The sequence below is a fragment of the Poecilia mexicana genome, unplaced genomic scaffold, assembly GCF_051168715.1.
Source record: "Poecilia mexicana isolate PSO_F unplaced genomic scaffold, ASM5116871v1 scaffold_18, whole genome shotgun sequence".
NCBI lineage: Eukaryota > Metazoa > Chordata > Actinopteri > Cyprinodontiformes > Poeciliidae > Poecilia > Poecilia mexicana.
The window spans coordinates 21,049,009-21,162,091 of NW_028263387.1; the positions used below are offsets into that span (position 1 = coordinate 21,049,009).

The 113,083-nt window shown below is 37.7% G+C and overlaps 9 protein-coding genes, 1 non-coding gene and 5 pseudogenes across 19 annotated transcripts; 12 read left to right on the forward strand and 3 right to left on the reverse strand.

Moving 5' to 3' along the window:
- Positions 1-276: 276 nt before the first annotated feature.
- On the forward strand, positions 277-16,119 carry chrnb1l (cholinergic receptor, nicotinic, beta 1 (muscle) like). Its single transcript, XM_015008927.2, has 11 exons — positions 277-711; positions 3,785-3,918; positions 5,039-5,083; positions 6,206-6,315; positions 6,454-6,562; positions 6,752-6,899; positions 6,991-7,176; positions 7,732-7,955; positions 8,694-8,875; positions 13,952-14,090; positions 14,513-16,119. Exons 1-11 carry the CDS (start codon positions 624-626, stop codon positions 14,651-14,653), a joined length of 1,506 nt encoding a protein of 501 aa, XP_014864413.1. The 5' UTR covers positions 277-623; the 3' UTR covers positions 14,654-16,119.
- A 3,413-nt stretch (positions 16,120-19,532) lies between these two features.
- cldn7a (claudin 7a) lies at positions 19,533-27,775 on the forward strand. The gene is made up of 4 exons (XM_088015496.1): positions 19,533-20,467; positions 23,955-24,119; positions 25,729-25,813; positions 26,886-27,775. Exons 1-4 carry the CDS (start codon positions 20,245-20,247, stop codon positions 27,052-27,054), a joined length of 642 nt encoding a protein of 213 aa, XP_087871622.1. The 5' UTR covers positions 19,533-20,244; the 3' UTR covers positions 27,055-27,775.
- A 935-nt stretch (positions 27,776-28,710) lies between these two features.
- LOC106931021 (uncharacterized) lies at positions 28,711-33,661 on the reverse strand. The gene is made up of 3 exons (XM_015008930.2): positions 33,387-33,661; positions 32,743-33,039; positions 28,711-29,830 (listed from the first exon to the last, which is right to left on the reverse strand). The coding sequence occupies exons 2-3, from the start codon at positions 32,921-32,923 to the stop codon at positions 29,751-29,753; spliced, it is 261 nt and encodes an 86-aa protein (XP_014864416.1). The 5' UTR covers positions 32,924-33,039; positions 33,387-33,661; the 3' UTR covers positions 28,711-29,750.
- A 2,016-nt stretch (positions 33,662-35,677) lies between these two features.
- Positions 35,678-44,547, forward strand: LOC148154170 (uncharacterized). The gene is made up of 11 exons (XM_088016105.1): positions 35,678-35,837; positions 35,948-36,013; positions 36,109-36,201; positions 36,403-36,516; positions 36,599-40,711; positions 40,862-40,927; positions 41,092-41,202; positions 42,169-43,590; positions 43,713-43,778; positions 43,906-44,010; positions 44,116-44,547. Exons 1-5 carry the CDS (start codon positions 35,771-35,773, stop codon positions 36,655-36,657), a joined length of 399 nt encoding a protein of 132 aa, XP_087872231.1. The 5' UTR covers positions 35,678-35,770; the 3' UTR covers positions 36,658-40,711; positions 40,862-40,927; positions 41,092-41,202; positions 42,169-43,590; positions 43,713-43,778; positions 43,906-44,010; positions 44,116-44,547.
- A 1,587-nt stretch (positions 44,548-46,134) lies between these two features.
- LOC106931014 (placenta-specific gene 8 protein-like) lies at positions 46,135-52,839 on the forward strand. 2 transcript variants are annotated; one of them, XM_088016104.1, is made up of 4 exons: positions 46,135-46,340; positions 47,869-47,948; positions 48,076-48,230; positions 52,411-52,839. In XM_088016104.1, exons 2-4 carry the CDS (start codon positions 47,876-47,878, stop codon positions 52,582-52,584), a joined length of 402 nt encoding a protein of 133 aa, XP_087872230.1. In that variant the 5' UTR covers positions 46,135-46,340; positions 47,869-47,875; the 3' UTR covers positions 52,585-52,839. The 2 variants fall into 2 exon arrangements, with proteins under 2 accessions (XP_087872230.1, XP_014864407.2); XM_015008921.2 differs by having other exon boundaries at positions 46,186-46,340; positions 47,869-47,975.
- A 1,141-nt stretch (positions 52,840-53,980) lies between these two features.
- Positions 53,981-54,053, reverse strand: trnav-aac (transfer RNA valine (anticodon AAC)). The gene has a single exon. It is a non-coding gene; the product is annotated as a tRNA-Val (tRNA).
- Positions 54,054-56,541: 2,488 nt separating this feature from the next.
- LOC106931017 (cornifelin homolog A-like) lies at positions 56,542-59,560 on the forward strand. Of its 4 annotated transcripts, none has more exons than XM_015008925.2 (5): positions 56,561-56,678; positions 57,186-57,221; positions 57,350-57,466; positions 58,161-58,315; positions 59,039-59,560. In XM_015008925.2, the coding sequence occupies exons 3-5, from the start codon at positions 57,361-57,363 to the stop codon at positions 59,156-59,158; spliced, it is 381 nt and encodes a 126-aa protein (XP_014864411.1). In that variant the 5' UTR covers positions 56,561-56,678; positions 57,186-57,221; positions 57,350-57,360; the 3' UTR covers positions 59,159-59,560. The 4 variants fall into 4 exon arrangements, with proteins under 4 accessions (XP_014864409.1, XP_014864410.1, XP_014864411.1 ...); XM_015008926.2 differs by having other exon boundaries at positions 56,566-56,673; XM_015008923.2 differs by lacking the exon at positions 57,186-57,221 and having other exon boundaries at positions 56,542-56,678.
- Positions 59,561-64,341: 4,781 nt separating this feature from the next.
- Positions 64,342-68,986, forward strand: LOC106931022 (UDP-glucuronosyltransferase 2B31 pseudogene; annotated as a pseudogene). Its single transcript, XR_015766227.1, has 2 exons — positions 64,342-64,395; positions 65,824-68,986. The product of XR_015766227.1 is annotated as a UDP-glucuronosyltransferase 2B31 pseudogene (transcript).
- Positions 68,987-69,073: 87 nt separating this feature from the next.
- Positions 69,074-70,956, forward strand: LOC106931015 (UDP-glucuronosyltransferase 2B15 pseudogene; annotated as a pseudogene).
- A 1,184-nt stretch (positions 70,957-72,140) lies between these two features.
- On the forward strand, positions 72,141-75,334 carry LOC106931023 (UDP-glucuronosyltransferase 2B31 pseudogene; annotated as a pseudogene). The gene is made up of 2 exons (XR_015766163.1): positions 72,141-72,201; positions 73,398-75,334. The product of XR_015766163.1 is annotated as a UDP-glucuronosyltransferase 2B31 pseudogene (transcript).
- A 1,474-nt stretch (positions 75,335-76,808) lies between these two features.
- LOC148154172 (UDP-glucuronosyltransferase 2B31 pseudogene) lies at positions 76,809-78,731 on the forward strand (annotated as a pseudogene).
- A 583-nt stretch (positions 78,732-79,314) lies between these two features.
- Positions 79,315-82,003, forward strand: LOC106931026 (UDP-glucuronosyltransferase 2B31-like). The gene is made up of 2 exons (XM_088015893.1): positions 79,315-79,406; positions 80,126-82,003. Exons 1-2 carry the CDS (start codon positions 79,359-79,361, stop codon positions 81,713-81,715), a joined length of 1,638 nt encoding a protein of 545 aa, XP_087872019.1. The 5' UTR covers positions 79,315-79,358; the 3' UTR covers positions 81,716-82,003.
- Positions 82,004-84,177: 2,174 nt separating this feature from the next.
- LOC106931024 (UDP-glucuronosyltransferase 2B15 pseudogene) lies at positions 84,178-88,251 on the forward strand (annotated as a pseudogene). The gene is made up of 2 exons (XR_015766160.1): positions 84,178-84,345; positions 85,140-88,251. The product of XR_015766160.1 is annotated as a UDP-glucuronosyltransferase 2B15 pseudogene (transcript).
- A 2,162-nt stretch (positions 88,252-90,413) lies between these two features.
- Positions 90,414-96,462, forward strand: LOC106931016 (G protein-coupled receptor 4). Its single transcript, XM_015008922.2, has 3 exons — positions 90,414-90,585; positions 91,502-92,260; positions 95,840-96,462. Exons 2-3 carry the CDS (start codon positions 91,680-91,682, stop codon positions 96,258-96,260), a joined length of 1,002 nt encoding a protein of 333 aa, XP_014864408.1. The 5' UTR covers positions 90,414-90,585; positions 91,502-91,679; the 3' UTR covers positions 96,261-96,462.
- Positions 96,463-97,704: 1,242 nt separating this feature from the next.
- On the reverse strand, positions 97,705-109,484 carry LOC106931027 (prostaglandin D2 receptor 2-like). Of its 3 annotated transcripts, none has more exons than XM_015008936.2 (3): positions 109,178-109,484; positions 102,227-102,304; positions 97,705-100,011 (listed from the first exon to the last, which is right to left on the reverse strand). In XM_015008936.2, the coding sequence occupies exon 3, from the start codon at positions 99,972-99,974 to the stop codon at positions 98,841-98,843; it is 1,134 nt and encodes a 377-aa protein (XP_014864422.2). In that variant the 5' UTR covers positions 99,975-100,011; positions 102,227-102,304; positions 109,178-109,484; the 3' UTR covers positions 97,705-98,840. The 3 variants fall into 3 exon arrangements, with proteins under 3 accessions (XP_014864422.2, XP_087872000.1, XP_014864423.2); XM_088015874.1 differs by lacking the exon at positions 109,178-109,484 and adding an exon at positions 103,600-104,084; XM_015008937.2 differs by lacking the exon at positions 102,227-102,304.
- Positions 109,485-113,083: the final 3,599 nt, after the last annotated feature.

Sequence of the window (113,083 nt, forward strand, 5' to 3'; positions counted from 1 at the left end):
CATATCCTAACCTTTTCTTTAAGGAAATATAAAATTTGGCAAAAAAAAAGTACCAATCTACATCAAATGCCTACATAAGAGGGCCAAATTTGTACTATTATTAGCTTGAGGATGAAGGGCATACGCAATTGTTCTAAAGGGCCACAAATGGCCCCGAGCTTTATTTTGGACACTCTTGAGTTACAGGATGGGAAGGACGTCCAATTAGCAACAGATGCCTGCAGTAATCTGCTTCATCTTCAGTAGATTATCAATCCTCCACCTATTCCTAGAAAAAAACCCTTCACAACTCATTCTGCCCTGATAATATCTCCACTGTCATAATCCCATCCCCTGCTCTTCCTCCTCCTCCTCTTCTTCCACCCACCCGTCCCCTAACCCCAGATTGGTGAGCACCAACAGGTGTCCACGCCGCAGGCCTCCCAGTACAAACACATTCCACCCTTTCGTGACTCCCAGCATGGGGCGCCCAATCAGGCCGTGGTTTGACCAGTGGAGCCACAAAGATCCGAAGGGGCGGGAGAGACGCACGCTGGACGGACAGAGTGTCCCGCTGGAGAAGTCTAGATTCAGGGGGACGGTACCGAGGAGTCAAAACGACTGCAGCCTTTAACAAGGATGTAATGGTGGCCATCATGGTTCGGATAAGGTTGAGTTTCAACATGGACTCATTTCTCATAATATGCTGCATTCTTTGTTTCACCTGCACAGGTAGGGAATCTATAGTATTTTATTATGTACATGTTAAAAGTTTACATTTTTTAAATCTTTCAGATATTATTTATTTATTTCTGTCATTTCCTGCTTCAATTTCTATTGCTGCCTATTTTTATTGTTTGCTTTCTAATTTTTCTGTTTTCTCATGGCCCATGTATGTTTCTGAATAATAAGGTCTGATTGAAGGATTTAACCTTTCCAAGTAAAAAAAACTGAAAAAAGCAAAAGAATGGTTAATAAACAAGACAAAACTATTACAGAAATAGATGAACAATGTTTAAATTCTTGTCAATGGCAAGAACACAAAGTGTGAACTGAAAAAGGTGTAAATTTATTATATCTTTATTTTTTATACATACATTATGAAGATCAAAATAGCAAAATGTTTCCTGTATATTTTCTCTGCGGAGTGTGTAAACAAACTAATAAAAAAAATAAACAATCGTAACCAAACCTTATTGTTTTTGCTTAGTATACATAACACCATTACATATAATAATGTTTTTATGTTATAGTGAATAAATCAGCTTCTTTTTTATTCTTGTCATTTTTAAAACAAATTTAGATATAAAATAATTTTGTTTAAATAAAATTTAATTCCTGTTTGACCTCGAATAACACTCAGGAAAACAACCTGTTGCATTTTTCTAGTTGGTGGCCTGTGGTGCAGGACGACATCGATATTCTTTCTTGACGACATCAAATACAAAATAAAGACACAAATAAACCTCTACAGCTGAAATACATTCGGGGGTGGGGGAACAGGATATTTACTTTTATTTACTTTTTATCAATGTTTTTTGTTTGTACTTTTTCATGAAAAAAAGAAAATCTGTCATCTATTTCTTGCACAGGACCATCTAATGAACGAAATCAACACATCATTGTTTGTTAATCAGAAAATATTTCCGTCCCCGTTGGAGACGGTATCCCAGAAATCCCTCTGATCCGTCTTCCTCGTAGCGTATCCGTCACATTAGCTCGGTGTCGATTGCTGATCACTGTGTGACACTCGTTGACCCTTTTGTGTGTCCTGTTTGTCCCTCACTGTCTCTCCTGAAAATTATGTTTTATTTATTATATTTATCAGTCAGTTCTCATAATCCTATTTCCTGCTGTCACCAGGAGAACAAGATTGGTGGCTCATAAAAGCTGTTTTGTTGTTAAGGTTTCTGATAACTGAGTAAAATTGTGCATCATTTTAATTAATTATATTAATTTTAATTAAATATTTTTCACAGATTCGTTGTACACTAAAGGATATTTCTGCTGTTATGTCTGACAGCTTGTGAAAAACCTAAATTCCATTTCTCGAATAATTAAAACATTTTAAAATTATATTTAGATAAATATTTAAGTAAAGTTAATTTTGCTGTAAATTAAATCAAATTGAAATTTGGTTCCAGCTACCTTTGTAGATTGATTTTTCTACTTATGCAATCAAAACATGAATTAATTCAGCTGCCTGATTTATATTTTTTACGATATCTTTTTTTGTTAAGTTTTTACAGTCATATCAAATAAGTCAAAATGTGTTCAGATCAGGCTTGATTGTCAGATTAAAATCACATTTTTAAAATAAAAATGTAAACAGCTTTTGAACACATTTCTCATTTTATTTATTTAAGTTATTTGAAAACATTGATTTATTTTTTTCTTTTCCTACGGAAGTTTAGATGAAAACTGAAAAATAGATGGATCTGAAGGAAATTTTGAAGATTTTCAGCTGCAGATTATGTTGAATTTTGGACTTGAGTCTTTTAATGGACTAACTATTTTATTGAAATACAGTAATTGAACCCTTGTGCTTGTTAAGACAGTCTTTGTTTTAGATCACTCTTTTGTCAATGACAGAAGGCTTTGAATGTTGAGTTAAACATAATTTTCCACCAAGGTTGTTCAGCAAAGTCCATCCCATCATATCTTTAGGGTATGGCTGGATGATGTGCCCGAAAAACCTATCACGAAATAACCATTTCATATCAGTCGATATCCATAATTGTCTATTGATAATTAATTATTATTTATTTATTTTAAATATCTGAAATGCTGTCAAACAGGTACCATGGTCTTACCTGTTTTATTCACAGTTTTTACACCCTGTTTCTTATTTATAAGCACTTATGAGTCACAATGGTGGAACTTTAAGCTGCTGCTGCCGCAGTTACTCAGCAGGTCGTTGCTAGGTAACCAAAGAGTGAGTGAGTTGCTAGGTAACCAAAGAGTGAGTGAGTTAGTTGATTCCACCAACCTTGCCTAGCTGGATATGAGAGGTTGAGCAGTTAAAGCCTTTCATCTGGATCAGAGTTCAGTGAATATTCTACATATTGGATATTATTAATATATCAGCTGTGTTATCTATCACGTGTCTATCGCGATATATATTCACTGCAAACACATTTTACCAAGTATTTTTGTCAAGTTTCTAGTGCAAATATCTTAGTACTCTTGAAATAAGTTTTTAGGAACTTGTTTTACATAAATAATAAATAATTTCTTAATATTGATTTTTAAAAAGTACTTGTTCCATTAAGTAAAAATAATCTGCCAATGGAATTAGTACTTTTTCATCAATATTCAAGAATTTGGACTTAAAACAAGCTTCTATTTCTTGCTGAAAAGTTACTTGTAAGTTGATTTTGTCTTATTTCAAGTGTAGAAACTAGACAAAATACTTTAGGGTCATTTTTTACTGGGAGTCTTCCAGGAAGCAGCAGTCATCATCACCACTTTTTTATTTTTATTTTTTGCGCGTTTCCTCACCGCCTGCTATGAGACTCTCTCTCTTTGCCATGAGGTCGGCGACCTCTACATTAAATAACAGATCAGCCGTGCATCCTGTAGATAGCGTCAGATGATATTTTTAGCCTGTAATCTTAGTGGGAATTGAACACAACACCAAACCGCAGCAGGTGTGACTTATCGATCCAGAGAACAAACACACTGCCTTTCAGAGGCTTACACTGGGAGTTCAAGCACACTTTGTCCAACCGTCCTGTCACTCGCTCTAAGCCGATTCACATTTCTTTCCTGCACCATTCGTCACAGTAAATATTTGGTCTTCCAGGCGCCTCGGAGACGGAGCGAAGACTCCACCAGAAGTTGTTCCAGGACTACAACGTGAAGGTCAGGCCGGCGCGCCACTGGAAGGAGAGGGTGACGGTGCGCGTGGGGATGACGCTGTCGCAGCTCATCGGCTTGGTGAATATCCAGCAAAACCAATAGAAACCCTCACTTATTACTGATGCAGGAGAGGTGGGACTCCATTAGAAACACTTATTGAGTTCATTTCAGAGTTTTTAATTACGCTACAAAAAAAAAAATCTTACCGTTTGGTGTAGGTTTTAGTGCAAATAGAAGCTTTTTTGAGTAAATAATTTAATATTGATGAAAAAAGTACTAGTTTTCCTGACAGATTATTTTACTTTGATTTTTTTTCCATGTTGTAAATGAAATAATCTGCCAGTGAAACTAGTACTTTTCATCAATATTAAGGAATTATTGACGTTAAACAAGCTTCTATGTATGTGTGCAAAGATATTTGTACTACAAACTAGACCAAAATTTGTGGTAAAATTTTGTGTTTTTTCAGTGTAATTAATTGGATTTTAACCAAAAACCATATATCAACAAAACAAGCAACATTTAAAAAAAATTGCTTTTGCTGCTAAATTATTACGTTATTAAATAGACAATAACAAATAGCATAAAGAATATTCTTCTTACAAAGTCATTTTTTAGTGTTTTAGTTCCAAACTACACTAAAAAAGTAGAATGTTGAACTTGAGAGAATACAAAAACATTTTCATTATTCTAAAACCTAAAAACAAAGTGGAAATTGTTGTTCTTTAATTTAAAAATCTAAACAAATGTCTTGTAGTATATATTGTAAAAATAATTTTTTGCTTGTAGCTTTTGTGGCGCTAAACAAATTTGATTTAGCTAGATGGAAAAAATGTCTCTCAGGCCTGTAAAGGTTGCTGACGGTCTTCTCAAAAGAAAAGGGATGATAAATAATCTCTCTCTGAAGGCTACAAGCTTTGGAAAGATTACCAAAGAACACAAAGTTTTGTCCTACAGGCACAGAGGAGTCGTACAGCCTGTTGGATGCAGGGGAACCAATAATGTAGATGCATATGGTGTCATGTAAAAAATGTTTTTAAAGAGGTGCAGTTTTTTTTCTGCTAAATAAATGTGTAAAATTATGACTAGACCGAGTATTTTTCTCATTATCCTAAACAATATAACATGACAAAGTAGGCTTAGATGTCAACAGCACACATTAACGAACGTCAATGTTTTCCTTTCTGTCCTGCTACAGAATGAAAAGAACGGCGAGATGACAACAAACGTGTTTATGAACCTGGTATGGACATAAAAACACTTTTGTGTAACGCCAAGCCGCTGTCTGACTCCCAAACCTAAAGGGATCCACCACTAGAAGAACATGCTGGCCTCAATATATTGTAATTTATGCCTTAACCTAAAAGTTATCATACATAAAAACTCAACAATTACTTCAAAATCTGTATTATATTTCTCACTTACAGAGGTTGCCTTTTATATATACACAAAATATTTGTTGAACCAAACAAATGTGATTGACTATTGATGTACTGTTTACCACATTACCTGTAGCTAACAGTGTTAGCAGAAGCTAACAGCATTAGCAGGAGCTAACATGGAATCTAAACAAATCAGTGGGTAATGAATGGATGTTTAAAGTGTTAATGAAGCATCTTTAAATTGTTGTAACACAGAACAAAGCACAACAATTACTGTTCAGAGTGGATGGAGCTAGCATTAGCATGTAGCATACATCATCCATCCAACATGGTGATGTGTGTGCAGAAATATTTTCTTGAAATTTAATAGAAAACTTAGCAACCTACGATATTTTTCACTGTATTGTTTCCACATCTGAAGTGAATATTAATCAAAGTTAATTGTTTCAACTAGTTGTGGATCCCTTTAATCATGTAGGACAGGTCATTGTAGATGGAAGAAAAAACTGAGTGAATTTCCCACCAAAAATTCAGAAATTTTTAGATTAATCTCAGAAAATTTGTAGAAAAAAACAAGGACATTTCTGAGATAATGAAAGTCGAAAATGTTCTAGAAATTTTAATATTAAGTTTAGAAACTTTCTTAAAGAAAAAAAAACTCCATCGGTGATTTCTAAAGTCAAAAATGTTCAACTTTTGAAAAGTTTTGACTTTTCACACTCAGGAATTTCCAATTTTTTTTCTAGTAAATTTCTTATATTTTTTTTGTGGAAATTTGTTCCTATTTTTTTTTTTCTTCAATGGGCATAATACACATTGTACTCTAAAACTACCTTAACACTTTAATATATTTAACTTCTGGGTTTAATCTCTGATCAGGGAAGCCGACATTGGCATCAGTTACTCAGAACATATCTGTTCCTCTTTTGTTTTTTTTTTTACCATTTCAATCCTGTCTGCTGTTTTTCCTGCATCCATCCCAGAACTGGACAGACTACAGGTTGTCATGGAAACCGGAGGAATATGACAACATTGCTGTTGTGAGGATTCCTCCCAACAAGGTGTGGCGTCCTGACATCTACCTCATAAACAAGTGAGTGCCGTGTCTCCACCAATACAATAACCCGTCATGACTGAGGCAACAGGTTTGCTACAATAAATAAATAAATGAGTGATTTTATGCGTAAAGTGTGAATGAAGGTCTCACGTTTGTCTTTGTTCCTCCTCACAGTCACGACGGGCAGTTTGACGTGGCTCTGTACGTTAACGTCTTGGTTTACAGTAACGGTATGGTCTCTTGGTTGCCACCTGCCATCTACCGTAGCTCCTGCTCCATTGAGGTATAAAACTAGCCCTATAGATGTGTGGTTTGTGATGGTCAAATCCCAATTTTCTTGCTTTTTGCGACATTAACTTGGTATCAGAAATGAGAAAGCTTGTAAAGTAGAAGTAGCTTGAGACAAAAATATAGCATCATGTTGATGGGAAATAAAAGTGTATTGTGTTTGGTTCTGTTATATAATCTGTAGGTGGCATATTTCCCATTTGATTGGCAAAACTGCAGCATGGTTTTCCGTTCGTACACCTACGACGCTTCAGAGGTCGACCTGCAGGTCTACCTTGATGAGAACGGGACAGAAATCCATGAGATCGTCATCGATAAAAATGCTTTCACAGGTTTGCTCCAGACAGACACTTATCTAAACCCATCTATTCTGGTATTTATTCATTTCTTTGAGACGTTGGAGTGTTTTTTCGTTCGCCACAGAGAATGGAGAATGGGCCATTCGTCACAAACCAAGCAGGAAGAACGTTGGAGACGATCTGTACGAGGACATCACCTTCTACCTCATCATAGAGAGGAAGCCGCTCTTCTACATCATCAACATCATCGTTCCCTGCATCCTCACCAGCGTGTTGGCTATATTCGTCTTCTACCTGCCTCCTGGGGCAGGTCAGCATGAAATTAATGCAGAAAATGTGGGATCATCATAAGCTGTATTGACCTTTTACAAAACATCGCCGAATCACGTTGAGGAATGGGAGAATTGAACGGAGCGGCAGAGATCGTTTTCCAAAGTCGTTTTTGCCTAAATAGTTTCTACTTGTTCAAGCTGAGCTAATTTGTCTGTGGCTGTAGTGCACTTATTTGGAACAATGGCTATTGTAGTTATTAAAAAGAGAAGTAAATTTCCATCCAAAAATTATTAAATTTTTTATTAAAAAAAAATTATAGAAAAAACAAGGAAATTTCAGGGTTTCAAAAGTTGAAAATATGCTAGAAAAAAAAACATACATTTTGAGATTGTCAGAATTTTTTTATTTATTTTTTTATTTTAGCCAAAGATGATGACTACATTATTAGGTTTGGAAAAGTAAAAAAAGGCACTTTAAAATCAAAAATGATCTCTTTTAAAGCAAATATTAACACTGTTTGGAGTTTTCTGGTTCTAATCAGGATTTCCAGCTTGTGTATAAATCCTTACTTGTTTTTTTATTCTGTTTCCAGGGGAGAAGATGACTCTCTCCATTTCCGTCCTGATCACTCTCACTGTCTTTATGTTGCTGCTGGCCGACAAAGTCCCTGAAACTTCACTCGGCATCCCCATCATCGTCAACTACGTCATGTTCACCATGATCCTGGTCACCTTCTCCGTCATCCTGAGCGTGGTCGTCCTCAACCTGCACCACCGAACGCCCAGCACCCACATTATGCCACACTGGGTCAGAAAGGTAAGAATCGCCTTTCTGTTGACACTTTGCAACTTAATCACATCGAGGTGCCATGATGGACATCGTAAATTAGGAACAGGACTATTGAACACGATTGTTTTTCCAAGTTGGTTTTTCCAATAGTTATTGTTTCTACTTGTTCAAGGTCAGCTAATTTGATTCCTCACATGTTTGGTCATTTGGTCAAACTGGCGACTTTTTCTGAATTCTCGCCACACGATTTAAACCACTATGTCATAAACACTGTTTCACTGTTTGACGCAAGAGTTTAGATGCTAGCCAGTTTTGTTCATACTTGCTACGATACATGGTGGTGCTGCATCGTCTCCATGGTTACTAAAGATTAGACACATTCAGTCTCTGCAATATCTGATTGCATATACTTACTTATAAAGTATATAAAGGTTAATCTTTTTACTTTGTAAAAACTGTTAGCTCAAATCCACAAGTACACTGAGGTCTGCTAGGCCTTCCTGCTAGCCATGGCCGCCATCTTCCTTCCTCATTAAAAGTTGTACAATAAAATAAGTTTGGTTTTTCATACTCGTCTGTTTGCAGCCGATCATGTAGCAACTATGATCATTTTACAACTGAATAAAAGTGATGCTTGACTACAATGCTAATGCATCGTGACAAATGGTCCACTTTCTGAAAAGTTTAATGTTACGTGTAAAGGGTCAGTACCAATTAAAAATCCCATTTCACAGCTTCACTTAACTGTTATACCTAAATTTGCAGGTGTTCATTCACATCCTGCCCAGATACATTGGCATGATGAGACCAAACCCAGAAGAACCTTTACTGGAGGAGGACTCTGAGAAGGACGACATATCGTTCCGTGGTTTCAGTGGACGCCAACCTGGAGGAGAGTACTTCTTCCGCAAGATCAACCCTGACCTTGTCTTACCATGGAGAGGGAGGTAAGGTTATGCTTAGGAAGGTCTAACGTCAAAGAAAAAGCAAATTTTTAGTTTAAATGTAAAATTCACATTTTGGATGTTTTTCATGCTTGCATTTATGTCTCTACGGCTCATAAGAATAAACTAGTTGTTTTTTATGTCAGGAAAATTAGGTGTTTCAAAAATTTCCCAAATGTTGAGTCACTATTAGGCCTTTCACAATAATACATTTTGTCAGAAGGTAATTTTTGCGATAAATGATACTATTGTTGTTTTGAGACAATTTTCAATCAATATATTGATAATGGGACAATAATGCAAGCTTGCCCCTTCAAAAACAAACCTTAATTTTGTACAGAACATTTCACACTCTAACGAGAAGATTTGTTAATTAGCTGAAATAAAACACAACAAAAAAAAAAAACTAATAAAACGGAAATAAAAACCACGTGCAAAGAGGACCGTAAATAAAATAGATTACGATGTCTCTGTAAACAACATTGCCCTTGGAAAAATATCAGAACGGAAATGATCAAGTACATTTTAATTAATAATGCGATGGATTTATTGGTTATTGTGACAGACTTGGTCACAATAAACAGGCATTCCGCCGTTACCTAGCAACCCAGCCGAGCCCAGCACTGTTACCTAGCAACCCAAGTGAACTGATTTTTAAATTTAATTCGATTCAAAAATATTAATTAAATAGTGTTAATTAATTAATTCAAAGAGTTATTGTAGATAGTAATGGCTGTTGGCAGGAAAGATTTCTCGTAGCGGTCTGTATTTCAGCGAATCTGAAGACGCCTCTGACTGAAGACGATGTACAATAACTGCTGGAAAAGACAAGTGTTTTGTTGTTGACTTACCATTGAAAAACTACCTGCTGGATTCTTCTTGGTTGTGCAGGAGGCTCTACTTTTGCTTTTCAAATTTGTACGATTGTATTGTGTATCTGTTTGCAGCCATTTTCACGTTGGGTTGGGAGGTGTTGCCAGCAGCAGATTATTAGGATTTAAAGCGACAAGACATCCTAAAACAGCAAATAGTCTAAAATAACCAGACTGAAATCTCATTAAGTGTAAAATATGTTAGAAACATGTTTTATATAACCGACAGACTCATCCTAACCTATAAAATGTCAGAATCTGTAACTCAGCCTACTTTTTGGGATTTGTTTGAAATGTAATCAGAAAAACTTATTTCACTTGTACATGTTTATTTTAAAGATAAAAAGTCACAGCTGACTTCACTGGGGCTAATGTTGAAAAAACGAAATATCCTGAGACTTGCCACTTGACTCTGGCATCAGAAGCATTTTGGCGCTCTCATGAAGCCGGCCCGGTTCCTCGGCATCTCCGCCCCGTTCCAGAGGCATCAGATTCAGCCTCAGCTAAGCCCTGCACTCCCATTGACAGTCGCCAGCCACTAAGCCTCTATTTAGGTTGGGCATTAGGGGGTAATCCCACTGAAAGGAGGTGGAGGGTGGCGAAAGAACAGAAAGGGAGAGATGGCCGCCATTGTTGACTGATCGGGCCACAAGAGGCCTGATGTTCAATGGAGTAGAAACAAAGAGCTTTCATCGACATATTTGCATTTTGCTTCTGCTGTTTAGCTTGCAAGGCAATCAGAATGAAGGTATTTTGGTTGATTTTACCCATTTATATGGGTAAAATCGGTGGAAAAAAGTGTCCAGAAAGTTGACAGTAAATTGTCCCAGAAGTTATTGCGATTAACGATAATATTGTTGTTTTGAGACCATTTTCAAGTAATATAATGGTAATGGCATAAAAATGCAAGAATACAACTTTAAATTCTAATGAACATTTAACATTGGAATATCCAAATGGATAAACCACAAGTAATATGAATTATGAAGTTTCTGTAGACTTAATTATCCTTCACAATAGAGCAAGTTGAGACCAAAACGCCAGGCTGAATTCTGGTGTCAAGTTTTTGGTAGAAAGAGAAAAATTATAAATCATGCAAATGGAAATTTATAATCCAATTAATTGATTTCTTGCTTATTGTGATAGATCTACTTGAAATAAATAAATAAAAAATTGTTTTTGTTTTTGTTTTTTTGTTTTTTGGGACATTTAAAATGTCTTCCACTGTCAGTGTGGAGTGTTCTGTTCAAAATTAAAATCTACTGGTCTTTGAGAGGGCGAACTTGAAATATTGCCAATATATTACTAGAAAATGATCTCAAATTACAGTCTTGGATACACAATTAGCTTTCCTGGTTCTTCATCATTCGATTCCTGAAACACTTTTATTTCTTTGAATGCATTCCGGTTGTATGAGTGTGCGCACACCTGTCACAGTGAGGCCATTTATTATACAGTCTGTGTATGTAGTGTACAGTTACAGGCGTGTGCGGTGGTAAAGTGTGGCACCAGCAGGAGGAAGGAGTCAGACGAGCCAGACACACGGAGACGGTGCGACAACACATGAATGAAGCAGCTGATTGAAGGCTGGTGCGTGTGCTTGTAGATTAGTGAAAAGGAACAGTTAATAGTGCTATGCATGCTGCATACCGGCCACATTCAATGCCGCAGATTGCTGGAGAGCTGAACATTGTGATTACCTGGGCTTGAGACGAAGCTAAAAACATAAAACAATCACCCTAATGTTTAGAGCCTTCAGAAGTTGCAGGCGAGCCTTTAGCTAAAATCACGCTTTTAAAAAACGAGTTTCATTTTAACTGTAAAGTTTGTCAAAACTGGTTTGCTTATTCTTTAAATTCATTTTGTAGAGTCAGAAAAAGTTATTTTCTCCAGACTTTCGTTACTCCGCCCTTGGCAGTTGGGGGTTGCCGTAGCAACCAGTAACTGTCAGCCCCTCCCCCATTTTTCTGTTGCCCTCTGTAACTGTAGTTTGTTTTACGATGATCAGCGTACTCTGTGTTTATTTTAATTTAAGATAAATTTAATTATAAACAGGGTTCCATGTATGATTTTGCCATGTTTTTTTTTTCACTGTTATAATTAATGTTGTGTGTTTTAGCTGCTAATTTAACAACTTCATTGGGAGCCATTGCTCTGTAGTTTGTTTAAGGTTATTTATTGTAGTTTTGTTTAATGTTGACCAGTTTGATTTTCTCTCTTATTAGAATAAATGCAATAAGTCTGAACGTGTTTGTTGTGAAAAGACAATATGCAATAAATCAATTAATCGCATGATTAATTAAAACAAACTCTAAATTTTCCATTTGCATGATTCATCATTCTTTTCTTTCTACCATAAACTTGTTGACAAAAGGTTTCAATCTGGTGTTTTGGTCTCAACTAGCTCTTTTTTTTAAGGATAATTATGTTTAAAGAGACTTTATAATAACTTTTATTTGTTGATTGTTTTGTTATATTTATTTGGATATTCCAATGTTTGAGTTCTTGCATTTTTATGCCATTACCATTATATTACTTAAAAATGGACTCAAAATATCGTTTATCCCAATAACTTCTGGGACAATTTACTGTCAACTTTCTGGACACTTTTTTCCACCAATTTTACCAAATTAAAACATACAAACGGGTAAAATCAACCAAAATACCTTTAGTTTGATTGCTTTGCAAGCTAAACAGCAGAAGTAAAATGCAGATATGTTGATGAAAGCTCTTTGTTTCTACTCCATTGAACATTAGGCCTCTTGTGACCCGATGGCGGCCATCTTTCCCTTTCTGTTCTTTCCCCACCTTCAAAATGTGCATATTAAATGTTGATGGAAACACGGCTAATGTTTATTGGATGTGCACTGAATGCACAGGACCATTATATAAATTAAAATCTAGGTTGGGGACAGATAAAATACATTTAAAAAAGACAAATTCCATGATTAATGCAGGAAATTTACATGAAAGAAATCTTGTATATTTCCTGATATACAGGAAAGATCCTGCTGCTTGACTTGAATAATTCTTTATGTATAAAATTCAAACGCTTCCTCCTGCACTTTTTTCGGTCTACACTTTGTTTTTGAAGGAACAGCTGTGACTGGAAGAATCCTTCAGAGGTCAATGCATCACATAAATGTTGCCTCAAAGGCACCAACTGCATGGGGGCAACACCGAGTCCGTCATGGTTGCCTCATGCAGGACAGATAAAGTCACTGATGGTATGCAACAGTGCTATGCTACCGAGTCATGACATAAATCACAGCTTATGGCGCCTGTGAACGGTGTCGTGTCACAGTTTTAACCACACATTGTGTAGACTGACAGTTATTACACAAGTCAAAACATGTTGGCGATTGTCAGAGATTTGACATCAAAATACCTTTGCATGTGTATCAATCACTGAATGGTCACTGCAATGTAATGTTTATTTGTTTTGTTAAAGTACCTACTGACTGGACTGTGCTATACAAACAAGTTTGACTTAATTATAACATTTCTGACAAGTCTTAGCTTAGTATGCTAACATTTGATAGTGAAAATAATCAATATTGTCACAGTTAACATGTTATCAACTTACTAATGATCTATTCATAACAACATGCTACGCATAACAACAGGCTATGTTCAAATGAGTATCCTCTAATAGAATTTTAAGCTAATATGCTAAACTTTTATGCTAGGTTTGCTCTGAATTTATCAGTTTTGATTTATTTGAGGTCTGAATTCTAACTTAAATGTTTATTTAACTGAAACAACACAAAAACTCATCACATTAAACCTGCTAACTGTGACAGAATTTTAATGGAATATGTTTAGCTCGCATGCTAACCTGGTATGCTAATCTTACATGGTAAGTACTGTTTGGATGTATCAGTTTGTATGTACAGTCAGATGTTTTATCAAAATCTTAATAATGTTCATTCAATTGATACCATACAAAAAACTAACCAGAGTTACTGATAGAATTTTAACACAGTATTCTAGCTAGTGGGCTAACTGCTAGTATGTTACCGCTAACTGCCAAGTTTTGTCTTAGTTTTTATACAGTCACTCGTGTTTTGAGGCCAAAATTTCCACCATTTTTCATTTAGGTACCAAAAATTAATTACACTAAGCTAAGTAAGTAAGCTAAGCTAGCCACATTTTGGGTTAGCTAGAAATCCATTCCTCACTCTTTCAGCTTGTGCGTTTAATTCAGGTGTGAGAGCACAGTGCAGCTCCAGCAGCTCCCGGACTCGGACCGGTTCTGCCTGATCCTCCCTCCCAACCTGAAGTCAGCCATCGACGCCGTGACCTACATAGCCGAGCAGCTGAAGAAGCAGGACACGGACGATTCAGTGAGTGTTTGGGCCGTACAAGTGGCGGATTGTAAAGAACTACATTTATTTTAGTACTGTAGTTGAGTACATTTTTTGAATATCTTTATTTGATTATTTTTTTGGGGAACTTTTAACTTTCAACTGCACTACATTTCTAGGAAGCTCGTTCCTTTGACTCAGAATGGCTTTGTAGTTCGCTGTTAGCTCAGTGTCTGATGTTGGTAAGCTTCTATGTTAATTATGGCACCTTTTCATTACCAGTGTTGCTGTTTGTGGGAAGAATCTTATTTTTTTTTCTTTGTATAGGGTTTGGTATGTAATATTTTTACTGAAGTACTAGAGCCGAGTACTTTATCCACCATCAGGCCCAAACCAGCTCTGATTTGTGGCGCTGAATGGAGCCGAGTCGGCGCTAACAGGAAGTGGCTTTTGTGTTCCAGATGACAGGAGACTGGCAGTTCATCGCCCTGGTGGTGGACCGCCTCTTCCTGTGGCTGTTTGTCATCATCACCACCCTGGGAACCCTGGCCGTGTTCCTGGATGCCAGTTTTAATTACACACCGGACAACCCGTTCCCATAAAGGACAGCATCGCTAAAACACGCTGTGCAGGTCAAACGCTCCCCAAGTCGGACTTTCCTTGACCAAACGGTTCTGTTTGGTTCTGGTCAGCTTGTTTTGTGAAGTCGCCTTTCTCTGAAAAGTAAACAGATGCCAAATGTTGAATCAAATGTGTTATTTTTCTACAATTTATGTATTCAGTCCAGTTTTATGAAGCCAAAAACTTGAATTTTGTGCATTTTGCACTTAAAACTCACTGGGTGTAGTTTATATTTTTATCCAGTAGAGGGCAGTGTATATATTTTAATCAAGTCTGCGGCTGTTTCATGTGTTATTGCTGCACTTCTGTTGTTGTGTTTAAGAAAGCCACATTCTGAAGCAGGGATTTTACTATAATTATTATAATTACATGTCTCTTTAGTGTTTTTATTGGATTTTGAGTCGGATCCAAATGAAAACTGCAGTTTTATTTGATAAAATCCTTAAAGGGATTTACTTTCCTGTCCCTTTGGTTTTGTTTGAGATACATTTCTTATTACTGGCTCTCAAAGGTGTACATGTTTTAAAATAAAAACCATTTTACTGTTAGTACAAAACATCCACTTGCATTCACAGATCATGTTAAATCAGACCAATGTTGCTACCATAATTAGCTTTAGTTGCTACTTTTTTACTCTGTGTCTGAGCAAAATGAAAGCGATAGCCGTAGGCAGGATTTACAGTATAAGCTGAATTTGAACTTCCCTTCCATCCACATCATGAGTAGCTTAAAGTGACTTTTTAGTACAATTTTACACAGGTTGAGTCATGTAACGGATAAAATAACGTTTTGACAAATACATTAATGCAGTGCAGTTAAAAGAAAAAACGTTTAAGTGGAAAACAGTGAGACTCACATAATCAACCAGTTCCTAATTTAAAGTTGGTTATTCAGGGTAAACATGCATTTGAACAAACCTGAGTAACAATGCTGATCAGAAGGGGAACATAAATGTATCGGTTTGGTCAGAGTGTTTGTGCATTAGATTAGCCTGCAGTTTTTGTCATAAGTGGTATTTTCCTACCATCGTGAATTACAGACACATTGGTTAGAACTGCAAACTGATGCTTTCAGTCAGTGTTTCTCCTCTTCCTTGTTGGATAAATCTGCATTTAAATTTTTACTTTATTAACTGAAACTGGATTATTAAGACTAAAGTGTCTGTAGTGGCACATCTAAGTTTGGTTTTGTAAATAAAACTTCTTCGCTCATTTCTTTTTCCTTTTTATTTGCTAAACTTTGTCATGGAAATGAAAATAATCAATATGAGATACAACCATGAATTCAGTTAAAATCATAACTCCCAAAATAACAGTGTCAGAAACTGGCCACCCTCTAAAAATACATAACATTATGTCCCTCTACTTATTTACAAATATATTTATTATTATTTAAAATGAGTTTCTTGTAAAAATAAAAAGATTAAATTGTGTATTACTGTACATTATTTAATGGTACATCTATTTATTTCACCTATCATTAAAATTTCACATTTTGCATGTTTCTATTTTCCATTTGGGTTTCTGCTCCTTTTAAAAATACCCACCCAGCTGTTTTTGTTGAGAAGTTAATGTTTTTTGGTGTCTGGAAAATGAGTCGTTTTAAAAACCTCCAGATTAAGTCTTATTCCACAAGCCAAGCCCGTTACCTAGCAACCCCAGCTGATCTCGAGCACGTTTGGATTGGCTGCTGGAAAAGACAAGTGTTTTGTTGTTGACTTAACACCCAGACACCACTTGTTGCTTTCTTGCTGGTTATGCAGGAGGCTCCAATTCTGCTTTTCAAAGATGTACGGATCTGTAATTGCATATCTGTTTGCAGCCATTTTCATGTGTGAGAGTAAACGTTGAGCTGAGGGGTGTGACCAGCAGCAGTTTATTTGGATGTAAAGTAACAGGAGGTTGTTAAAGAAGCTCATTTTGAAAGAAGCCCAAAAGAGGCAGAACTGAAATGAATGATTTTGTGTAAAAAATGCATTTAAAATGTTTTGAATAGACCATAGATATAGTTTTAACCTCTTCAGGGAAGCATAATAGATCACCTTTACAGTGTGAGAACTGTGAAACCATAAGCCCCGCCCCTTTGACAAAATCTGCAAAATGCCGAAGTGGGCGGAGCTAAGATCCACTGAGGGGCGTGGCTAAGAGTGGGGTTGAGCGGAGGGACATGGTCATGAAGATAGAGGCACTGTTAATTTATCCACTTCGTTGCTATATTTATTGACTTCTTAGACCACTCTAATGTTTTTTTTTTATAATTAACCCTTTCATGCATAGTGGTCACTATAGTGGACAGCTGTCTAAAAGCCATTTTCTTGTGCCTCTTGTGCTTTTTTTATGCTATAAATGCACACCAACCACTGAAGTGGACACTAATGCATCATAAAATACACCATCAACTACTGGCCATCAGCTGCAAATGCAAGAAATTATTTTTGTTACTCCAATATGGCCGACGGACAAAAAAAGCATGCCGACTGACCCGGTCCCTCCTTCTCCTGTAGACGACTCTTACAGGTAAAAAAATATATTGTGATATCAGATAACCGCTAAAGAACAATACTACTGATGGAGTTTTCAAATAACAACTTTGTATTTAGAGAAAATTACAATAGATCACATAAAAAAAAAAAAAAAAAAATTTCCCCACCTTTTTATATGCCTTAAGAAAAGAAAAAAATTGGAAAAAAATCCTCCAAGGATCAAAAGGGTAAAAAAAAAATGTCTTGGTTGTTATGGCAACAACACTGCAGCTCAGCAAAATTCACACAGAAATGCAGAAATAGAACCCTGAATATATATTTATTTAGGGGTTAGTTACGTTTTATTTCTGCTAGCGTTTTTTTTTTTTATCTTGTTTTTCTTACGATCCATCCTGACGCCCAGTGAAGCAACGACAGACCAGAAGAATGAAGCCACAAGACCAAGAACACCATTTCTCAGTATTGTGCAGCAGACGGGGAGCATGAAGAGGACAGGCGCCGCCGCCCTCATTCACACCCCCACAGAGCCTTTTCAGGACAAAAGTGTTTTATCGCTGATGCCTCAGTGACTTCCACTTAAAGGATTCAGCCGTTGACTTTGTACTGTACTGCTCAGCTCAGACCCACAGGAGGCCTCAGAAAGAGGAGGCAGAGCCCCTGGAGGAATGCTGTTAAGGCTGATTTAGACGTTTTTTTCCTCTTTGGCTCCTTCTGAGCATTGTGCGACGGCGAAACCACCAAGATGAATGTGTGTTTACGCTTTGAAGAAGTGGGAAAAGGGTAGAGATGACTGGAAATGGGTGGTGGGGGGAGATTTTCTTTGGATTCGGACCTCATATAAATCAGGTTTCCAGTAGTAACAGCACTGGAAGGATTGGGATTCTCCTGCTCCTCTTCCTCACCCATTATGTTCCTGACCTCTAGATTTTTTATCTACAAAATCTCCTTATTTTCTCTAATCCAAATATTTAAAAAATGTAGAAACCTTCGTCTTTATCGTTTGTTTCAATGAGAAGCAGATTAATTCCTCGCTGCAACAATGGGGTATTTGTTGCTTCAGCTGCTGAAAGGAGGAGAGCCATAGTGACAGGAGAGGCTGGAAACACAAGAACACGAGAAACTGACAGAGAGGAGCTAGATATGCAGGAACCAAACTCTGAGAACAGGTAGTCAAAATAATATCATTAATCAGAGTATGACCTTAAATGAGTAATTGTGGCACTTACGGAAGAGGATTAGGGCCAAAAAAGTAAAATTAAAAAAAAGAATTCTGACTTTTATTTCAGAAATAGAGTTGAATTAGAACTCTGGTTCTGGGGAATTAGGGTTCCCCAGAACCAAACGAGGAGAAGCAGCATTCAGTTTCTATGCACCACAGATTTGGAACAAACTTCCAGAAAACTGTAAAACAGCTGAAACACTGGGTGCCTTTAAATCTCAACTTAAAACCCACCTGTTTAGAGCTGCTTATGGCTAAATTAGGGTTAGAGTGCGGGTTTTGATGTCTTCGATGCTTTTAATGTTTTTATCTTTAGTTTTTATCTATTTATTAATTTCCTTTTATTTCTCTTTCTCACTGTTTACATTTTAATGATGTAAAGCCCCCCAGAAAATGTCCCAGTTAAATGACGTTTAACTAAAGTCCTACAGGGTTTAGAGTCCCAGTTGACGGCGTTTCAACTAAAAACCTAGAGGTTGGAGTCCTTGTCAAACTGTTTTTGACTAAAGTCCAAGAGGGTTAGAGCCCCAGTTAAACGACATTTAACTGAGGTCCTCAGACGTGTGCGGGTTTTAATGTTTTTATCTTTTTAAATCTTTTTCAAAATGTCTTTCTCACTGTTTCGGTGATTTTAATGTTTTTATCCTTTTAAAATAAACTAATGTCCGAAAGGTTAGAGTCCTTGTCAAACGACGTTTTGACTAAAGTCCAAAGGGTTGGAGTCCCAGTTGAGGCGTCTCAACTAAAGTTCTACAGCTTTTATTTGTCTCTCTCACTGTTTACGTTTTAATTATGTTTTTTAAATCTCTTTCTCACATGCTGTTTTTATTTTAATTATGTAAAGCACTTTGAAATGCCTTGCTGCTGAAATGTGCTATACAAATAAAATTTGATTGATTGATTGATTGATTGATTGAAAGAAGATATTTTCATACACCTAATAAAAAGACATATACACCTTTTTTGTTCGTTGTCTGAAACTCAAGATTTTTCTAGAAAATTTCATAGATTAATCTCAACATTTTTGGAGCTTACAAATTTTTAAGATAAATATCAGAAATTTTCCAGAATAAACGTAGAAATTTCTGGGTCTGAGAAGATAAGAAAAAACTCAAAAATGTTTAGATTAATCTCAAAAATCTTCTCGGGGTGGGAGAGCCTGTGTTTAGTTACATTCTATGAGCCCGGCTGTGTGTCATTTCAAAAACAAATTTGAGATTAATCTCAAATGTTAATTTTAATTTTTGTATTTTCTTAAGCAATTTTTCAACTTTTCAAACTGAAATGTCCATGTTTTTTTTCTTCTTAAAAATCATTTAGATTAATTAATTTTTTTCATTTTTAAGCAATTTCTCAACTTTTCAACCAGAAATTTTCAAGTTTTTTTCTAGAAAACGTTTAGCTCAATCTCAAACTGTTTTATTTTTTATTCATTTATATGGGGAAAAAAATTACATCAGTGTCCATATTTCTGATTTAAAAAGTTTTTTTTTATTTTATTTTATCTTCCACATTTTTTTATTCTTGAAAATGTCTAATAATTTTTGGTAGAAATTTCCTTCTCCTTTTTTCTGCCTCTATATGTTGTAACTCCTGAATATTGAGCCTGTTTGCTTTTATCTACTTCTACAAGTTGAACCAAATTGTAAACTTTTTATATTATTTTCCTAAATAATTCCTGCGGTTTGACAACCAGGACAGAGTGGGAAGCATCACTCCCACCATCGCCATCACCCCTCCGTGGTCCCCACCCTCCTCTCCTCACCTCCATCTGCGCTGCATGCAGGTTTTTATCCTGTTATTGAATCTCACAGAGCTGCGGAAGTTTGATATTTTCAACCTTTTCGGACAGAACCTCGTTTGACTGAGTCATGGCTAACTCCGGGATCCAGCTGCTGGGCTTCTTCCTGTCTCTGGTGGGCATCGTGGGGCTGATCGTGGGGACCGTCCTGCCTCAGTGGAAGATGTCCGCCTACATCGGGGACAACATCATCACGGCCGTGGCCATGTACCAGGGACTGTGGATGTCCTGCGCCTTCCAGAGCACCGGACAGCTGCAGTGCAAAATATACGACTCCATCCTGCAGCTCGACAGTAAGACGAGCCGAAAACATGCGCGAAAGTTAAGAGTATAGCGACACTTAAACGCGGTTTTATTCAAGTATAAGTGGAGAAATTACTCCGTACTGAAATATAAGACCAAAATTAAAATAATTCTTATGAATAATCAGAGTTGGTATTACATTTAGTTGAGTAACTTTTAAAAAAATTTAGTTTCAGGAACATTTTTACTACGCTGTATTAATTTTTTTTTTTTACTTTTACTTTAATAATTTTATTATGAAGTGTATCTTCTCTTATTTGAGTAAAATTTCTGGATTTTCTACCCACTGAATGGAAAACAAACATGTTTTAAACAAAAATCCACCAGACAGACACACACCTGCAGTTTTTGTTAAAGTTTCATAAGATTTTTATTGAAAGAAACTGATTTGAAAACATGTTCTTTTGCCTGATTTTTTTTATTTTTATTTTTTGTTACTTAAATGAAATACTGTCATTTTAGTCCTTAAAATACCAACATTTCCACTTAGCTTTATATTTTGGTCCATCTGCTGATATTAAATGATTGAAAATTTGATCAGTTACTCAGTACTTGAGTAGACTTTTAAGTATTTTAACCAAATACATTTTTACTCTTAGTGGAGTTTTTGACTCCTTAATGTTGATTAAGGATTCAACATTGGCAGATTATTTTACTTATAACATAGAAAAATGTTTTGTTATAAGCCAATCTGCCAATGGAACAATTACTTTTTAAAATCAATATTAAGGGATTATTTACTTAAAACAAGCTTTTATTTCTTACTGAAAAATTGCTTATAAGTTAGTTTTGTCTTATTTCACGTGTACTAAGATGTTTGCACACACTTGGTAGGATTTTGTGTTTTTGCAGCGAACAATGTGTCGTTTTCTCTTCCTCCGTCTCGTACCTCTGACCCCTCTGCATACGGTCCGTGTGATTCTCAGGACGGGCGGTGACAGGAAGTCTGGTTGTGTTACATTCAACACAAACCTCTGAGTTTCACCCTTTTGTCAACAAGCTGTTGTCACAAGCCAAGTGTGGCTCTATAATCCGTCTTCAGCGCTGAAAGAACACTGATATTTCTCAGCTGCAGCACTTAACTTAGATTTTACAAATTTTTTTGAAACTGTCAGCGTTTTGTGACTGTATAATATAAGGCAGACAATGTGTGAAAAAAAAGTAGCTTATCCTCTTCTCCTAATGCTAACTAGAAATAACCAATCAGAGCCAGGAGGCGGGTCTTAGAGCTACCAATCACAATCTGGTGTCTGGTACGCTGAAGCTAGCTTAGCCTGTTGTGAATGCTGAGTCTAGTTAGCATGATGGATAAACGGTTTTCCTGTAACTTTAAGTTGTTGATCTTTTCACAGATTATTTGTCTTATAATAAACTGTCAGAACATGGTGACAAATCCCAATATTACAATGTTTTATATCAGTCAATATAGATAAATATTAATTAATCTGAAATACTGCCATATTTCGGATTATGGCAGTATTTCCTGCAGCGTGACCTTTCCTGTTTTATCCACAGTTTTCACTCCACGCCGTTGTTGTTGTTTTTTAAACAGTTATGAAACTTTAAACTGCTGCGTGGCAGTTACTCAGCAGGTCGTTGCTAGGTAACCAAGGAGTGAGTGAGTTGCTAGGTAACCAAGGATTGAGTGAGCTGGTTGATTCTACTGGCCTAGTTTAACTATGTGGTTCTGCATCAGAGTTCAGTGAAATTGTTGAGAAATCTATTAACTATTGATATTGATTAAATGTATTTTGTGACATATATTATTAATTTATAGTCCAACTTTAACTCAAAGTAGCAGTTACCTGATTGCGGTGTAGAATAGCATTATTTGCTTGGAAAATACAAAATGGTGCGCCTTTAAATCTTAAATTAGATGATAAATTGTTAAAATATTTTAATTTATTTGCACTAAAATCACTAAAAATTAATCTACTTGTATTGTCACAGTCTCAATAACTCAACACAAATATAAACAGGTTGGATCGGTGGTTTGTGTTGAAATTTATGGGAGAAGTTTCCAGTTTCTAGGCTGGAAACTTGGTGATTTCTGGATTATTCTTTGATATTCCAGTCAGGAGAAAAGCTCAGACCTTTGCAAAGTGGTGAAACATTCAAGTTTTAACTGATAATAGGAATCTACAGTTGTTCAACCCTTTCCTAACTTTTGTAGTCCTGACGAGTGAAAGCTTCTCGGTGGATTTCTCCTTGACTTTGAAGGTCAATTTAGAAACAAGAATGTGATTATATCAGAAGTAAGATGCATAATCCTGCCTATTGTTTCCATTTCCCCCTGATTTACATGTTATATCGAGTCTCCCTCGCTCCCTGCTGGGCGGTTTTGGTCTGTTTGGGGAGGGCAGGGATGGCTTCGGCTGGCACAGACTGGTTCTAGGTGGACAGAGACAGGATTTGGACAAAGAGGGGCCTCACCCTGTGAAAGGTTTACAGGCTGACGAAAGGTTTTACCATTTGGATTCAGTTCAAGTGAAAAAAAATGTGCTGTTTCTCACTGTTAGCGTGTTCATGAGTCTCCCATGGCTTCCCTGCCAGTAACAGGAAGTTAATTTACAACCTATAGACACTCAGATAAAGCCTCGTCCCTGTTTTTTTTATGTTTCTTCTTCCACTTTTGTGTTTTTCTGATATTTTCCAACCTTGCTGAACAGGAGTTGCATATTTATAAAGGTGTATTCTGGCTGCTATAGAATGAATAAAATAAAAAACTGAGAAAATTCTGTCAAAAAATTCAGATATTGAGTCTATTGGTGGAGTTTGTCCAAGATTTTCTAGAATTTTTTTTTTTTTTAGAAATTTCTGAATTTCAAATGTCAAACATTTTCAGATTTTGGACATTTCTGATTTGTGGAAAATAATTTAAAAAAAAAATTAGAAAATGTTTGACTTCAATTTCAGAAATTTTCTAGAAAAAAAATTTAATTCCTAAGTTGAATTTTTTTTTACTTTTTAACTCAACATAATATTAAATAGTGTGAGTTTTTTCTAGCAAATTTTTGACTTTTCCATTTAAAAAACGTTCTAGAAAAAATTTGGAAAATTTGAGAGGAAAAAAGGAAAAAGTTTCGAAAGGTAAAATGTTCAAATTTTGAAACAGAAATTCCCAAGTTTTTTTTTCTCAAAAACTTTTGAGATGAATCTCAAAATTGTAGTTTTTGTAGAAAATTTTGTAGCAAAAATCTTGGAAATTTCTAAACTTGAACATCTAAAATTTGCCAGAAAAAAACGACGTTTTTAGATAAGTCTGAGAAAAGTAAAAAAAAAAGTTCACTTCTGAAACTCAGAAATTTCTAATTTTCTTCTCAATAATTTCTGAGATTAATCAAAAATATCTCCTGAGTTTCTTTTTTCATAAATTCACTCCTCCTTTTTCTTGTTTTATCTGTAAAGGCTGTAAAACGTCACATTCCTTTATTGTGGGAATATCCAGCTACCTCACCATCTTGTGTCCTTCCCCAGGTTCGCTCCAGGCGACCCGCGCCTTGATGATAGTCGGCATCATCGTGTCCGTGGCGGGTCTGGGCGTGGCCTGCATGGGAATGAAGTGCACCACCTGTGGAGGAAGTGACAAACTACGCAAGTCTCGCATTGCCATGATAGGAGGAATTATTCTGCTTATAGGAGGTGAGGATGAAAACGCTCCAAACTGTTGATGTTAGCTTGAGCTAATAGGGCTACTTTTTAGGGCTAATTTTTTTGACGTAATGCGACCTGTATCCGATCTTTTCATGGCAGTGTGAACAGCACAGGTCGGATTTTTTTTCGAATGTGACCCATATCCGATACGTATCTGATTCAAATGCGACCTAATGTCCAGGTCGCCTTAATCCGAACTGAACGTCACTGATTCTCAACAAATCTCACTGTTCTGCGTCCTGATAAGCGCAAGTGGGAAGAAAAACAACAACCATGACGGATTATATGAGGATTAAGTTGTTAATATGCTGCTCCAGTGGGACAACAACTTCAAATGTGTAAGCTAAGCTCCACCGTTAGCCTCCATGTTTACTTCCGCAAACACTGAGCACTTCTTCTTTTTATGGCAGTTGGCAGAACACTGAGAACGCTGATGCTATTGCGTCCTCTACTGCGCATGCGGGACACTTTCAGGTCGTTTGCCCGTTCAGACTGCAGAACACATACAGGTCGCATTTACTGGCAGTATGAACGGCCCCGGCAAAAAAAATCGGAATTGCCAAAAAAATCAGAATTGGGTCACTTCAGGCTGCAGTGTGAACGCACCCCAAGATGTAAATGTGCATTCCCAACTTTTTGCAGATTTACATGCATTTCTTTGCAAAAGAATCAGGTGTTATCAGTTGTTTTTTCTCAACTGGACTTGGTTCAATTGGAGAATCAAAATGACAACACTTGATACATGTTTAGCTGGAGTAGTTCTCTTTCACTCTCCATTGTGTCAAATGAAACAAACGCTTCGAAAAATCTGTTCCCCTCCTTACCTGTGGTGGCGCTGCACTGAAGCAAATAACATGAAAACCTCTGAAGAAGACACTGAGAGGAACGTCCTTCTTTATGAAATGTAAACAAAAATGGAGTTACATCAAATTGCAGCGGTTGCAGGATTTGTCTTTTATTTTTGGTTGAAGATCAAAAGTCATTTCTCATGCTAGCGCTAAATTAGCTTGTTTGTTTTGGCATGCAGGGTCTCTTTATTTACCCAGCATACCCTGCACTGTTGTTCACTTCCTGCTACTGGAGCGTTTTCCAGTCCGCTTGGCATTTACACATACATTCAAACCGTACCAAAAGGTGAACTTTTGTTTCAGACCTGGTTTCAGCCAATGTTTCCAATGTTTCAGGTCTGAAATCAGAGGTTAGTTGTTTGGTCCACATCAGAGTTTGATTGCATGTTCACACCTCCCCAAACATTTCAGACTTTCTAGGCAAACAAACTGGACTAAATCGGACTGGTGAGAATCAAAGATGTACTCATTCCTGCTGTTGCCCATAAGTGAACCTTGGGGAAGGTTTAATCCAAAGTCCAAAACTCTTTCTTCCCACTCATTTGCCCTCTGGCGGTCATTGGACTGAATGAGTTCAGCGCTGCTGGCTCTGATTCTAACATCTGATGTCCAAAGGGCTTTGAAGACTTCACTGACAGCCAATTGTGCTGGAGTCAGAGGGGGCTGCTGTTAAAAGGGATAAAAATAGTTTCTATCCTGTTGAATTTTGATGAAATGGCTGATCTTTCCTGTTGACTCCCTCTTTGCAGGCCTCTGTGCCATTGTGGCGTGTTCTTGGTTTGCTCACAACGTCATCAGAGCTTTCTACAACCCCTACACTCCGGTCAACACCAAGTAAGACAAGCTAAATATTTCACTGTATTTTGTATGATTGTAAAACCAATCCTTTGTGTTTGTTGCTTTAATTAGTTATTGCAACATTTTACATATCACACAGTAGTTTTTTTTTTTTTTTGCCAAAGTCCTAGAATAGGGTATTGTAGAATAACTTATTTTGAGAAATGCTAAGAATGAAGACAAATACTGACTCAGTTTGAGTTATGTTCTGTTGTCTCAAAAAACTAAACCTTGTTTCCATTGTCAGCATTTTCTCTACTAAACTACATGCATGTCACGAAACTCTGTGCACCAGAGCTATACTTTCTGTTTAAGCTAAAAAGTATCATGACCAGTTAACGTAGGTGATTATAAAACAGTATTTCAAACCTTTCGATATTGAAAAAAATGCTCATGGGGGTATTTGTGTTAGCTTTAGAGTGAATATTAGACATCCAAGTAACTATTAGTTTGTTATTTTTACGTTGATGATGTTAGCTTAATTTGGAGTTGTTAGCTTGATTTGATCAGTTCTGTTTTAGGGCATCTTGTCACTTTAAATCCACATGAGCTGCTGCTGGCCACGCCCCTCATCTCATCATTTACACCAGCGTATGAAAATGGCTGCAAACAGATGCGTAATTACACAACCGTACCTTTTTCAAAAACATTAGCAGAGCAAATGTGCTGGAACTCAGCTTGGGTTGCTAGGTAACGGGCTGGGTTTGATTTTTAGGTTGCTAGGTAACGGGCTGGGTTTGATTTTTAGGTTGCTAGGTAACGGGCTGGGTTTGATTTCTAGGTTGCTAGGTAACGGGCTGGGTTTGGCTTTGGTTGCTAGGTAACGTCGCTATGTGACTTTACAATTGGAATTTTTTTGAAATGGCTAATTTTCCAGACACCATAAAACATTAACTAGTTTCCAGAAAATGGCTGGGTGTTTTTCTTTAAGCAGTTGCGACCCAAATGTAAATATAAAAACAGAAAATGTGAATTTTTGCAACATTGGTTCCCTTTAAAAGAAATAAAAATACAACAGAGAAACTAAAAACCGATTATTTTAGCTTTAATATAATGTTTGTCTTCCCAGGTTTGAATTTGGAGCGGCCATCTTCATCGCTTGGGGTGGTGCCCTCCTCGATGTTCTGGGCGGCGCCATGCTGGCCGCCTCCTGTCCCAGGAAGAAGCAGGTATCCAGGTACCCAAACATGCCCGGCTCTCGCTCCAGCCCTCCAAGCAGCAACAAGGAATATGTCTGAGAGCGCCCCCTGCTGGCTGGGACTGCTGGGTTGAAAAGAAAAAAACAAAAAAACAATTGTTGCAGCGTCAACGGAGCAGAACCGAAGATGTGAAACAGTGACACTCCTTGTTGGGCTTTAATGAGCGTTTAATTGTCACACACTGCTCTGAATTGTTTCATCAAAGATGTTTCATACTCCGTCCTCACATTCCACAGTTGTTTGGTTTTCTCAGACACATTATAATTGGATCCCCCTATTAAACCCACAAGACTTTGGGTTGCAGCCTAATATTATGGACTAAAGCCAACATTTGCAGCCGTATGTCAGCGCTAGCAGTAATTAGCACATGTCTTGTAATTGAAAGTAATCAGTTCCTCCATGGTGTGCAGGCTGCAGCTCAGTCCATGTGATGTTTTATTATATCAGTGTTCTAAAATAGACGTTAAAGTGAGCATGGTGTGACTTCTCACACTGGCCTCATTGTACACCAAACGACACCCATTACTCTTCAAATCAGCCGGCTAGAAACTCTGCTCAGATAGACACAAATATTTTTTTTACCCTGATTATACTCCTATTTATTTTGTAGATGTAAGGGATCTGTAGCGTCATGGTATGTAGATTTTACATTGTTATACTCTGAGCTGTAACTACAGAATAATGGGAACATAGGAAATGTATGAAAAAAGTATTTTTAACATGTCAATACTTAGATAAATAAAATCACTGCAGATATTAAGTGTGTTATGTTTGCAAATTGTTACCTACAGTGTTGTTAAATGCTTTGGGTTTTTTCTCAGACCTACATTAAATCAAAGAAATGTTGACATGAGACAATAAGTAAATTTTTGGAGATTTGGAAAACCTTTGAGAAAAACAGCAAGAAATACTGCAAACGTTTTTGCTAAAGACACCTAGCAAACATTTTCAATACTTAAATTAACAGCATTTTACAGTCGGTGTAGATAGAAAAAGAAGAAAATTTCTGCAAAAAACTGGTTTGAGATTAATCTAAAAAACTTAAATAAAAAATCTGAAAATTTCTGAACTTACAAAGTCAAATTTTCAAGAAATTTTCAAAATTAAAAATTTTTTAGAAAAAAAAAAACTTGGAAATTTCTGAGCTTGAAAAGTCAAAAGTTTACTAGAAAAAAGTTCAACATCTTGAGACTTGTCAGAAAATTTCTGATTGAAAAGCCAAATATTTATTAGGAAAAAAAAACTTTTAGGTTAATCAGAAATTTTCTAGAAAAAAAAGACCTGGAAACATCTGAGCTTGAAAAGTAAAACATTTGCATGAAAAATGTTGGAAATTTCTGAGTTTCAAAATTGCCTTTTTTTTTATACTTTTGTAACTCGCATGTTATGTTGCAAAAGTAAAAAATGTTTCCCTCAAATTTCTAATAATCTCAAATTATTAGAAATTTGCTGATCCTGAAGCAAATTTTTTACTTCAAGATCAGAAATTTTCTAAGTCTGAAATTTGCTTGAAGCTTTTCTAGTAAAAACAAGGAAATTTCAGTTTGAAAAGTTGATCGAGAAAACCCAGAAACTAGTTGGAAGATTACCAAAAATAATTAAAATAATCCAAATCTTGTGGATTACATTTGTAATAAGATAATCTGAGGTCATTTTAAAGCCACTTATACAAACTTTAATTAAAAACAAAAACAGTTTATTAGAATTTATTTATTTATTTCCAGAGATGCATCATGAAAAGTTGATCGCTTTCATGCAAAAGGCAAACAACCCCAGCCTCAGAGTCAAAGACTGAGCTGAGAAATGTGAAAAACATCCTCTACCAGTGAACTATGACCTCAACCGTGAGCCTTTAAAAGGCCCATTACGTCTAATTCCACTGCAATCTTCACAAAATCCCCAAAACATCAGTTAGATTGTCTCAGCAGCGACAGCCAATCAGAGCTGCCCGTTGTTATGATCTCATACTGCAATCACGTCTGACTCGGAAAGACGGCGTGACGAAAACGAATCAAACATCAAGGCATGCGCATCAGAACATATTTAGATATAAATCTGGTTTATAATCATAAAAGAAAAAAAAGTGCATCAAAATGTTGCTGTTTGTTTGCAAAAAAGAACAAAAGAAGTGTTTTGGTTTATGAAAACTACAATGTAGCCCTTTAATCACAGACCTCATGCATAGGTTTCTGCGACGTGTCACAGCACATGACAGGCATTCCCACAAAGTGCACGTCTTAAATCTCACTTTTAGATGACAAAGTAAAAAACAACAAGTAGAAGCCACAACAACTAAAAATATAAATTCCTTCGAACAATAAATAATTTGCAGTAGTCGTTTTCTTCTGGTTCAAATAGCGAGCGCTCATAGCGACCCCGTTCGGACCTGTGCGAGTCGTTGCACAACCAAAAGCTTAATTTTTCACCCCAACAGCCTCGTGTTCCTTCACACAACAAACCGGCAGAGAATCGGTAACCTTCGACGGACGCGTCCGGCCGATCAGCAGTAGCCCTTTTCAGAAAAGAAGCTTTGAAAGAAATCCTTCGACGGCCTACAGAGGTACAGAGATTCATTTATTCACAGTCTGAGCGAAGTTAAATAGACACTATGTACAAGCAGGGCTCCGTTCAGGCGGCGCTAAATGAGCCGGGTCGGAGCCGTCAGCAGCTCCAGAGGACACTTTGGACCAGGAGCGCTGACTGGAACGGGTTTCTGGCACTTCTTAGAGATGAAGTTAGGAGATGGGTGACAGGGAGACGGGGCACTGGCCGTTGTTGTTCATGAGGTCGTCCAGGTCCTCATCGTCCAGATCCACTGTGGAAGAAGTGAAAGACATTTTAACTGAGCGAAGCTACTTATGTTAGCATCAGAGACTAGCTAACTAGCTGTTAGCTAGAAGACACAATCTGGATTTGACTCTTTGTGTTGATGGTGTTAGCAAATATCTACTTCAAATTAAGCTAAGAAAACAGCTCAACTGAATGACTCTGACAAGCTGTTAGCTTCACTTTTAGCAGCTGTTAGCTTCACTTTTAGCAGCTGTTAGCTTCACTTTTAGCAGCTGTTAGCTTCACTTTTAGCAGCTGTTAGCTTCACTCTGAACTACCGTTAACTTTAAGCAACTGTTAGCTAATCTTTGAACAGACGTTCTCTAGTTAGTTTGATTTTGAGTAGTGGTTAGCTGGTTTCAAACAGAAAACGATGGAATATTTCCTCAAGTCAGATTCTCTGCCAACACAGACAGCATGTAGCTAATTTCAACAACTAAACTTAATGAAAATCTCCTTTGTGGGAATTCTGTTTACTAGTTTACAAAACAATTTAAAACAAAAAATGAAGAAATTAAATATACAACATAGCAATAGACAAGTTCTCTGAACTGAAAGGAGGTGCAGAATATTTCTAAATCCTCAAAGATTAAATTATACTTTTAAACTCAATATAAAATTAGTTAAACATACTTTAAAAGTGACCTTTTATGCTTCCTTTAACAGGTTAGGATAAGTCTATGGGCTACACATGATGTGTTTATTATAATTTTTGCACAAAGGTAATGAGATTTTAGTTTCTGCAGTTCTGCCCTACTTTGAGCCTCATCACTTTAAATGTAATCTAATTACATTTATTTGATTAGGACAGTGCAGGTTAATCAACAGTACCACAATTTATGCCAGTGCAAATATGGAGGAATTAGCACAACTGCAGCTACATTTAATCTTTCCCCTAAAACAACTAAGCACAAAAACAAATACAGTTAAATAACTAGCCAACAGACGGAAACTCTATAAAAACAGGACACGACACCCTACACTATAAGCAGTGGAGACATTATAAATGGGTCTTTTTAAAAATTGCATAGTTTTCACCATTTCTGATATATTTTGGTGATCCGCTCAGTGAATGTTCGTCTCCAAGCGACGCCACCTTCTGGCTAAACTGTGCTGTACGCCTCAGTATGTTGCAGTCTCCTCCGGTTTGTGCTCTGTTTTTTTATTTTTATTATCCATACAGCTTTAAAATCAGCTGATCAAACATCCTGGAGTTCTGCCTGGGTTGCTAGGCAACAGGCTGGGCTTGGCTGGGGGTTGCTAGGCAACAGGCTGGGCTTGGCTGGGGGTTGCTAGGCAACAGGCTGGGCTTGGCTGGGGGTTGCTAGGCAACAGGCTGGGCTTGGCTGGGGGTTGCTAGGCAACAGGCTGGGCTTGGCTGGGGGTTGCTAGGCAACAGGCTGGGCTTGGCTGGGGGTTGCTAGGCAACGGTGCAGTGCCAGTTAATTTTAACTTAACAGTTAAAACAGCTTATTTTCCAGACACCAAAAAAAAAACATTAACTTGTTACCAAACACGGTTTTGTTAAGAACTTGGCCTGGTTTTTATAAGCAGCTGAGACAAAAATGGAAGTACAAAAACATACAAAACATGATTTTTTTTAAATAATTTCTTGTTCTTGAACTTGACTAGTTTGGTCAGTATGACGTTTAGAAACCAAAAATTGGCTAATTCCCAGCTTGGATTTATGTTTTTTTCCTGGGAGGTTTCAATGGAAAACTGTCTTCGTCATTCAGTTCACCACATTTGCATGAGGTGAGTTCAGAAATAGAAACATCTCTGTTGCAGAGTCAGATGAAACGCAGTGATAAAAAACTGCTGGCTCCACAGCAACTCAGGACTTTTACTCTGATTCCTATGACGCATTTTCTGCTGAATGTTGGGTTTTTTATGCAGATGCCTTCATTTTTTTCCCAGGACCAAAACACTCCAGGTGGCATAAAAAAGGAATAAATCTGTGGGAAAGCCCTTTTATGGCAACTGTAAAGTATGACGGAGGATTGGTGATGCTGTGGGCCTGTTTCTTTATCAAAACACAGATGATCATCTACCACACTTTTATGTTATTTTTAGCTACTAACTCAGTCTTTTTATTGGATTGTATAGCTCAGGGTCAAAGAGTCACGCTCCATTTTGAGCATTGTGCATCTATATCTATTGTAACTAGAGAACCAAAAAGAAAAACAAACAAAAAACAAATCAGGCTTATGAAAAATTATTAGCCTATAATAACTGAAATGGCATAAAAGATTTGGCTGAAAAACAGAAAGCAGGATAACGCCTGTATGCACCACGCTGTATAACTGAAATTATTTTACTGTTGTAGACAGAAAAAAAAGTAGCAAAGCAGCATTTTACAGTTATTCACTACTGAAGCAAAATCAATGAGCTTGCCTTAACCGAAAATTCACATCTGCAGTTTCTGTTAAAGTTTCATTAGTTTTATATTGAATTAAATGCATTTGTAAAAAAATATATATTTTGCCTGATTTGTTATTTTACAGTTATTTTCATTTTTGATCTATAAAATATAAACATTTCCACATAACTATGTAGAAAAACTGAGTAAATTTCTGTCAAAAAATTCTAATATTTTGACAGAAATAGTCTCAATATCTCTATTGAGTTTATTGGCTGAGTTTTTTCCCCAAGATTTTTTAGAACCCCACCCTGAAATTTCTGAGTTTCATGTAATTTTTAAATATTAAAAGATGTTTTGATCAGTTATTCAGTACTTGAGTTGCCTTTTTACCAAACACATTTTAATTTTAATTTCTTAAACATCTACTTTTTACTTTAACTTGAGTAAAAAAGTATGTTGGTAGTGAGTTCAATAAAATAACCAGCATGAATGCCGGAAAACAAACAAATAAAGCAACAGATTGAAGTTTCTCTCACCTTTTTTGGACCGGCCGATCTGACCCAGTTTCGGGGCCCTCTGTCCGAGCCTCTGGGGGTTCGCCCCGCCGTCGTGTCCGTCTGCCTGCGGGTGTCCCGGGTTGAACTGACCCGCCGGGCCGGGCTGCCGGGGCGGCCCGCTGTGTGGGATCAGCTCGGGGATTCCTGAAGCGCCGTACATGCTGCGGTTCTCCGGTTCGGCCGCCAGGTGTCAGCACAGACCCGAGCGTATCGCTGTCGCGTCGAGGAGACTCTCACCACTTCCGCAATGGTTCTCAACACCGAAACGTGTAGAGGCTAAAAAATGAAAATAAAACACACCAAAATGTTGGTAATAACAGTTGAAAAAGTCCTAAAACCCTGTTGATGGAAGCAGAATCGACCGTTAGATTTAAATCCGGGGCGGTTGAGCGGCGTATGTGTCATAAAACTGACAGTTACTCGATGTTTAAAACAGAAATAACCGTAATTATTACTACTAACAGGTGTAAAATTATTTCCTCTGCGTCACACTGACAGCTAACATAAAAACAACATATTTCCACATCGATCTGTGGGTCGAAATACTTAATTTCCATTCGATTTTTATAAACAACTCTTCCCAGATCCGTCATAAATGAAGACAAACAGCAGCTTTAGCTCACCCTGGGTTTCCAAACGCCGCGGTAAACAGCTGAATCGGTGAAAATGTGCCAGCTGAGAGCCGTGGCTGTGTTGTTGTTGTTCGGAGCTCTCTCTCGGTCTTTTCTCTGCCTCTCTACCGTACTTGGCACCCCACCAAGGAGGAAGAAAATGCGTCGATTTAAAGGGGCCTCCCGTCTCTTTCTCTTTCTGCCGTGGGGATTTCCTCCCGTGGAGTCGTGAATAACGTCACAGCGCGGACAGTTGTGATTACAGACTGGCTCACCCGGTGGGAGGGAGAGGCTGCGTCGCTACGCCTCCTTATAATGACAGTGTGAGTCAGAGGCCAGCCAATGACAGACTCTACTGTCAACCACACAACAAGTTGGTGAACTTTACGCAACACCACAAGCTCATTTACAGAGATGCAAATGAGCTGACTAGTCATGGAAAACTTCCTGAGTAATTTCTTTGTTGTCACTTGATCAATGGTCTGTTGGTCTGGGGATCTTTTAAAAGAGTTTCCTCATTTTCAGACGTAAACACTTGATTACAGAGGTTAGACATGAACCCAGAAGCAGAATTGTCTTGTGATGTGTCATTAAAGCTGCTGTATGTAATTTTAATGTAAAAAAAATATAAAATAATATATATATATATATATATATATATATATAGATATATATATATATATATATCTTCTTTTTACATGTTTTTTTAAATCTGTCACCATGTTGTGACAGTTTATTATGAAACAAATAATCCATGAAAATGCCAAACCCTAACCCTTTTTCAAAGCCGTTTCTGTTGAATATTTAGAACAGTTAAAAATAAATCATTAAAAGACAAACATTTATCTGACGTTTGTCCGATAATGGATGGATGTAAACGTGTTTGTCAGCAGAAGCAGAAGTTGGTTGGTTTTGCTGGTTTCTGCCTCTAACCGAGTTCACAGATCCCAAACTTAAAGTCGGTCCACTGAGTGGGATGATGCTGTCAATAAGCTGCAGACCGAGCTGAGAAAGGTCATCTGAGGTCGCTGAGCCTGAGAAAAGAAACAGGATGGATGCAATGCCAGTGAGCAAACAGTAACAGAGTGGTGGAGAGGTTTAACGTGAACAGTGGTGGTAATTTACCATGAAAGTTAGATGTTACTGGAGTCGTTATGTAGATGAATACTTTGTGTTGTACCTAAAATTTACATTGCAAGATCATTTTAATTTGTCTGTTATCTTGTAGCGCCACTCAACAGCAACGTAGCAACGCAGCTTCTCAGAAAACTGAAATAAAACAGTTTGTAAAAAACAGCAGCAGCACCTGCAGAAAAACACGAGGTCATCAAAATCCGTTCAAAATAATACAGTTTAGTTGTTAATACTCATGTTTTGATTTGGACCAAATGTTCTTAAAGGGCCAGTTGTGCCAGAATGTATTGATAAAACTCGTTCACAACCTGTTAAAATATCAAAGAATTATTATTGAACATCTTTTCAGTGTCTGCAGGATTTCACAATTGGTTTGTGATGTTTTGCAATAAAATTCTAAGTGTTTGTGGTACAAATTTGGAAATATTAGAGCTTGTTTATGACGGTAGATGCGACTTTTTGTTACTCGCTGTATAGATTGTGGAAGATAGTCTGACATTAATTATGGCTGATGCAGCTGTTTAGTACAAGTAAGAAAGTTTTTGACAAAAATCTGCAATAAACTCCCAATTATGTATTAGTGAAAACAGTGCAGGGATTTGTTGATTTTGTGTGAATTTCCATGGTAATTCCCAAGAAACTGGTAGGATTTATTGATGTAATTTGGAAGTAAATTGATAAAAACCGCATTAAATTGATTGATAACATAATATTTAAGCTCACTTAGTGTTTAGTCTAGAATCTTCGGGCCACATAAATAGCTATGGTGGGCCGGATTTGGCCCATGCGCCTTGAGTTTGACACACGTGGTGTAGAGGAATGGATGTATTTAGATAAAAACTGAAAATAGAAACCTGATCATGTGTTTGTGTTTTAAAAGCAAACTATTTTAGGGTTTGATCACCGTGTTGGTGCAGCTTCTCACCTGTTATTTCAGCGTCCTGTGAGGTGAAACTCCTGTTTTTGCTCAGTAAAGTGAAGGTTTGTTCCGGCGATAATGTCATGTTATTAGCAGACACGTTTGCTAATCCTGTTTACTGATGGAAGTTCATCAGAACTAAGTCATGTTTGTGCAGGAGTTTGTACTATCTGCAGGTTCATCGCATTCAACAAACAAACTGAACAGATAAACCCGGTTCCCAAAATAAAGGTTCATCAGACGTGTCATGACCTATCCAGGACTCTGCAGCCAAACGGACCAGGAAGCTCTGCTGCTATAAAAGTGAGGATTTCCAGAGTTATTCAAACCGTCTGGAGCGACGATGGCTAAGATTATAGCATCGACTCTGCTGCTCGTTGCTCTGATCGATTGCTTTTCAGACAAAACGGGTACGTCCGACAGAGAAAAATAACTTCTAAAGCTAATTTTCTACTAAAAACAACTGAAAACATTATTTAAAACATTTTACTTTGACTACTTATTGATTTTTTTTTTACAGCTTATTGTGACGAATTTCACTCTGCTGGATTTACAACCAGTGAAATCCGTAGATGCAGATGCTCAAGTGAGTAACCACTGTTTGTTTTTCATAAGAAATGTTTATTTTTAGATGTTTGTAGATTTCAGAGCAGGTGTTGATATAAATGTTTTCCATTTCAGCGATTTCCCCTGGCAAAATAAAGTGTCCCTACCCACTGATACCCACAGATTATAAAGAAAAGCAGGTTAAACTTCGTGAAAGAAATCACAATGGTGAGTAAAATTCATCAAAATTAATAATTAATTACTTCGATAGCATCGTTAATACATCTAAAAGCGTTAATCCTGACACAAGAAATACTTGAAAGCTGTTTTTTTAATTTAATGGTCAGAGGTCACAGGAACATTCTTTTAAAAATGATACATTTTGAGAAGGAGTTCAACAAAATCACTGTTCCTTTTTATTTCTTTCAGGTTTCCTCAAAATTAAAAAATGTCGCCAACCACAAACATTCAAATATGTCCAGGAGGAGAAGCAGACGCTGAAGCATTGCCTCTGCTGCAGGATACAGGGAAACCCGAGACACAGTGAGTCCAGCTGTTTTTTACCCGTATTTATTTAAAAATGTACAGAGAAAAGTGATTTGCTGATTGTTTTGTTCCTCTGCAGGATCCGACGCCATGAAAGCGTACTGCAGCTTCTCGTGTTTTCCTTCAACGCCGTTATAAACGAAGGAGAACGGCGTGAGAATCATGGCCTAGTCAAAGTTTTAATGTTTCTGATTCCTGTCTCTGATTTTAGATGTTACCTTTGTTCTGTTTTTATATTTTCCATTTCGTTGTAACTATTCTTTTTGTATTTCAGTACAATGTTTGCGCCTCAGCAGTAATATGAATGAGGGCAGCAGCCTGAGTGAAACCATAAAGATGTGAATAGATCAGAAAATTTAAAGTCAGCTGAAGTTACAAGATAAATGGTGAGAAATTTGTTACTATTACAAGCTACAAATTATAGTCAGATGCTATTTTTTTGTTTTAAAAATCAACTTTATGAAAAAAACTATAAAACTTTTTAGCTAACAACCAAACAGTTCTTCAGTTCAGTTTTTCTTGGCCACACAGAGACGAGTTCGCTTTACAAAGTTTGGTGGAAAAGATGGTAAAACTGTAACTTTTCCTCCTGCCTGCCACTGATTAACGAGACGCTAAACATTTCTCAAACACGTTCAAGCCGAGTCGGTTATCAGCAACAAGACGGTTCATAGTTCAAAACCGACACATAAAAACTAAACTTTGCTTTAAAGTGGCAGAATAAAGAGAAGTCATTAAAAGGTGAAAGCCAGACCAGAATTAATCCATGTTCCAGTTGTTTTAATCAGAAGGAGCTCTGAACAGAGGGCTTTAGCTTTGATTTAAAGGAACTCAGTGTTCCGGCAGGATTGCAGTTTTCTGCATCACTGATGCAGAACAACTGAATGCTGCTTCTCCAAGTTTGGTTCTGGTTCTGGATGATGCAGAGCGGACTACAAACCTGAGACGTCTGGGAGGTTGAAGCAACAGCAGCAGATCTTTAGTGTATTTATTTAGTGATTTATCAACTAACATAAATGTTTTAAAGTGTTTAAATCCTGGAAATGTTCTCCAGGTGATAAAAGACTGACTTTGCAACCATCTTTATGTGTCTCTGAATGTTCAGTCCATCACTAAGTTCAGATTTCAGGCCTGATCTCTGGTTTCTAGCTGAAATAACTGGAGCTATGTGCCGACTCTGGATCGTTCCTCTATAAAATAAAATTACTTCAGGTTTGTTTCTGTTCAACTGGTGAAAGTTGTGGCAGATTTAAGACGTTATTTAGGATCCCAGAGATTCAAAAGATGCAAAGTTTATGGGAAATTATTGGAAGTGTTAGCTTAGCTGTTGCAAAGAAGTCCAGCTTAGATGATTCAAAACATTTACTTTACATTCCCTGAAGGTAAAAGTACAAAATCAGTGGAAAATATGTGTGTATGTAAAAGTAATAAACAGTTTACCAACTATCCAAGGTTGAAGTTTATTTCTAAAGCACTTTTAAAATGATTGTTGACTAAAATGCTGCACAAGCTGTAAATTATCAGAAGAATAATCAGTAAATTTAAGTAAAAGTAGAATAAAAGCAGATGAAAACTCTTAAAATAGATGTAATAAGTATGAGAGTTAGTGCAATAAAAACTAAAATAATTACTAAACTAGAACTAAATTACACTTGCAGCTGGTTTAAAGTGTTTGTTTAGTAAAAGTTTTTTTTATCTTATTAGACGTCATTTGTTACTGCTTTTATGTTTTCTCTCTTTTTGATCAACTTTGTACTTCTCTTATTTACTGATGTGTAACTTTCAATAAAGTTTCAGAGATGTATAAAAACTGGGGATTTTTTGCATAATCTTATCCAAAACATAAATAAATAAAATATCTTCCTTAATCCATTCAGTACGGGAGGAAAAATTACACATTTACTGAATTTTAATGTAATTTATGTTTTTGTTAAATTATTCTGCATTTCTAGAATCTTCTCAATTCATTTCACTCAGAACAATTTCTTTTAATCACTCTTCAAAATGGGAAACACAGGAAAGATGTGATTGCCTTAAGATAAACTTTTGTTTATCTTAAAGCCAAGAAATAAAATTATAAAAATACAGTAAAAATAGTCGTAGAAATATTTCTACTTTATTCTTCTACGACTTTTTTCTCGTAATGTTATGACTTTATTCTCATATTACAATTGTATTGTTATAATACTGACTTTATTCTTGTAATATGACATTATTTTCAGATTATTTCAACTTTATTCTTGAAATTCTGTTTTTGACATTTTTTTCGGGGTATGGCTCTAACACTCTGTCGTGGCTTTATGATGTAGTTAAAGTAGATAAATATTGAGCTTTTCAGCAGAAAACAAAACAAAAATTGCAGAAGGGCTTTGCACAAAACTAAGTTTGACTTTCTGAAAAATCCATTCAAGTTTATTTGTGTAGCAGATTTCAGCAACAAGGCAGTTCAAGATGCTTTAAATAATAACATGAAAACAAAACGTCACAAAAACATAATCTTAAAAACATTTGAGAACAAACATTACATTTTATTGAGTGCCATCATCAAAAACACCTTTAAACATAAGTTATGTTGGTGAATGTTCTATTAATTATGGTTCAAAGGCAATTCTAGACATCAGACCAACCATGAAGTACGGTGGAGGATCTGCTTCCTTTTAGATCTTGATTGAATTTTATAAATAATTCAAAGCAGAGATTAGAGATTAACACCCCGACCTCCTCCTGCCTCTCCCAACATGCCAGGACTGACCTGAGAGACAAACAGAAACTATCGGACACGTTATATAACATAAAAAAACAAATAAGGTGTCAGAAAATTTAAAATAATACTTTCTTTAGGATATTTTGTAAGCTAGCTGTTTCCTTTCAGTCATAGTGGCTAACAATGCTAATGCTAATGGTCCAATAACAGCTTTACTCTAAAATTACAAAGTGAAAATATCGTTTCTCCACAATTTTTCTTGCTAAATCAGTGGATAAGAAAAGAACCATTATGGTATTAGCTTCACTTAGCTTAGCATGTAAACTTAGCGTAGCCTAACAGACCTGGTTCAAGCTAATAAAATTCACTCAACATCTGATGCAATACTAACCAAATATAACATACAGTAAAAATATGGTTTAAGAAAATTTTAAATAATATATTTTTTGGATGTTTTGTTAGATGGCTGTTTCCCTCCAGTCATAGTGGCTAACAATGCTAACAGTAATATCTTTAGCTATTGATTTATTGACATTAATATGATAACTTATTTCCTCCAACAACAACATATTTTACATTACATGCCATCTCATAAACCTATTTTTATGAAGTGAAAATATAATTTCTCCACTCATTTTTGACTAAATTAAATTATTAGAAAAAATTATGGTATAAGCTTTGCCTAGCTTAACATACAAATTTAACCTAGCCTAAGAGTACTAGCTGGTTCAAACTAACAAAAATCAGTCAAATTTGTTGCAGTACTAACCAAATAAAACACAGAATAACAAATATGTCATATTTTTATGATATTGTGTAAGTTAGCTGGTTCCCTTCAGCTAGTGGCTAACAGTGCTAACCTCTAGCTATTGATTCATGCAACCTTTTTGACAGTGGAGTCATTTTTAAGTACACTGCTCAAAAAAATAAAGGGAACACTCAAATAACACATCCTAGATCTGAATGAATGAAATATTCTCATTGAATACTTTGTTCTGTACAAAGTTGAATGTGCTGACAACATCACACAAAAATCATCAATGGAAATCAAATTTATTAACCAATGGAGGCCTGGATTTGGAGCCACACACAAAATTAAAGTGAAATGTTCCCTTTATTTTTTGAGCAGTATATTTAGTTAACATTATGCCAAAGCATTCAGTCATGAAACTCATCACTCTTTTTCCCACCACATTTTCATCAGTCTGCTCCTGTGTCTAAGGGTAAATAACCTATAAATGATTAAATATAGAGATTAACACTCGACCCCCTCCTGCCTCTCCCAACATGCCAGGACTTGATCTGAGAGACCAAACGGACCCGGACGTGTTCAGGTATAAAACAGCCTGAGTTGGTGCGGTTCTGCAGAAACTTTCAGACACTTTGGAGCGAAAACAGAAAACACAGAAAACATAGAAAACATGGCCAAGCTGGTAGGAGCCGCTCTGCTGCTGGTCGTCCTGATCGACTGCTTCTCCGACAGGACGGGTAAAAAATGCTGATTTATTTTACATTTTGTTCTGTGTGTTTAGAAAAGCACATGTCATAACTCTTGTTTGTTTTACTGAAGGTGCATTGAATTATTTCATGTTTAAGTCTGTAGCCATTTTTTATGATTTTTTAAAATTTTCTTTACAGCTTATTGCCGTTCATTTCGTTCTGTGGGATTTACTAACCGTGAAATAATTAAATGCATAAACTCAGGTGAGTTATGATCAGTTCTCATTTATTCTTAAAAAGTTTTTTTGTGGCTATTTGTTTTTTCTGTTTAATTTTGTGTATTGTTTCAGCTTTTATTAGAGCTGTATTTCTAGACAAGACATTTAAATGTTTATTGGGGGAGCCTTTACGTAGTGCATGTGTTGTAGTTGCAGAAATTCCGCCTTGCAAAGCAAAGCGGTGCCGCAAACCCAGAAAGGACATGGCTATGATAAAGCAGGGTATGACGAGATGCCTCTGCTGCGAAGGAAACAAAACCCGTAAGTGGAGCACAAACATGTGGGTTTCAAGTAAATACAGCCAAGACACTCTCAATATTTCACCCGCAGTTGTTCAAAAAGGAAAAAAAGGCGTTATAACGCCTCATGCCTTTTTCTAACAACAGAGTTGCTCATAGCATACATACATTTGTATGCTTCAGTTTCTAACAACGGTGACAGTGTCACCGTTGTTAGAAACTGAACACAGATTCAACAAACAGACCCAACTGGATCTGGAACGATTTTTGATGCGTGTCTAGAGTAAAACGTCAAGCGTCTGACTTAAACTTGAAACTCTCCTGCTCTCCCAACAGCAGGAGAGTTTGAACAGAAAACCCACAGGAAGCCCTGATGTCCAGTTTAGGTTTTCTACAGTCACAGACACACAAAACTAATAATTTGTAATTTTGGTTAAATATGTTCTGATTCCGTTGGCGGGAAATGCGGATGTTCAGGCTTCTTTTTTTTCTACCGTTGCCATGGTGACTCGCGTTCAGGCTTAACTCAGAGTAAGTTAGCTCAGAGTAAGTTAGCTCAGAATAAGTTAGCTCAGAGTTGAGTTAGCTCAGAGTAAGTTAGCTCAGAGTTGAGTTAGCTCAGAGTAAGTTAGCTCAGAGTAAGTTAGCTCAGAATAAGTTAGCTCAGACTTGAGTTAGCTCAGAGTAAGTTAGCTCAGAGTTGAGTTAGCTCAGAGTAAGTTAGCTCAGAGTAAGTTAGCTCAGAGTAAGTTAGCTCAGACTTGAGTTAGCTCAGAGTAAGTTAGCTCAGAGTTGAGTTAGCTCAGAGTAAGTTAGCTCAGAGTAAGTTAGCTCAGAGTTGAGTTAGCTTGTTGACATCTCCAGTTCTGAAACCAAAAGGAGAAGTATTTCTACTCAGGGCTTGTTAACTCTGCTTTCTGAAATAGGGCCTTTCTCTCTTCATTATCATAATCATCTTATATACATTTTCTTTCTCTAACCTTTACAGGAACCACTGAGATGGAAAACTTCTGTAACTTCTCTTGTTACGGTTCAGGGCCTTTATAAACGACGGGGATTGTAGTGAAAACAAGACACCAACTGATGACCGGGATGGAATAAGGAAACAGCGTTGTATTATTGTATTATTGCATTATTGCATGAATCTTTTTGTATTAAAAGCTATAAGTAGTTGGAGCAACTCTGTTGTGAAAGTTAGCCATTTTCTGTTAAGGACGGCAACAGTTTTTCTCAAACATAGAGATAATAAAAAGAAACATCTTTGTAAGACCTTTTTTTAAAAATGTTTTTCACTTGTTTTTGTAAATACTTTTTTTTAAACTTTTGTTCCATCCAATAATACATTTGTAAATTCACCATTTCAATATAAATGTCTTTTTTATACTGACTGCTAAATGTTTTATCTATCTTATTGTTATATTTTTGCTATAAATTTTTTTTACATAGAAATAAAATGAGTGCTTTTTGTTTTTAGACTGTAGTTTTAATGTAAACATTCATGTAAGCTAAATAAAGAAATAAAAGAAATTAAATAAAGCATTATTTTAAAATAAGTTTCTAAAAAAAAAAAAAAGACTCAATGGTCCAATGAATACTATATTTTACAAAGTGAAAATATTGTTTCTCCACCATTTCTTTTAAGGGATCAGAAAAGAACCATCATGGTATTAACTTAGCCTAGCTTAGCATACAAACTTAGCCTAGCCTAACAGGCCTGGTTCAAGCTAACAAAATTCACTCAACATCTGATACAAAACTAACCAAATACAACACACAATATTAAATATGGTGTTAGAAAAATGAAAATGATGGTTTTTATAATGTTTTGTAAGCTAGCTTTTTTCCTCCAGAAATACTGGCTAACGATGCTAATGGTAATATCTTTAGCTGTTGATTTATTGACACTATGATAACTTATTTACTCCAACAATAACATATATCACATATACCTTACATACATCGCCTATGTTTCATTAAGTAAAAATATAATTTCTCCACTCATTTTTTGACAAAATCAAACGATTAGAAAAGATTAAGCTTTGCCTAGTTTAGCATACAAACTTTAGCTAGCCTAACAGTATAAGCCTGATGAAACTCTCATCACTTTTTCCCACCACATTTTCATCAGTCTGCTCCTGTGTCTAAGGGTAAATAACCTATAAATTATTAATTATAGAGATTAGAGATTAACACTCGACCCCCTCCTGCCTCTCCCAACATGCCAGGACTTGATCTGAGAGACCAAACGGACCCGGACGTGTTCTGGTATAAAACAGCCTGAGTTGGTGCGGTTCTGCAGAAACTTTCAGACACTTTGGAGCGAAAACAGAAAACACAGAAAACATGGCCAAGCTGGTAGGAGCCGCTCTGCTGCTGGTCGTCCTGATCGACTGCTTCTCCGACAGGACGGGTAAAAAATGCTGATTTATTTTACATTTTGTTCTGTGTGTTTAGAAAAGCACATGTCATAACTCTTGTTTGTTTTACTGAAGGTGCATTGAATTATTTCATATCTTTTTTTTTTTTTTGCAGCTCATTGTGATGAATTTCGTTCCGTTGGATTTACTTTACGTGACATAAAGAAATGCAGATGCACAAGTGAGTTAGGACCAGTTTTTCAAGTTTTTATTGTGTTGCATCTGTTTTTTTAATTTTGTGTATTGGTTCCATTTTTTATTAATGCTGTAAAACATTTAAATGTTTATTGTGTGTGTTCCGAATATAGTTCAAACTCACAACCTAAAGAAATGCCCAAAGCCACTCATTCCCACTGATCACATGAAAAAACAGGCTCTGAAATTCTGCCTCTGCTGCAAAATACACAAAAACAGTGAGTGGAGCACAAACATGTTTTGTCTTTCTCTCTCTATTATTGTCTTATCTTAATCTTATTTGTAATCTTATTTAATAATCTTATTTATTATTAACTTCACAGGAACCCCAAAGATGGAAAGTTTCTGTAACTTCTCTTGTTACATTTCACCACCGGTTTTGTAAATGAGGAGGATCGAAGTGAGAGCGACGAAAACAAAACATTAAAACTATTTGAATCTATTTGTATTAAAAGCTATAAGTTGTAGGAGCAAATTAAGCATTTTCTCTTAAAATAGACAATTGATTTTTCAAAACTGCAATTATTGCAAAAGAAAACAAAGCATCTTTTTAAGACTTTTTTTCAATGCTTTTACTGTTTTCAGTTTGTTTTTACTCATTTTTGTGAATACTTTTATGGTTTAACTTGTATTTTATTAAATAATACATTTGTAAATTTACCTTTTCAATACAAATCTATTTTTAATTCTGACTACAAAATGTTTTATCTGTCTTATTTTTATTGTTAATAAAAAGATACCTTACAGACACAAAATGAATGCCTTTTATTTCTTTAGTCTGTAGTTTGAATATAAACATTTATGTAAGCTAAATAAAGACATATTTAAAAATGAACAAATTGTCCAATTTGTATTTGTACAAAGTGAAAATATTGTGTCTTCACCAAGGTTTTAGCTAAATTAAATACATATGATCAGAAAATACCCATCATGGTATTAGCTTTGCCTAGCTTAGCATACAAACTTAGCCTAGCCTAACAGTCCTGGCTCAAACTAACAAAATTCACTCTAGCCAAATACAACACACAATATCCAATTTGATGTCAGAAAAATAAAAATAAAGTTTTTTTGTGACCTTTTGTAAGCTAACTGTTTCCCTCCAGTTATAGTGGCTAATAATGCTAACAGTAATATCTCTAGCAACTGATATTTTTCCCACCACATTTACATCACTCTTCTTCTATATCTAACGTTACATATGAATCAGAAAAACAAAATGATTTTTAATAATCCCCAAGTAAACTGATATAAGTTTTTCCCCTTTTGTTGAAGATCATTTGGTAAAATAGCAAATGTTAGCTTAGCTTAAAAACTTTTGCTAGCTGATAAATGTGGTATCATTTTACCACATGTATTTGTAAAAATGATAAATGTTAGCTTAGCTTTGTATAAAGACTTTCACTAGCCACAAGTGTATCATTTTACAACACAGACATGAGTAAAGATAAGTGTTAGCCTAGCTTAAGATAACGACTTTAAGTAGCCTAACAGAGAACCTAGCCTTAGCGAACAAAATCCATTCAACAGTTCATTTAAAGCTAACTGGTTATGTCTATAAGGAGTAAAAAGTATGCCAACAATCTAAAATAATGGAATTGTATGAAGATAAGCTAGATGTTATCATTCTCCAGATAACAATTTATGCTTCACTAGTGAGAGTGGGGTCATTTTAGAAAATGCTAAGCTATTTAGCAATGTTCTGTTTATAAAATTATAAAATAGATAGGTCATCAGACATATTTGTTTCAAAACGGTTTGCCTGTTTTTCACTGGGCATGTAAAATCAGTCCATTCCACATTATTTTCTGCTACGTTTCTGCCTTTGACAGTTCGGTTTAAGTAATCAGTGCCTCTATTGGAGAGCATACGTGAACCATGCTTATCTCTGCAGTGTCATGGATGTCGCCTCTGCAAATCTATTGCGAAATCCTGTGTGTCAGTTCCAGCCCTTATATTTTGGGTCAGCTGAATACGGGTGAGATTCCCCTGACTGCGTCTTTTTTCTGATAGCTGCTACGCTTGCTTTTAAAAGAACAACGACAGATCAGATACGTCCAGGCTGTGATGTGTTGTTTATGTGAAAATACAACTGTGAAAATGTTGAAATTCAGAGTCCAGTTGATGTTGTTGTGACAGATCTTACTACTTTGGTGGTTTTCCAACTATAAAGAAACCAAAAAAATCTGTTTTTAACATGATTTAAACTAATTTTTTTGATATTTAACTCATAACGAGTGTTAAAATATTCAAGTCTTAATAATAAGTACTGTAAACTTGGTAATTTGTTGTGTTTTTGCAGTGGGACTAAAAATACTAAGACAAATCAGTAAATTATTTAAAATACTCCATATTGTGAGCAGTTCCTAGAATATTTAACGTGATTAGTTAACAGTTATGGGAAGATGGCCGCCTTGTTTACCGTCTGACTGTTTCATATTTATACCAAAACACAGTGAAAGACGGAGGACAGAAACAAGAGACAGTCGTTCCTAAACAAGAACAAAACTGTTCCCTGTTGGATTTCAGGACATTTCGGCTCCTAAAACGGGTAAGTCCAGGTTTAAGATGTTAAAATGTTGGTTTTATAGTTTCAGTTTCTGTTTGGAGAACTGGGAGGTGAATCATTTCTGAGAGAACACCAGTTTGACATGGAGCCACATGTTTGGACTCTTTCTGTCCTTTCATTTTGATGAACCCAGTAAATTAATGTTTACTGGGTAGTTGGGTAAAAACCAGTTTGTAAAAACAGGAAGCAAACTGAATATATTCGGTTTACTTCTCATTTTCTTTTTAGCTCTAATACCAAATATTCAATTTTTCCTTTTATTGAACCATTTCACACCATGTAGTTGTCATTGGTGGGTGGTGTGAGAATGAACGCTGAGACCCGGGTTTGTGATGAAGATTAATTTAATGATGAAAGCTCAACAGTCCAGAACAGGCAGCACGGCAGAGAGTTAGCAAACAGCTAATACCGGTAGCAACTGATAACTGAAACAAGAGCTAAGCAAAGCAGGCCTTCACAGTTCAACTAGAGCGCTTCAACGTACCGACAACTGACATTAGACGATAGACAAGGATCTGACAAGAGACAACAGGTGGACTTAAATACACACGGGGTAATCAAGGGAACGAGACACACCTGGGAACAATCAAGGGCTGACAGGACAACACAGAGACTCAGGGAAACAGGACTAAACACAGATAACCCCAAAATAACTATACAGAAAACACAGATCGTAACATGTGTGATACAAGTTCCAGATTTGTTTCTTTAAAAACACCACAAAAGGTTTAGAAAGTTAAAATACACAAAAATTCACTCTAAAAAATGTTTAACTTTGGTCTAATTTATTTAAAGGGGCAGTATTATGAGTTTTCCAGCCACATAGTGCTATTTTACCACAAAATGTGTGTTACCTTCAGTTGCTATAAAATGCTACTTACATCAAATGTGACTTAAAGAAAATTTACTTCATAATTTAAAGCCTTGAAATTGGGCTTCTGTCTCTTTAAGAAGATCCTGCTCTTTCTTAAGCTTCGCCTTCAAGAAGTCATCCCAACATGGCTCCTCTATTAACCCTTTAATGTTTTTACCAGCATTTCACTGAGCAGTAGCTCCTATAATGAGGTCAGCTGATGAACAGTCCACCAGGTGTTTGCTAATTGATGCTGGCTAGGCTGAAGGAGCTCTGTAACGCAGAAGCTCTGAGGAGGAGCTGCGTCTAGAAGGCGGGGCTAAGTCCAACCAGGCGTTTTGTACAGCTGAATGGTCGCCAGGGAGATTAAATTAATTCTAAAACATGCATGAAAGAACCAGAGCAAAACTTCAGGTTTGTTTTTAAGAAGGATTAACTTTAAAAAATGACATAAAGCTAAAAAAGCCAATTTTACACAATTCTGCCCCTTTAATGCATGTTGTGCTCGATGTTTAGATCACTGATTGATCTGGGAAAACAATGAGTAGGTACTATAAATAGTATTTGGTATAATGCGGCATGATTTCAGTCTATGATTATATGTGTTTTTTACACTTTTAAATGAATGTTACCTTGTATATGTCTGTGGAAGAGCAGCTGCAACATGTCCAGACATGTGGTGAGCGTGCAGCCAAAGAACCGGGTCAGAGAGGCCAGAGCCTGGAGCACCGGACTGTGTGAGTGCTACAAAGACATCGGAGACTGTGAGTGAACAACATGAAACCAGTGGGAATGCTGGGATGTGTGAGGGGACTCAGCGGTGTGTGTGTGTGTGTGTGTGCGTGTGTGTGTGTGTGTGTGCAGGCTGCCTGGCCTGCTGCTGCCTCCCGCTGTTTACCTGTAAGGTAACGAGAGCGGCCGGCGCCTGTCCCTGCCTGCCTCTGCTGGACTGCATCAGCTGTGTTCCTCCGGCCTCTCTGGCCATGAGGGCTTCGGTCAGGGAACGCTACGGCATAAAGGTACCGCAGCTCACAGAAAAACACATCTTACAATAGTTTAAACTTTTATAAACTAACATCTATGACAGTGAATTAGGACCATTGCAGAAGGAATAGATTTCTGCCAAAAAACAGAAACAAAAAACTTGAAAATTTCAAAGTTTGAACAGTTGAAAATGGCCTAGAAAAAAATCTCTGAAATTTTGAGATTGATCTCAGAAATCTTCTAGAAAGCACTTGGAAATTTTGAAGTTTATGATTTTCTCCAAAAGAATCTCAGATTTTGAGATTATTTCTGGAATTTTCATAGAAAAAAGAACAAGAAACTTTCTGAGATTGAAAAGTCCAAAATTTGCTAGAAGAACTTGGAAATTTGGAAATATTCTCTAAAGAGAATATTTCTGATTTTGAAAAGTCAAATATGTCCTAGAAAAACTTAGAAATTTTGAAATCAATCTCAGAAATTTTCTACAAAAACCTTGAAAATGTCAAAGGCTGAAAAGTTGAAAATTTGCTAGAAGAAAAAACAACTGAAAAAAAACTGAGAAATGTTGAGAATAATCTCAGAATTTTCTAGGAAATACAAGAACATTTCAGTCAAAAATTTATAAGAAAAAACTAAAATTTTCAGAATGATCTAAAAAGTTTTTATATTGTCAAAAATTTTCTAGAAAAAAACTTGAACATTTCAAAGCTTAAAAAGTTGAAAAATTGGTAGAAAAAAATCTGGAATATTGAATATTGAATTTTATATCAGAGTTTCTAGAGAAAACAAGAACATTTCAGAGTTTCAAAAACTTAAAGTTTGATCTAATTTTGAGATTAATCTCTGAAATTTTCTACAAAAATAACTTTTCAAAGATGAAATTTTCCAAGAAAAAACTTAGATATTTCGAGGAAAAAAGTATGGAAAGCACAAATATTGTAAAAATTCCTTACAAATATTTCTAAATTAGCACCACAAAATCTGTGATTTTGATTGCAAAAAGCAAAAAAAGACAATCATTAAATCCAGAAGGGATTGATCTGTGTGAAAAGATTTTTAACATTATTTAAGTTTAATAAAGACTAATTGAATGCTGAAACAAACAGCTGTTTACTGATATTTTGACAGTTTAAATGGTTTTATCAACACATTCTGGCACAACCGGCCCTTTAAGAACATTCATGTTTTTGATGATCCAAAATGAAAATGAGTTTGACTCCCCTGGGGAAGAGAATCCAGAAAGTTTATCAAGGAAGAGTAGCAATTATCGTCAGACGAAACCGACTTTATGTTAAAACAGCTTGCCGTATAGTCCATTCAGCTTTCTACCACTAAAATCCAATTAGAGATATCTTAATTTACTAACATGTGTAGTCATAAATGATCAAGAAACATGATCTGGAAACATCTGGAAACATGTACGTGCGGTAACACTGATTTTATGCCAAAACGGCCTGCCATAATGCGTGACCAGAGATGATAGCCATCAGATCTCCATGCAGATGCTTGACATGCAAATAGCAAAAAGCTCGTCAACGGCGCCGGATCCGTGCTGCAGAAGCACAGCGAGACATTTTTTCGTTTTTATTTTCTGGGAAAGTGAGGAGGACAGATAAGGCTGAAAGTGTTCGCAGGCTGGAGCGCTGCCATGAGAGAAGGAGGCTGGAAATGTTGGCTCCTCCGAGGGCGGAGTGGGCCGACGCTGCCGAGGTGCCAGGACTTCTTCTGAAAACGGGTCCAAACCTGTAGGTTGTTTGTTTCGTAAAGCAGCAGTTTTCCCACCAGAGAGAAGGATGAAGCCATCACGGCGCGGATCCTGTGAACAAAGCAACGTGAAGCAACAGATTTATATCGCTGCTTGTTTTTGAGCAACATTATCAGTAACAGTACAGGTTCATTTAGCTCTGGTATTCAGAATATGCAGAGCTGGATGTTTCATTTGCTCAGTTACATTTGCTTTTGTGTACTTTTAGGAGTATTTTTTATGTTTGAGTAATTTTATTATGAAGTATTTCTACCTTTATTTGAGTAAAATTTCTGGATTTTCTTCCCACTGAATGAAAAATAAACGTTTTAACCAAAAACTCACCAGACTCAGACACATACCTGCAGTTTCTGCTAAATTTTCATAAGTTTATTATTGAAAAAAAAAACTGATTTGGAAACATTTTATTTTGAATGATTTTGTTATTTTTGTTACTTATATGAATTATTACATTTTGATCCTTAAAATACCAGAATTTTAATTTAAATTTATAGTTTGTTTCATCTGATGTTGTAATTTTTAAATATTAAACGACTGATGATTTGATCAATTGCTCAGTACTTTTTACCAAATACTTTTTACTCTTACTTTAGTAATTTAATTCTGAAGTATTTAAACTCTTACTTGTGTAAATGTGTGGATTTTCTACCCACTGAATAAAAAACAAATATATTTTAACCAAAAATTCACCAGACACAGTTGAATTATTGTCATTTTGGTCCTTAAATGACTCAAACTTCCACTTAACTTTAGAATTTGGTCATTTAAATATTAAATTATTGGTAGTTTAGCTGTGTAGCTATCTTGATGTCAGCAAACTGGATTTACTAAAGTTTTAAATGAACAGAAATGGAGGCTGATATAAAGATGAGGTCCTTCGATGGTCGCTCATAACGTTGATCCAACATGGCCGCCTTATTTTCTTCACTTTTTTTTAGACGAAGTGAATTAGTTGCCTTTAAATCATTGGACCTGTTGGTGTGTTAGTGGGTGGTGAAATTATTCTGGGTGTTCATGTCACCTCCCACATGAAATCACAGCGAGGGTCGAGCTTTTACATAACGCTGGGAGTTTGTCACATTCTGTGGAAGTCCTTCATGTGGACCAGCGTGTCCACAAGGGAAGGGTAGACACGGGGAGGAGAAGAAGTGACTAAAAGAGGCTCAGCAGGTGGAGAGAGATGATCATGAAGGAGAGAAAGAGAAAAAATTCAGCTTCATCCAATCAGCCACCAGAATTTAGATCAATTTAAGACACTTTTCCATCCGTCTGTCCATCCATCCATCCATCCGTCCGTCCATCCATCCATCCGTCCGTCCGTCCATCCATCCGTCCATCAGACTGGTGGTGTTTGGTCACACAGTGACCCCAACGTTTTCATTTCACCTCACCAGTTGCCCCAGGACAGAGTAACAGTGTGCAGATAATAACCAAATACTGGAGTATTTGGCAGTACTCTGGAGTACAGGCGGTATCCGTACTGCCTGTCCGGATGCTGCTGCTACACGCTATCTTGGCTTCACGCTGGCAGCTTCCCTCACAAAGCACCTGAGGACGAGTTGGAGGCACGTCAACGTTGAGCACTGCTTAGTAGTCACTATGTAACTGACTGCAGCCACATCGTTTTATTTAGCTTAATCTTTAAAGTCGACCTATTGTACTTCCTTGAACAGGTGAGGATAGATCTGTGGTCTATATAAAACATGTTCATTACATTTTCTGCATAAATCTATTCTTAGATAATGAGATTTTAGGGCCTCCGTCACTTTAAATTCAAATAAACTGCTGCTGGCCACGCCCCCAAACCAATGTTTACATTCGCACATTAAAATGGCAGCAAACAGATGGGCAACTACCACACATGTTTGAAAAGCATCAGTAGAGCCTCCTGAACAACCAAGAAGAATTCAGCAAGTGGTTTCTGGATGGTAAAGTAAATAATAAAACACTTGGCCTTCCAGCGGCCATTGTACAGCCATTGTTAAACTAGCTGACCAAACGTTCTGGAACTCTGCTTGGGTTGCTAGGTAACGGGCTAGGCTGGGCTGGGGTTGCTAGGTAACGGAATGTGACTCAACAATCAGGAGGTTTTTGAAATGGCTCAAAGAAAAAGTGATCAGTTATTACCATTAAAACAGCTGGATGTTTTTTGCAAGCAGTTGAGACTCAAACTGAAGTATAAAAACGGGCAAAAAGTGAATTTTACAGAATAGATCCCCTTTAATAGTAAAATATTGTTGTTGAGGGGCAACAAAAGCTCGTTTTCCGGTAACCAGCAGAAGTGAACGGAGGTTCTGCTGCTTTATAAAACAATAAAAATGTGTCTTCTGCACCTGAATGTAAATGTTCACCTTTCTGCCTGGGCCTCCCACTGATGTTCAGCTCTCTCTCTCTCTCGCTCTCTCTCTCTCTCTCTCTCTCTCTCTCCCTCTCTCTCTCTCTCTGAGCAGGGAAGCGTGTGGACCGACTGCCTGTACGGATGCTGCTGCTACACGCTATCTTGGCTTCAGATCTCCAGGGAGCTGAAAAGAAGAGCAGCATCCCACGCCGCCTCCTCTCCGCCGGCCTCCTCCGCAGCCAGATACACTGCTCTGACCTCCCTGCAGGGGGCGCACTTGGTCTAGACGCCTAGAGGAAGCCTTCTTTCCCTGGTGGCAGAAAGTCCAGGAGAGGATTTAATCACACTTCATTTGGCCTGCAGGGACATAACAGACAAAAGTCCAGTTTGTTCAAATTATTTAAACTCTTTATGTTTTTTCTATACTGTTTGAATTCTTGATAGCAAAAAAATAAATAAAAATCTTTGGTCAAAGTGTCTCTAATAAATGTTACTTGTGAATATGTTGCATAAGTAATCTGCAAATAAATATGTAGCATTATTTTTGGTCCTGGTAGCAAGTTTTTAAAAATGTTCACTTCATTGCTTGCTAGACTGAATCATCAGCTATTTGTGTGGTTCAGTTTCTTCTTTAGCGAATTGTTCTGCTCAGGAAACTTACAGTAGAAACTACTGTTTTTATTTCAGCTAATTTTTGTTTGCTTAATTATTATTTTTTGCCTCAGTTTCAGTTTGCACTCCATGAAGCATTTCTTTAAAGGGTTAATGATTGTTTCCAATCTTTTTATTGCTTCAGGGAAAAAAGTCAAGATAAATGAAAATGCAGGAATAACTAAATGTGTATATTTTTTACAGGCTAATAACACCGCAGAATAGCTACTGCAGAAAAGAAGCAAATTAGAACTACTTTTAAATATTTCTTAAAAATTGATAGAATTGGTTTTGATACACGTATTGCATAAGGGTACAAATAACTTTTTTAGATAATAAATTACAGAAGGAACGACAAACTTTAAAGTAAAGCTGTAAGTAAATCTTCACTTGTTAGAGCAGGGGTGTCAAACTCAATTTCCCCGAGGGCCACTTCAGCATATTGGCCCCCCTCAACGGGCCACATTGACGGTACAAATCAGGAGAGCATCCCTGCTAAAACACCCCAGACAAAAGGTTGACTTCCCTCATTCAGTTCTGTAGAGGCTTATAATGAGTCAATGGTCCAGGTGTGTTAGAGAAGGAACGCATCTAAAGCTGCAGATGGTAGCTCTGGAAAACTAGACTTGGGCAGCCCTAGCATAAATGTATAAAAATACAATGTTAAAAATAAATTAAACACCTCATATTGTTAAATAACTGATTTTATGTATTGAAACATAAAATCAGTTCATAAACATCTGTTTATGAACAGATGTTTATGAACATCTGTTCATAAACAGATAAACATCTGTTTATGAACCAGAGACCTTTTGTGTGTAAAGCAAACATGATAACCACTACACTACAGGAACTGAACTTCTCTCCTTTGTTTCAGTTTGAGGTTCCAAAGTTGATGATGTGAGATGCAACACATGAAAATTTCAACTGAGGTTTGCACTCAGATGCCTGGATTTAGAGTACAGACCATGACACCACAGAACCTTGTTGACCTTTAGTAAACACCTGTGAGGAATAGAACATGCAAAATCTGTTTCTGTCTGGTTTCGAACCAGAGACCTTTTGCGTGTTAAGCAAACATGATCACCACTACACTACAGAAACTCATGCTTTTTGCAGTGTTCCTGGTAGATGATCAAAAATTTGCTAGAGACTAATGTCAACGATGAGCATGGAACAATGTCAAATACTTACAGATCCTCTCAGAGAGCACAGTAACTTGGTGAACAAACTGTCAGACTTACTTGTGCCTAATTTCACATTACAGTCCATAAACAGCCTGGGATCAAAAAATTGTATTGAAGATGTCATTAGCAGAGACAATTGGTTCTACAGAGACTTGGCTAAATGGCTAAAAAATAAAATCAATACTTACAAATAAAAAATGGTTCAAAAATACAATCAACACATAAAAAAAAAATCTCTGAAATACAATCAACACTTGAAAATTAAAAATGGTTCAAAAATACAATCAACACATTTAAATAAAAAAAAATCTCTGGAAAATAAAATATTATGTATGTTGTTTTGGAAAACATTGGAATATAAGCACTTTTATCAAATCTTCATTGTGGTAAGATCATGTAAGTTCTTCTTAAATCCATGGAAACTCAACAGTTTGTAAGGTAGGTGAGTTAGCTCAGCAGGTTAGAGCACCGTGCTGGTAATCCTGAGGTCATCAGCTCAAACCCCATATGGGGCAATTCATGTGTAAGGTCTTTCAGACAATCAATACTTCAAAATAAATAAGGGTTCAAAAATAAAATCAACACTTCAAAATAAATAAGGGTTCAAAAATAAAATCAACACTTCAAAATAAATAAGGGTTCAAAAATAAAATCAACACTTTACAATAAATAAGGTTTGAAAAATAAAATCAACACTTCAAAATAAAAAATGGTTCAAAAATAAAATCAACACTTCAAAATAAAAAATGGTTCAAAAACAAAATCAACACTTCAAAAAAAAAAAAAAAATCAATGGTGTCTGTTCAGTCCATAAACTAAGCCTGGGATCAAAAGATGTATTGAAGCCATTTCACTTTTGGTTGAAATGGCACGTTAAATTCAAGTCTCCATTACAGACCAGAGAAAACTAAAGAGAATGCAACGTTGTGTTAATCCATTTGAGGAGCCGGTAGTTTATCTGGAGCCTTCTGGGTTCACGTTACCCAGGAGAGCGGCGATCTGTAGGACGTAACATCGGAGAAGCCAAACCACGCAAAAAAAAAAAAAAAAAAATCCTGGTAAAAGCGCACACCGGACCGCGCAGGGTAAAACACTCAGAGTTCAGCTGGTCTGTTTGGATCAGACAGATCCAACTGACTGATGAATTAACGCAGATTTTTCTGCAGATGGGAACCAGGAGGAAGTGCGTTTAGACTCCAGCGGGTGAAGTGATGCAAATTTAAGTGAAGTCACTTAATTTAATTTATTAAAGTTATAGGGGCCTCAGTCAGTGGTTTTTGTCACTATGGAGAAAAATGTAGATGCATTTATCTGTTTAATCTGTGATGGGATCTGGATTCACGGTTAATATTAACTAAACTGCATAAAATGCGACTAAATAGCCGATGTTAATATGATTATAATTTCACGGATAAAAATAGTACATGACCGATTTTTTTTTTTTTTATGTTGTCGGTCAAGATAAGGATAACAAAAAAAAGTCTAGCGCGACCTGCCGCCCTGACACCAACTCACACACATCTTCATTCACAGTCTTACTTGTAAATTGATGTTTCTTTTCTTGGACATTTTGATGTTAGCTTGTTGATGTCTCAGTTTTATTCGCTGGGAAAATCAATAAGCAGCTTGAGGTGACTCTGCTGCTCTCTAGTGGCGAGAAGCCGTAATGTTGGCTAGTAACAATCGGAATGCATTGTGGGAGATGTAGTTTGTAGTCAATTCGTGCTCAAAACCTATTGTAAGTCAATGTCGGCCTATAAAATGCTGGGGAGAGGAGGGGGGGAAACAATAAAATGACATGGCGGGCCACATGTGGCCCGCAGGCCTTGAGTTTGACACATGTGTGTTAGAGCGTAGAGCTAGCAGCAGCGTTAGCTGCAACAGACCCAACACGTAGTTTGAAAAGTAGCTTTCTGTTTTATAACAAATATATATTTTTCAGAAAGACTGACATGTTAAACTGGCTGTTTCATAAAAGATGTTTGCAAATAAGCATTAAACTGACTTATTGCACTATTTTTGTCATTTTTAGCAAGCATTTTAAAAAGTCAGAAATATTCAAAATTGCTGGAAAAGACCAGTTTAAGTGTTGACTAATAGCTGTAATACATTTCTATCCAATAGCTTGCAGTATCAAGCTACTTTAGGTGGGATTATTTTTGATGCACTGTTCAGCACAAATATGCAAACTGCTTCTTTTCGAACAACTACAAACAAAACATCAGCACTGATGTGAGAACACAATGACGTAACGGATAACCTGCTTTTATCACTGTTGTAGATGCCATGGTGGTGGAGGACATTGCTTTCCACTATCAGACATGTTTAACAATGAAAACAGTAAAATAGGTTAAAGGTGTGGCTATTTAAAAAGAACAAGATCTCTGAGATTACAGTTAAAAATACTTTGACTGCCTCATTGTCTGACATTGGGCTGTCATTTTGATGATCGCTCTCCAGCTGGACAAACCAGTCGTCAAGAGGCTTCCTCTGCCATGTTTTCTAGCTTCTCAGGTGTAAGACTTTCTGGACCACAGGTGAGGTAAGACTCAGAGACTAACCTTAAATTTCTGAATCAGGTTTAGGCTTTAGATTATTTCTGTGTGTTTTGGATTAATACTTGGCACATCTGCATCTTGTTTGGTAATAAAAACCCTTCAGAGAGCAGAAGTAGATCACACCACAACAACATGTTTTCTCTAGATAAAGAGTATTTTACTTTGTAGAAACATTTCAGTAGTTACAACCCAACACATTTAAAACTATAAACTAAAACAAACCGCATTTTTTAAACTCTTTTATGCAAAAACGCAGCCATGCTGGGTATTGAGTATCCAAAAGCGACCCAAACCAACCCCCGTGAAAATGTTTCCCACAAACTGTTGGGTTTGTGGGAAACAGTTGTTGAACTGTTTGTGCCAACTACCCTCAAAGGGTAATTATGTTTTCAAATAAAGCCAGGTTGGTTTGGGTTGCTTCTTTTAAAAACATTAAACTGCTGAAAACTGATGTTTTTCTTTTTACCTCATCTGATGTTAACATTTGTTAGGTTATCTGAAACATTAAAGAGATAACAGAACAAAAAGTAAGCTCCATTATGTTCTCTAGAAATATAAAGTATGTCTGCCATTTATTGAGTTAGTCTGCGTCATGTTGAGTAAAATGTATTTAGAAACTTAGGGCTGTTATTTCCTTTTTATTTCCTTTTGTCAGGAGCTGCAGACATGTCTGCTGACGTTCAGGCGGCCCAACCCCGGGCGTTCACCATGACCTCTGCGTCCAAGCAGTGGTCCTCTGGCATCTGTGACTGCTGCCAGGACCGCTCGCTCTGTGAGTACCAGTCAATAAGAACAACCTCTAGCTCAGCATGTTGAACAAGCTGAAGATTTTAGAGCCTTAAAACCCATAAACCAGAATATAAACAGAATGGTAACACATGATGCCAATCAGGTTTTGTCCTCTAGAGTCAACTTGAGCAGAAAGCAGAAGTTATTTTACCGCATCGGTTTCTTTTCTCTGACAAAACTTGGTTTCTGATAAAATTGTTAATAAAGATACAGAATGAAAGATCAAACCACGAGAAGACAGAGGGCAAATAATGAGCTTTTTAATTTCTAACCACATCAATACAAACGTTGAATTTGGGACGTCAAACTGAAAGTATCAAAAGTCTGAGGAGAAAACGGAGAAAAAGGAGACCTCCAAAACTAAATAGCAAAGAGTGAAAGGACAAATGAAATGCTTCAGGATGGATGGATGGATGGATGAATGGTTTAATGAACGGATGAACCGATGGATGAACAAACTGATGGCTGAGTTGTTAGACAGACTATCTGCTGACTCAGCATCCTCCAGGCTGATCTGGAATCAGGGCGTCCATCTTTAGATGATAATCAACCCGTCCTCATGTGAGGACAGAAGCGTCTCGTCTCTGATCTCTGAAGTCACCTGTGACCTCCTGGGTTCACCCAGCAGCCTGACCTTTCACCCTGACATCATCAACCCGCCTGTCCTTCCTCTGCAGGTTGTTACACCTGCTGGTGTTTTCCCTGCTTCGCCTGCCAGACGGCCAAGGAGGCTGGAGAGTGTCTCTGTCTCCCCCTGCTGGACGCTTTCGGACTCATCCCGCCCATGGCCACTGCACTCCGGGCGTCAGTCCGCCACAGATACGGCATCGAGGTTTGTCATTATAATGATATCTGTGACTTTTTGTTTGTCTAATCCAGTTAGTTTTAATTAGTTTTTAGAGTGTGTCTGCTAGTTTTTATTAAATATTGTTTGGATTCAGTTGAGTTTTTATTAGTTTTTTCATATTTTGTTTTTCTTTCATAAAGGTCAAAGTATTGTGATTAGGCATCAGCTGGGTAATGAATATTCAACACAAGACACCATTAAAACATTTTATTTAATTATTGTTGAAAAACAAACTGTTTTTTTTCTCCCAACTTTTACTGCCGCCATTTTGCGGACTATGCCACCAGGTGGATTATGGGATGCCGTAAAATGCCCACAACAGACACAAAAATTTATTTCACATCAGTTCGAAATGCTAATAAACAGATTAATAAACACAAAACAACAAATATTAAATTCATAATTTCAGTATGAATTAATTAGTTTCATAAACTCATGAATTATTTGCCGTTTTTATTGATTCCAGGTGATGGAAATATTCTCCCAGTTTCAGTTTTTGTTATGTTCTTAGTTTTAGTTAACTATAGTGACCTTGAACTCATCCAACCTCTTTATTAGTTTGTTTATTTGCAGAAAAGAGTCAAAATGTTCCCCAGACGGCGGCAGTGTTTATCTGACCTCAGATCAGTCTGAAACCTGTTCCAGCTCACATCTTGAACTTCTTTAAACTCTTTCTGCTGTGCGGATTTTACATTTTGTTCTCCCCAGGGAAGCGTTTGCAGCGACTGTGTGTATGCGAGCTTCTGCGGGCCCTGCACCTGGTGTCAGATATCCAGAGAGATTAAGACGAGACAAAACCCGGTGGTGTTTGTCAGCACGGCCATCTGATCAGAACTAATGGTCCGCTCCCTCATCAACAACCCGAGAAGCTGACGTCACAGCCGTGATCACAGAGACGGCACCCAAAGAGTTGCCACGCTTGATTGGATTGAGAGAGAGGGTTAGGGTTTCCAGGAACATCTGATTGAACATTGAGTGAAAAGGAACAAAGGATGGAAAATAGGGAAATATTTAACTATCAGCCATCCATCCACACACTTTTTTCTCTTCATTGTAGAAAATACTGATTTCTTCCACACATTTTCTTTTGTTTACCATTTTTATGTAATGGTTGAACAAATATGCATGTATATCTGGAAATATAAGGCCTATTCTATGTCTTTTAAGTTAAAAATATTCAATATGCAACTGAAACAGTTTATATTTCCTAATAAAGACTGGAAAAAAATAGTTATGTTTCCATCAAGGTTTATTATGCACACACTAATACTATGTCCAACCCTACTGACTTCCCCGAGTCAGACCAACATTACATTGGCATTTCAATATCTTCCATCCAGGCTTCTAAGGACCCGAAGGTGACAAACCCTCAACCCTACCTCCAACCCTATAGACAAACCTCCAACCCTACCTAAAACCCTATAGACAACTCCCCAACCCTACCTCCAACCCTATAGACAAACCTCCAACCCTATCTCCAACCCTATAGACAACTCCCCAACCCTACCTCCAACCCTAACCCTAACCTCCAACCCTATCTCCAACCCTATAGACAAACCCCCAACCCTACCTCCAACCCTATAGACAACTCCCCAACCCTACCTCCAACCCTATAGACAAACCTCCAACCCTATCTCCAACCCTATAGACAAGCCCCAACCCTATAGACAAACCCCCAACCCTACCTCCAACCCTATAGACAAACCTCCAACCCTATAGACAAACCCCCAACCCTACCTCCAACCCTTTAGACTCCCCTGAGTCATACCGACATGACATCAATCTCAGTAGCTTTGGACTGTCTTACTTCCAGATTTCTGAGGTCCCCCAAATGCTGCCAACTGCTGAGGCTGATGTTAGGCTGTACTTAGTTTTTTGAGTGATGGTGCCAGAGACTTGTGGGAGTTTGGTGTGTTTCACTTAACAGTAAACACCTGTAACCAAGTCACAGTTCATGCATGGCGTCTGAATCAGCTGTGTGAAGAGCGACATGTGAGCTGAACTGATCCGATTCATGATGCCGAACAATTAGAGGAAGGAAAAGCCTCTGAGCTGGCGAGTGTCTCCAGGGAGCTTTGCTCACATATCTGGGCTCGGTGTCAAACTTTGTGCAAGGTGTGGTGAAAATGGAAAGAGCCTCGTGAGGAAAACAGTAATGATTGTTTTTATTTGCAGGCCTTCCTTTGATTGAGTAGTCGCCATGGCAACAAATGTGTCCAAGTGCTTCAGTCTCCAGTACTTTGTTGAGACTTTAATGTGTGAAAATGTCTCATTGGACGACAAAAACTTCCTACAGAAGAAATTGGTGATTAGAAGGAAGTTTAACAATGTTTACCTAGTAAATTGTACATTTCATAAAATTAGAGATGCATCATAATAAAACAGTTCAATGAAACTAAAAGGTAGTTTTTGCAGTGCAGAGTTTTATCAGTTTGTTCTTGGTTTAATCTTAAAGTTGATGTGAAGGAATTTTATCAACTTTCTATTTTGGGAGTTGCGCCGCCTCTCCAGCAGAGGGCGGCGTCACAAATCAGCAGATTAGTTTCAACTTGTTGGGCCTTATCTGTGGATAAGATGAGATTTTAAACATATCCTCACGAAAAACAACAAAAAACACATCCTTTACAGTTGTTTTATAGATGCAGTGATATAAAAAATCTGTTTTATTTTTGCTTCTCTGACCCACATATTTCAGATAATCAAACCATTTTAAAATCAGATAAATATAACCAGGGTAAACACAACATGAAGTTTCAAAAGTAAGAATTTCAAATACTAAGTAAGAAAAAAAGCAATCTGGACACTTTTATTTTCACAATTGATTTTATTCAAGTCAAGTCAGAACAAAAACAGAAGAGTCAGATTAGGGGTGTCCAAAGTGTGGGTCGTGGGCCATTTGTGGCACTTGGAATGATTTTATATGGCCTTCGACCTCAGTTCAGAAATGGTACAAATTTAGTTAAGTGATGCACTTTAAAGAAATTAGAGTGAAACTTTCATGAATCAAAAAATGATGCAGACAAATTAATCTTTAATTAACCAGAATTTTTGGGTTTCATTTTTATAAATCCAGAAATATTTAGAGGCACTTATGTAAATTAAATGTTTTCTTTTTTAGAGTTCTAATTGTGGGGAATATATCTATATTTATTTCTCTCCACTTAGAAATCAGACTGTAACATTTAATGAAAATATTTTGTATTTAGAGTATCTTTTTTACATACTTTTCTGCAGCCCAGTGTTGGATGGATGTAGTGATCCAAACATGAAACTGATTTTTAATGATGAAATTCATCCTTTAAGCCTGACTCATTGTTGAGAGGAGGAAGAGCTGCAGCCTTCAGAAGCAGCTCCCACTTCTTCTCTGAGCTGCGGCTATTTTTACTTCTTATGCAAAATGTCAGCTTTCTTCCTGCTCTGACTGTTTGTGGATTATTTTATGCCATCTAGATTTGATCTGAAACTTTGGATTCTACATGCACAAACTATCTATGCTGTTTCTGAAAACTATTTGTTCCTACAGAGAATAAATAATGACGCCACTTAAAGTGAAAACCGAGTAGTTTATATATTTAGTGGAAGACTTGTAATAACTGGTTCCATTTATTTCAGTAACTATTTTTGAAAAAAAAAAAGCTTTACTACATTATGCTTTTTATTTTTACTTGATTAATAATTTTTTTTTATAAAGTATTGCTATTCTTATTTGAGTAAAATTTCTGGATACACTAGAAAAACACAAAAACTTGCTAAAAGATTATTGTTATCAAGGCAGACTATTTAACTTATGACATTTTTCCCATAAGTGAAATAACATGCTATTGGAACTAGAACTTTTTTCATCAATATTAAGGAATCATTGACTTAAAACAAGCTGCTATATTTTGCTGAAAATTTTCTTATGTTAGTTTTGTCTTATTTCAAATGTTTTGCACTGGAAAATAGACTATTTTTAGTCTTAAAAACATGTAGAAACTTTTGCTTGAGTACAAAACTGCTATTTTTCTCTAATTTTTGGTGGTGGGGGGGGTTGGATGTTTATTCCCATTTCCATCCACTAGAGGGCGCTCAGTACCAGTTCCTGCTGTAAGGGGGAAAAACCCTCCACTGAAACATCTGCTTAAAAAACTGAACTGCATGACTAAAACCGATTACATTACACCACATTTTGACATTTCTAGTTACATTTTAAACTTTTAAACAGTAAATAACACCTACATGCTGACTATTTTCTTCATGGATGTTCTTTTTAAACTGATTTAAATCAGTAGTTATATTTACTCAGATTCACTTGGGAAAAAATGTACTTTTAGGAGTATATTTACTAAGCTGTACTTGTTACTTTTACTAGAGTGATTTTATTATGTATTGCTGCTCTTAATTTAGTAAATGTTCTGACTTCTCTATCCACTGTAACTTCAATGAATGAAGAACAAACATGTTTTAACCAAAAATTCACCAGACACACACCTGCAGATTTTATTAAAGTTCCATATTGATCTAGAAAAATGTGTCTTTTGCCCAATTTTGTTATCTATATGAATTATTTTCATTTTGGTTCCACATAAATTTATATTTGTATTGGTATGATTATATAATTCTTAAATATTAAATAATTGTATCAATTACTCAGGACTTGAGTTATCTTCAAATACTTTTTTACTGTTGAGTAATTTCTTGGCTACTTTTTTCTTTTATGTTGTACTAGTTCTCTTACTGACTACAATTTTCTATGCTTCCTTCACAGTAACTTGAAATATCTGCATAAGTTTCATTTCTTAAAAAAATCAGCATAGCTTTAATAATTCCTAAAATTACAGTAACTATGCATCCTAAACCTGTATGATGAAATATGTTATTGCTAGCTTCTCCTCAGGGTTAATAGTTAACCGTAATGTTGTAAAACCTTTACAGCAGCCACTGTTTTATGATCTGATCACCTTTGTCCCACTCTTGTTGTGGTTTGTGTAAATCCTCAGAGGGCAAGTGAGCGAGGGGAGGGAAAGGCTGCGGCTCGCTGATATGACTGAGCTGGGACTTGATCTAACGCCGTAATCACGAACACCCGTGTTATTTTCCCTCCTCTGTATGACCTTGCTGCTTCCTCCTTCACTCTTTCCCTGCCACTCCCGTCTCTCTCACTCTCTGGCCGTTTTCCAGCCTGGACTTTTCCTCCTGTCGACCTGAAATTCGGAAGGTTTTTGTTGTGTTCCAGAAGCATTGTTTGTGTGCAACCAAAAAGGATGTAAGAGTTGATTTGGATTCAGTGACCGGTTTGGAAAAATACAGAAATATAACCGTGCAGCAGGGCAGGCCAAATATTAGATAGGGTCTGGGGGCAGAACTTGATTTGAGGCCCCTCTTCCTTTTCAGAACATCTCTACCACTAAAATTGTCCCAGAATCTGGGAAAGGAGGTTAAGTTACATTTTCTGAGTTCCCTTTGATTAATGTTGACTGAAAAACAATAAATTTTAGTCTACAGTCCAATTTTTCTTTATTTACCTTTATTATCCCACTGCAATGTATTGTTTTCATCCTGTAAAGCACTTTGAACTGTCTTGTTGCTAAAATGTGCTAAACAAATAAACTTGCCTCCTGTTCTTTTTGTGCTAAGTTCATGTACATCATGTTGCTAACCAATGCAGTTTTCATGATAAGTGTTTGTGTCTTACCTTTAACACAAAGACTGGACTTTGTTTCATTCAAGGTGTGTAAAAACTGAGTTGTGTGCAAATGGCTTCAAACTGAACAGGCTGAGTGGGGAAAGAACATGAAACAATGTTACATTTACAATGTAAATTAAATTTATTCACCAATTTTAAAGGGAAATTGGTGAATAAATTCATTGTACTGCTATGTTCACATGAGTAATATTTGATGTTAAACATGTCATGAACTCTGATGACTTCACCTTTAATCTACAAACTGGACTTTGCATTACAAACTGAGGTCATCTTTTTTCAAAAGCTCTGCTGTCTGCAAATAAGTATCAAATATTATCCTGGCTCACCAAGGACTGGCAGCACAAATTATACTCTGGGAATCGGGTTCAACAACAGTCAGGTGAGTTAATTAACAAACCCTTTATATGTATAAACAAACAGCACTAAAACTAAACTGAGTACTGATCAGTTATGCTTTAAAATGTACTATTTTCCATATTCACTGGTGTGCATATGTATATGTGTGCTGTGTTTCTTTATTGTCAATTTAAAAAATGTAACAATTACACAAATGTAAGAAGGAACCAGAATATTTTAAAAAATACACACACATACTGGTTTTTGACACTGTTTATGACCCATGAAAAGGAGGTGCATTATAGACACAAATGTGTTTATATAGTCTTAGTTAATAAATTAGGATAATTTTGAAAAGTTAATTTTTGTATTAACTAAATTCACTAGAAATACATTATATAGATCAAGGTTGTTCAAAGTGAGGTTTGCGGACCTTGCTTTTTTTGCGGTCCACCAGACAACAATTTAGGAATTAATTAAGTTAGGACAAAGCTACAACTTTAAAATGTAAATCACAAAGTGATAACTTTTTTCAAGCCTTTGGGTTTCTTTCTGTTGTCATGGTAACTAGGACCACAGGTACTCATTGACATGCTCTATAATTATACCATGGTGCATCTTAATATGCTTTTAATTGCTCTATTCAAACTTGGCTGAATACACCAAGTGTCTTCAAACAAAAACTGACCTAAATTTAGATTTTACTGCTGAGAATTGACAAAATAGGTTTTCACTTCCTTCATACTAATCCATTTGAGTTACAGAGTAACAACAGTGCACCTATATGACTAAAGGCAGGTAACCTAGATTTGTTCCAAGTGAAAGTAAATGAGATAACAGATAAGTTACTCAGTTTACAGCTGTTTTACCAGTTTTGGCTGTGTGCAACTTCCCTCCTTTATGGGGATCTCGATAAAATATTTGTAATTTGATAGTTCTGATCTCACGTACAAGATAGATAAACAAACGCTTGTCAAAACAATTCATATAAGTGAATTTTTAAGTTTGTTTAATTAACACCCTTGGTTTGTTCATGTAAGCATTTTTCTACCTCATTTGTTAATTTGTTGTTTACTTGTCACTTACTCAAAGTGTCTGAAAAAAGACATGAGAGGAAACAGAACTGCCCTGTAAAAAGATTTCATAATAAGAGCATGAATATAAACATCTAACAACTTGAATTCTTAACAGTCAAACTTCAACATAGAACACAACTTTGTTCAAGTAAATTAGCACTTTAGAAATTATATGGAAACATTTAATTGGGGGAAGTGCACTAAGCATTTTTAAAGTTTGCAAATAAGCTAAAATCAAAACAAGTAATTAGCTCAGCAATTAGCGCATTAGTGGAAGTGTGTCCACTTCTACATGTCATTAAAATATAATAGACCTATAGAACAAATGTGCTACTATTTGACTTTTAAGGTTAGCTAACAATTTTTTTTTCATTTTGTGCCTTTTTTCCCCTCAGGAAATGTCCACCACTGCCTCTATATTCCTGGCACTTCTCTGCTTCCTGTTACCCCCATCCACTTCCTGTGGAGGCAGCAAGATCCTGGTGGTGCCTGTTGATGGCAGCCACTGGATCAACATGAAAATAATTCTTGAAGAGCTTCACTCCAGAGGCCATCAAATCACAGTTCTACGCTCTGCCAAGAGCTGGTACATCCCCAGTAACTCCTCCATTTATACCTCCATTAATGTCCCAATGTTGGAGGATGAGGCAGACAGAGACTTTTACATTACAATGATCCAGGATGTCATGTATCGACGAAGCTATCCAAATTTTATACGCACGTTTTATCAACAGTACTTGCTCACATCTGCCTTAGGAGATGGTCATATGATTCTGGCAAAGTCAGCTGGTAAAATTTTGGAGGATGTTGTGCTAATGAAGAGGTTACGGGATACTAAGTTTGACTTGGTATTGACAGACCCAGCACTTCCTGTAGGGGTGATTCTTGGTGGTTACCTCAAACTGCCAATGGTCTATAATGTCCGCTGGATCAATACAGGAGAAGGTCATCTAACTATCGCTCCCTCTCCTGTCTCCTATGTTCCTGTTTCTGGAAGTGAACTTCATGATCAAATGGATTTTCAGGAGAGAATTAAGAATATGTTGCATTATCTATACAGTGTTTATGAACAGTACTTCATCATTAACCCAGCCTACACTGATCTCTTCCAGAAATACTTCCCTCCTGGGACTGACTTGGTGTCTTTGGAGCTCTCAGCTGATATCTGGCTTTTCAGAGCAGATTTTGTCTTTGAGTTCCCTCGACCCACCATGCCCAATATGGTTTACATAGGGGGGTTCCAGTGCAAGGAGGCCCAACCTCTGCCTGATGAGCTGGAGGCTTTCATGCAGAGCTCTGGAGAACACGGGGTGGTGATCATGTCACTGGGAACACTGGTGTCAGCTCTGCCTCATGGGATCACAGAAGACATTGCTGCTGCTTTTGCTGAGCTCCCTCAGAAAGTGATTTGGCGTTTTGATGGTGAAAAACCTTCAACTTTGGGAAAAAACACCAAGCTGGTGAAATGGCTTCCCCAGAAAGATCTCCTGGGACATCCTAAGACTAAAGTCTTCATAGCCCATGGAGGAACCAATGGCATGTATGAGGCCATCTACCATGGTGTTCCTGTTCTGGGTTTGCCCCTCCTATTTGATCAGTTTGACAACTTACTCCGACTGAAAGTTCGTGGAGCAGCTAGGGTGGTGGAGGTCCGATCACTGACCAAAGACAATTTCCTGGAGGCTCTAAAGGACATCTTGGAGAATCCGTCTTACCATAAAAACAGCCAACGTCTCTCTAAGCTACACCGTGACCGACCAATGTCTGCAATGGACACAGCCATCTTCTGGATAGAGTACGTCATTAGGAATAAAGGAGCCGCCCACCTGCGGTCCGCAGGTTTCGGCCTGCCTTGGTATTCCTACTTCTGCCTGGATGTAGCAGTCTTTCTTTTAGCCATAACTGGAACCTCCATCTGGGGTTTCATCTTTGTCTGTAGGTTACTCTGCTGCAGGAAGTCTACCAAGAAGGCAAAAGCAGAATAACTCTGAGGAAAGTAGAGTAATTCACTAAAGAAGTAACAACTTTATAGCAGGAATACATGTAGTTTAATACTGTCATGTTTTATGAAAACATTTCTGCCTCAAACACAAACTTGTTTTTAAATATTAAGACTCTTAACCTACAATTAAAATGTAATCAAGTTTCATTTTTGGACACAGACAAAGTCTTAAGACAGAAATAATTTAGCTGAAGATGTATGGAGAAAGCAAAGCACAAGTAATTATTTACCCATATGTATGTATGTATGTATGTATGTATGTATGTATGTGCAAGTTAATATCTGGGTATTACTTTTTATGTGGGTATTACATGCTCGAGTTCCACTTGGGTTGCTAGTTGACGCACTGGATTCAATCGGGGTTGCTAGGTAACGGCACAATGTGAACTAACAATCAGGAGGTTTTTGAAATGCTTATTTTATAGAGACCAAAAATTATAAACTTATTGCCAAAAAACAGCTTGATGTTTTGTTAAGCACTTGGGTTGTCTTTGGAAGCTAGCATCCATAGTTTTTCTTGTCTCCACTTTTGGGGTTACAACCAATCAGTGCCAAGGAAATCAATGCTGCTCCTGAATTGGGTGCTTTGCAAATGCCCCCTACATCCTGTACGTTCTATTAACTTATTTTATCTGGACATCAGGACAGAAGACACAGAATAGCACATGGTGTTCAAAGGAGCCAACTTGCTTTTTTTTCTGCCTCATACTCAGCTGTTCCTCTAGAAACAGGGAGAGGTAGCAACCAAAAATCAACATTTTTGAAACTTAACTTAAAGTCATAAAATAATGTCAAGCAAAAATATTTGTTCCAAATATATATATATATATATATATATATATATATATATATATATATTATATATATATATCTCAGTGATATAAAATAACCAGAGTACTTTAGAAAGGTTTATGGTATGTCACATAAACCTTTGCGATACCTTAATACAGGGGTGGGCAACTCCGAGGGCCTGTCTCCTGCAACTTTTAGATGTATCTCTACTTCAACACACCTGAGTCAAATAATGAGGTCATTAGCAGGCCTCTGGAAAACTTGACTGCACTTAGGAGGTGATTCACCTGCTGGATTCAAGTGTGTTGGACCAGGGAGACATCTAAGAGCTGCAGGACACTGGCCTTCGAGGACCAGGATTGCCCACCCCTGCCTTAATCTATACATTGGACTTTGTCTTATGAGCTAGGAGCATCTGTGTGTAAAAGCTGGGATGATTGCCAGTAAAAGAACACTAGCTCCTTGACGACTGACAGCTCAAGCAAGACTTTAGATCTGGTGAGCCATTTCACAAACTTTTACCTTAAATTAAAACACCTACCACCTTTTCTCTTAGCTTAAATGTAATATGTGTTCATTGTTGTCTTATTTTGTGGTAATCTTTGGTACACAAAACCTATTTTGGAAATATTTCTCCTCCATTAACAACCAGCAACTTTCAAGAAACCTAATTAATAATTGTGTTATGGATTTTGTGAATTATTGGAAGTTTGCTCAGATTTGAATATATGTTTATTTATAATTAAAGAAAATTGCTAACAGTGTGAAGGTTGTACAGACTAATTACATAATGTCAAATTAATTTTTGATTGTTTTATTTGCTTTTTCGGTTTCTTCTAAAAATCAAATGGTATAACACATTACCATAAATATCTTGGCTTTTGGTGCTTCTGAGCCGAGATCTCAGACACATGGCCACTAATTCCCATTGTTTCTTGTGACATCTAGTGGAAAAAAAATGGCACAATCATAAGGAGGTATTCTAGTCCATGGCTCCCTTATGTTGGAAAAACTTTTTTTTTCTTCCTTTGCAGAAAATGTCCAACTCTGTCTCTGTAATCCTGGCAGTCCTCTGTTTCCTGTTGCTCAGACCCTCTTACTGTAGAGGCAGTAAGATCCTGGTGGTGCCTCTTGATGGCAGCCACTGGATCAACATGAAGATAATCCTTGATGAGCTTCACTCTAAAGGCCATGAAATTACTGTTATGCACTCTGCCAAGAGCTGGTACATCCCTACTAACTCCTCCACTTATACCTCCATTCATATTCCAACAGTTGGGGGAGACAGGAGTGTTTATAAAAAAATCCTGCTAGATGTTATGGTTCGTCGCAGCTATCCAACCTTCATACGCTCGTTTCACCAACAACAGTTGATCACAAATATGTTAGAGAACGCCCACGATATTTTGGCCAAATCTGCTGCTATAATTTTTGAGGACGAAGTGCTAATGAAGAAGATAAAGGACACCAAATTTGACCTCATGTTGACAGACCCTGCCTTCTCTTTAGGGGTTATTCTTGGTGGTTACCTCAAGTTGCCAATGGTTTTCAATGTCCGCTGGATCAATAATGGAGAGGGACATCAAACTATCGCTCCCTCTCCTGTTTCCTATGCTCCTGTTTCTGGAAGTGAACTTCACGATCAAATGGATTTTCAGGAGAGGATAAAGAATATGTTGCATTATCTATACAGTGTTTATGAACAGTACTTCATCATTAATCCAGCCTACACTGATCTCTTCCAGAAATACTTCCCTCCTGGGACTGACTTGGTGTCTTTGGAGCTCTCAGCTGATATCTGGCTTTTCAGGGCAGATTTTGTCTTTGAGTTCCCTCGACCCACCATGCCCAATATGGTCTACATAGGGGGGTTCCAGTGCAAGGAGGCCAAACCTCTGCCTGATGAGTTGGAGGCTTTCATGCAGAGCTCTGGGGAACATGGGGTGGCGGTCATGTCACTGGGAACACTGGTGTCAGCTCTGCCTCATGGGATCACAGAAGCCATTGCTGCTGCTTTTGCTGAGCTCCCTCAGAAAGTGATTTGGCGGTTTGATGGTGACAAACCTTCAACTTTGGGAAAAAACACCAAGCTGGTGAAATGGCTTCCCCAGAATGATCTCCTGGGACATCTTAAGACTAAAGTCTTCATAGCCCATGGAGGAACCAATGGCATGTATGAGGCCATCTACCATGGCGTTCCTGTTCTGGGTTTGCCCCTCCTATTTGATCAGTTTGACAACTTACTCCGACTGAAAGTTCGTGGAGCAGCTAGGGTGGTGGAGGTCCGATCAATGACCAAAGACAATTTCCTGGAGGCTCTAAAGGACATCTTGGAGAATCCGTCTTACAGTAAAAACATCCAACGTCTCTCTCAGCTACACCGTGACCGACCAATGTCTCCAATGGACACAGCCATCTTCTGGATAGAGTACGTCATTAGGAATAAAGGAGCCGCCCACCTGCAGTCCGCAAGTTTCAGCCTGCCTTGGTATTCCTACTTCTGCCTGGATGTGGCAGTCTTTCTTTTAGCCATAACTGGAGGCATCATTTGTGGCTCTGTCATGGCCTGTAAGATACTCTGCTGCAGGAAGTCTACCAAGAAGGCAAAAGCAAAATAACTATTTTTTCAGTAACAGTTAAATTTATTTTAGACACCGATAAGTAATGTATTGAGTAATGTTTTCTGCTCCATATTTTGTTTTGTTTTAAGAAAATAAAGCTCTTTACTGACAAACTCTAGTAAAATGTTTTTTTCTGAACAAATTCAGGTCAGAAAAACAATATTTTTAATTGTGGGTGATTTCTCGTTTAAACAGATATAATGTAACAATGCCTGAGAAAGCCTTGTTACCAGTAGCTGAGTAATAGTTTATTAATTAGACTCTGAAACTGAGTTGAAAAAGCTGAATGTTTTTTTTCTACATTACAAAAAAGTCTTTGAATCCTGATAACATTTTTAACTGCCCTAACAGCAGTGATAATTGTTGTCAGTTTACTCCAACATGTTAGCTCTTTTCTGATTATTCTTAATTTGGTGCTGATTATTATACGCCTAGATACAGATTTGCTTTTAACTTAACTAATTTCTTATTTGTTTAACTCTAATTAGCGGTTACCTTGGTTTAGATTTGCTACTAGTTTGACTCTGATTAGTTGTTAATGTGACCCTGTTTAGTTTGAGTTTAAAGATCTATTAGATTGAGTTTTATTAGTTTTTACTTTGACTCCAAATATAGTAGTTGCTAACTCCACCATGGTTAACTTTTTGCTGGATTCATATTAGCTATTGACTTGAATCTGATCCCATTTAGCTTTTAGCTGATGCAGAATCCTTGTTCCTTTGAAACTGAAGTTATGGGACCACAATGGTGGGTCATATGACTGGCACCAATTTTTATTGTAAGGTACTTTTGCAATAACAAGCTTTGAGAGAGAGCATAGTTTTCAGCTAGAGGTAGAAGAACAGTTATATGCTTTGGGTTCGCATTGTTCTTCATGAAAGTAATGGAAATATATTGCGTTTTGACACTGTCGTTTGCCCTTTATTTTAGTTAAGAAAACATATAATGGAACAGACAAACACCTTTAAAACAGGTCTTACAAAATAAAAATATTTTAGCTTGTGCTCATTATTTTACATGAATAACCATACAAAATGGAGTGATTAAAAATAACCTAAGATCCATTTACCAAACTGTGAATTATGGACAGCTGGAGAAAAACAAGTATCCTAAATGCATGCCGCCATGGTAAAGTTTTTAAGATGAACCTGGTTGGCTGAGGTCAGTCTCAAAGTATTACTGTGTTTGATAACAGCAGTAATCCTTTGAGACTGACCTTTAATCCATAAAATGGACTTTGATTGACAAGCTCTGGGTCTCTCCATGTAAAAACTGAGTTGAGTGTATAACACAATGCTAGTTCGTCGATTACAGGCAGCTCAAGTCAAACGTCTGGAATTGGATTTAATAACAATCAGGTTGTAACTTTGATTCATCTTTGCATGACAAAACAAATGAATCGAGGTACCTTTGATAATGATCTTAGTGTAAAATAAATGGGTTTAGTCTTTTATTCTTGTTATTGCTGCAGGTGTATACAGTCTCATCATGATTGCTATGTAATAGCTACAGATTGCAAAGTCCAGCAGATTTTTATGCAAATTATTCACACAAATATCTCTACGCATATTACAAACTGGTGACATAAATAACATTATTTTCAGGTTTTATATGGAGATCAGAAAATGCTTCACACTCACAGCATTCCTCAAAAAATATTTCTCTATATTTGCTGTGTAAAATCTCTTTCTTTTTCAGGCATTTTGTTGCCTGTTTTAATCTGGCCTTTCAAAGGGTCACTGCTCTACAGGTATTCTGGTTCATTCAACAAAATACCTAAATTATGGAGCAATATTGTTTTAGAGAGCAGTGAAATTATCCTGGCAACCCTTCCAAACAGTCACACTTGTTTAGTTGTTTTTTTCCATTTTAGCTTCTACATATTTTCTTTTTTTTCTGACTATTGTTGCAACAAATTGTTCATTGTCCAACAACACCTGGTCTACATCCAAAGAGACAATGGTAGAGCCAATGCAAAAGACAAACTTTTTGTAAAAACAAACCAAACTCAAAGCAATCAGGCAGTGGTAGATGTGGCCACTGGTCTATGCTAAGTGGGCACCGGAGATTTTCAGTTACAGACTAAATCTGGAGATACTGGAACCAAAGAGAAGAAATTAACAGAAGCTGGACAGCTTGGTGCCTTGGTGTTGTGACAGAACCCCACTAAACCAGTTGTTGTAATTGCTTAACATAGTAGAGGCAGACGGGCCAGTTTTCAAAGGTACAGTAAGAACCAAGCCAACTGGACAATCATGATATAAAGGTTGCTGAGATGTAGCGAATGGGTATTGGTAATTTTCATATTGGTGTTGGAAGACTGTCAACTGTCTTAATTGTGTTTCACTTGTGAATAACACATCTTTCTCATGGCAATCAGATTGTTTGGAGATGGTCTTATAAGTCTTCATAGATTCATTAGTTACAATTGCCTTGCCATTGTGTTTAAACAAACCTGTATGCCACAGTGCAGTAATTCACTCCAACTACTGCTTTTCAAAAGGTAGTTACACCAGCTGATGATTAACTACATTCTATTTTTTTCTTCCTGCAGAAAATGTCCAACTCTGTCTCTGTAATCCTGGCAGTCCTCTGCTTCCTGTTGCTCAGACCCTCTTACTGTGGAGGCAGCAAGATCCTGGTGGTGCCTGTTGATGGCAGCCACTGGATCAATATGAAGATAATCCTTGAAGAGCTTCACTCCAGGGGCCATGAAATTACCGTTCTAAGATCTGCCAAGAGCTGGTACATCCCCAGTAACTCCTCCATTTACACCTCCATTAATATCCCAATGTTGGAGGATGAGGCAGACAGAAGCTTTTACAATAAAATGCTGAAGGATGTCATGATTTGCCGCAGCTATCCCAGGTTTATAAGCACATTTTGCCAACAGCACTTGATTACGTCAATGTTAGGGAAGGGCCATGAGATTCTGGCCAGATCTGCTAACATAATATTAGACGACAAAGTTTTAATGAAGATCTTGCGGGATTCAAAGTTTGATCTCATGTTGACAGACCCAGCCCTTACCTTAGGGGTGATTCTGGGTGGTTACCTCAAACTGCCAATGGTCTTTAATGTCCGCTGGATTAATACAGGGGAAGGTCATCTAACTATCGCTCCATCTCCTGTCTCCTATGTTCCTATATCTGGAAGTGAACTTCACCATCAAATGGATTTTCAAGAGAGGACAAAGAATATGTTGCATTATCTATACAGTGTTTATGAACAGTACTTCATCATTAATCCAGCCTACACTGATCTCTTCCAGAAATACTTCCCTCCTGGGACCGACTTGTTGTCTTTGGAGCTCTCAGCTGATATTTGGCTTTTCAGAGCAGATTTTGTCTTTGAGTTCCCCAGACCCACCATGCCCAATATGGTTTACATAGGGGGGTTCCAGTGCAAGGAGGCCCAACCTCTGCCTGATGAGTTGGAGGCTTTCATGCAGAGCTCTGGGGAACATGGGGTGGTGGTCATGTCTGTAGGGACAATTGTGTCAGCTCTGCCATCTGAGATCACAGAAGCCATTGCTGCTGCTTTTGCTGAGCTCCCTCAGAAAGTGATTTGGCGACTTGAGAGTGAAAAACCTTCAACTTTGGGAAAAAACACCAAGCTGGTGAAATGGCTTCCCCAGAATGATCTCCTGGGACATCCTAAGACTAAAGTCTTCATAGCCCATGGAGGAACCAATGGCATGTATGAGGCCATCTACCATGGCGTTCCTGTTTTGGGTCTGCCCCTCCTATTTGATCAGTTTGACAACTTACTCCGACTGAAGGTTCGTGGTGCAGCTAGGGTGGTGGAGGTCCGATCACTGACCAAAGACAATTTCCTGGAGGCTCTAAAGGACATCCTGGGCAATCCGTCTTACCGTAAAAACATCCAACGTCTCTCTCAGCTACACCGTGACCGACCAATGTCTCCAATGGACACAGCCATCTTCTGGATAGAGTACGTCATCAGGAACAAAGGAGCCACCCACCTGCAGTCCGCAGGTTTCAGCCTGCCTTGGTATTCCTACTTCTGCCTGGATGTGGCAGTCTTTGTACTGGCCATAACTGGAACCTCAATCTGGGGTTTCATCTTTGTCTGTAGGTTACTCTGCTGCAAGAGGTCCAGCAAGAAGATCAAACCAGAGTAATTCATCTAGAAATTACTTCCGTTTTTATGAATATACTATTTTGCTACAGATTTCTGCTTGTAGCTAAACCAAAAACAACAAGCTGTGCAATATACCAACATTTCTGCCTCATATTCAGTGTTGCGTTAAGAGCATAAAACTAATCCAAACTGTATTTAAATGTTATTTCTGGACATATGAATTGAGAAAATTGAAGTGCTTTTGCAACTGATCTCTTGCTGCAACAAACATAAGTGTTTTTGCCGTATTCTTATTTGTCAAATCTGAAATTTTAAATTCTAATTGCTTACAAAACATGTATTGCGGAAGATTTTCTGTCCACAACTAATTAAAGATGTTGAATTTAATACTTTTTTTGAGCGTGGCAATTCTTTCACCCACATTACTTGATTCTTCAAGAGGTATTCTGAAGGTATTTCTTGTTCTCATCATCACAGGAACATAAATTAATTCAAATTACAGTACGAACTACTGTCTCTTCTGTATTAGTAATTTTGTTACTGATTAACAGAAGAGATCAAGCCTCCTTTCCTGTTTACACACAGTGAACTGGCATTAAATGCATAGCCATAATTGTGTGCACCAATTTAAAACGGACATATGAGAACAGAGAGCAGTGAAAACGTCAGTAAATGCATAAAGATAAGCTATGTAATTAGAAGAAACACCATGTCCGCAGAAGCAATAAAATCTTTGTAGCTTACCTTTTGTACACATATTGGACTTTGTCCCACAAGCTCAGACTTGCTGGTTTGAAATGTGAAGCAAGTGTCAAATACAATCCTGCTGCCTGACAACCGGCAGCTCAAGGCAAACATTTGGAACTGGACTCATCAAGATTCAGGTTTGATTTTTCAGTTTACCTGAAGAAAACACAACTTCATATTCATTTTCACTTTTTATGTTAATCTGAGTGGATTAAATATGTTTGGATTCTGACTACTCTCTTTTTTTTACATGGTTGTTAATGTATAATCAATATTTCATCATATTTAGAGTACAACAGATACACAAGCTGAAGACAAACATGAACATCAGAAGCTTATCAACGCAGAGGAGTGAAAAATGTATTAGTAATGTTCATGTTTTATATGGAGTTCTGAAAGTGGATACAGTATTTTTTGTTGTTTTCCAAGAAAATTGGAAAATATTTGCTTCTAAACTCTACAAGCCTTTGGATTTTATGTAGAGATAAACGACTACAAAAGGAAAAGTCAAAGATATCAATAAAGTTGATGAAAAAAAATTGTTTAGTTATTTTAATTCATCCAAACATTTTGGATGGTTTGTCTCAATGGCTGACATAAATTCATATCAACATTTTCTTGTTTTAGATCAAATAGAACTACTGGAATGATTTCTATCTGAAATTTTTGGATCAACCAGGGACATTTTTCCCTTCTTCTTAGTTTTTTATTTGAAAAGTTGGCATAAACTAAAACTATTCTGGCTTTATATAATTTTGGGAGCCCAGGTGATGAAGTCATTGCCCAGTCAGGTGATGACTCCTCACCTGACTGGGCGATGACTTGATGAGACTTTATAAGTGTGCATGTTTCGGCAGGGCCACACAGACAGGGCATGTCCTGTTACCAGGGTTTTTTGTGTTGTTGTGGGAACTGACAGGCTGAAGGGACAAGCCCTCTCTTCCTCACATCCTCCTGAGCATGTGAAGACCAAGGCAGGGTTCAATTATTTTTCTTACATTCCTCTCGTAAGAGAACTGTCAACGGTCTTTAATGTTTCCTGAAACAGAATACTCTGTATTTTAAGTTGATCTACATGGCTTAAAAAAAGACTTTTTGTTTTTCTTTACAGAAAATGTCCAAGGCGGTCTCTGTATTCCCGGCTGTCCTCTGCTGTCTGGTGCTCAGATCCTCTTACTGTAAAGGCAGTAAGATCCTGGTGCTGCCTCATGATTGGAGCCACTGGATCAACATGAAGGTTATCCAGGAAGAGCTTCACTCCAGGGGTCACGAAATCACCATTTTGCACTCCACCAAAAGCTGGTTCATCCCCAATAACTCATCCATTTATACCTCCATTCATATTCCATCACTCTTGGATGACCTGGACCCAGACTTTTATGTGACAATGATGCAGGATGTAATGGATTGTCGTGACCATCCTACTTTTATACGCTCATTTTGTCAACACAATTTGATTACACTGATGTTAAAACACAGCCATAAGAGTTTGGTGAGCTTGGCAAGTGAAGTTTTACAGGATAAAGTGTTAATAAAGAAGCTCAAGGATGCCAAGTTTGACCTCATGTTGACAGACCCTGCATTTCCAATGGGGGTTATTCTCGGTGGTTACCTCAAGCTGCCAATGGTCTTTAATGTCCGCTGGATTAACAATGGAGAGAGTCATCAATCCATAGCTCCATCTCCTGTCTCCTATGCCCCTGTATCCGGAAGTGAACTTCATGATCAGATGGATTTCCTAGAGAGGACAAAGAATATGTTGCATTATTTCTACAATCTTTATGAGTTGTACGTTGTCATTAAACCAACCTACACAGATCTCTTCCAGAAATACTTCCCTCCTGGAACTGACTTGGTTTCTTTGGAGCTCTCAGCTGATATCTGGCTTTGTAGGGGAGATTTTATCTTTGAGTTCCCTCGACCCACCATGCCCAATATGGTTTACATAGGGGGCTTCCAGTGCAAGGAGGCTCAACCTCTGCCTGATGAGTTGGAGGCTTTCATGCAGAGCTCTGGGGAACACGGGGTGGTGGTCATGTCTGTAGGGACAATTGTATCAGCTCTGTCATCTGAGATCACAGAAGACATTGCTGCTGCTTTTGCTGAGCTCCCTCAGAAAGTGATTTGGCGGTTTGATGGTGACAAACCTTCAACTTTGGGAAAAAACACCAAGCTGGTGAAATGGCTTCCCCAGAAAGATCTCCTGGGACATTCTAAGACTAAAGTCTTCATAGCCCATGGAGGAACCAATGGCATGTATGAGGCCATCTACCATGGTGTTCCTGTTCTGGGTTTGCCCCTCCTATTTGATCAGTTTGACAACTTACTCCGACTGAAAGTTCGTGGAGCAGCTAGGGTGGTGGAGGTCCGATCACTGACCAAAGACAATTTCCTGGAGGCTCTAAAGGACATCCTGGAGAATCCGTCTTACCGTGAAAACAGCCAACGTCTCTCTCAGCTACACCGTGACCGACCAATGTCTCCAATGGACACAGCCATCTTCTGGATAGAGTACGTCATTAGGAATAAAGGAGCCGCCCACCTGCAGTCCGTAGGTTTCGGCCTGCCTTGGTATTCCTACTTCTGCCTGGATGTGGCAGTCTTTCTTTTAGCCATAACTGGAACCTCCATCTGGAGTTTCATCTTTGTCTGTAGGTTACTCTGCTGCAAGAGGTCCAGCAAGAAGCTCAAACCAGAGTAATTAGTCAAAAAAATCACTTTGTTTTAATAAATATACAATGTTACTACAGGGTTCCGCATTTAGCTGAACCAAAAACAATAAGCTGTGCAATACACCAACATTTCTGCCTCATTTTCAATATTCCGTGAAGACCATAAAACTCATCTAAACTGTATTTAAATGTTATTTCTGGATGTATTGAATTGAGAAAACTGAAGTGCTTTTTGCAACAAATCTGTTTCTGAGACAAATATAAATAAATGTTTTCTTCCTATTTTTTTAATCTTTACATTCTAATGATAACAAAAAATGTATTGCTGAACATTTTCTATCCACAACTGATTAAAGATGTTGACTTTAATACTTTATTGAGCGTGACAATTCTTTCATCCACTTTACTTAACTCTTCAACTTTTGACTGGTTGCAAATATATAGCCATAAATGTGTGCAACAGTTCAAAATAGACATATCAGAACAAAGAGTTGTGAAAATGACAGTTGCATGCAATAAGGTCACAAGGCAGCATTTAAGCATAACTTTTGAGCTTTTTTTGTGTCCATGGGTAAGCACAGCGGTAAGCACTTTGTAATGAACATGGCAGTCAGTGAATACAGATTTAGTGATGAACTCAGTATGTCGTAACACAGACATAATGAGTTCTTGTTGTTTGATCTTCAAATAAAGGCATGCCCAGGAAAAATGGATATTGGATCCCCTAAATTATGTTAGACAAAATAAAAATGACATTTGTTTGGTATTTAAGAGATAAAATGAAAAAGAAAACATCCAATGACCCTACCTGCATCCAAACTATTGACTAAACCCATACAGATGTGCTACGTAATTAAAACAAACAGCCTTTCAGCACAAGCACAAATTTTTTGTAACTTACCTTTAGTACATGTATTGGACTTTGTCCTGCATGCTCAGGCTCGCTGATTGAAACATGAGGCCAGTGTAAAATACAATCCCGCTTCCAGACGATGGACAGCTCAAGGCAAACATCTGGAATAGGACTCATCAAAATTCAGGTTTGATTTTTCAGTTTACATTATTCTGAAAAACTCAACGCCATTCTGTTCATTTTCTAACTGCTTTTCAAGTTGAGCTAAGGGGATTAAATATGTTTGTCTTCTGCCATTTTCTTTTACATCTCTGTTAAGGCATAATCAATACTTCATCGTATTTGGAGTATAACAGAGACCATTACTCTAAAAGCAACATAAAAAGCCATATTGCAGTTTGCAAATGTAAATGCAATCCATAATTTTTGGAGTGATATTCTTTGTTCTTATGAGACCAAACGTAATTGAGTATAAAAACCATTGCTAAACTTGTCAGGAATAAACAGAGAGGAAGCTTGCCAAATATCTTGCCTGCATTGACCCAAAATACATTCTTCCAGAAGAATGAGGAAAATTTATCCTGGAAATTCTTGAAATTTAAAACATGAAAAGTTTAGTAAAATTTGCAGAGACTTAGATGAAACAGTTTTTTTTTTTTTTTAACCCTCCGGGGGACTCAAGAGACCGTGTCACTAGACCCTGCAAGTGTGAGCAATCTGGCTGGATCATACTGACCCAGTGAAGGCTTTTCTTTGGGTATCATTTTGCAAACTGTCAGTCAGATGGGAAAATTGTCCCGCTTCCCCACTGTCTGACTGGGATGTAAGTAAACTTCATAAGTAATACCCTCTTTCAAAATTCATCTGCATGACATAAACAAAAAAACTTCTTTTTTTTCTTTACAGAAAATGTCCAAGGCGATCTCTGTATTCCTGGCAGTCCTCTATTTCCTGTTGCTCAGATCCTCTTACTGTAAAGGCAGTAAGATCCTGGTGTTGCCTGTTGATGGCAGCCACTGGATCAACATGAAGGTTATCCTGGAACAGCTTCACTCCAGGGGTCACAAAATCACCGTTTTGCACTCTGCCAACAGCTGGTACATCACCAATAACCCTTCTATTTACACCTCGATTCATGTTCCATCAGTCTTTGATGAGATAGACAGGGACTTTTACGTGACAATGATGCAGGATGTCATGGATTGCCGTGTCTATCCTACTTTTATTCGCTCATTTTGTCAACACAAATTGATTACAATGCTGTTAAAAGACATGCATAAAATCTCGGCGATAATGACTAATAATATTTTAGAGGATAAAGTGTTAATGAAAAAGCTCAAGGATGCCAAGTTTGACCTCATGTTGACAGACCCTGCATTTCCAATGGGGGTTATTCTCGGTGGTTACCTCAAGCTGCCAATGGTCTTTAATGTCCGCTGGATTAACAATGGAGAGAGTCATCAATCCATAGCTCCATCTCCTGTCTCCTATGCCCCTGTATCCGGAAGTGAACTTCAGGATCAGATGGATTTCCTAGAGAGGACAAAGAATATGTTGCATTATCTCTACAATCTTTATGAGTTGTACGTTGTCATTAACCCAACCTACACAGATCTCTTCCAGAAATACTTCCCTCCTGGAACTGACTTGGTTTCTTTGGAGCTCTCAGCTGATATCTGGCTTTGTAGGGGAGATTTTATCTTTGAGTTCCCTCGACCCACCATGCCCAATATGGTTTACATAGGGGGGTTCCAGTGCAAGGAGGCTCAACCTCTGCCCGATGAGTTGGAGGCATTTATGCAGAGCTCTGGGGAACATGGGGTGGTGGTCATGTCTGTAGGGACAATTGTGTCAGCTCTGCCTCATGGGATCACAGAAGCCATTGCTGCTGCTTTTGCTGAGCTCCCTCAGAAAGTGATTTGGCGGTTTGATGGTGACAAACCTTCAACTTTGGGAAAAAACACCAAGCTGGTGAAATGGCTTCCCCAGAATGATCTCCTGGGACATCCTAAGACTAAAGTCTTCATAGCCCATGGAGGAACCAATGGCATGTATGAGGCCATCTACCATGGCGTTCCTGTTCTGGGTTTGCCCCTCCTATTTGATCAGTTTGACAACTTACTCCGACTGAAAGTTCGTGGAGCAGCTAGGGTGGTGGAGGTCCGATCACTGACCAAAGACAATTTCCTGGAGGCTCTAAAGGACATCCTGGACAATCCGTCTTACAGTAAAAACAGCCAACGTCTCTCTCAGCTACACCGTGACCGACCAATGTCTCCAATGGACACAGCCATCTTCTGGATAGAGTACGTCATTAGGAATAAAGGAGCTGCCCACCTGCGGTCCGCAGGTTTCGGCCTGCCTTGGTATTCCTACTTCTGCCTGGATGTAGCAGTCTTTCTTTTAGCCATAACTGGAACCTCCATCTGGAGTTTCATCTTTGTCTGTAGGTTACTCTGCTGCAAGAGGTCCAGCAAGAAGCTCAAACCAGAGTAATTAGTCAAAAAAATTACTTTGTTTTAATAAATATACAATGTTACTACAGGGTTCTGCCTGTAGCTGAGCAAAAGATAACATACAAATATTTCTGCCTCATATTCAATGTTCTGTTAAGACTGTAAAACTCTTAATTAACTTCTAAACTGCATTAAAATGTTACTTCTGGACATACTGAAGATTTACTTTTACCTAAATACTCTGGCATTGCTCTGACTAGTCGAGTGCTTTTCTCTGCAACTTGTATGACATTTTCTGTACCCAACTGATTAAAGATGTTGAATTTAATACTTTTTTGAGCGTGACAATTCTTTCACCCACATTACTTGATCCTTCAAGAGGTATTCTGAAGGCCTTTCTTGTTCTCATCTATCCCAGGAACAAAAATTAATTCAAATTACAGTATGAACTACTGTCTCTTCTGTATTAGTAATTTTGTTGATGATTAACAGAAGAGATCGAGCCTTCTTTCCTGCCTCCTGGCACCAAATGCATCCATAATTGTGTGCACCAGTTTAAAAAGGACATATGAGAACAGAGAGTGAAAATGTCACTAAACACTTACAGATGTAATTAGAAGAAACACCATGTCAGCACATGTAATAAAATCTTTGTAGTTTACCTTTTGTACACATATTGGACTTTGTCCCTCAAGCTCAGACTTGCTGGTTGAAACGTGAAGCAAGTGTCAAATACAATCCTGCTGCCTGACAACCGGCAGCTCATGGCAAACATCTGGAACTGGACTCATCAAGATTCAGGTTTTTTCTGTTTACCTTATTATCATGAAGAGAATAAGTCCTTATTGTTCATTAGTGTTGTTTTCCTGTTTCTCTAGGAGAATACATTCAGACATGTTTTTGTAACGTCGTATCTCCTAAACTATGCAACGTAGAAACAAAATGTTTGTACCAATTTGAGTTCAAAGCTTCCTGACACTCACGACGTATTCGTTTTGTTCATACCTATTATAGTTTTGCCATGAAACGTGTTTGTTCCAAACTTGCAAATCTCATTTTCTCACGCCCGCCTGTTTTTCCAACGTCTACAAAATGAGGCATATTTTTACATCGTCACAGCTCAAAGACAGAAAAAGGTACATGCATGAAACTTGGCATGGTTTGTCACTTAATTAGTTAAAAAATTACTTCCGTTTTTATAAATATTAAATTTTGCTACAGTGTTCTGCCTGTAGCTGAACCCAAAACAACAAGCAGTGCAATATACCAAAATTTCTGCATCATATACAATGTTAAAACCATACAATTGTTAACTATCTCCTGACCTACATTAAAATGTTATTTCTGGAAAACAAAAGTGATTTTGCAACAGACCTGTTTCTCAGTAAAATACAGCATTAATACATTAGAAGATGGTACTATTACTGTTTATGAAGGAAGACTGACAAGGAAAGACGATTGGAAAAAGCTTTTGGAAAAACATCACACTTCTGGGGATATTTTACATTTTAGAGTAAGGGGGGTTACTTTTATCAAGTTATTTCTCTGTATAGTTGATCACTTCTCTCTGCAACTTGTATGACATTTTCTGTACACAACTTATCAAAGATGTTGGCTTTAATCCTTTTTCGAGAGTGGCAATTCTTTCACCCACATAACTCTGAGTATAATTGTTTAGGAGTTTCTTGCCCTTCAATGAGACTTGGAAAATTGCTCCTTTGCTCAGGGAAATACAGGTTCAAAAATGTTTATGTAATCTGAGTTGCAAAAAAAGGGTATAAAGATCTTGTAAAAGTAGCAAGGCCTAGGAAAACTGTCTTGTACTCTCGGGATCTGTGTTCATTGCACTTCCTCCTGAAAAAGGTTCTACTGTTGCACGTTTTTACTTCGCAGTAATACATGATTGGCCTGTGGTTTTCCCAACTGACAATGATTGTACAATTCAACTGATTTTATTTTGTATAGTCCCGAGGCAATGGAAAGTTAAATACTGTTTAATATGAGTCTCTTGCACAATTGTCTACAATCATACAGAGAAACAAAGAAAGATATGTTCATGGCTGCTGCGATGGACTGGCAACCTGTCCAGGGTGACCTTGCCTCTTGCCCGAAATGTTCGCTGGAGATAGGCACCAGCACCCCTCCTGACCCCAATAGGGACAAGGGTGTACAGAAAATGGATGGATGTTGATGGCTGAGATTTAAACACAAGACCTACTTGCTGAAAAGCAGCCTGAATTTTTTTTGCCTCTGTCACAATAAATCCATCTTTGCAGTTTCTCTACTTATTGTCTTTGTCATTCTCTGACTGCTGACTGGATCAAACATTTTGTTCTTACAAAGCAGACATACCACGGAAAAAAGTAAACTCACTTTAATTTTGTTAGGTAAAATGAAACTTTTAGAGATAGTGTGGGAAAAAAGGAAATCTAACCACACCTTCCGTAGCCAAGCTATTGACGAAACAGATACAGATATGTTACATAATTAAACCAAACAGCCTTTCATGACGAGCAATAAATCTTTGTAACTTACCTTTAGTATACATATTAGACTTTGTCCCACAAGCTCAGACTCGCTGACTGAAACATGAGGTGAGCGTCAAATGCAGTCCTGCTTCCTGACGACGAACAGCTCAAGGCATCTGGAGCTGGATTCATCAAGATTCAGGTTTGATTTTTCAGTTTACATTATTATGAAAAAGACAGCTCCATATTGTTCATTTTCTAACTGCTTTCCGAGTTGATCTAAGTGAATTAGATATGTTTTATTCTGCCATTTTTTACATGTTGATAAATGCATAATTGATATGTCATCAAAATTTAGTATAATAGAGGCTATTACTCTGAAAGCAAGATAAAAAGCCAGACATTTTTCAAGTTGCAAAATGGGGCAGACACCTTAAGCTTTGGAGTCATATCCTTTGGTCTGATGAAACCAAATATAATTAAGTATAAAAGCCATTGTTAAACTTGTCAGAAAAAGAGAGAAAGCTTGACAAATACCTTGCCTTCGTTGATTCAAAGTACATTCTTTTAGAAGAGGGAAGAAAATAGAGTGGAAACTCTTGAATTTTAAAACATAAAAGGCTTAGTGCACTCTGCAGTCTTAGATAAAATAGTTGGCTTTTAACCCTCCTGCGGTCTTAGGAGACATGGTTCACTGGACCCATGAGCTTTTCTTTATGTGTGCAGTCCATCAAGGTTGCACTGACCCCGCATACACTTTTATAAGGGTTTTCTTTTGTGTCGTTTCGGGAACTGATTGTCTGATGGGACGACACTTAACCACTGTCTGACGGTGACATCAGCCGCACTCCTCCTGGGCGTCATGCTAAGACCATGGGAGGGTTAAATGATTGTTCTTACCTTTTCCATCTGAAGGAAAGAAACTTGATAAGTCATCTCCTATTTTGAAATTTCATCTGTTTGGCATAAAAAAACCTTCTGGTTCTTCTTTTGCAGAAAATGTCCAAGGCGGTCTCTGTATTCCTGGCAGTCCTCTGTTTCCTGTTGCTCAGATCCTCTTACTGTAAAGGCAGTAAGATCCTGGTGTTGCCTGTTGATGGCAGCCACTGGATCAACATGAAGGTTATCCTGGAAGAGCTTCACTCCAGGGGTCATGAAATCACCGTTTTGCACTCCACAAAAAGCTGGTTCATCACCAACAACTCTTCCATTTATACCTCCATTCATATTCCAACACTCTCCGATGAGATAGACAAGAATTTTTTCGTGAACATGCTCCTGAAAGTCATGGATTGCCGTGGCCATCCTACTTTTATACGCTCATTTTGTCAACACAATTTGCTTACACGGCTGTTAAAACACAATCATAATAGTTTGGCACGATTGTCTAACATAATTTTAGAGGACGAAGTGCTAATGAAGAAGTTAAAGGATACCAAGTTTGACCTCATGTTGACAGACCCTGCATTTCCAATGGGGGTTATTCTCGGTGGTTACCTCAAGCTGCCAATGGTCTTTAATGTCCGCTGGATTAACAATGGAGAGAGTCATCAATCCATAGCTCCATCTCCTGTCTCCTATGCCCCTGTATCAGGAAGTGAACTTCAGGATCAGATGGATTTCCTAGAAAGGACAAAGAATATGTTGCATTATCTCTACAATCTTTATGAGTTGTACGTTGTCATTAACCCAACCTACACAGATCTCTTCCAGAAATACTTCCCTCCTGGAACTGACTTGGTTTCTTTGGAGCTCACAGCTGATATCTGGCTTTGTAGGGGAGATTTTATCTTTGAGTTCCCCAGACCCACCATGCCCAATATGGTTTACATAGGGGGGTTCCAGTGCAAGGAGGCTCAACCTCTGCCTGATGAGTTGGAGGCTTTCATGCAGAGCTCTGGGGAACACGGGGTGGTGGTCATGTCACTGGGAACAGTGGTGTCAGCTCTGCCTCATGGGATCACAGAAGACATTGCTGCTGCTTTTGCTGAGCTCCCTCAGAAAGTGATTTGGCGTTTTGACGGTGAAAAACCTTCAACTTTGGGAAAAAACACCAAGTTGGTGAAATGGCTTCCCCAGAATGATCTCCTGGGACATCCTAACACCAAAGTCTTTATAGCCCATGGAGGAACCAATGGCATGTATGAGGCCATCTACCATGGTGTTCCTGTTCTGGGTTTGCCCCTCCTATTTGATCAGTTTGACAACTTACTCCGACTGAAAGTTCGTGGAGCAGCTAGGGTGGTGGAGGTCCGATCACTGACCAAAGACAATTTCCTGGAGGCTCTAAAGGACATCCTGGAGAATCCGTCTTACCGTGAAAACAGCCAACGTCTCTCTCGGCTACACCGTGACCGACCAATGTCTCCAATGGACACAGCCATCTTCTGGATAGAGTACGTCATCAGGAATAAAGGAGCCTCCCACCTGCAGTCCGCAGGTTTCGGCCTGCCTTGGTATTCCTACTTCTGCCTGGATGTAGCAGTCTTTGTATTGGCCATAATTGGAACCTCCATCTGGGGTTTCATCTTTGTCTGTAGGTTACTCTGCTGCAAGAGGTCCAGCAAGAAGATCAAACCAGAGTAATTAGTCAAAGACACTCCCTCATGGGAATTGGGAGAGACAAACATTTCCCTGCACTGCGATATCCAAACATATTTCCACCATTTTTTCCAAGTTAATATTTTTATTCAGCAAGTTGTGAAGTATTTCATGTTTAGTAAACCTTGAATGTGAACCTGTTGTGTATTGGACTGTTGTGTTGTGAACGATTATGTGTTTCAAGTACTGAATGTGGAAGTCGACACTGTTATGACACATTGTCTCTAGATGGAGAAACTGTTGATAGTTTTGAAAATGTGGTTCAGGAATAACAATAGAATCTATTTTATTGGATGTAAAATGTAGTTTTTGTCTTATATCAGACCAAGTTTGCTTCTGATTGGTTTATCACCACAAGCTAACCAGTCCCTGGCTAATATTACTTAAGCTTTTAATACAGCCTTTTCCTTCTGCTTGGGATGATGTTTTTAGCACCATGCTACATCACATTTTGTCTACTTTTTTAATCTCTAAAAGATACATGTTCTCCATTTATTCCAGATGTATGTCCACTATCATAATTAACTAAAAAGTTAGTTACGCTAATCCTAAAGCATTAATAGTACTGCTAATGCTAAAGTACAATGTCAACATAGTACATAGAAGAAGCTAATGCTAAACCGCTAAATTCAAACATATCTAATAATATCCACCTTATATTTACGAAACAACGTGTTGAAACCTAGTATATTATCTTCAACAGGGTCAGTTTTGTTAATAGAAGAGATCTTTCACTCATGGATCAGACTAACTGCTCCTGATTTTACCCATTTGCACTTCATCACAGGTGGAGAACATGAGGACAGGAAATGGAACTGCTGCCTCAACAGTCTTCAACTATTTCAAAATAAGAGCACAAATATACATTTCTAGCTACTTGGAGAATTCTTAGCAATCGACAATCAAAACTTCAGCACAGGTGTCAAACTTAAATCAAATGAAAGTTTGCAAAACAGCAAAGTTATTTGGAAAAAATAATTTAGGGTATGCCAAGAGTGCTATCAGCAAAAAAGGGCTAAACAAAAAACTAACTCCACTATTAGCGTGTTAGCAGCAGTGTGCCAACCACTGTTCCTTTCACATCCAACCTGATTTTGAATCCAAATTAAAGAACCACCAAAGCATCAATGACATGACTTTTTTTTTACTAAAACAGCGGCTAGTCCAGAGATTTTTTAAATTCAGACAAGAGATGCAACTATGACACCCACACATCTGGAGAAATCTATTAAGGCGAGTCCTGATTTTGTCTTTACCATGCTTAGATTTAGATGAAAGCTTTGAGCTCAACATTAAGCGGTAACATCTCATTAGGTTCCTGATGGATCAGTACATTTAATTAAATTGTGTTTTGAATGTCCATTTGCTCATTATTGAGCTATTTACTTCTTAAGTGTAAATATAGAGAATAAATTGTAAATCTTATTGTGCTTGGGTTTTTTTTTATTTACTTACTTAATAATTGTGTGGTAAGTTTGATTATCAATAAATGTAATTATTAATCGTTCCTTCTGTTGAATCTTCTTACTTTCTCAGGTAAAATGAAATTATCTTTGGTTGTTTTAAATAAATCCTGAGAATAACAGGAAACCTTTGTGTGTTATATCTTCCCGTGCAATGATTAGTCTTTCTGGTGTTTAAAAACTGGACATGGCCAATTATAAACAAGTTATTGAGATCCATTGTTGTCCCTAATATTCCAGGAAATCAGACTGTTTGCTCCTAATTCGGGCAAAACTCAGCTTTCTGATCTCAGTTTGCACAGCTTTTAGACATGAACGCATCTAATTTTAAAGTCAGATCAGGTCAGGAGAAGATAATTAATGATGAATTTGTTTACAATGCTCAAGTTCGTACAGTTTATGAAGGGACAGACAGACTTAGACGCTATCTATATGAATTAATTATAAATATAAGTACAGCGTGGCAGCAACTGTTGAAAAAATACAATAAAAGTGGAGTAAATACAATAAAAGAGTTATTTAAAAGTCTAATCGGAAGTCCAAGAACGAAGATAAAACATGTTAATGATTCATTCATTCTGAAGATAACAGAAGATTTTAAACAAAATCAATTTTGGCAGAAGTACCTCCCATATTTAAATAAACTACTAGAAACGGTTTGTCTCGCTGTCGCCGCGCCGGGTTGGACTCGAGGAAGAGGTCACATTCAGGTTTCTTCCTGTTTAATCGTGTTTATGTCCGACTGCAGGCGGAGCGAGGTTCGCACCGGGGAACAGAGTGAGCTGGAGACGGGTCGAAAAGTCTCACAGGACTTTCAGCTCCCTGGGTACCAACTGGGGTTGTTCAATAAATCAGAGATCTGTGACATTTAGAAGGAAGCAATCTGAATGGCCCTGCTCCCTTTGAAACTGCGTGGTCAAAAATACAGCCGCACACTTATTGTCTCAATAAATCCATTCTCCACTCAAACAATTTCAATTGTCTGGGAGGTTTTTCCTCCTTTTGGTGAGAAAAAATACTCAGGACAGAAATTTAGCTCACCCAATATCTATAAAGCTCTGTTTTTGGGTTAAAAAAATTAATAATTACTACTTTGATCTGAAGCAGCTGAACTTTAATCTATTTCTGAGGTTTGACTTCTACACAAACACACCACAGCTTTCATTTGTCTATGTTTCATCGTTCAGAGTTGGGTAGTAACAACTTACATTTACCGGAATAGGTTTTAGGAATTTTTTTTTTTTATTTTATTTAGTTCTTTTTACTTTTACTTGAGTAATTTTATGAAGTATCACTGCAAACACAAAATCTTACAAAGAATTTTTATCTAGTTTCTATTGCGAATAGAAACTATTTGCAATAGTTTCTATTGCAAATACAAACTATCTTCACTATATGTGAAGATATTTGCACTAAAATATCTTCACATTTAGAATTAAATAAAATTATCTTTTAAGTAACTTTTCAGCAAGAAATTAGAGCTTGTTTTAAGTTAAAAAAAATTGGGACCTTATCACACACAATTCACATTTTGCATATTTTGTCTTTCTATTTGAGTCTCAGTTGCTTCTAAAAGCAGCACTGGCGCTACAAAGAAACACCCAGCGGTTTATTGACAATAAGTTAATGTGTTTTGATGTCTGGAAAATGAGCCGTTTCAAAAGCGGGTTGATTGTAACGGTGCCTGTCACAATCAACAGGCACCGTGCAGTTACCTAGCAACCCCAGCTGAGCTCCAACATATTTGGTCACCTAGTTTTACTGTACAATGGCTGCTGGAAAAGGCAAGTGTTTTGTTGTTGACTTATCATCCAGAAACCACTTGCTGCATTCTTGTTGGTTGCGCAGGAGGCTCCACTTGTGCTTTTCAAAGATGTACGGTTGTATAACTGTGCATCTGAGTTTCCACTCCCGCAGATACATTCACGTGCAAGTGTAATCACTGAGCTTGGGGGCGTGGTCAGGAGCAGCACATTTGGATTTAAAGCAACAAGAGACTATAAAACAGAACTTATTTTTTATTTTTGTCTTATTTCAAGCATACAAAGATATTTGTACTAGAAGCTACGCCAAAAATGCTTGGTAAGATTTTGTGCTTTTGCAGTGAGGTCAGGATGTCTCAGTGGTCCACCTTTGGTGATTGTGACTACAGGGTGGCAGAGAAAAATAGAGCGAGCGTATGTTTTTGTTCTGTGGCAGAAAGGCGTTCTCCTGCCTCAGGATGTTGCCTTTAAATCTGAAGAAGTGAGCTTCCTGTGGAGGAAGCGATCACAGAATAGACAAGGCCCCGGCGAGACACCGTGTTCCCAGCCTTTCTCCGGCTCAGGTCACCCATCTGCAGAGTGCAGGACTCAGACTCTGACACAGAGCTGTGGGAGGTGAGTGGAAACTATTGATATTTATTTATTTTCATGCACCTGCAAGTATCAAACTATCTACACTGCAAAAAATACAATTTTTACAATTTTTTTGTCTAGTTTCCAGCGTAAATACACTTAAAATGAGATGAAACTAATATACAAATAATGCTTGAATATTGATGAAAAAAGTACTAATTCCACTGGCAGATTTATACACTTATGACCCGGTTGTGTCAAACTGTCTGCACTGCAAAAACACAGCAGTCTAGTTTCTAGTGCAAAAATCTTTTTACACTTAAAATAGGACAAAATCAATTTACAAGTAACTTTTCAGTAAGATGTAGGATCTGGTTTTAGGTCCGTAATTGTTCAATATTGATTAAAAAAGTACTAGTACTAGCAATTTTTCAGCAATATTAAACAATTATCGGCTGAAAATAAACTTATATATCATGCTGAAAAGGTACATCTAAGTTAATTTTGTTTTATTTCAAGTGTACTAAGATGTTTGCACTAAACACAAAAAAATACTTTGTAAGATTTGTGTTTCTGCAGTATAAATAGTTTGACAAATGCTGGTTATAAGTGTAGAAATCTGCCAGTGGAGTTGGTACTTTTTCATTAATAAAATATTTTTGACATAAACATTACCTTTTAGTTAATGTTGTCTTATTTTAAGTGTATTCATACTAGAAACCAGAAAAATACAGGTAAGATTTTGTTTTTGTAGATAGTTTGACAAAAAGTGTATAAATCTGCTTATATGAGTCAATAATATGAAACAATTGACTGAAAAGCTCCTATTTCTTACGGAAATATACAAAAACCTGTAAGTTTTTGTCCTAGTTTAAGTGTATTTACACCAGAAACCAGCCAAAAGAATGATAATATGTTGTGTTTTTGCAGTGTAGTGTTCACTCTGTCCTCTTTGCAGGTTTTTTATGTTCATGGATGGATCCAGGAGGCTTTTTGAAGATGGTTTTTTTTTCCTCTGCTGGGTGGATTTATGAACATTTCAACATGAATGTATTAATCAGCCTTCTGCCGTGAGTGAGTGAGTGAGTGCGTCGTCGTCTCCAGCGTCCCATGTCCGGACCTTAACCAGCAGAGACATGTCCAATGACACCTGCAGCCTCCCTCTGGACACGGACGTCTTTGCTCTGACCTGTGTCTACGGTGTCATCTTCTCCTTGGGCCTGCCCAGCAACCTGCTGTCTCTCTGGGGCTTGTACCACCTCGGTCGCTCGGGTGGCGGGGGCTGCCAGCTCGTTTACATCCTCAACCTGCTGCTGTCGGACCTCCTCCAGCTGCTCACCTTGCCCCTGTGGATCCTCTACCTGCAGGGCGCCCACCGCTGGCCCTACGGCCGGCTCACCTGCGAGCTGGTCGGATACGTGTTTTACGTCAACGTCTACGCCAGCGTCATGTTCCTGTGTCTGATCGCCATGGACCGCTGCCTGGCCATCGTGTACCCGCTGAGCAGCCGCAGGGTGCGGACGGTGAAGGTGGCGGCGGTGCTGGGAGTGGCCGTGTGGATCTTCACCTTCCTGTTCTGCCTGAGCGGGTTGCTGCCGTCTGTGTTTGACTCTGAGCGGCGGCTGTGTCTGGAGAAGTACCCGGTCAGCCCCAGATACGCTCACTTTAAGATCATCACTGTGCTTCTGGGCTTTCTGCTGCCATGTACCATTCTGGGGTAAGTTGGTACTTCGAGTTATGGTAACAGTGAGTTTTCTACGTTCACACTGCAGCCTGAAGTGACCCAATCCCAATTTGCCGTGGTCGTTCACACTTACAAATATATGCAGCTTGTATGTGATCTCCACTGTGAACTGCAAAAGACCTGAAAGTGTCCCGCATGCGCAACAGAGGGCACAATAACATCATATAGAGCGTGCTCAGTGTTTCACAAACCGCCATAAAAACAGAAGAAGGGCTCAGTTTTTCCAGAAGTAAACATGGAGGCCTAACGGTGGATTTTAGCTTACTTTTGAACCTGTTGTTCAACCGGAGCAGCACAGAAACTTAATCCCCCTTACAGCCCGCCATGTGTGTTGTTTTTCTTCCCACTTGAGCATCAGGACGCAGGATAGTAGGGCTGTTGTAAACGAATATTTTAGTAATCGAGTAATCTATCGATTATTCTTACGATTAATCGAGTAATCGGATTTTAAAAAAAATTCTAAAATGAAATATTGGTAAATCTGGCATAATACCGGTGTTACTATCAGATATCAATATCAGTCCAATTTTTCATATTTGAGCATCCCTAACAGTTGCTTTTTTGTAGTTTAGAAAACTAACCTGTAACAATAATAGCTCACTTTCTAAGTTAACCAGAAGAAAAGTTATAGAAAAATCTGAAATTATATTGAATTTAATAACAAAGAGGCAGGCTCACAAATATGCTTACAAAAAATTTCTACAATCCAGCTTTTAGTTTATGTATTCATCTTCAGTGAGTTTAATAGATTAATTAAACTCACCTTGCCACCTAACCTGTCACGCTTTGGGTTTGAAAATACGGGAAATGCCGCCTGGAGTGGGAGGAGAGGGCGAATGAACGAACGTAAGATGGGGTGGAGGGGAGGAAATAGACCAGCGGACTGACGAACCGTTAGACCGGGGGACGAACACGGGGGGAAGCAATACGGGATATTTACGACACCTTCACTGGTCACACTCAGAAACTCATCTACCAGCCATGTACGATGCGCTCCGCCACCCGTTTCTTCAGACCGGGATATGAAATTTATTGTGCGGTTCGTCGGTAAAGCTACATTTACACGGTAAGCATCAGCTACTCAGCCGCCCGCCCTGTTCAGGCTATCCGCTCACCTCAGCGCTCTTCCCGCCGTTCGCTTTCAACCAGCAGCCCCGGAGGAGAAATGCTGCCGTACTCCAGGCATTCCCCAGTCATTTTAAGGATGCTTATTGGTTCCCCAAAAACGATAAAAAGTCGGGCATTATCATCAATCAATAAAATCCCCACGGGCCAATCTTGAAGATTGGACTTTATGCCGCTGAGACTTAGCTTTTGTCAACAACTCAGAGGCGGAAGTGAGAGCTCCGCGCAACGCAAATGAAGTCCCGGCCGGAACACGGTGCGCTAACTAATAAAACATAAATTAACGAAGCTTCGAGGCAGGTAAATTTTCCTCGAGGAATTTTAGTAATCGAGGTACTCGAATCATTCGAGGAATCGTTTCAGCCCTACAGGATAGTGACGTTTGTTGAGTATCACTGTCGTTCAGATCGGACGAACAGATTCATTTCACATTTGAAAAGATCGGAGACGTATCGGATATCCAAGTGGCCTGGGCCGCGTTTGAAAAAAATCTGACATGTTCAGACTGTAGTGAAAAGATCGGACTCAGGTCACATTATGGCAAAAAAAATTGAACTGGGTCACTTCAAGCTGCCACTACTATCACTTTAATGACTTTATTCTCTGTAAGGTCATAAAGTATGATTTTATAGTAGTATAAAGTTCTACTGTAAAGTATGACTTCATATGAGTATAAAGTCATGCTACTATGATTTTATTCTCATAAGATTATCACCACACAATTTTATTCTTTTAATTTTATTATCTTATTCTTTTTTTTGTATGGTCCTAATCCTCCGTCATAGCAAATATCTCAGTGCACTTCAATAAGCCTAAACCAATAAATAACTTTTCAGCAAGATGTAAGAACTTAAGTCAATAATTGTTTAATATTGATAAAAAGTGCTAGTTCCACTGGCAGATTTTGTTTTATATATTATGACTTTATTCTTGTAATTAAAAGTAATTACTGGCCCTAATATTCCATCATAGTGAGTTGAATTATGAGTTTTAAATAAATAAAAACTTTAAAACACACTTGTCAGCGAATTGATAGCCAGAGGTGTGGTGACATCAAACCCAAACCCAAAAAGATTAAATCTTTTCAAACCAAATATGTGATTATTTGTTAGATTTATTGCCCAGTCCTAATTTGATGATTAAGTTTGTTTTTTCAACCTGGGACCGTGTGCAATAGTTATGATCAGCCATCTTACCTGCAGCAGACAGTCGCACTCACTTTGTAAAGTAATTTTATGGCTTGTAGGCCACATCTGGCAGTTAGATGTCCTTCAGCAGCCACATAAAAATAGGAAATTAAAAGCTGCGTTCCTCCACAAGTACACTATTGTCTAATCTTCTTGCAGCCAAGCTAATGGCTATTCAGAGTCAAGCATACTGCTATTCAAACTAAGCCAAAATCGACACAGTCAAGCTAACCGCTACTCTGTTGTCGCGCAGCTAGCTCAGGGACGACAAGCTAACAGCTATTCAAGCTATGCAGAAACAAGCTAACACCTGCTTAAAGTTTAATAACTAACATAAACTTCGTTTTAAACTAATTACTAAACAATCATACACAGAGCTATGAAGAGACAATCTAACTGTTAAGCAATGAGGGACAATAGAGCTAAAAGCTAACTGCTCGGTTATGCTAACCGCTACTCAATCTCGGCAAACAACCCAGAAAATTTCTTCTACTTTATTTTTAACACATTTCTACTGTGTTTAGACTACGGAGCCCTCCAGGGGACATGGGGAATTTATTTTTCTTTTGCGTTCCCTCGCAATAATCTACTAATCAGTTCATGCGGCATAATTGATACTGTAAGCCTTTTTTACGGTGGCCGCCGTACTTTCTGCTTTAATACAAGCTTATAAGGTTTTTCCATGGACTAGCGTAGCGTAGGCTAGATTAACATTTTCTAGAAAAAACAAGAACATTTCTGGATTTGAAAAGTTGAAAATTTGCTAGAAAAAAAATCTGAAATTGTTTGATTACTCTCAGAAAATTTCTAGGAAAAGATTTGGACATTTGTGAGTCTCAAATTTGCTAGAAGAAACTCAGAAACATTCTAGAATAATAAAAAAATAAAAAAATTCCAAAACCAAAAATTCTGAAAAATTCTGAGTTTGATAAGGTGATAGTCATCAACTTTTCAAACTCAGAAAATTTCTAAAAGTTAAAATTTTTTGACTTAAGAAATTCAGAAACTTCCAACTCAGAGGTTTTTCTTTCTTGAAAAGAAAAACCTATTTTCAAGAAAGAGGTTTTCTTGAAAAGAGGTTCAAGAAAACCTCTTTTCAAGAAAACCTGAAAAGAGGTTTCAGGTTTTTATTTTCTGAAAAATAAAAACAATTTTTTTTATCTACACTGTCATAGCTATATGCGTTATGCATTTAAACAAACAGGTTCATGCCTGATCTGAACCTCTCCTTCCCCCCCAGCTACACCTCAGCTCACATCGGGGTGACACTACGCCGGTCTCCGTCTCTCTCCAACCACGAGCGCTACAAAATCGTTGGCATCCTGGTCGTGATAACGTTCAACTTTATTGTAGTCTTTGGACCCTACCACCTGGTAGGCGGATACAGGTTTGTGTCCCTGTTGGGGACCGACGAGCCGTGTCCATTTGAGCAGTCCATTTTCTACGTCTACCGCCTGTGCTACGGCCTGACCAGCCTCAACACTTTGCTGGATCCCCTGTTTTACATTTTTCTCTGCTCTGACGCTCGGCTAGAGCTGCAGAGGTCGCTACCCTGCCTGAGAAGAGGACAAAAAGGCCATAAAAACATGAGCATGAGCACCAGATGTCACCTGGACAAACATAGGGAGAATGAAAACAGACATAACTTTGTGACAATCTAAACTGGACTGAACAGGTGTAATATCAGAGCAACGGCGCCATCTAGTGGAAAACTGCTGCTGTTCCAGTTTCCCAATGAAAACATGAATATGCTCCTGTAAAGTACAAAAGGCTTGTGGAAGGATTTTGTTTCGATTTGTACCTCCAACACATTTATTTAGACTGCAGATCTGCTTTTGACTTGATTGGAGGATTTTTTTTAAAGCTACCGTATGAAACTTTCATATATATATATATATATATATATATATATATATATATATATATATATATATATATATATATATATATATATATATATATATATATATATATATATATATCTGTTCATCCTGGCCGCCCAGGAACAGGCCCTAAACACCAGAGCAATAGAAGCTCAGATCTACCACACCAGACAAGACCCAAGGTGTAGGTTGTGCAAGGAGGCCTCTGAGACAGTCCAGCACATAACAGCAGGGTGCAAGATGCTGGCAGGGAAACCGTACATGGAACGACATAACCAAGTGGCGGGCATAGTGTACAGGAACATCTGTGCAGAATATGGACTGGAAGCTCCGAGGTCAAAATGGGGGACACCCCCAAAGGTGGTGGAGAATGACCGAGCTAAGATCCTGTGGGACTTCCAGATCCAGACAGACAAGATGGTAATGGCGAACCAACCGGACACTGTGGTGGTGGACAAAGAACAGAGGAAAGCCGTTGTGGTGGATGTAGCAATACCAAGTGACCACAACATCAGGAAAAAGGAGCATGAGAAACTGGAGAAATACCAGGGCCTCAGAGAGGAACTGGAGAAGGCCTGGAAGGTGAAGACCACAGTGGTGCCTGTGGTCATCGGGGCCCTCGGGGCAGTCACCCCCAAACTGGAGCAGTGGCTCAAACAGATCCCAGGAACAACATCAGAAATCTCAGTCCAGAAATGTGCAGTTCTAGGCACAGCCAAGATACTGCGCAGAACCCTCAAGCTCCCAGGCCTCTGGTAGAGGACCTGAGCTCAGAGGATGAAAGAGACCACCCGCGGAGGGTGAGAAGGGAATTTTTATATATATATATATATATATATATATATATATATATATATATATATATATATATATATATATAATAAACGTTAAATAGTGCAGTTTTAAGGCACCACGTTAAAACTTTGACTAGACCACTCAAAAACTTTCAGGATATTTTGCTGGCATAAGAGGTGAACTTGCTGATATTGTTCTGCTGCTGCATTACCCAATTTATTTTAAAGTTAAAATGTTTTGGTTTCCAGTTGTACTTAAAAACAGAAATCTTGTGCTGTTATTTGTTGTGTCGCCTTGCAGCAACAATACCGCAGAAATGTCTGTTTTCTCCATGTACTCTGATTTCCTCCCACAGTGAAAAACATCAGCATGAAGGTTGTTTCTATAAAACTAATGTAGAAAATTAATAATCTCTAATTGAAACACATTGCTGTTTTCCTCTTTTTTTAATTTTTTTTACAGCATATATTTTTACATTTTCTTTTTAATGGTAAAAAACATACATGAATACAAAATGATGCAGATTTATAAGCAGATTCTGAGTCATGCATTACAAAAAGTCAATGCATTTGAGAGAAACTTCCTGGAAAATAAATCAATTGCATAAGCACCTGCAATCAATGATAAGATCTATAACGAGACACCTACACTAAAAAAAAACCACATGGTCGTTTTGACTCAGCAAACCATGAATAATAAACATTCAAAACAAAATGAGGAAATGGCATGATACTTGTTTCTCTTCAGTACAATAATAATGAAAGATGTAAGTACATCCTGTACAAGATTGGAGGAACCATTAAGTATCAAAAATATTTTTTTTTCTTTTAACAATAAAAAGTACAAAAGTAAGAAACTCCACTCATCTATAACGATTAAAATGTTTAAAATATCACAAGCAGTATTAGTCATTCAAAAAATTATTTTTGTATTGTTTTTTTGTTTGTTTTTTTTTGTCACTAACATATTACAAATCATTATACAAGAATCAGTATAAGGGAACAGAGCAGAAGACGAATAGGTGGATTGGTGTGGCGTTGTGAAGTTTACAGGTTAATCTACGTCCTCATCAATGGTCACGAGATCTTGGTCGAGACTTACAGAACGAAATACAGACACAAGCGTCCAAAATAATTTTTCTCTGCAGGGTGTCTGAACTCTCCCTTAGAATCATAAAACGTAGAATACCTGTTGGTTCATTTTGAAGTCGTTTCATTTGTTGAAACGACAGGGCTGATCCTTGAGTTTCAGTGCCTTGATTCATAGTTAAGAGGCATTACAGTCAACATTTCTGAGGAAAATTACAAGAAACTGAGCTAAAGATGGGTGAAAAAGCAGCCAGTCTAAAGAAAGATCTTGCTGGTTTAAGATCTAAGAGATTCCAAGAAAGTCTGGCTTGTTGAAAGAAACTTTAACGACTGAAAGATGACAAGTCCGTCATAGATCGTTGTTTTCTGAAACAGATGTTGAGAAAACAACGAAAACACAAAAATTGGAAAACACTGGTGCAGTATGTTGCCTAGTTTGAGTGGTTTCTTCTTTTCATCTTTAAAAATTCACATTTCAGATCTCAGCCGAGGTGCTGAGACTTTCCGCCTGTCCTGAATCGCCGTCTTTCGGACTTGACGTAGAAACTGAGTATTTCTTCTTCATGGAATATTCAGAGTTGCTGATGGAGCTGCGAACGGTGCTGCGACGCCGTGCCAACTCGGCCAGATCCTCGGCAAGGACGCTCTCCATGACCGCTCCAAGGGAATGTTTGATTTTACGACACAAGTCAGGGCAGCTGAAGACGTACAGGATGGGGTTGAGGACACTGTTGAGGAAGCCAATCGTTGCTGATATCGGAAGGACTTTGGTTGCCACTTTCTGCGCAGAACTGCCTTTGGGAGCCATCACTTCTATGATAATGAAAAGGTGGTACGGAGCCCAGCAGAGGACAAAGGTCACCACCACGGCTATCACGAGTCGAACAAATCGGAAAGGTCTGCGACAACCTCTTTGTGCTAAGCTGGAATTCACAGCGACGTAGCTGAGAATGATGACTGTGAGAGGAATCAGGAAGGCAAAAAAGAGCTTCATAAAAGCCAAACCCACTTTGCGCTGCCTACATAGAGATGTAAGGTCAAAGGGTTCACTTGGGAGATAGCTGGTATAATCGTAGTAGCACAGACACTTGCCTTTTCCAAGGGGAATGACGTCACGGAACATAAAGAAAGGGATAGTGAGGAGTACAGCTAAGGCCCAAAGCACACAACAAACCTTCCCCACCAGCTGTATGCTTCGGTAGTTCTGAGCCCAGACGGGTCGCACCACCACCAGGCAGCGATCCAGAGAAATGGCAGCCAGCAGGAAGGCGCTGACAAACATGTTGAAGAAGAAGACGGAGGAATAAATGCTGCAGAAGGTCGAACCCAGGATCCAGCTGGTTCCGCTGGCATGGTAGAGAGTGTAGAAGGGCAAGGTAAATGTGGCCAGGAGGTCCGACGCTGCCAAGTTCAGTATCCAGATGCTGATGATGGAGCGATTCACACGGAAGCCCACGATTGCCAGGATGAGAAGGTTCTCCAATATGCCGATGACAGACACGATTCCAATGAAAGAGGCGTTAAAAATGTTCATTGAGGTCAGGTTTTGTGCGAAACATGTTTGGGTTTGCATAGAAGAGTTGTTGGGAGAAAGGCAGGTCACGTCCATCTTGGAAGGAAGAGATTGCTTGGAATTTCCAAGAACTCTAAAATAAAAACACAAGTAATTAATCATGAGAAGTGATCACATAGTTTAAGCAATAGATTATGTGACAAAAACAAAAACTTGCATTACTTTTGAATACAGTCCATACAAGTTTTAGATTTACAGTTGTGGTAAAAATACATCCATTGTCTTCTGCCGAGCTCAGGGTGTTTTTACACCTGATGGTCCGGTAGACTCTGTTGGATTGGGGACCAAAATTCCAACATTTGTTACATTTTCAGCTGCTGCGGTGCACTTTCACACTTGGACAGCAGCGAACAAGATATAAACGTAAATAGAATATCTAGTGGTATTTCAAAACATGTAAATAATAACGTCAAAATTAAATTAATGCTAGAGGGTTGTAGTCTTTTAAGAGCAGGTATAATTTGAATGGTTTTAGTATTAATTGATTTGAAAAACTCTACACATATTAATAATAACAATAAAAAACGTAAAAGTTCTGTATCACCAAGGTCACATGTTTTTGTACCCAGAATGCATTGCTGTATAGCTACACCCTGAAGCTAAACTAAACTCTAAAACTGAAAGAGGGTGTACTTTCTTTTTTTGCTATGACTGTATCTACTATTGAGTTAATTTAGAAATAAGAACAGTCAGACGTGGACAGAGTATCCAAAAAAAAAAAGTACACCAGTAAAAGTAGTACTACTTCAACATATTTTTACAGAAGTAAGAGTAAAAAGTAGCCGTCCAAGAAATTACTCAAGTATTTGGTAAAAAGTTTACTCAAGTACTGAGTAACTGATCAAATTATCAATCATTTAATATTTAAAAAATTACATCATCAGATGGACCAAAATATAAAGTTAAGTGGAAATTTTGGTGTTTTAAAGATCAAAATTACAAGAATTCATATAAGTAATCAAAAATAACAAAATCAGCTAAATGAAATGTTTCCAGATCATTTTCTTGAAATTTAAAACATGTGAAACTTTAATAAAAACTGCAGGTCTGTGTCTGTTTCTGGTGGAGTTTTGGTTGAAACATGTTTGATTTTCATTCAGTGGGAAGAAAATCCAGAAATTTTATTCAAGTAAGAGTAGAAATACTTCATAATAAAATTACTCAAGTAAAAGTAAACAGTATAGTGTAGTAAAAATACTCCTGAAATTACTTTTTCCCCCCAAAAGCTTACTCAAATAAATGTAATTGAGTAAATGTAACTAGTTACTTGCTTCAACAACCTCAAAGTTGCTGTTTGATTAATTATTTTCCTCATAACTGAAGTGACACCCAGAGGTGTAAAAGAAATGGGTGTTTTTTTCTCACTTCATGCTTCTGCTGTCACTTTCCTTCTAAGTTGATTTTAATGTGCTTTAAAAGTGTTGGAAGTGTTTTTAGTTTTAATTTAAAACATCAGTGACCAGTAAGAAGGCCGTTAGTTACAAAACCTGATCAGAAACATAAAATCCTGCTTTGCTGGTAAAAATGACAGGAAAAAACTCACATGTATAACAAAGATATGTGGTAACTCTTTATTTATTAAAGGGGCATGCATAAGACTCACATGACAAATTGAAATTCAAAAATACTTTATTAATCCCACAGGGAACTGAAATAACACTGTAATAAACATGACATAACACATGTTAAGAACATGAAGCAGTCTTTATGAATGTTTGTGACTGGTCTCATGATGTGTGACTCGATAAATAATGACTTTTTAAAGCAAAGTTGTACTAAAACTTCCATTAAAAGTCCATTAAAAGAGTCAACTTTGCATTAAAAGTGTCATTATTTACCAGTTGTCATAACCGATCATAAAGACTCCTTCATGTTCATTACTGGTGTTATTTCATATTTATGACAGTATTATGTCAGTCTTATGCACACCCCTTCAAATAAATGCTACCAAATATATTCCATAGCTTCAGTTACTAAAACAAAGTGAGGCACAGATGTGGTTAAGGCATAGAAACCACAGGAATGACCTCAGAGACGTTATCTTTAACCTTCAGCTTGGTGTTTCACAAGCGGCTCTGTTGGCCTGATCCCAACTGTGTATAAATAAAACATGGACAGGAAATAGCATCTGCCAAAATAACCCGATGAATAATGGACAACTTTGGGTCAGAATTAAGAAATGATAATAAAAATAATAATGTTTGTTGCTATAAATGTCCCACAAATGAAAAAAATGTACTGAATGTTGTTTTTGTTCTTTGTAAGCTCATTAATTTTGTGATACTTACAGAGTAAAAATGAATTAATTTGTGGTATCAGGAGCTTATCTGGGTTGGGCCGAGTGAGGAAGAGGGCTGATCCAATCGCTGTGAAGATAAAACATAAGCTGTGATGTTCGCTCAGTTAAAACTCGACGCCTGTGGTTTATCAGTATCTCTACAAACCACAACATTTAGTTTTTATTTTTTTAGTCTCAGCTTTTGGAGGAGGCTTATTTTCTGTAGAAACGAACAATGCCTTGCAGGCTGCTCACATTCTGTGGGGTCGAAACCACAAGCCTCAGTTTATTTACGATTATATTTGACAGACAAAAGTGGTTGGGTAGAGGAAGAAAAGTAACACTTTTTTTTTCTTACTGACGTGGTTTTTTATTCAACTCAAGTTGTTGTTTTTTGTATTTTAAATGTTTGGATATTTTTCTATAGCTTCCCTGAAGGTGCTTCCTTAAAAGGTGAGAATAACCAGCTGCGATAAACCAGACAGCAGATGTCTGCCAGGATAAAATGCATCATGCATTCCTCTCCTGCATGTTTTATCTTTACTCTGGCTGCACATCCTCTGCAGCTGAGAGGAGAATTCATTCGCTGCTGGTTCCCTACCTGTTCACATGTTCATCTCTCACTTCACCCACAACCTCTGAATAATTATTCACAACATAACAAGGCTTTATATCAGGCACACCACAAAGTAAGAAATGTAGTTTATATAACAGTATCGCATTTTATCTCAAAGACTTCCTGTTAACACACATTGAAATATCAAGAAGTTATTTACAAAAAAAAATACGTTAAACAGATCAGACTGCAAATTATGTTGCTATTATTATAGCGTAAACCAGATAAAAACACAAAAATGTATGTCCGGACTACAGTTAACTGAAATAATTAGAGATTATCCTCATAAATGAGTCTGAAGGGCAGGAAATCATCAGAGTTTGTATTTTCCACCCGCTCTATTCGAACAAATGATGTAAAACTGACATGATAATTAGCTTTATTTTTAATTTTTTCCTGTTTTTCATGTTTTGTCTGTTCATTTCCAGGATGCATTTTTAAAATTTAAGGCCTATTAACGACACCAAGACAAATATTTAGCTGTCATCCCGTTTTGTTTTCACATAAGTGTTCAAGTTCAACCTTTTATTGCCATATACACAGTAGAAAACATTTTTAGCTGTCTGCAAGAGTGCCTGACAAGAAGTCAGAAAATAATAACAGATAAAAATATTACAAAATACTTTCTACGAACACAAATAAGAAAGAGGAAAAATATGCATACTAAATACTGCAAATAAAGATTAAGCAGGGTTTTGTTCGTTCATATACAAGTGGGGAAGAAAGAGTCGCATCATGCAGGTAAAAATTAAATTAAAATGCCTCACCGGTGAGCTGTGCGTGCTGCAGCACCTGCTGCAGAGTGATGCAGCTACTGACACTCGCAGGGGGTGTATTTAAGTAAAGCAATAGGAAGTCTAAAAACCTCAAGAGGAACAAAATCGTCACAGAAGAGTTAAAGACATTTAAGAAGAAACTACTGTTCGAGCTGAACCACGATGGGTGTAAGAAGAAACTCAAAGTATTTTTAAGAATATGCTTCACACTAATTCCACTTCCTGTTGATACTGATCTCAGGGTTTTGTTCTCTTTTATGAAGTTGCTCAAACGTTTACTTCATATACTCTAGACCCTTTCTGTGCAAAAGTCCAGGGTTTGTTTAAAAACTGATTGCATGGACATGTGCAGAAAACGAATGGGTTGCTTTCCCACCAAACACGTTCCAGTTCTGAACTGGTGAAAACAGAATTAAGGCAATGTGTTGTTCTTCTACTACTGGAGACAAGCAACGCTACAATAATGCTGATGTCAGAAAATATTCAACCACAGAAATGTGTTTATCAACCTGAGTGCTGATGCATCACTGAAGGTGTTACTTGAGTCGTGTATTTGCAAGAATGCAAAGTTTCTGCTGAAGAACTGATGAGTAGCTCAGGTTTCTGGTTTGCATGTAATGTTTGCATGTTTTTGATTCACCAAGCCGTTATGGTTTAAGCATCTTTGCTGCCTTTTTCAATTTGGCATATTTACGTTCGGTCATTACCTGACTGCTTTTAAAATTTACAGCAGGGTTTCTCAGGAGCTGATTGACATGCTAAGGAATGAATTCAGTATTTGATTTGTCTATAAGTTGCTGAATGGGAGCTCCACAGGGACTGGACTGGGTCACCACTTTCTCACAGGAGCACTTCTCAGTGCACTTCTGCTTTTTACCCTTTAAGTTATGGTTTAACAGTTTTTGTAAGGTTTTGTTTCGAAACTTGGAGTAGCTCGTAGCAATCAGTACATTACTAAAAGTAAACTTGGCAACTGTAGCTTGGTTGGGAACAGTAGTTTGATTATCCTTGGAAAACACTAAATCCCATGTTGCTCCATGTGTGTACATATGGAGTAATGTGATTTTTTTTTAAAATCAGTTAAGATTAAACATTTATTTGTATTTCAACTGATAGCAATACCACTGTATTTGACAAAAGTATATTTTAAAAGACTCTTCAGGCACATCCTAAGAGAAACATTAACCAGAGTGAAGTTTACAGTAAATCAGAATCAAGCTAACAGCTAATCAGTCAGATTATGTCAGGTTAACTGATAATAAAAGTCAGGCTAGCAGCTAATCAGAGTGAAGTTTACAGTAAATAAGGGTCAAGCTAACAGCTAATCACATTCAGGCTAACTTCTAATTGTAGCCAAACTGTTAATCTGAATTAGACTAGCAGCTAATCAAAGTCAAGCTAACAGCTAATCAAATTTAGGCTAAAAGCTAACCAGAGTGACTTTAACAGCTAGAGTCTGGCTGGCAGCTACTCAGCCTGCAAGTCAAGAATGGTACAAATGTGTCTCAGCTGCACAGACGGTTAATGCAGATGGAAAGATTTAAAAAAGGACTTGGGTGAGATTTTGACTGCTAAATAAAAATGTTATCATAATCCTAAATGCTAGGTGCAACACAAAGCATTAGCCTTTTAATAAACACGTTCTTTGATTTAATTTTAAATTCATTGCACATAGGACCACATTCAGACTCAGCTGCATCCATTTAGGCCTGAAGGCCTCTTTCAGCGTCAGCACTGTTATAGTCATAATTTGTTCTCTCGGTGGTGATATTTCCGATGCAGAAACTAATGTCTATACACCAAAGAGGAGCACTATGGGTGTTGATTTGGTTGTTTTTGAGTTTTGCTTTCTATGTGACAAAATGCACCCAAACCCACAAATGTCTGGTTTATAGAAGATCAAATACAATGATTAAAATCTATTTAAAAGGGGTGGAGTAAGAAGAAAGTTGATATTTCAGCTGCATAACTTGAGCTGTGTAGTTTCCTGGTTTAGTTGTGAATTTCCAAAGAAGTGCGTCTTTGATACCTCTACCACTTATTTGCATCAATGACTGAATATATTTTAGCATCCGGAAGTTACTGTAGATGAAAATGTGTGATAAATTAATTCAGTTATGGTGTAAAGAAAGAACTCAAATGCAGAGTAATCTAACAAATGATCATTTACAAGGTCCTTCAGGACTTCAGGGCAAAGGGAGCAGCAGCATCTCCTGAGGCAGAAGATAAAAACGTCTGAGGTTTGACAGGAAAGCTGAGGGTCGCAGGAGGGTAAGATGTCTGTTTGGCTGGGAGAGGAAGAGGAGGATGATGAGCTCGTTCCTGAACTGAACTTAGTGAAGAATGTTTACAGCTCGTTTGCTCGAAGATCTCCTTCATCCCTGACCGTCCGGTTCTCTGTAGTTTATCCTGCAGCTTCTTCCCGTACTTCTCCTTTCTTGACTTTGAGCACCTCCTGTTTACTCCTCTCTGTCTCACTCTTTCTTTCTCGTTTAACAGTTCCTTGTTTAGCTCACTGATGATCCAGGGTTTATTAGGGAGGCATTAATGTGCTCTCTGTGTGGCTGGCAAAGAGCGATCCAGTCCGTGGCCTCACAACAAAACTGCAGGGCTCCTTCAGCTTCCTGTGAACTCTTTCTCACAGTTCTTTTTGTTGCAGATTGCCTCTGAACAAGGTGTTTACTTTCTGAGCAGAGATTTTCCCTGAGGAGATCTTGCTTTGGAGATCTATGAATCCTTGATATTTTCATAAATCAAACTCTCTGGTAAATCAGCTCACAAACTGATGAAACGTTGGCAGTGTAGCAGAGAGTGGGTTATGATCAAAATCACCAGATATCACCACAAATGCATTGAGATGCTGTGTCTGTAGCTTAGCAACAGACGACATCACGTGCATTATCTGAGGGTGGGATGTAAACAGCTGCCAAAATAATACTGCTGAGCTCTGTTGGTAAATAACTTACAGAGGGATGCTGGAGTAGGGGATGCGATTCTGTCTCAGTGAAGCAAGTTACACTGAATTCTCTATATTCTTGCTGAGTTCTTGTCAGGGCTTGGAGTTCATCCATCTTGTTAGCTAACGATCTCATGTTGCCCGTTGTGATGGATGGAAGAGATGACTCTTCCTTTTCAGCTCCTCTGGGATTTTGTGGCTCCAGTGGTGGCATTATTTCAGCTTTTGCTCGACGTTAGTCACCTCCTCCCTGTTGTAAACCACCCCGTTGCTATGGTTACACATCGCAACAAGTCAGCAGAGTAGTAAAAAGTGAAAGCAAGCATGCGTCCAACTGCACAGAATACAAAACCAGAGAATACTTTTTTCAAAATTGTAATTTCTTTCTGCCTGAAACGGAGGGATGGAATCCTCAATTCTAGAAACAAGAAATATAGATTCATAATATAAATATTATGTTGACTCAACGAACAGAACGTGTGAAGGTGTATCAGAATGAGAGGGAAACTGAAAAGGACATCCAACACAACCGCCTCGGAGTATTTAAGACAGAGATGAAGACAGCGTCCAGTTCTCATGCACAGGCTAGTTCTCCAGTGATGTGCATTTTTGATAGAGGCTGCTCTGACCATGGCTTTGTGGTGTAATCTGAAAGCACTACTGCGGCTAATGACGTGCAGTCGGTTAAAAATGAGCAGACTCGATGGTGACATTTCTCCGTTGAACGTTGGCTCATGTTGTGTTGCAAGAAGTCAGGAGAAAGCAAGAAGTTAGAAAACAAGAGGTCCAGCAAGGCATCCAAATGATCACAGACAAGTACTAACAGTCTCTAACATTATAACTGTTGGTAAAAAAAACCTTTTGGGCTGGATAAACTCAAACTGCATTCATGTGGTGAGGGAATCACACTGCCACCTGCTGTTGGGTTGGTGTATTGCCACCACTTGGACTGATGCCTTTCTGACATACTCTGTTTTCTTCCAAATGTAGATTATTTTACTTTCTTTTGCATAAGTGTCATAAGCATATCAATTAAGTGTTAATGAGAGAAAATGTGAAGGCTTTACTTCTGCTTTGAGGCGTGCAGCAGTTTATTTTGGGGTCTAAACTGCAGCACTTGCTGACTGGAAGTGCTCTTACACAATGCAGAAGGGGAATTAGCCACTACCCTTTAATTTCTCTACTCGGTACTCTGTGACTGTCTGCAGGCTGTTGAACTTTGGTCTTCTCCTCCAGCACAGCGAAGCAGCTCCGCTTACTCTGACTTTAAATAAAGCAACTTTATTAGCTCCTTATGTGGAGACCCAACCATCTGTAACAGGGTTTTATTTAAAAACGTTATTATAGATGTGAAGTCTGTCCAAATTGGGTTTATTTACTCTTCAAATTGATTTTTGCTGTTATTTTCTCCTGACTTTTATTGCTGTATAGGCTCCGTTACGCTGCTTTTGGCAGTTGGTGGTTACCGTAGCAACCGACAGCTCCTCCCCCTGTTTTCTGTTGCCGTTTGAAACTGCGTCTGTTTTCACTTGAGCAGTATTATATTTTTTAGTACAGTACATTTCAGACACATTTAATTGTATGCAGAGTTTCATGTTTAATTTTGCTATGTTTTCTTTTTTAAACTGTTAAAATTAATGTCAACCGTGTTACAACTGTTATCTGCCATCAGCTACCTAATGGGAACCATTGATCTGTAGTCTGTTCGGGGTTATTTATTCTATTCTATTTAATGTATTTAGAAAGAGAGACTGAGCAAAAATAACATGTTAGCAACTGCCATGACAGTGAGTTATGGTACCTACCAAGATGGCTGTCAGCTACAAAGCTTCTTGAAGTGTGACGTCACTTGTAGTGTTGTTTAGATTTGCTTTTCAACCATATTAAATGTAACACTGACCGACATATTTGATGTTTGTTGATGATTTTGATGATGGCAGTCGGCAAAATTTAATATTTGTTACTGGTTTCTCAATTGGTGACCATATGTTGTTTGTATAGCTTTTTAACAGAGCAACTTAACTGCTTTGTCGCCAAAATGTGATATACAGGTAAACTTGATTGGTTGATTAATTGTATTTTCTATTTACTGAAGTTTTTGTCATTACAAGTATATTTTTTCTTGTAAATTTACATTTTTATTATGCTATTATTCTTGTAATAAATAACTAACAAACACTCCATTGTAGATTTTTGTATTTGTTTCTGGGGTGTTAAATTCAAAACGACACCAACACACTAACTAGGGGTGGGGTGGGGGGGGCGCAGAATGTGGGGCCCCCTGTTGGCCCTCATTTATCCGAGAGCCGCCACTGCAGAAAGCTGCGCACACGGTGACACAGAGGAATGTGGAAGGATGTCACGGTGACACGCATGAAGGGAGAAAACACGCAAACTCCACCAGAAACAGCCGAGATTTGAAGTCAACAACTGCAGAGCTCATTCCAGCCTCTTTCACATTTTAAGACCGTGAGATTATTACCAAACAGAAAAGAAATACCAGCAGTAAAACAAAAACATCTGCAAATATGAGCTATTTGGCGTGTTGCGCAAATAAAGTCAAGCTAAACCTCAAGTGTCCCCTCGGATGTAACAAGTTAAAGTTTTACTTACTGGAAAACCTCTGTGTGATGAAAGTTGGATGACTCGGGTCTTTCCGCTTCAGACTGTCTGCGGGTTCGTGTAAAAAACAGGCGTTTCCTCAAAACTTGCTGATCATCCAAATAAAAGTTCTGCTGAAGGGAAAACGAGGGAGAAAAAAAAGTTTTTTCACGTATTTCCATCAGTTGATTCACAGATAAGAGGCGATCTTCCTGCCTGGAGAGGCGTGAGGAATGTCAGGAGAGATTGCTGCAGAAATCATAATTTCTGCTGTTTCAGGCTGAGACGTTCAGCTCTCTAACTCTAAAATCGGTGCAGAAGATATTTAATGTTGGCATTTTACTTTTGTTTCGGTTGCTGCCCCCAGGGGGCAGCAACCAGACATCTCACCCTGTCTGTTACACCAGCTTGATATAAACATTGACATTCTCATATTTTGGATTAAAATTCTTCTTAACTGGTTGTTTTAATTAATCAGAGAATTAGCATTTGTCTCCCTTTCTTGTCAGTGCTTGTTATATTCTTTCTAGATGACTTTTAATCAGTCATCATGGTGTCCAAAGTGAGGGTTGGGGGCCCTACACATTTGTCATTCTAGTCAAAACTTTTCATCAGTGACAAACTTAATTATTCTATAATATAAGCATTGCCTAATGCCAATAACTTTTCTTTTATTAGCCGTGTTTTCTTTTAATTTTAATTTCATAGTAAACGAATGTCCAGCAAGTTTATTCTTTAAAAATAAAAAATAGAGCATATTTATTGTTTTAAACCAGGATAATAGAAGAAGCATTTCTTTGAAGAAAGTACTTATTTTTGTTGCTGGGAATAAACAAACAACAACAACAACAACAACAAAATAAATAACTAAAAGGGTTTAGGTTTAAAATATTGCATGCTTAATTTATTGATCAGCATATTTAAAAAACAACAAAAAAACAATTCACAACCAAATTATTTTTCTTCCATGACATGCATGATGACATATGCCACGATTTGGTAACATGATAGATGACATGGCGTATGTCACAAAAACCATCTCATACATGACAAACCATGGCGAACGTCACTACCACTTTGCTCTGCTGTATTTTTGTAACCTGCAGGGACTGCAGATGCGAATCAGTTTATGCTATAATCTGGTACAGCACATCAGTTGGTGGCATTTATGTCTTAGCTGCACATTATCACTTTATAAATAAAATTTATATTAAAAGAAAGATGCTGCAGAAAGCGCTCCATAATGTTCTCAAATTAACCACATGCGTGTCTGAACATGTGACGACACATATAAACCAAATGTCCGTTTCTGTTAACTGTGGCATCATGAAAAGCTCACCTTTAGTTTTCTATTTTCATATAAAACTACCCTAATTTTCACAATTGTTCAGTTCTAACTTTAAGTCACTGTTCACAGGTTCAGGTGAGCTGTAAGATTTTAAAAATAGGGGAAAAAAGCACTTATACTGGTTTGTATTTCGTTTTCACTGGAAAACACCAGTCACTACAAAGAAAGAGTGCGAAGTTGAAACACGTCCCACTTCTGCTCTTCTTTACTTCCAGATAGTAAAATCAACCCAAATGGTTTTGTCATGCTTTAACCCAGAGGAAACATGAATCTCCATATTTAAACTGAACTTCCAGCTTTATATATCTGCATGTCTCAGAGAAACAAAAAGAGACTTACCTAAGATTTTAACTGGTCCTCACTAAATGCACGAGGGAAAACTCTTTCTCTTGTGCATTCACAGGTCTGAACAACTTGTGCAAATCTCCAAAAAATGAAAAGCAATTATAAAAGAGAAAACCTCTAAACACACAGAGAGGAAATCCTATCCAACCGTGACCTGCTCACAGGAAAAGTAAGAAATGTTCACTTGCTTTTTCCTGGATTCAAATAGGAGTTCCCTAGAGAGCTGAAGTTTGAATAAAAAACCATCAGCACATCATGCACACCACCGTAGACTTAGCAGAGTTAAACAAACAAATCTAAGTTTTACACAGGAAACATTTCACAGAACCTTCTTTCATTCTCAGGGTGAATTGTGGCCAAGGCTTTTCATTAATGCCATAATCCTTAGAAGCAGTTTGTCAAACTTTTCTGAGAATCACTGAGGTGTAGTACCACTTCAAGCTATTTTTACTCCAGCAGAAGTAAAAAGTAATCAAACTACGCAGATGATATGCAGCTCTACCAGGGGACCACAAAGCCTCTCAAGCGCTGAAAATGAGGTACCATAACATTTGTTTACCTCAATAAAAACAGAACTGAAGTTATTATCTTTGGACTTAAAGAGGAACAATCTAGAGCACATGTGTCAAACTCAAGGCCCGTAGCTTTTTATGTGGCCCTCTCCAAAGGACATCAATAAGCTATTTATTGATATTTCAGCAGATTAATTGGTTTTATCAGTATATTCTGGGACAACCGGCCCTTTAAAAACATTCAGATTTTTAATATGTTCCAAAATGAAAATGAGTTTGAAGGCCCTGATCTAGAGTCAGCACACAGCTCCAGTTATTACAGCTGGAAACATTCAGAGCCACATAAAGATGGCTACAAAGCCGGCCTTCTGTCACCTGAAGAATATTTCCAGGATTCTCTAATCCTGGAAATGATTAGAGAATAATTTTTCTAATCATTTCAGTCTCTTTATGTCTCAGAAGAGGATCTGTCTGAAACTTATGTCTCAGAAAGATCTAGAGAAACTCATCCATGCTTTTCTCTTTAGTCGTACTGATTACTGCAACAACGTCTAAAAAAGATCAATCAGATCCAGAACGCTGCTGCTGGAGTTCTGACTAAAACCAGGAAGTTAGAGCACATCACCCAGTTCTACGGTCCTTCACAGGCTCCCTGGAGCTCAGACTTTAAAATACTATTGTTAGTTTATAAATCACTGAACGGCTCAGCACCACAAAGTTCTGCTGTTGTCATAGCAACCTTCCAGACCCCTCAGGTCTTCTGGTTCTGCTCTGCATCCCCAGAACCAGAACCAAACATGCAGAAGCAGCATTCAGCTTCTATGCACCACAAATCTGGAACAAACTTCCAGAAAACTGTAAAACAGCCGAAACACTGAGTTCCTTTAAATCTAGACTAAAAACCCACCTGATTAGAGCTGATTTTGAACATCATAAATGAAACATTAATCAATATACTTGATGTTTATTGATTATTTTAACATTCCACAAAGGATGTTTACTTACCTCATAATTGGTATATTTGTATATTTTCATGTTAAAGCTCTTTGAACTGCGTTGTTTCTGAAATGTGCTGCACAAATAAACTTGGTTTATAGAAAGCGATTATTGTTCAGGTGTTTTCTTTGCTCCGATAAAAACTACATCTCAGATAAGATGTGTCATCACTTTTCAGAAGTACTATTATGACATCAAAAACGATTTCAGGAGAAGTTGCTCATTTCCTCTTTTTTGTGTGTCCAGTTGTTTGAGCAATCATTTCTGCAGTGTTATCTTGCTTTCCAGTGAACTGCAGAGTAACACCTGGAGCTGTGATGACGCAAGCCTCACTGCAGCTGCAACCGGCTGGCCCAAATCTCATAAAATACACTAAATGTTCTTTTGGTTGTGATTTTTTAAGTGAAATAAAAATTAATTGACTGCTGATGTTAAACGGCAGGAACGGTAAAAGGAGAGGGGTGTCCAAACTGCGGCGTGGGGGCCATTTGTGGCCCTTTGGCTGATTTGTTTGTGGTTCTACATTGATGTTAAACATTTGATCCGTCCTGCAGACGTGGCTGATGCAGATGGAGAGTTTATATTTTTACTCAGGGTATCATTATCACCAACATAATGACACAAAACTAATTAAAACTAATATTTTAACCACGTTTATCCAGACTGTTTTACTGAAATACTGACTTTTCTGCACCCAAATAAGCTTTTATTTAATTT

Excerpts from the sequence above, each read along its gene's own strand:
- LOC106931016 (XM_015008922.2), top strand. The coding sequence starts at position 91,680 with ATGTCCAATGACACCTGCAGCCTCCCTCTGGACACGGACGTCTTTGCT. Across the intron at positions 92,261-95,839 it reads CTGCCATGTACCATTCTGGG|CTACACCTCAGCTCACATCG; the intron begins GTAAGTTGGTAC and ends CTTCCCCCCCAG.
- LOC148154170 (XM_088016105.1), top strand. The coding sequence starts at position 35,771 with ATGGCTAAGATTATAGCATCGACTCTGCTGCTCGTTGCTCTGATCGAT. Across the intron at positions 36,014-36,108 it reads CCGTAGATGCAGATGCTCAA|CGATTTCCCCTGGCAAAATA; the intron begins GTGAGTAACCAC and ends TTTCCATTTCAG. Across the intron at positions 36,202-36,402 it reads TCGTGAAAGAAATCACAATG|GTTTCCTCAAAATTAAAAAA; the intron begins GTGAGTAAAATT and ends TATTTCTTTCAG.
- cldn7a (XM_088015496.1), top strand. The coding sequence starts at position 20,245 with ATGGCTAACTCCGGGATCCAGCTGCTGGGCTTCTTCCTGTCTCTGGTG. Across the intron at positions 20,468-23,954 it reads CTCCATCCTGCAGCTCGACA|GTTCGCTCCAGGCGACCCGC; the intron begins GTAAGACGAGCC and ends GTCCTTCCCCAG. Across the intron at positions 25,814-26,885 it reads TACACTCCGGTCAACACCAA|GTTTGAATTTGGAGCGGCCA; the intron begins GTAAGACAAGCT and ends TTGTCTTCCCAG.
- LOC106931017 (XM_015008923.2), top strand. The coding sequence starts at position 57,361 with ATGTCTGCTGACGTTCAGGCGGCCCAACCCCGGGCGTTCACCATGACC. Across the intron at positions 57,467-58,160 it reads CTGCCAGGACCGCTCGCTCT|GTTGTTACACCTGCTGGTGT; the intron begins GTGAGTACCAGT and ends CTTCCTCTGCAG. Across the intron at positions 58,316-59,038 it reads GCCACAGATACGGCATCGAG|GGAAGCGTTTGCAGCGACTG; the intron begins GTTTGTCATTAT and ends TGTTCTCCCCAG.
- LOC106931014 (XM_015008921.2), top strand. The coding sequence starts at position 47,876 with ATGTCCAGACATGTGGTGAGCGTGCAGCCAAAGAACCGGGTCAGAGAG. Across the intron at positions 47,976-48,075 it reads CTACAAAGACATCGGAGACT|GCTGCCTGGCCTGCTGCTGC; the intron begins GTGAGTGAACAA and ends GTGTGTGTGCAG. Across the intron at positions 48,231-52,410 it reads GGGAACGCTACGGCATAAAG|GGAAGCGTGTGGACCGACTG; the intron begins GTACCGCAGCTC and ends CTCTCTGAGCAG.
- chrnb1l (XM_015008927.2), top strand. The coding sequence starts at position 624 with ATGGTGGCCATCATGGTTCGGATAAGGTTGAGTTTCAACATGGACTCA. Across the intron at positions 7,177-7,731 it reads CTACCTGCCTCCTGGGGCAG|GGGAGAAGATGACTCTCTCC; the intron begins GTCAGCATGAAA and ends TTCTGTTTCCAG. Across the intron at positions 14,091-14,512 it reads AGCAGGACACGGACGATTCA|ATGACAGGAGACTGGCAGTT; the intron begins GTGAGTGTTTGG and ends TTTGTGTTCCAG.
- LOC106931026 (XM_088015893.1), top strand. The coding sequence starts at position 79,359 with ATGGACAGCTCAAGGCAAACATCTGGAATAGGACTCATCAAAATTCAG. Across the intron at positions 79,407-80,125 it reads TAGGACTCATCAAAATTCAG|AAAATGTCCAAGGCGATCTC; the intron begins GTTTGATTTTTC and ends TTTTCTTTACAG.
- LOC106931021 (XM_015008930.2), bottom strand. The coding sequence starts at position 32,923 with ATGTACGGCGCTTCAGGAATCCCCGAGCTGATCCCACACAGCGGGCCG. Across the intron at positions 29,831-32,742 it reads GATCGGCCGGTCCAAAAAAG|TGGATCTGGACGATGAGGAC; the intron begins GTGAGAGAAACT and ends CTTCTTCCACAG.
- LOC106931027 (XM_015008937.2), bottom strand. The coding sequence starts at position 109,347 with ATGGAAATACGTGAAAAAACTTTTTTTTCTCCCTCGTTTTCCCTTCAG. Across the intron at positions 100,012-109,177 it reads CATCACACAGAGGTTTTCCA|AGTTCTTGGAAATTCCAAGC; the intron begins GTAAGTAAAACT and ends TTTTTATTTTAG.